Source organism: Oncorhynchus tshawytscha, linkage group LG02 (assembly GCF_018296145.1).
Source record: "Oncorhynchus tshawytscha isolate Ot180627B linkage group LG02, Otsh_v2.0, whole genome shotgun sequence".
Classification (NCBI taxonomy): Eukaryota; Metazoa; Chordata; class Actinopteri; order Salmoniformes; family Salmonidae; genus Oncorhynchus; species Oncorhynchus tshawytscha.
The window spans coordinates 51,063,389-51,207,567 of record NC_056430.1 but is presented as its reverse complement, the minus strand read 5'-3'; the positions used below and the strand labels follow the sequence as shown (position 1 = coordinate 51,207,567).

The 144,179-nt window shown below is 43.7% G+C and overlaps 1 protein-coding gene across 2 annotated transcripts; it reads left to right on the top strand.

The window, feature by feature from the left end:
* Positions 1 to 22,743: 22,743 nt before the first annotated feature.
* plxnb1b (plexin b1b) lies at positions 22,744 to 140,358 on the top strand. 2 transcript variants are annotated; one of them, XM_042300589.1, is made up of 38 exons: positions 22,744 to 23,192; positions 55,780 to 55,824; positions 80,372 to 80,470; positions 106,621 to 106,713; positions 106,924 to 108,097; positions 110,273 to 110,455; positions 114,648 to 114,776; positions 115,228 to 115,328; positions 116,165 to 116,297; positions 117,118 to 117,274; positions 119,395 to 119,503; positions 120,817 to 120,925; positions 121,400 to 122,410; positions 122,855 to 122,989; positions 123,160 to 123,282; positions 123,901 to 123,994; positions 124,745 to 124,911; positions 126,060 to 126,211; positions 126,296 to 126,538; positions 126,682 to 126,858; positions 127,033 to 127,261; positions 128,675 to 128,920; positions 129,301 to 129,486; positions 131,195 to 131,343; positions 131,524 to 131,624; positions 133,174 to 133,391; positions 133,725 to 133,903; positions 134,028 to 134,094; positions 134,621 to 134,767; positions 135,459 to 135,624; positions 135,784 to 135,887; positions 136,132 to 136,216; positions 136,510 to 136,676; positions 136,796 to 136,956; positions 138,538 to 138,685; positions 138,814 to 138,954; positions 139,266 to 139,340; positions 139,734 to 140,358. In XM_042300589.1, exons 5-38 carry the CDS (start codon positions 106,925 to 106,927, stop codon positions 139,836 to 139,838), a joined length of 6,870 nt encoding a protein of 2,289 aa, XP_042156523.1. In that variant the 5' UTR covers positions 22,744 to 23,192; positions 55,780 to 55,824; positions 80,372 to 80,470; positions 106,621 to 106,713; position 106,924; the 3' UTR covers positions 139,839 to 140,358. The 2 variants fall into 2 exon arrangements, with proteins under 2 accessions (XP_042156523.1, XP_042156524.1); XM_042300590.1 differs by lacking the exon at positions 55,780 to 55,824.
* The last annotated feature ends 3,821 nt before the right edge of the window (positions 140,359 to 144,179 follow it).

Below are 144,179 nucleotides of genomic sequence, written 5' to 3'. Positions count from 1 at the left end.
CAAGGAATCCTAGTTCCACAATAAATGTTTGATTTGTTCGATAAAGTTCATAATTTATGTCCAAATTCCTCCTTGTTGATAGCGCGTTCAGCCCAGTAATCCATCTTCATGAGGTGCGAACACTAGGTCCAGACGAAAAGTCAAAAAGTTCCGTTACAGTCCGTAGAAACATGTCAAATGATGTATAGAATCAATCTTTAGGATGTTTTTAACATACATCTTCAATAATGTCCCAAACAGAGAATTCCTTTGTCTGTAGAAAAGCAATGGAACGCGAGCTACCTCTCACGTGAACGAGCGTCACGAGCTTGTGGCACTCTGCCAGACCACTGACTCAAAGAGCCCTTATGAGCCCCTCCTTTACAGTAGAAACTTCAAACAACGTTCAAAGACTGTTGACATCTAGTGGAAGCCTTAGGAAGTGCAATTTGACCCCATAGACACTGTATATTCAATAGGCCAAGCGTTGAAAAACTACAAACTTCAGATTTCCCACTTCCTGGTTGGATTTTTCTCAGGTTTTCACCTGCCATATGAGTTCTGTTATACTCACAGACATCATTCAAACAGTTTTAGAATCTTCAGAGTGTTTTCTATCCAAATATACTAATAATATGCATATATTAGCAACTGGGACGGAGTAGCAGGCAGTTTACTCTGGCACGCTTTTCATCCAAATGTGAAAATGCTGCCCCGTATCCCAAACAGGTTAACGTGACCTGACCTCGACTCCCCCTTCATCACTAATCCATGGCTCTCTCCCCTTTTCATTGCCTGCCACATGTGATCACTTCCCTGACTCAGTCTTTCAATAGGATCCCTGATATAATGTAAATATTATACATTACCCTCTCTCCCTCAGTGACATGAATAAGTATATTTCATATTCTAGAACTCAACAATTAGAAATAAGGTTACAAATCCAGTCACTGAATGATCCACACAGTAGTTCCGATCTAAGGCTTTGTGTCTTTGTTCCCCTACAGATGTGGTCAACCAGATCACAAGGTGTCTTTTTTATGTCCTTTCAAGTTTCCATCCACCTGACATTTTGTAAGGGGTTTGATGTCCTCACAACTGTCCAGGAGAATGCTACATCTCCCAACTCAAGCCAGCCACATGGTGTTATGGCTATGATGTAGCTTTGAAATATTCAGTTTCTTTCTCAAACATGTTAGCTCAACAGATATCACTTTTAATAAGACCGTCTCAGTACATATATTTGACAGGTTTTGGTACTGTGTCAAAACAAATGTTTTATTTTTGCATGGCCCCTCAGACTTGTAACATATCATATGATGTGTTCTACCACATTGGTTGACCTGTTTGTGTGACCTTTTATAAGAAGGTTGAGCTTTAGCCCATATACCTACATTTCATTCCTGTCTTTGGATTCTGATGAAACAATGAAAACGTGTTTCATCGAGGGGCATGAGGTCAATTACCCCTAAACAAAAGGATAATGGATTGTTCATCAAATATTCATTCTCTAGGGCCTCCTGGGTGGCGCAGTGGTTAAGGGTGCTGTACTGCAGCGCCAGCTGTGCCACCAGAGACTCTGGGTTCGTTCCCAGGCTCACGTTTACTTTTGCCGAAAAGCCTTTTTGAAATCTGACATGTTGGCTGGATTCACAACAAGTGTAGTTTAATTTGCTATCTTGCATGTGTGATTTAATGAAAGTTAGATTACAACAAGTGTAGTTTAATTTGCTATCTTGCATGTGTGATTTAATGAAAGTTAGATTTTTGTAGTAATAACCGGCCGCGACCGGGAGGTCCGTGGGGCGACACACAATTGGCCTAGTGTCGTCTGGGTTAGGGAGGGCTTGGCCGGTAGGGATATCCTTGTCTCATCGCGCACCAGCGACTCCTGTGGCGGGCCGGGCGCAGTGTACGCCAACCAAGGTTGCCAGGTGCACAGTGTTTCCTCCAACACATTGGTGCGGCTGGCTTCTGGGTTGCACGCTGGGTTATGAAGCAGTGCGGCTTGGTTGGGTTGTGTATCGGAGGACGCATGACTTTCAAACTTAATCTCTCCTGAGCCCGTACGGGAGTTGTAGCGATGAGACAAGATAGTAGCTACTAAACAATTGGATACCACGAAATTGGGGAGAAAAGGGGGTACATTTAAAAAAAATAATAATAATAAAAATAAAATAAAAATATTCGGTCTCTGTAGCCTAAACTAATCAAGATTGGGATCGGGGGATTTTGGTGGTGTACCTCTGGGTTGCCAGATGTACATACCCACAAGGCATGCCAGGGCACAAGTGTTTCATATACTGTACCTTGGATACGGGATAAGCTGTAGTTCTGTTTACACATACGTTCACCGACACACAACTTATCTATTTTTTACTTAATTAACACTTATTTTTTCTTAAAACTGCATTGGTTAAAGGCTTGTAAGTAAGCATTTCACTGTAAGATTTGATTTGAACTGTCTGGCCAATGGGAAGCCATTCAGAGTTCAGACGTTATAGCCCATTCATAACTTCACTCTCAATTTAGAGAATAGAAGCATGAAACTTGAGCAAGAATCCGTTAGATAACTTAGGAGGTGATAACATCGTATGCGAGAATGGTGTGTTTATCTCAAAAACCTTGGGCTTTCAAAAGCATGTGTTCCCATGGGTCACATAAGTGTGAAACAACCCAGTGACTGAAGACTTTCTCCTGAATAACTCTGTGAATCAACATAACGAGGGGGAGGAGGGGTGTTGCCCCCTGACCCCCTCCACCCCCCCCAGCATCTCCTTCCCTTCCTCTCACCCCGGCTCAGGCCTATCCAGCTCCTCTCACTCTGTTGAAAGGCAGAGATGGCATTCAGAAGGGTAGTCTGAGAGCTGGATGAATGACTCAGTGTTTCGGGGGGCATGAATGCAATGTGTAGCCCCTGACAGACAGGCGCGTTCATTCACACACCCAGCTTTCCCCTTCCACCGCACCTCCCTCTGTCCCCCTGCCATGAATACTAGCCTGTGCTCACACATACACAGGGACAAACTAGTGGGGACTAAGAAAATACTCCACCATCCCACTTTCTCTCTTCCCCCACACACACACATTCTCTCTCCCCTTCTGTTTATTTATTTTTAATCAATTTTCATGAAGTTGTTTAATTTCTCACCCCCTCTCACTTGTTGCCTCATTAGCCTATTTCTATCCTCTTATTTGCATTTCTAGTTAGAGGGGGGTTTAGTGGCTTTTGGGGAGTGGCGTGGGGGGTGGGAATTGAGGCAGGGGAATGGTGGGGGCTTTGAATCCTAGAACTGACAACTCATTACAGTGTATTATGTTTAATCTGCATTGAATGAGAAGTGAGGGGGGAGATAAAAGGTTATTTTCTCTGAGAGAGGAAGATTGAATGGCAGAGCGAAATCTTCTGTTAGAATGACGAGTGTGTGCTGGGGGTTTTGTGTTCTGTGTGTGGTCTCGACTGATATGCATGGGGTGTCCGTAAATTGAGGCATTTCTATACTCTTCAAACAAGATGGAGGAAATGACATCACTTCAGGCTGACCAAAGACGACAATATTGTAATGTAGAGCCACAAGGACATGGTAAATATACTAAAAAGACACATTTTAGTACAGAAAAGTAAAATTAAATTGTGAGAACTTAGTTTACTGTATTCTTACATGTTCGGTCCAGTAACACTTGGTGGCGAAATGATGGCAAAATCTGGATTGAAATATTTACCTCGTTAGGTATAGGTTGTTGATCCCTCTTCATAAAGCACAGGCATTCAAACCGTAATTACTCTCTCAGTAGTGCCATTGCATTGCAAATCTAGGCCTAGATTCAATCAGATCAAGCATTAACCTGCAATAGCAGACACCTGTATAGCGGATGTTTTGGCAGCACAATCATTATCATGTAGAAAGCCATAACGCCGTAAGCATCTTTCTTTTTCCCAACGCAATTAAAACCAAAACCACATTTTAAACCAAAACCACGCTCTCCGTGTCCGGAAGTGAATATCACATAGCGCGAAATTTCAGTCACTGATTAATAACATTTGCAATTTTATTTCAAGATTGAAAAATATAATAACATAAGGTCGTGGACCGAGCTAGCCAATAATATCCCTTAACGCTCAAAGACAGATTCAATGGCTGTAGCATAGCGTATTCGACTGAATGATTAGCTAATAACTATTTTAGAAATTATGAATAAGTACATGCTGTTACCTGATAATAGAATACTAATGATAATATAACAACTTCAGATACCGAGCTAGTAATGCCTCTTGAAGCTAGGGGACACTATTTTTATTTTTGGAAAAATAACGTTCCCAAAGTAAACGGCCTATTTCTCAGGACCAGATGCTAAAATATGCATATAATTGACAGCTTAGGATAGAAAACACTCTAAAGTTTCCAAGACTGTAAAAATATTGTCTGTGAGTATAACAGAACTGATATTGCAGACGAAAGCCTGAGAAAAATCCAATCAGGAAGTGACTCTTATTTTGAAACCCCTGTCTTTCTATGCATCCCTATTGTCCATTGAAAGGGATATCAACCAGATTCCTTTTTCTGTGGCTTCCCTAAGGTGTCTACAGCCTTTAGACGTAGTTTCAGGCCTTTATTTTGAAGAATGAGCGTAAACGTCCACATTGCGTAAGTGGTCAGTTGTTGGCTCTCAGTGTGATTTTTGCGCAAAAGGTAGCCATTTTTCCTCCCGGTCCTAGTGAAAAGTCAACTGTCCCGGTTGATATTTTATCGAAAAGATATTTGAAAAACACCTTGAGAGTTGATTATAAAAAACGTTTGCCATGTTTCTGTCGATATTATGGATAGAATTTGGAATTTTTGTCTGCATTGTTGTGACCACTATTTCTGGTGGTTTCCTGTGCATAACGCATCAAACTAACGGCGGTATTTGGATATAAAAAATATCTTTATGGAACAAAAGGAACATTTGCTGTCTAACTGGGAGTCTCGTGAGTGAAAACATCCGAAAATCATCAAAGGTAAACGATTAATTTGATTGCTTTTCTGATTTTAGTGACCAAGTTACCTGCCGCTAGGTGTACATAATGTTTTGCTAGTATATCGATAAACTTACACAAACGCTTGTATTGTTTTCGCTGTAAAGCATCATTTCAAAATCTGAGACGACAGGGTGATTAACAAAAGGCAAAAAAAAGCTGTGTTTCGCTATATTTCACTTGTGATTTCATAAATATGAATATTTTCTAGTAAGATTATTTGCCGTTGCGCTATGCTATTTAGCGTAGTTGATGACAATTATCCCGGATCCGGGATGGGTGGTTCCTAAGTAGCCTAGGTTAACTTAGCTGGCCTTCAATTGAGGGAATTCAGCAGTCTGAGACATTTTTACAACTCATTCAAACTCTGAAAATAAATACATGGGCAAAAGTTACCAAACATGATAATAGGCCTGCATTATGGTAGGCAGCTAATTGTTAATTTACACTTTCCATCCTTTCATTGGAAGGTCACTGTGAGAGAGACAACGTTAGTTAGCCAATGGGAGTGTAGTAGAACGCTACTCTGAATAACGGGGCGTGGTTTTGGCTTAACTGCATTGGGGAAAAGAAAGATGCAGAAAGACACACCCACTCCTCTCTGGTTAGAGGTTCAGAATGAGAAAGGGTAGGCTATATACAAATAATTACGCTCAAATAGAAAAATCATTAAATAATAATACTGAGGATTTACTATATCAAGGGCAAAAAGGTGGTGTAGATATTGCCATGGGGCAGAGAGCAAAATGTGCAGTTTTATAATGCTATTCTACACATTTAGTCATAGATCTGAGATAACATTTAGCCATTTAAAAGCTATTATCCTGCAATGCTACAAATCTTCCCATGGGGTAGATAATAATAAAAAATATGTTTTATAGATTATGCTATTCTTCACATTTTTCCTTGAGGATGAGAGAAAATGTTGCAGTTTTAAAGCCAATTTCCTGCTACTCTGCACAAGTAAACTCCAGTGAAAATCTCACTTTTAAAAGTTCAGATTCTGTTTTCTCATACCCAAATAATGTTGTTGAATCATCTCATACTTGTATTTGTGGCCAAATCATAAATTGGAGAGAAAAAACACTTGCTATTTCATCACAGATGATGATGTCATCCTCCTGAGGAGGAGGAGCTGGCCAATCAGCGGTCTAGTCTTATTAATATTTTGTATGACCTGTATAAGCCCACACCATTCTGATGTTGGGGTACGCCCACACCATTCCAACACAGAAAGTCTGCTTTTAAAAGAATTCATAAATAAACAAATTGGAAGGAAAACTATTTCACTCATATTGTAATTAATTAAAGGTCCTATTTCATAGAAATCTGGAAAGACTGGACAGTTACTTTAGGCTACAGAAGTGCCATTTCTTACTGATCTCTACAGATTCTGTCCAAAAACAAATCCTGTTTAATTATGTCAATACATACTGGAGGAGTTACTTGCTAGCTACAAGTGGCTAGCTTAGCTAACGAACTAGCTACATCGGTCGCGGCGTGCATGACCAGAAAGACACATCGATGAACCCCCAAAGGCACACCCCATTTCTATTTGAAATATTTAGAAAAAGGAGTTGGACCGTTTTTCGTGCCCAAAGTCGATTGTTAAAGCTGCAACTTTTTGGGTGACCTGACCAAATTCACATAGAAATGTGTGTTATAGATCTGCCATTCTCATTGAAAGCAAGTCTAAGAATAGGTAGATATTTTCTATGTGCACTATTTCTATGCTTTTTGCATCTTTTACTTTCAGTTTTGTACACCAGCTTCAGAAAATGCATTATTTTTGGTTATGGAAAACATATTTCACAGCGGTTTAGATGGTACAATTGTGACAACCGTCCCACTCTGTCTGCCAAATTCTTTCTCTTTGCCCTTGTTTTCTATAATAGGATGTCGGTGGGCAGAGCTGGGAGGGTTGTCAGTGAAATGGGACACACCTGGGTTCGGGTGGATAAACCTGGGTTCCCAGGATAAATGCACCTCTTCCCCATTCACTGAGGGGACTCTCTCCATGCAGACACAGATTTTTGTGGCTGTTTGCGGCTGTTTGCGTTGGTACCTTTCAACACCCCTCATTATCACATTTATGCACGCAACCACTCACTTACACTACTGATTACTGACTACACACACCATTGTTAAATATATTTAGTTTACTTTAGTTAATAAATGTATTTTGTTAATCCTTATCTCCACGTTGTCTCCCTTTTTGTTACGCACTTTGAGCCAGTTCCTGACACAATGATTTTCTACACTACATTTGCTCGTTTTATCACATGAACTGAAATTAAACAAACTATTATAATTTTAGCAAGGCAATTGAAATGCATTCCAGGTGACTACCCCATGACGATGGTTGAGAGAATGACAAGAGTGTGCATAGCTGTCATCAAGGCAAAGGGTGGCAACTTTGAAGAATCTCAAATATAAAATATATTTTGATTTATTTAACATGTTTTGGTTACTGCATGATTCCATATGTGTTATTTCATAGTTTTGATGTCTTCACTGTTCTACAATGTGGAAAATAGTCAAAATAAAGAAAAACCCTTGAATGAGTAGGTGTTCTAAAACTTTTGACGGGTAGTGTAGAGGAGGTGGTTGCTGTGGGTGGGAGGCTCTGCCTAGAAAGTGGAACTTGAAGAGGAAGACTGCAAAGTCCAGGCATTTCTGCTCACTTTGTTCTAAGTGTTTTTCAGTGCTAGAACCTCTAGGTCCTGGAGAACAGGAGCAGAGTTAAAGGGAACCGGGTAGGAGGCAGAGACGTAAACAAGCAACGTTACTGCGAGAAACAGTTTTGGAAGGTATAGCCTAACTCAAGCTGGTCCCCCTCTGACTCAGAGGACAGAGAATCAGACTGATCCGAACTCACTGGCTCTGGTGGATGGGATAACTCCTAAAGTCATTTGGAGCGGTAAATTGAAGAGGTAGATTTTAGTAAGCTTATCATAGCCATTTCTTGCTTTATCAAATGTCAACCAAAGCTTAACATTGTCTATTGGGCTTCATCGAAGTATAGGTTGTCAGGGCTTGCAGTGGTCGACCATCCAAATACTCCAAATGGAGAAGATTGTTGGCTTCCATCGAAGTAACCCTAGGAAGAGAAAAGAGAAAAATATCAATGTTAGGGAAACTAAAACTAGCTTCAGGTTATTTTGTGTGCAAATGCAAATAGTTATTATCTGAGATGTTTTATAGATGTTTTATATTCACCTTAACAGATGTTGACGCCAGCTACGAGCGAAAGAGCAGCGAAGTTTCCCAGGTCTCTCCTTCCTTTTGTCCTTCTTCCAAACCAAGTAATTTGCCCAGATGTCGTAGCACTTTGGACCCTTCTTGATTCTGCTCAGGTAGCTCTCCTTCTGTTTCTCCAGTGCCTTGTCTCACCTTGATTGATAACAGGAATAAATGCAATTATATCTCATATTACAAATAAATGTCTTATATATCTCTTGGAGGGTCAGAAAATAAATTAATACTGATGCTGGCTTTCCACTGAAATTAAACCCAACTCAAGAGAAGGCCAGACTTACCAGGACAGGACATTGTTGTGGGGTTTGACACACACGCAGCTACAAGAAACAAAGTTAAGCCTTATTCAACCCTGCTGTAATCTCAAAACACAAAGCCCCTATTGTGGAGTTACAAACAGACTATACAAGTAGTGAGTGGAGTTACAAACAGACTATCTGTAAAGAAATTTGTATTGGACTCGCGGAAGCACTGTAACGCTGGCTAGCGTATTAGTTCAATTTGGGCCTACCCCCACCAAAGCTAGTTAGCGTTTCTAGCTAACAACTCAGAATATAATGGCCATATTCACCCCTGGATGTGTCAATTGCCAACAATTGACCAAGAAAATCACTGAATTGGATGGTAAAGTGTCTATTCTTCATAAGATTAAAGAAGATGATCAGCTGATTGACTCTTTGCTTGAATCCGCCAAAAACGTGGTGAACGAAGCCACTTGCCCATGGCTTGTCACCACGGCCTCGGATTAGCCTGCAGCTGTGAGACATAATTTGATCCCGCTAGAAGAGCCTTGGCCATTACCGGGAGCTATACTCAAGCGCCCGGTCTGCTCCACTCCCTCTGCTCTGCCTCAGGAGCCATGGATTACTGTACGGAAACAAACAAAAAATCCTTGGCAGGAAAACATCAAGGCAATGTGATGCCTTGGAACTGGGAAACAGATACCGGGTATTGGAAGAGTCTGAGGTTTCTGCCATTGGTCCCAAAGGAACAAACAACTCTGCCCGGAAGCAAGTGGATCCCTGCCATTTAAACAATTTACAACGAAACAGCCCAACAACTAGCCCCAAACAACTTTCTAGGAGGAAGAAAACTCAAGAGAGACACAGTTTTAAAAATCTACCAAGCAGCAGTCCCACTGTCCTTATTGTGGGCTCATCCATGATCCAAAATGTTTCTATTAGGAAAGCAGAGACCATCTGTTACCCGGGTGCCCAGATTCAGGACATTGACTGTATGTTACCGCTATTCATTAGTGAATAACTATTCACCTGACTGCCTCAGCTATCACTGTCCATGTAGGGTCAAATGATATTAAACTACAGCAATCTGAGCAACTTAAAAATGACTTTAAATCACAGATTTATACTCTACTTAAATCAGGTAACCAATGCATTATTCAGGTCCACTCCTGTCTCCACGCTATACAAATAATAAGTTCAGTCGTATGTGCCAGCTACACATCTGGCTTATTAAAGGCTATTGTTGTTCAATAAGCATACAATATGTGAACAATTTTACAGCTTTCCTACATCGACCAAATGTATTTCTCCGGGATAGATTACATCTGAATATGTACGGCACAAGCATTCTCTCCTCAAACCTGGCTCTCACTATAGCCCTCATACAGAGCATGTGAGAATTGACAATATATAGCCATGGGGGTTGATACTTGGAATTGGTCGATTACCCATCAGACTATACTCACTGCTCCCCCCACAGCTTTAAATAGCTCTACAGGTGCTGCTAACATGGATTAAACTTTTGATGGACTTTATGGTATTGTTACACTACTGTCAATGTTGCCACTTCCTCGCACAGGCAGAGGGGTATTGTTAGAAGTAATCGTCTCCATCTAACTCAGGCCTGTCAGTAGCTACACGAGGAAGCGTCGCTCATCTAATATTACTTTGAATGCTCCATCTGATATTAGCTCTCGAAACAGTGGCCTTGGAATGATTCATTAAAATGCTAGAAGCTTGATCCCAAAGTTAAATTTGATTGAAATACTGGTCACAATCACATGCTGACATATTGATTACATCTGAATCCTGGCTGTGTGTGTCTGTTCCAGACTCAGCTGTTCTGTTAGCTGGGTATAATGTCTACAGAGCAGACAGAGTGGGTAGAGGTGGAGGTATTGCCATATATGTTAAATGCAACCTAGATGTCACGGTGTCCATTTCAACTTCTGTTCCGAAACAGTATGAATGCTTAGTTCTAAATGTGGTCCTTGATCATAATGCACTATTAACGCTAGCGGGAGTTTATCGCCCACCCTCAGCTCCGGTATCTGTTCTACGCAAATTGTTTGAGTTAATGTCTAATTATGCAAACTAAATTATTTATTGGAGAGCTCAATCTGGACTGGCTGATGCCAGCATCATTTAAGACATTTATAACGAACTAAATCTTACTCAACTAATAACTATACCTACCCGTCCTAATCCAAAAGATCTGAATAAAACTACATTAGACCTTATCTTAACAAGTACACAGTTAATGGGTTATTTGCAAATGACAGTGACCACTTGTTAAGGGGGGCTGCACAGGGGAACCCAAGAGCAGACTCACACCAAGAAACAGGGATGAATGAACCAAGGTAGTTATTGTAACACAGGGAGATATGGAGTGCAGATCCGGGGAAGCTTGGATGAGTGGTAGGAAACTAGGAGGCTGAGGTTGGAGTGAGCTGGGTTGGAACAGGGTAAACAGGTCCAGAGAGGAATCCAATGGAGTGGTGGTGTGGTGAATCCAGAACAGGGTGGTGAGATGTGGAACAGGAGACAAGAGCCAGAGTGGCAAAACTGCAGTGAGAGGATAAACAGTGTCAGGCAGGGAAACAGACACAGCAGGGTAACGGGATCTTGAATAATCATAAATAGCTAGATTCATAAACTGACTGAGCAGAGATTATGATCTGGAAGTGGCAGGACTGAGTATTTGTAGAGGTCTTGATTATGGAGCGGGTTGCAGCTGGTGAGGATCCTCTCTGGCTCCAGCACACCTGTCTCCAATCACACAATCACAAACAAACAGAAAGGGGGGGGAATAGTGTATTGGAAGAGTGGCTGCAGGTCAAGGAGACACCGGCAGGTGGCAGGAGCAGATGTGACAGGTAGGGTAGGGAACAAGAGGGGTTGTAACCCAGGGCACACTCAAAGGGTGACATACCAGACGAGGCGTTGATGAGGGTATTGTGGGCATATTCCACCCAGTGTAACTGGGCACTCCAGGAGGAAGGGTTAGCCGAAGTCACAGTGTAGGGCAGTCTCCAACTCCTGGTTGGACCGCTTGGTCTGGCCATTGGTCTGGGGGTGATATCCAGATGAAAGGCTAAAATTAATACCAAGTGCTGTGCAGAAGGCTCTCCATACCTGGGAAGTAAACTGGGGTCGCCTGTAAGAAAATATGTCAATAGGGATGCCATGCAGCCGCAACATATGGAATACCAGCAGGACCGCAGTCTCCCTGGAGGAAGGAAGCAAGTGAGCCGCTTTTTTTTTGGGGGGGGGGAGTCAATAATAGTGAGGATGACAGTTATCATTAGATGGGGGGAAGACCAGTGATGAAGTCCAGAGCTATGTGTGACCAGGGGTGACTGGGTATGGGAAGAGGGCGAAGCAGACTGGACGTAGGTTTGGTGGAGGTTTTGTTCCGGGCACAGACCGAGCAGACAGAGAAGAATACTTGGGAATTCATCTATGGTGGGCCACCAAAAATGGCGATAGTCTGGTTCATGCCAGGGTGACAGGTGAGGAGAGTAGAATAGGCCCACTGAAGAACTTCTGAGTGAACTTAATCTGGCACAAACAGAGCCTTACTATGACCGTTTCTTGGATCAGGCTGGTTCAGCTGAGCCTGGTGAACATGAAAATCAATTTCCCAGGAAACAGCAGCAACAATGCAGGAGGATGGTGTTGTGGTTTCTGGCTCGGAACCTGTGTTGTCTGCGGTGAACTGACGGGAGAGGTTATACAACCTGCTACTGGGGAGAGGAGCTCCAGGCTGAAGCTCGATAGCACAGTCGTATGGCCGATGAGGCAACAGAGATGGGGTGGGGTGCTTATTGAACACAGGAGCTAGACAGTGATATTCTGAAGGAACAGAAGACGGGTTCGGGGGTTCTGGAATGGACTGGGGTACAGACAAGGCAGGTGTAAGGGCAGAATGTAGACAATGGGAATGACAAATGTACTCCAAGTAGTTACCCTCCCGGTGGCCCAGTCAATCTGTGGGTTGTGTAGTTTTAACCATGGATGATCCAGAACCAGGGGAGTGTAAGGACAATCAATTATGTGGAAACTGATCTTTTCCTGGTGATCTCCAGAGAGATGCAGGATAACAGGAACTGTTCACTCACAGACACGGGAGAGGAACTTTCCATTGAAGCCTTGGCATCGACAGGTGAATCAAGTGGAATAGTGTCCAGGCCTAACTGGTTAACGACAACTCGGTCCAGGAAGCTCTCGTCGGCACTTGAATCGATGAGAGCAGACAGAGGAAAAGCCTGGCTCTGCCACACAAGGTTGGCTTCAAGCAGGGGTCTGGGAGATGGGCAGGTGATTTCGCTCAACAGTATATTCCCCACTACTGCTGAGCCCCCTCTTGCTGGACGCAGGGAACACGTGGAGACCAGGTGACCCACCTGGTCACAGTATAGACAGCTCCTAGTACTGATACGCCGCTGCCTTTCCTCTGGAGATGAACGGGTCCGGCCGAGCTACATGGGTTCAGGAGAAGAACATGCCTGGGGATGCGATGCAATCGGAGGAGGAGAGCAAGGCACTGAAGCAGATGTTATGGGACATGCAATCCTACCTACCCTCTCCCTCCGACACTCACGGAGACGGTTGTCAATGCGGATAGTGAGAGAAATGAGTTTGTCAAGTCCAGCAGGCTCCTCTCTGGACACCAACTCGTTCTTGTGAGTCTGAGTGTTCCGGAATGCTCCCTGAAGGGCCTCCTCATTCCAGCCGCTCTCTGCGGTGAGGGTGCGGAACTCACATGCCATTTCAGCCACACTCTGGAAGCATTGACAAAGGAACAGGGGTCATTTAGCAGCATTCTTTCCACAGACCGGGTGGTCAAAGACCTCCCTCATCTCCTCCGTTAATCTACCGTAGGAGAAGCAGATGGGGGACTGCCTCACCCACACCAGTGGCCCAGGAAAGCGCTGCTCCATGGAAGGACTCCAAAAGGCTCCAGGGGCAGAGAAGAAGGACTTGGAACACAACACACACAACCTGACAAACAGAAAACAAGCCAATGTCCACTCAAGCCAGAGTCTTGACCACAGCTAACAACTCCCAGTCCCTCCACGTCATAGTTCCGCTCAGCTAGGGAACTCCCAGCACCACAAACGCAGGTGAATCAATAAGGAAGAGAATAATCCGCTCCTTATGATCCCCCTGTGTTACTATGTCCAGTGGAACCGTGGCCTCCCTGACCAGCCCTGACCCTAATGGTCGGCTATCTAAGGAGTGCACGGGGAAGGGTTGGTCTAGCGGCACCAGGGGAATCCCTAGCCTTAACACGAGCCCGCGATCCATAAAGTTCCCAGCTGTGCCTGAATCGGTCCCCCACGCCATAGTTCCGCTTCGCCGGACCAAGCTTCCTTGAGAAGAAAGCGCAGGGGCGGAGCTTCGGTGGCGTGCCCGGGCGATGTGATAGCACGGCTCCCACCCCAGCCTCGGAGACCTTATGATCCCCCTGCATTACCGTGGAACCGTGGCCTCCCTGACCAGCCCTGACCCTAATGGTCGGCTATCTAAGGAGTGCATCTAAAGAGTGCATGGGGAAGGGTTGGTCTAGCGGCACCAGGGGAATCCCTAGCCTTAACACGAGCCCGCGATCCATAAAGTTCCCAGCTGCGCCTGAATCGGTCCCCCACGCCATAGTTCCGCTTCGCCGGACCAAGCTTCCTTGAGAAGAAAGCGCAGGGGCGGAGCTTCGGTGGCGTGCCCGGGCGATGTGATAGCACGGCTCCCACCCCAGCCTCGGACGCGTCCACCTCCACTATGAACACCAGAGGGGTCCGGATGAGCCAGCACGGGAGCGTCGGTGATCAGCTCCTTCAGGCGAAAGAAGGCTCTGCCCGCCTTCACTAACCAGCGCAGGCGCTCCGGCCCCCCCTTCAGCAGTAAGGTAATGGGAGTAGCTACCTGACCTAAACCCCGGATAAATCTCCAGTAGTAATTGGCAAACCCTAAAAACCGCTGCACCTCCTTTACCGTGGTCGGAGTCGGCCAATTACGCAGGGCTGTAACGCGGTCACACTCCATCACCACCCCAGAGGAAGTGGAAATGCGATAACCCAGGAAGGAAACGGCTTGTTTGGAGAAAACACACATTTCTCAGCCTTGACGTACAGGTCATGTTCCAGCAGTCGCCCAAGTACCCTATGCAACAGAGACACGTGCGCGGCGCGTGTAGCAGAATAGATCAGTATATCATCGATATACACCACCACACCCTGCCCGTGCAGGTCTCTGAGAATCTCATTTACGAAAGATTGGAAAACGGCTGGAGCATTCTTCAACCCATACGGCATGACGAGGTACTCATAATGGCCAGATGTGGTACTAAACGCGGTCTTCCACTCATCTCCCTCCCGGATACGCACCAAATTATACGCACTCCTAAGGTCCAGTTTTGTGAAAAAACACGCCCCGTGAAATGATTCCACCGCCATGGCGATGAGAGGTAGCGGGTAACTAAACCCCACTGTGATGGAATTTAGACCTCTATAATCAGTGCACGGACGCAGACCTCCCTCCTTTTTCTTCACAAAAAATAAGCTTGAGGAGATGGGTGATGTGTAGGGCCGAATGTAACCCTGTCCCAGAGATTCAGTGACATATGTCTCCATAGCCACTGTCTCCTCCTGAGAGAACAGGTACACGTGACTCCTGGGAAGTGCAGCGTTTACCAGGAGGTTTATCCCGCAATCCCCTCGTCGATGAGTTGGTAATTGGGTCACCCTCTTCTTACAGAAGGCGATAGCCAAATTGGCATATTCAGAGGGAATGCACACAGTGGAAACCTGGTCTGGACTGACCACCGTCGTCACACCGATGGAAACTCCTATGCCCCTCCCTGAACACACCTCTGACCACCCTCGGAGAGCCCCCTGTCTCCATGAAATCTCAGGATTGTGATTAGCAAGCCAGGGAACTCCCAGCACCACTGGAAACGCAGGTGAATCAATAAGGAAGAGACCAATCCGCTCCTTATGATCCCCCTGCATTACCATGTCCCGTGGAACCGTGGACTCCCTGACCAGCCCTGACCCTAATGGTCGGCTATCTAAGGAGTGCATCTAAAGAGTGCATGGGGAAGGGTTGGTCTAGCGGCACCAGGGGAATCCCTAGCCTTAACGCGAGCCCACAATCCATAAAGTTCCCAGCTGCGCCTGAATCGACTAGCGCGTTATGCTGTAGAGAGGGAGAAAACTCAGAGAAAGAAATTAATAGGAACATATGACCAACAGGGAGCTCTGGGTGAGTCTGGTGCTAACTCACCTGGGGTGAACGAGGAGTGCTCTGCCTGCCCGACTCCCAGACGAGCTCATCCAGCACTGATTGGCAGTGTGTCCTCTCCTACCACACCTGGTGCAGGAGGAGCCTCCTCCTCCGGTTCCCTTCGATGCGGCCCCCCCCTAACTCCATGGGGATTGGAGCGGGAGGGCTGGGAGGTGGAACCAACAGGGCTCGTTCTGGATGCCCGCGTGCAGCCAGCAGGTTGTCTAGTCGGATGGACATGTCAATGAGTTTGTCGAGGGAGAGGGTGGCGTCCCGACAAGCTAGCTCCCTGCGGACGTCCTCCCAGAGGGTACAGTGATAGTGGTCCATCAGGGCCCTGTCGTTCCACCCCGCTCCAGCGGCCAAGGTCCAGAACTCCAGCGCACAGTCCTGCGCGCTCCTCGTCTCCTGTCGCAGGTGAAACAGCCGTTCACTACCACTACTCGGGGTAGTGGTTCCTCACCGAGTCTGGGCCATTCCACACTGCGTTGGCCCACTCCAGGGCTCGACCCGTCAGACAGGAGACAAGGACGCTCACACTCTCCTCCCCCGAGGGAGTTGGATGAATGGTAGCCAGTTACAGCTCCAGCTGTAGTAAGAACCCCTGGCACCCAGCCGCCATTCCATCGTACTCCCTGGGGAGCGCCAGCCGCAGAGCACCGGATCCGGACGCCGTAGGAGGGGTAGGTGGTGCTGGCGGTGTCACGCCCTGACCTTAGAGCTTTTTATGTCTCTATTTTGGTTTGGTCAGGGTGTGATTTGGGTGGGCATTCTATGTTCCTTTTTCTATGTTTTTGTATTTCTTTGTTTTGGCCGGGTATGGTTCTCAATCAGGGACAGCTGTCTATCGTTGTCTCTGATTGGGAACCATAAATAGGTAGCTTTTTCCCACAGGGTTTTTGTGGGTAGTTAATTTCTGTTTAGTGTTTTGCACCTTTCAGGACTGTTTCGGTTATTCCCTTTGTTATTTTGTAATAGTGTTCAGTTTTAATAAAGAAAGAGTGAACACTTACCACGCTGCGCTTTGGTCCGATGATTCCTCTTCTTCAGACGACGAATACCGTTACAGGCGGAGGAGGAGCTGGGGGTGAGGTAGGGAGGACACTCCTCTCACATCGGTCCATCCTCTCCATCATTTGGTCCATTGCCGACCCGATACGGTGGAGAATGGCCTTATGATGGTGGACTCGCTCCTCCATGGATGGGAGAGGAAGTGCAGCTGCTCCTGCTGACTCCATGAAATGGTGCCGGCTTCTGTCACAACGCCTGGAGTGGTGGGTGCGGAGTCAAATGCAGAGGATACTGGGGAAATCAGACTTTATTAGGTCTCCAACGCTAATGCCCAAAACAACAGGCGAAATTAGTCACAAAATTGTCCAACCCAACACTGGGCACAAACTGACAGGAACACAACACGCACAACCTGACAAACAGAAAGCAAGCCCGCACAAAAACAGATGGGCCTAACTGGCTTAAATAGACTGAATCAAAAAACAAAATAAGAGACAGGTGAAACCAATAAGACCAAACAAACAGAAAAGGAAAAGGGGATCGGTGGCGGCTAGTAGACCGGCGACGACGACCCCCGAGCGCCACCCGAACAGGCAGGGGAGCCACCTTCGGTGGGAGTCGTGACACAATTGGGTTGAGGTCGGGTGATTGTGGCGGCCAGGTCATCTGATGCAGCACTCCATCACTCTCCTTCTTGGTCAAATAGCCCTTACACACACTGGAGGTGTGTTGGGTCATTGTCCTGTTGAAAAACAAATGATAATCCCACTAAGTGCAAACCAGATGGGATGGCGTATCACTACAGAATGCTGTAGTAGCCATGCTGGTTAAGTGTGCCTTGAATTCTAAATAAATCACTGACATTGTCACCAGCAAAGTGCCCCTACACCATCACACCTCCTCCTCCATGCTTCATGGTGGGAACCACATATGCGGAGATCATCCGTTCACCTACTCTGCGTCTCACAAAGACACGGCGGTTGGAACCAAAAATCTCGAATTTGGACTCATCAGACTAAAGGACAGATTTCCACCAGTCTAATGTCCATTGCTCATGTTTCTTGGCCCAAGCAAGTATTTTCTTCTTATTGGTGTCCTTTAGTAGGGATTTCTTTGCAACAACGACAAAGAAGGCCTGATTCACACAGTCTCCTCTGAAGAGTTGATGTTGAGGTGTCTGTTACTTGAACTCTGTGAAGCATTTATTTGGGTTGCAATTTCTGAGGCTCGTAACTTTACGGAACTTATCCTCTGCAGCAGAGGTAACTCTGGGTCTTCCTTTCCTGTGGCGGTCCTCATGAGAGCCAGTTCCATCATAGCTTTTGATGGTTTTTGCGACTACACTTGTTCTTGAAATTGTCCGCATTGACTGACCTTCATGTCTTAAAGTAATGATGGACTGTCGTTTCTCTTTGCTTATTTGAGCTGTTCTTGCCATAATATGGACTTTTACCAAATAGGGCTATCTTCTTTACATCCCCTTACCTTGTCACAACACAACTGGTTGGCTCAAACACATTAAGAAGGAAAGAAGTTCCACAAATTAACTTTTAACAAGGCACACCTGTTAATTGAAATGCATTCCAGGTGACTACCTCATGAAGCTGGTTGAGAGAATGCCAAGAGTGTGCAAAGCTGTCATCAAGGCAAAGGGTGGCTACTTTGAAGTATGTCAAATATAAAATATATTTTGATTTGTTTAAAACACTTTGATTACTACATGATTCCATATGTGCTATTTCATAGTTTGGAAGTCTTCACTATTATTCTACAATGTAGAAAATAGTAAAGAAGACAGAAAATCCCTTGAATGAGTAGGTGTGTCCAAACTTTTGACTGGTACTGTATATCATCCTAATCTAGGTGTAGATTACATTCCAGTGTTCGAACTTGTAAAAAAGGCTGCATGGGATTTGTCTTAATGCGACTCCGTGCAGCCAATGTCAATGTCCACTTTAGGTATATTGCCGAGAGTCACTTGTGGATTTGACAGCTCTAACGCAGTTCCACCTCCGACACTGCCAAAACAAAACAACTTCTTCTTCTTTGGTATCATGGTGTTCGCACATTTTGTTTGTGCATGCTGCCACCTACTGTGGGGAATGTAGGCTCGATCACGTTACATTTTGTGACACAAAACATAAAAAGGGAAAGGGGAAAGGAGCAAATTGCACCACCAGCAAACCCTACACTTACGGAGCCTTTGCAATGTATTCACACCCCTTGACATTTTCCACATTTTGTTGTGTTACAGCCTGAATTTAAAATTGATTAAATTGAGATGTTTTGTCACTGAGCCACACACAATACCCCATAATGTAAAATTGGAATAATGTTTTTAGACATTTTTACAAATGAATTACAAATGAAAAGCTGAAAATGTCTTGATTCAATAAGTATTGAAACCCTTTGTTATGGCAAGCCTAAAAATTGCTTAATTAAAAAGTCACATGAACTCACTCTCTGTGCAATAATATGTTTAACATGAGTTTTGATCGACTACCTCATCGCTGTACCCCACACATACAATTATCGGTAAGGTCCATCAGTTGAGCAGTGAATTTCAAACACAGATTCAACCAAAAAGACCAGGGAAGTATTCCAATGCATTGCAAAGAAGGGAAACTTTAGGTAGATGGATAAAATAAATTAAAAAGCAGACATTGAATATCCCTTTGAGCATGGTGAAGTTATTAATTACACTTTGGATGGTGTGATAGGAGAAAACTGAAGATGGATCAACAACATCGTAGTTACTCCGCAATACTAACCTAACAGACTGAGTGAAAAGAAGGAAGCCTGTACAGAATAAAAATATTTCAAAACCTGTTTGCAACAAGGCACTAAAGTAATACTGCAAAAAAATGTGTCAAAACAATAAACTTTTTGTCCTGAATACAAAGTGTTATATTTGGGGCAAATACAATACAACACATTACAGAGTACCACTCTCCATGTTTTAAAGCATAGTGGTGGCTGCATCGTGTTATGGGTATGTCTGTAATCGTTAAGGACTGGGGAGTTTTTCAGGATAAAAATAAACAAAAACCTAGACGAAAAAAAAAAAAACCTGGTTCAGTCTGCTTTCCACCAGATTTCATGTTCAATGCATTTGCAAACATGACTAAAAACATGTTTTCATTTTGTCATTATGGGGTATTGTGTGTAGATGGGTGAGATTTTTTTTTATTTCATCCATTTTGAAATCAGACTGTAACAACAAAATGTAGAATAAATCAAGGGATATGAATACAAGCAAATCTGATTTAAAATACAGATAAAAATACACCTTATGGAACAGCAGGGACTGTGAAGAGACAGACACACAGGCACATGCATACACACATGATAACATACACACTATACACACACGTACACATGGATTTTGTGTTGTAGATAATTATGTATCCAGGCTGTATCACAACCGGCCGTGATTGGGAGTCCCATAGGGCGGCGCACAATTGGCCCAGCGTCATCCGGGTTTGGCCGGTGTTGTAAATACGAATTTGTTCTTAACTGAATTGCCTAGTTAAATAAAAAAAGGTAGTAGTAGAGTAGTACCCTGAGGGCACACACTTAATGTGATGTGAAATCTGTTGTAATGTATTGTATTGTATTGTAAATGTATTGTAATGTTTTTAAAACTGTATCACTGCCTTAATTTTGCTGGACCCCAGTAAGAGTAACTTTTGCTTTGTTCAGCAACTAACGGGGATCCATAATAAATACAAATAGAAATACAAAATTAGCACCATTGTGGAAAGTGGCGAAGGGATGCTCTGGTTTGCTCTGGCAGCACTACATCCCTTTCCCGCTACACTGAATGAGCTAATTAAAGCGCACCTACTCTTTTGATAAAATGTGTGTCTGTTATGAAAATGTGGGAATATGTGGCCAAGAAAATATTTCTGGCTGGTCTCAAGTAAACAGTTGGGAGGGGATACTTTTGAAACGGGATTGAGGGAAGTAGAGCAAATATTTTGAATGAGCATGGAGAGCCTCATAGATTTGCCGAAATTTCCTTATAGCCTAGCTTTCAGTCTAATGCAGCTATTTACTTACTTTTGTAGTCTTGCACAGAATATCAGTCCTGTGTTCAGTACGTTTTTACATTGAATGGAATTGGTGAAAAACGGAGAGGGGTTGGGGAAGCTGTCAGCATGGCCACTGCCCTTTAAATACGTCACTCAATGCTTCAAGCCACACCTTGCTACACCCACCGAATGGGAGCAAACGTACCTCAAAGTCTGTTCAAGAATGTTCTGAGTAATGCTTCTAACACACCGACAGTGTCATTGCATTTTGGTACACCAGAATAACATGAATTTCCAATGAAACGCTGCGTTTGCCTTGCAGCATTGCGTTGCAGAGACAGTTGCAGTGCGTTCGGTGTGGTGCATATGTTGGATTTATCTAACACGTGTCAAACTGTATAGTAGACGGCTTGACAGAAATGGTAGTAGAAGGTGAATGTTGAACTTTTGTTGCATACATATCCAGATGATGCCGCATACTATTTTGCGCAATAATGCTGTCGGTGTGATCGAAGCGTTATGATATACAACGTGAATGCAAGAGACAGGTTGGAATGTTTGAATGAAATACGGGACATGTATATAAAAAAAAAATTGTGGTGTTTGAATTTGTTGATAAAATGTGGGACATGATTGTTTGGTTGCGGGACGTGGGACAAATGGACAAAATGCAGGACTGTCCCGCACAAGCTGGGACATGTGGTCCCCCTACCTCTGTTCTACGCTGACCCTGGCAACCTCAACCTGTCTCTCTCGCACAGACACTTCTGATCCCCAGCAACATGGGCACCCCCACAATTCAATTTTTTTTTCCCACCAATACTACACATTCCTTTGTCCCATGCCCTCCTGCATACTTCTCACAGCTCGCAATCTCCCTCCTAAACACTGCTGCAACACAGCCTGGTCTTATTGACTAGACATAACGTAGGATATGTAAATCCGGGATATTGAAATGAGTATGATATGTTACATTTGGTATGGTTACATAACACAGGTTACTTAAGGCAAAAACAAAAGGATGGTGGTTGAGTGGGCGTATTTATTATATATTTTTTTATTTACCTTTATTTAACTAGGCAAGTCAGTTAACCCTTTAACCCTAACCCCTAGCGTAGCTAAAGTTAGCCAGTTAGCTAACATTAGCCACAACAAATTGGAATTTGTCACATATCATACGTTTGTAAATTTGGAGCATATCGTGCCTTTTGCAAATTCCTAACATACTGTATATTTTGCAAATTCGTAACATTCACAAATTAATGCATACCATACATATCATGGCAAACGGAGTAGCTCGGATTTAAGTACAGAATAATATGAAATGCTCTGAGACCAGGTTGTGCAACATGACCATAAACACTGCATCTGAAACACCTTAGTGGGTTCCTGCAAAAACAACTGCTATGTGGATGAGGCTAAAGCGGATCTGAATCAGCCGCTAATCTGTTGCCCCTTTAAAGGGGCAATCTGTTGATACTACAATTAAATTTTTGCACTAAACATGAATTGTACCTACCAATTGATTCTTGAAGAATAACTTAAAGCCTGATGGGCTTAGTTCAAATGTCCTACCCCATCCCATCAGACCCACAAATATAAGATTTTGTAAACAATGTAGGCTAATGGTAAACAAACACTGTATAGCCTCAAATCCTGGTGAAATGCCAATGTTGATCTGTTGGATGGTCAGTCCTTGCATCCATACTGTAGCTCTGTCAATTAATTTGAGAGCGGTTACATTTCTCCAGCTCCATCCCTGAGCTGTTTACTAAATCAGTGGCGGGGTATCGTTTTTGTTGTTGTTGAATTGCAGACTGCCCCGTTAAGAGAACGAAGTTGGTTGGCCAGGAGGGGTCCGCCAGTCACCAGGGCATTTCAGCAGTCGATGTGACCAAGCCCCTTTAAAACATTACGCATATCAGGGGCTGGTTTATCTAGGGCTGTCGTGAGGTAATCTATCCATTCTAGCCGGGCAGGCCGACATGTGGTAATCGTAGAAAGCGCACAGTGCAATATGAGAAAAAAGCAATAACAATAAGAGCGCGCACGAGTTGCTTTTAAGCCGGGAAATGTACATGGAACATTGCAGACTTTACTAAAGCTAAAGATTGTTTGATCTCGTGAAACAACCTTAAACCAGCAGAAAACTAATACTAACCAAACGCAAGTTTTCACGACAATGGAATTTGCGTTCTCCTGACCCCTGGGAACCGTTGTGATTTTGCCTGGATTTAAAAGCACAAGTTACTGACCAATTGGATAAACTTGCCCTCCAATTCGGCCAGCCGACGGTACTGAACTCACTTTCCTTGTATCCAGAACGAAACGGCAGGTCGTGGAATTAAACCTGATTTATAAGAATTGAAGGTGAGTGAAGGAGGTCTAAGCTTACTGTTACTGCGAAAACCTACTTTTGATGCTTGCAAAACCATGTTTCTCAGAAATGTCGTCAATAGTTCCTGCAAAATGGGTTTATCCCCTAAATACGTGGAGTCTAGTGCAAGTTGCATGCTGATTGTGGCCAATATTATTATTTAATTAAAACGGGTTTTATTGGCACGAGAAATATGTTCACATTGCCAAAACAAGTGAAATAAACCAGCAAAAGTTAGAATAAACACATTTAACATCAACCAAAAAACCATTAGAAATTAACAGTAATCATTGCACTCAAACGTTTTAAAAATATATAAATTTCAAGGGTTTTAGCAATGTGAAAATAGTTGGTAGTACGAATAGTGGGGTACTTCTATCTTAACGTTGGAAGCCGATACCAATAGTTTCTGTATGGAATCCAGTTTTGCCATGTAAAATGAGTCCTAGTTTTGAATGTGTAAATGAACTTATGTAATACGGAGCCTACTATCACTATTACCCATCAATTGTATTTTCATTAGGCTATCTGGGGTGATAAACTTGACCACACTGTAGGTTAGCTTTCCAAAACCACATCGGGAGTCTGTGCAAGGGCGAAATTGTGATGTAGATATTGGTGGGGACTAACAGTAGACTGGTTGTCCTGGGGTCCTTCCATTGAGGTTTTTTGGGGACATTTAAAAATATATTTCCTGCAACTTTGCACAGTTAGACAACTTATTATGCCTCTCTTGAGGGGTAATTTGGAAACAGTGGAAGGATAAGTAGAATTTTATTGGGATAACATTTTTACTATTAAAGGAAAACTGCTAACTTCTTGCATTTCACCACATTTTGCCATGGGGCAGGGAGACATGTGCAGTTTTATAATGCTATTCTACACATTTATTCATGAATCTCAGAGAGAATGTTGTAGTTTTAAAACTAATTACCTGCAATGCTACACTTTGTCATGGGGCAAAGAGAAAAATGTTTTTATAGCTCATCTCATGCTATTCTTCACATTTTGCCATGAGGATGAGAACATTTCAGTTTAAAGCTAATTTCCTGCTACTCTTCACGTTTTGCCATTAAGCTGAGATAACATGTTTTAAAGTAACTGTCCAGTGAAAATCTCACTTTTAAAAGTTCATATTCTGTTAACTCATACCCAAATAATTTGGACTCATTCTATACTTATATTTGTGGCCAAAGCATAATTTGGAGGGAAAAAAACACTTCAAAAACCACATCTAAAACTTGCATCTCAAACAGAACTTTAAAAATAAATGCTTGCGATTTCCTCACAGGGGGTTGATGTCATCCTCCTGAGGAGGAGGAGGAGCTGGCCAATCAGCAGTCTACTCTTATTAATATTTTGAATGACTGGTATACTCCCACACCATTCTGTTGTTGGGGAACGCTCACGCTATTCCAACACAGAGAAGTAGCTTTTTAGCATACTTAATCACCATTTTTTTTGGGAAGGAAAATGATTTCACTCCTGTTGTAATTAATAATGGGTCATATTTCATAGAAATTTGGAAACATTGGACAATTACATTAAAGTTCGACCCTGGGCAAAAATACATTTTAAACTGTAACTGATTAATGCAACATCATACCAGGTAATTTTAATGATTACATTTTTTTTTATTAATAAGATATTTGGCTAAAGAAGTGACATTTGTTACCGATCTCTACAGCTTCCACCCAAAACAAATCCTGTGAAATGACTTCAACACATCCTGGAGGAGTTATGTTTAGCTTAACGAACTAGCTACGTCAGCAGCATTAATGACACATTGATGAACCATCAAATGCACAGCCAATTTCTGTTTAAAAATTGAGAAAGAGGAGTTGAACCGTTTTTCATGTCCAAAGTCGACCGTTAAAGTGAATTTCTTGCAACTTGACACATTTTTCCCTGCTGGTTAGCACATTTTTGGAGATGCAGTAGTATAGTAAATGGAAGGTTTTTTCCAACGTCACTGCTGTTTAGCAGTAGTTCATTGAACCACAGCAGGTGGTGGGTCATTGGAGTGGGACTGCTTGTTCTGTTTTTAAAGCCCATTTTATTTATTTTTAAAATTCCATGGTATCCAATTGGTAGTTACAGTCTTGTCCCATCGCTGCAACTCCCATATGGACTCGGGAGAGGCGAAGGTCAAGAGCCGTACGTCCTCCGAAACACAACCCAGCCAAGCCTCACTGCTTCTTGACACAATCCCCACTTATCCCGGAAGCCAGCCGCACCAATGTGTCGGAGGGAACACTGGCGACCGTGTCGGCATGCATGTGCCTGGCCCGCCGCAGGAGTCACTATAGGGCGATGGGGAAAGGGCATCCCAGCCTGCCAAACCCTCCCCTAACCCGGATGACGCTGGGCCAATTTTGCGCCGCCCCATGGGTCTCCCGGTCGACAGCCGGTTGCGACAGAACCAGGACTCGAACCAGGATTTCTAGTGGCACAGCTGGCATTGCGATGCAGTGCCTTAGACCAATGCACCACTCGGGAGGCCCTGTTTTTACAGCCCGTTTTGTCTCTCTCCGGCAGGCGTCGTTGCTTTACGTTGCATTCTTTACATTACTTTTCCAGTGGTATTTTGTGTATTGCAAATACTTTAATATCAATATCTGGTTTCTATGTTCTATGTTGAAGATGCACATTAAGAAATCCTCTTTCCAGCGATCGCAAGAATGGACTACAGCCTCTTCAGTTCTTTGACGAATTGATCCCTAACAAATTCACGTTTGATCCGTTCCACTATTTGCGCCCCAGTTCGTTTCTATACAGATGCAGTTCTGTGGAAGCTGTCACAAGCTGAGCTACGGTCATACACCCCCTCTCTCTCCACACACACACAATCCACTCAATAGCAGCGGCCCGCCCATTATAGCGTTATAAAAAAAATTGAATACATTTTTTGTTGTTGATAATGTTTAAAATGCTTCTAAAAGTTAGGATAATGTACACATTTACCTGTTTCAAAAAAATATTGTTCAAAACAAGCTGTTCAGTTATTTACTACTCAGTGACAGTCAGGCAGCTCCGCCCCCGTGGGCGCATCTACCAATGCGAACATTGCTTCGATTGCTTTGCAGGCTATTTGCTATGAGGGGGAAATACCCCAATGAAGTTGCAGGATTTCGTAGCATAAATTATAATAGCACAATGTAAATGGACCATCCTGGGGCGCTCAAATGTGCGTTCAGTCAGAACTTCTGGGTGTGCTCTAGTTTCCTCCCAATGATTGTCTCGCGCCAGACGGCTTACTTCCACACGTGAGATGTCTGCTCTATCAGGTACAGATGGCCCAAAGCAAAAAGGTAATTGTAATTAACTTGTATATAAATACTACATCCAGAAAGAGTCGAAGGACAGAGGCATACACTAGCTAGAACCTTCTCATTGCGGATCTGGTAGGATAAAAAAAGCATGGCCAATTGTTTCCCGCCATGTTGTTCAACAGGTTCTACTGTAGATGACAGGGCGACATGTTGTGAGGACTAAAACAGCATACAACTGGGTGTATCACAAAGCATGATCAAATTAATTGGCCAACTACAGTAATTTTGAGAAACATTGGTAAATAGTTTGGTTGATTTTATTTTGTTGGCAAATTTAACCAGTTATCTACCTGTTTTGATGAGCAGCTAACTAGCTGATAGCTTGCTGGCTAGTTAGCTCACATGCCAATTTCAAGTCTAAACTAATATTTGATTAACTCGGACATATGATGTTATTTCAGAATAAAAGTTAACGGGCTAGCACATCATGCTTTGTGACAAACGCAACCTGACAAATGATTTTCTCCCACTTAATTTTTATTTCTAAATGTGTCTGTGTGTATTGATATTCAGCTATCCAACAGTGTCATCCATGGCGGACAGAAGAGCCTTCAGTGAGAGTGACTGCCTCGGTGGCCACAGACTGCCTCTGAGTTGTACCATTCCTCAAATGATAGCCAACTGCTCTTCTTTTTAAGCTCATAGCTGCCCTTAACTTAATCTGTCACTTAAATTATATCGCAACATCATAATCGCAGAAACCACATGGAATATCCCATCCTGATGCTGATTGCCCATTTGATTTGCTTTGTAGTTTGTCAGACCTGGCATCTAATAATTGGGACATTCCTCGTTGTTTTAGTTATTGTACTTTTCCTGAATAGTTTTTGGCAGTGGCTGCCCCCCAAAAAACCTTTAGCCATGGCAAATCGGGTTTCCAGAAAATCAGGAACCACATTCATTTAAAAAAAAAATTTTACGCTCTTCCGCGTTGTCATTTTTGCGTGCTTTTTTTGTCTTAGGCTGCACGGCATACACAGCTGTCATTTTTGGTTACTAACGGTAAGGCCTAAACTCCCTTGATAGTGCCAAATATTTATCTAGTCTTTGTAGCCTATCAGTTTCTCTATAAAGCATCACTTCTTTTGTTTTGGGTAGATGATTAAAAGGTTTTGAGATGTTTATGGCTGTATTTCGGCAGCATGGAGATCAGAAGACTAACAGAGCATTGTCTTATGGACGGCTAAATTTGTCTGCAGTAATAAATAAATAAATAGGAAGTTACCTTTTTAAACAGATGAGAGAATGCTGCCAATTATGTCCCTTGGCTGTGGAAGCTCAAACATATTTCAAGCTGGCCACTGTTGCAGGAGGTGGCTGAACAGCACTGCTGTTCTCGATTGTGACTAATTGGGACAGATTTTCACCGACTGTGTAACAGTCACAAAGAAAGCAGTTACCAAGGCTCAAATATGTGGCAAGTTTGCAGACGTGATAGCCGGCAGGCACAATTTTGCACTTCTACCTGGACAGAGTTGGACAAGACAGATCTTTCTTGACTTGTAAAATGACCCTTGGCTCCGTGTATAAATGGGACCATTGTGTTCACTGTGTGACCTTTTGAGATTTGACCTGTCATTACCTGAGCCAGAAATGCAATTTTGGAAGGGTGCTAGATGAGTTGGGCAGTGACGATACCAGTATAGCAATATTGGTCATTTTAAAAACCTGCTGTATGTCAAATATTGTGTGCTATAGCTTGGAAAATAAATCAATGTGACTGGATGACAACATGATGATTGTTTCCAACATTAGGGCTGTTTTCCTAAAGAAGTGAAATCCGCCTCGTGTTTTGTTTCCTTCCCACGATATGTATCGCAATACTGGTATCTTCCCGGCACTACAGACGAGGGCTGAGGAATAGGATTTTCTCCCATTTTAACCTTATTCCCTAGATTCACGGGGAATTGTAGTGGAATTTATATTGTAATTTCAATGACTGTTGATTATGTCCATATTATTCCATTGCAATTTAGTCCCTCACCAGTTTGGCTATCTACTCAAAGAAATTGTACGTTAATGCCCTTACAACTGCTATCTCCATAACCCCACTCCCATATTCTGAATAGATTCAATGTGGGTGGTGATGTATAGGCTACTGAGGCTGGATTAATTTGAGATTAAACCACAGTGGTATAATATGCATGACTGACTACACTAATTGCCTCGTTGAGTTAAAAGGGAATCCATACTTAACAGAAAGTTAGTGAAAGAGAGGGCTCCAATGATAATGACCCAATTGGGCAGAGCACTCCTCACCTCTCTGCCAGTAAATGGTGCTTGTGTCACCTCAGACACCCTGTAACTGTTAGTGTCAAAGTCTGAAGGGGGATGGGTGTTGGCCATTCTTGTTCTCTGTGGCTGGCAGCTGTACGGGCTAGCATGGACATGTCGTGTCAACACCTTTCATCAGTCCTACTCCCTCAACTTTTTATCTATTTTATTTAACTAGGCAAGTCAATTTAAGAACAAATTCTTATTTACAATGACAGCCAAGCCCTAACCCAGACAACGCTGGGCCAATTGTCCACCGCCCTATGGGACTTCCAATCACGGCTGATTGTGATACAGCCTGGAATCGAACAAGGGTCTGTAGTGACTCCTTTAGCACTGAGATGCAGTGCCTTATACTGCTGCACCACCCAGTAGCCCAATCAAACTAGTGAGCCTCAGTCCTTCAGTCAGTCTGTCCGGCCTTTTGTCAAGTTGTCCCCAGCAAAGGCAAGTAGGCGGGCGGATGCTGTCTGAGTGGCTAGACACTTTCGTGATTGGTCTTGTTTAGCTTTCATCGTGACATTTATCCTGCCAGCCTGGTGATTAACAGGTGGGGAGATGTCAAGGACGGGGAGATTTGATAAACTGTGACTGGGTGGCGATGGCTGTAGATCATCAGTGGTGGTGTTGATTAAATTATGTCTTGCAGCAGCACACTCAGTCAGGCCAGAGGTGTCACCACAAAGTGCCATATCCTGTCATGATACATCGGCGCACACTCGCAGCCCTGAAGAGTTGGAACGGCTTTGGGCTACCGGAATAGGCCCATGTTGATAACACTAACCCTGCAATGAGGGAAAGACGGCCACCACTTGCAACGAGCTGGCAGGATGGTCGCCTACTGACTGGTTTTGGAGGATAATTGCTCTGGTGTGTTTCCCCTCTTAGATATGGTAAAGCCCCTTATCCATCCAAGACTGGAGGGCAATTCCAAGGTAACGGAATTACGCTGAGACTCCGATTTTAACATTTAAAATGTATACCAGTTTAACCTCAAACAAAATAACTCTATGCACAAGGACTACCTTCGACTATTTCCACTGAAAATTTTACAAAAACACATTTACAGGAAGAACTGCAGATCCAAAGTTTGGATAACATAATACAACTGAGGGAGATATTACTGTAATTCTGTAACTTTGTATCTGCAATTTTTCCAGTAAATGTAACTTTATAAATTGTTCAAAGTAGTCGTCGTATGGTTTGTTAAACGTTGAAACTTTGAAATCAATGGCTATTTGGTTATTTGGCGTAATTCCTTTATTGTGGAATTGCCCTGGAGCAAATCTGTTTAACGTGGAAGGAAGTACGTGTTGGGAAGGATGGCCAGCCTTGCATGATATGTGAAGGCTACACTTGCTTTAAAGTGGTCTTACCCCTCAACAATCATGGCCAGATTAAATACTCTATTTTAATTATATCCGTGGGCATTAACTCAGTAACCTTATCAACCTTACCACCCGACCTTATTTTAATGGGGCTTTGCAAGCCAACAGATGCAAAAAGATTAAGAAGAATATACCGGTGGCAAAAAGCGCAATCCCCCTAAAAGAGGGGGGGTCGGGTGGGTTTCAGAATCAGATACACTGACTATTTAAACCATTTGAGGTCTTTGGATCTGGCTAGATGGCAGCTATCTGACTAATATATCTCTGGATATCAATCAAAGGCTGCATTTTTTTGTTGTTGTTGTAGCAAATAAGGTTCTGAGAATGACGGAAGACAACGGGCTTCCCGCTCTATTACATCACAGTGGACATATTATTGTATGTAATGTGCGTAGAAACAAAATAAATACAATGGTTGTTCCCGTTAAACACTTACCCCCCCTTCCCCCAAACACATGTAATAATAGGACTATAAATTGTGCTTTCCTGTATTATACTATATTATACAGAGCCATTTACTTTTTTCATATTCTTAATTTAATATATATTTAATTTAAATTTAATTTATATATATATATATATATATATATATATATATATATATATATATATATATATATATATATATATATATATATATATATATATATAAATTAAAAATATATATTTTTAATATATTAAATATTTTTTTTTTTTTTGGGGGGGGATTTTACCCCTTTTTCTCCCCAATTTCATGGTATCCAATTGTTTTAGTAGCTACTATCTTGTCTCGTCGCTACAACTCCCGTTTAATTTATATTTAATTTATATATATAAATTAAAAATATATATTTTTAATATATTAAATATTTGTTTATTTTTTGGGGGAATTTTACCCTTTTTCTCCCCAATTTCATGGTATCCAATTGTTTTAGTAGCTACTATCTTGTCTCGTCGCTACAACTCCCGTTTAATTTATATTTAATTTATATATATAAATTAAAAATATATATTAAATATTTGTTTGTTTTTTGGGGGAATTTTACCCCTTTTTCTCCCCAATTTCATGGTATCCAATTGTTTTAGTAGCTACTATCTTGTCTCGTCGCTACAACTCCCGTTTAATTTATATTTAATTTATATATATAAATTAAAAATATATATTAAATATTTGTTTGTTTTTTGGGGGGGGGGAATTTTACCCCTTTTTCTCCCCAATTTCATGGTATCCAATTGTTTTAGTAGCTACTATCTTGTCTCGTCGCTACAACTCCCGTACGGGCTCGGGAGAGACGAAGGTTGAAAGTCATGCATCCTCCGATACACAACCCAACCAAGCTGCACGGTTTCTTAACACAGCGCACATCCAACCCGGAAGCCAACCGCACCAATGTGTCGGAGGAAACACCGTGCACCTGGCAACCTTGGTTAGCGCGCACTGCGCCCAGCCCGCCACAGGAGTCGCTGGTGCGCGATGAGACAAGGACATCCCTACCGGCCAAGCCCACCCTAACCCGGACGACACCAATTGTGCGTCACCCCACAGACCTCCTGGTCGTGGCCAGTTACAACAGAGCCTGGGCGCGAACCCAGAGTCTTGAAACTTGATCTAGGCTTAATCTTAATTCCCATCTTTATTCATAATTTGGCTGCGGTTCAGGCCATAGAAACAGTGCAAGGGTGCCAAATTCTTAAAAAAAAAAAAGTTTTATTTTGCTGTTACTTCTTATTAAGGCGTCCGCATGCTTCCCAGCCATTACCGTTCAGAAGAGTTCTTGCATATATCAAGACAACGTATTTGTTTATTTTGGACTTCGGTCACACCTCTTTTTCTTTTTTTTGTGGGAGGAAAGCTGAAGTTCGGAGCTGAAGTTTACGCCCCTTCGGTGATTGGTCAAGAATAGGGATTCTTCAATATAGTTGTCATTCAACGAGAGACAACCTGTAATTATGCAACTATTTTTGGGGGGGAGAAAAACTGCACCAAACATTTTAGTTAGATGTAAAATCGCGTGACTAAGATCCTCGGCAAAAACGTTAACATTTTATAGATGAATTCGGACTATTTTGAGGAAGTGTATACTGGCTACGGTGTCTCAAAACAGACAAACAACACTTGATTTTCAAGCGAAGGTCTTTTAAGGGGGTATGCGAGTAGACTGTTTCGACTAGACGCAAGCCGAATTGAAGCATGCTTACGCCTTTAGTCAGTTAATTTAATCAAATTCAGACCCACAAGGGTGAACACTGTTCAAGAGGCCCAACTTAACATGTTACCCACACCCTCCAGACATGCCCTTGATTCTAATCAGTAGCCTAACCCCATGGATGTATGTTGAAATGTCTGTAATTTTTTTTAGATAACTTGACTTTAGTCTTAACTCTCATAGGGTTTAATTAGACTGGAAAGCCTGTTCATTATTCAAATATGTAAATAGAGACCTAGATCGTATGCAAACTATGAAAACTACGCACAGTGCAGTATCGGCATTCCTTTGAAGCACAACTGAAGTGCCCTAACGGAGTGTGAATTATTAACTCCGAAGGGCACCCTGTGTGCTTCCACCGAATGCAGCTTATGAGTATAAATGGTATATGCGTGTGAGCTCCCTCATGAATGGAGTTGGTGTGTGTCTCCTGAATCCATGTTAAAATTCAGTGACACGAGCATTGTCTTTCTCCTGTTTAGCACATGGTAGGGTAGAGGCAAAGTGTAAAGCAGTTCCTGGGTTGTTGTTTTTGTTTGCGTGGGGTGTTGTTGCTCTCTCTCGCTCCTTCTCGTCTTTTTTTTTTTTTTTTTTTTTCATTGTTCTTTCTCTTCCTACTAAATGTGTCAATTTCACATATCGATATTTTGCTATCTCACTCTCTTCCACACTCTCACAAGTTCAAGCAGCCCCTTAGAGAATGAAGCCCTTGTGGTGAGATGGTATAGAATGACATGGCTGAGGAGGTTTTTGTCAAAGCCTCGGATTATTATGAGAAGATAAGACCCCCACCCGAGGCAGGTGAAGAGAGAGAACTGGAGACAGGGGAACAGACACAAACACACAAGCACAACTAATCGGCATCTGTCTTGCTCACTCGTGCAGAGCAAAGGGCATTCCTTTGGAGGCAACGTGTAGAACGGTACATGATCTGCAGTTTGTCAGGCTGTAGTCAAAATAATATTGACGTGCTCACAAAAGGTGTGCGGGTGTTGTGTTTGTGTGCATATTTTATGCAGGCCATATGTGTGTTTGCATGTTTTCAGAAGTCCGTGTCCTCGTGGAATGGTGTGTGTGTGTTAGCACTGTGGGTCTGTCTGTTGTTGTCTGTATGTTGTCAGCAGCATGAGTTTGCATCCATGCACATGTGTGTACTTGTGTAGATGTGTACATGTGTCTACAGGTATGTGCATGTGTGGAGTTTATTGCTGTGCTTAGCCTTTGCAGTCCCAGTACTTCTCTGAAAGGGTGGCCTGGTCTCTCTCTACTCTTTCTCTCTCTCTGTACTGGCTCCTTTTGTTTCTTTTGTTGGCTAAGGTTGAAAAGGCCAGCCAACAAGAGGGAGAACTGGGGCGGAGGGAAGGGGTGGAGGGGGGTGTGGTACATGTCTGGATGGGGGAGGGATGTGGAAGAGAAGGGAGGATTTGTGTTGCTTTGCTCTGAACTGTCTGTCTGTGGGAGAACAGCTGGTGTTGACTGGCTGCAGACTTTAGTCCTCCGCCGAGGGATAGGTAGGTGAGTGGGTGTGGTAGAGGGGGAGTGTCCACCATCTGGAACCGGACCCAAAAACTAGGGCAGAACTTCTCCAAAAGTCTGAACTTTGAAACTTGCAAAGTTCTGAGTTTTTAGTTTTCTTCGGCATCTGTGCACCTTACGATGAGTATTTTGTGGTTGTGGTAATTTTGATATTAGTGTGGGATTTATTTTCTCGTTGACTGGTTCTAGTTTTTTGCCAAAGCTAGATAGCTAGCTGGCTATTCACATGGATATTTTGGATATTAAACTGCTCTTGAAATAGAATATCATCTCAATAACATCAGGGGGCTTTCTGTGGCTTTTGACTCCTGGAAAACAATACACGGGGCATCTGTTATGGTGACATTCGCCAGGTTTTTGTGTTCCTGTGCGGTTTTGGCAGGCCGATAGGCAGGCGGTGTTCGCAATACCGATGCTTCTGGCTGTTGCCAAGTAGGAACTATGGAGTCCTTGGAAAATGGGGAGCACTCGGTTTCCCCAGAAACACCCTTTTTTTTCTCAAGACGACTGCCAAAGCTGGGGCAATCACCCTTAACCCCCCACCCCCCCACCACCATATCCCCCCCAGGGGGGATGCGCTCTATCCTGGGAAAGGGGGGTTGTCATGGACAGGAAAGGACCAATGTTGGACTGGACTGTTAAAAGTTTTATACTTTGATGGCGGAAAGATGGATGAGGGGAGGGTGTGTGGGATTTCTTTCGCTGGTCCCAACTTGACCTATTCTGAAATTGACTTGAGGTTCTCTATCTTAATTTGTTCGATCTTTTGCGATTTGGTCAGGCTAAAGCTTTCTTTTCTCTCCCTATGTTTAACGTAACTAACTAACAAACAAGGCTAGGCTTATTGAACTATGAACATGGCAGCAGAAGAAGCAACATTTTAACTTGGACTGTCTTTAAAAAGAATAATATAGGCATACTGGATTTTGAGTTCCGTGTGTGCTGAACACAGGGCTGACGTGCTGTGATGATTGGGTGCCAGGGGCAGGACATAATTTTTTACAGCCTGTATGTGGCTCCCTCCGTCACCATGACACTTCCTGCTAATTCACACTTCTAAACGGTCAAAGGTGAAAGGTTGAGTGTCATCCCTCTAAAGACATGTTACTTTGCTGACAGGGGCTTTCCTCCTGACTGGATTTTTTTTTCAACACATCAAGAGTTAAATACAAAGCTCCAGTTAATACATTGAAGTGTGTGCGTGTACCCGGCCCCCAGAGAGCAAGGTGTTTCCTAGCAACCTTTTGCCACTTGTTGCCAAGCTAGGACATACACTGTTAAGGGAACGGTCTCTGACTGTTAGGACATGGCCTCTTTTTATTTTGGGGGGCACTGCATTCCCTACTCTGGTGTGGGGGGGCTGGCACAACTACTACTATTATAACCATGTAACTGACAGTTATGGATGAAGACTGTCATGAAAGAACCATCATAACTGTTTTAAAAAAAACACACAGAAAAAACAGCTGGCTGGGCAGGCTAGGCTGGGCAACGTGATGAAACTGATGCTCTTTGCTGAAACATTATAGCAGCACACATAAGTGCGTTTGTAAATCCACTCTGGTGTGCCAGAGTGTGCTCAGTGGGCATTCATATGTTGAGAGCGTTGTCAGATTGTCTGTTCGTAAATTCAGAACGTTTAGCTCTCGGCGCGTTCAGTGCGCACACTGGCCGCTCTGGCCGAGGAGTGGGTTGATCCGAGCGTTCTGACCACACAATGGCAGTCAAGCACCTAATCGAACTGGCTAACGTTGGCTAGCTTGCTAGCTACTTCCAGACACAAATGAGAGAACACTTCACTCTGACCATTTTGTTCACCCTAGCAGAGCTGGTTATGGTTTTCATGTTATTCAGAGCATTGGTGACTAACTGTGCTGCTGGCAACAATGTAAATGTTTTTTTGCCGACGTTTACCGTCACCTGCCAATTTCAACTGGTCTTGAGCGTTTATAAATTCATCAGTTATTCTGCGCTCTGGCACGCTCAGACGAGTGTTCGGAAATCGGAGTAGATGGCCAGAGCGCATTTACGAACTCGCCCATAGACATGGAATTAAAAGAAAGGGCTTAGGACCTCACCCTTGCAATTTGACTGATAAACTCATGGGTACACTCACAATGGCTACCTTGTATTGTGATACAATAATTTCCATGTTAATGTACAATGTTCATTCAAATGATGTTAACTGATGTGGCTCATGGAATGTATTTTTTTCCGTAATGTCAGTTGCGTTGAATCGACAAAATCGCATAACATTTTACTTCCTACTCCTCCTATAGAGGGCTTGCAGTTGCCTCACAAATCACCTAGCAACCACACCATAGTCTGTCTGTTGGAACTCCTGAGTTTTGCTTCCACTGGAAACTTAGGGAAGATTACCCATTATTTTGTTTTCTAAGGACCAAGAAAACGGAGGGAGAACCTAAGCAAATATATTTAGAAAATTATAATGTATCGCTAGCTAGAACTTACTGTACAGGCTAACTCAAATTAGCCGCTAATGTAATGTTAGCTAGCTATACAGTATGTACAGTTAGCTAAGTGAATTAAATATCGTTAGCTAGTTAGCTATCTTGGTGTATTTACCGTTGTAATTCGAAATGGATTTGTAGTTCAGTACAGTGCCTTCAGGAAGTTTTCCCATCCCTTAACTTTTTCCACATTTTGTTGTTACAGCCTGAGTTTAAAATGTAACTGGCTTACACACAATACCCCATAATGTCAAAGTGGAATTGTTTTTTATATATATATATATATTTTTATACGTGACTTAAAAATGAAACCCTTTTGTTATGGGAAGCCAAATAAGTTCAGAAGTAAATATTTGCACATCAAGTAACACAAGTTGCACTCACTCTGTGTGCAATAATAGTGTTTAACATGAATTTTTGAATGACTGTAATGTAGTCTGTGTGTAGAGGAGTCAGACGCAGGACAGCCGATATGAGTAAATAAACGTATTTTACTCAAAATAGACAAATACAATACAAAATAAGCAAGTTCACATAAACGTATTACATAAACAATCACTCACAAACAAACATGGAGGAACAGAGGGTTAAATAATGAACAAGTAATTGGGGAATTGAAACCAGGTGAAAAAGACAAAACAAATGGAAAATGAAAAGTGGAAAAAAAAAAGTGGATCTGTGATGGCTAGAAGGCCGGTGACGTCGAACGCCGTCCGAAGAAGGAGAGGGACCGACTTCGGCGGAAGTCGTGACAACTACCTAATCTCTGTACCCCACACATACAGTTATCTGTAACGTCCCTCAGTCAAGCAGTGCATTTCAAACACATATTCAACCAGAAAGACCAGGGAAGTATTCCAATGCTTAGCAAAGAAGGGCACCGATTGGTAGAAGGGTAAAAAGAAAAGCAGACATTGAATATCACTTTGAGCATGGTGAAGTTATTAATTACATTTTGGATGGTGTATCAATATACATTTTGCTTCTGAAGCTAAGCAGGGTTGGTCCTGGTCAGTTCCTGGATGGGAGACCAGATGCTGCTGGAAGTGGTGTTGGAGGGCCAGTAGGAGGCACTCTTTCCTCTGGTCTAAAAAACAAAAATCACAATGCCCCAGGGCAGTGATTGGGGACACTGCCCTGTGTAGGGTGCCGTCTTTCGGATGGGACGTTAAACGGGTGTCCTGACTCTCTGAGGTCATTAAAGATCCCATGGCACTTATCGTAAGAGTAGGGGTGTTAACCCCGGTGTCCTGGCTAAATTACCAATCTGGCCCTAAAACCATCACGGTCACCTAATAATCCCCAGTTTTTACAATTGGCTCATTCATCCCCCTCCTCTCCCCTGTAACTATTCCCCAGGTCGTTGCTACAAATGAGAAAGTGTTCTCAGTCAACTTACCTGGTAAAATAACGGAAAAATAAAAAATACCCAGTCACTACAAAGATACAGGTGTCCTTCCTAACTCGGTTGCTGGAGAGGAAGAAAACCGCTCAGGGATTTCACCATGAGGCCAATGGTCACTTTAAAGCAGTTTGAGTTTAATGGCTGTGATAGGGAAAAACTAAGGATGGATCAACATTTTAATAACTCAACACAAACCTAATTGACAGCGTGAAAAGAAGGAAACCTGTACAGAAAACAAATATGACAAAACATGCATCCTGTTTTCAACAAGGCACTAGAGTAAAATGTGGTAAAGTAATTCACTTTTTTAAGAATAGTGGTGGCTGCGTCGTTATGGGTATGCTTGTAATCGTTAAGGACTGGGGAGTTTTTCAGGATAAAAAATAAATGGAATGGAGCTAAGCACAGACACAATTCTAGAGGAAAACCTGGTTCAGGCTGATTTCCACCAGACACTGTGAGATGAATTCACCTTTCAGCAGGACAGCCTAAAACACAAGGCCAAATCTACACTGGAGTTGCTTTCCAAGAATATGGTGAATGTTCCGGAGTTATTTTTGACTTAAATCTACTTAAATGTATGGCAAGACCTGAAAATGGATGTCTAGCAATGATCAACAACCAATTTGACAGAGCTTGAAGATTTAAAAAAAAAAATAATGGGTAGGGTAAATGTTTCCCAACCCAGTTGTGGAATGCTCTTAGAAACTTACCCAGAAAGACTCATAGATGTAATCGCTGCCAGGGGTGTGAATACTTATGTAAATGAGATTTCTGTATTACATTTTAAATAAATCAGCAAAAATGTCTAAACATTTTTTCGCTTTGTCATTATGGGGTATTATGTGTGTGAGAAATCAATTTAGAATTTAGGCTATAACACAACAAAATGTGGAGTAAATCAGGGGGAATGAATACTTTCTGAAGGCACTATAGCTAGCAGTTCCAGCTGTCAGAACGGAGAGTAGGCTACTCTGGATAGGGCAGGTAACTTTGTGGGAGGACATTATGAAAATGTTCTCCAGTCCAGCACGAGAAACCAAGGACAGAGATATAGTATCATAATTTTCAGTGCTGTCTAATTTGAGTATAATGCGGCCTGTTTCTTTTTTCTGTTCTGTACTCCGATACAGAGAGCTGTGAATCCCTTTCTGCAGATAGAGGTCCCAATGAATGCCCCGAGAGAATAAGGATACGTCCTTTCTATGTTCTATGTGTACCTATGTCAGAGCACATTATGAAAAACAAAAATACTGTTTTTAAAGTCAGACACAATGTATAAGCCTATTACAACTGGAGCAGGCCAACCCTGCTGGGTGTGCCTGCTTCTGTTTCAGCCCAGCACTAATACACCGAATTCAATTTATAAAACCTAATTAGTTGATAATTAAGTGCGCTATTGCTGGGATCAGTGGAGCAAGGTTGGCAACCTTTGGAATGGACTTTTTTTTTTGTTCACATGAAATGTATGCTTTAATAATGAATAATAGCCTACGTGTTACTAAGATGTCTAACCTTTTCCATATGCGTTAGCTTACTTGTACACTATGCAATTATATTAAATGGTGTTGATTCTTTTGAAGTGAAGTGTTTAAACTTGTGTCAATTGTTAACTTAAAACTATTCAAAATGAACTAGTGTCAATGTTTAATCACAGATCACAATCCTGCAATAAAGAGTGAAAGGAAATCTCTAATTTCTGTGTTGTATACTGAAATGAACTTGACTTTTTTGTTCAGTTGTAAGCTCTCCAATGAGTTTTATTTGATTGTCACTCTTTTTTTCAGGATATCAGCCATGTGAACTAGTGATGCACCGATGTTACATTTTTGGCCGATATCCGATATTTTCCTTGCCAAAAAAAACAACCTGATATCGATATCCGATATTTAAAATTTGTGCAGCCTTTTTAAGCATTCTTGTACAGTTAAATGGGTTACACACACACACATGGACACAGCGGTCTAAGGCACTGTATCTTAGTGCAAGAGGCGTCAGTACAGTCCCTGCTTCGAATCCAGGCTGTATCACATCCGGCTGTGGGAGACTTGGGAGACCCATAGGGCAGCGCACAATTGGCCCAGCATTGGCTGGGGTAGGCCGTCATTCTAAATAAGAATTTGTTTTTAACTGAATGACCTAGTTAAAGGTTACACACACACCACACTGACCAAAAAGTTATTTTGTTGCCATTTACGTCCCCATTACCAGAAAAACAATCAAAACCTATTTCTTTCACATACTTGCTGTGCTGTTTCGTTGTTGATTTGTTCAGTTGTTTCATTCTCAACCAGGATTTCTATAGAATGTTATTTGGGTCTTTTGCTATGGAACGCCATTTGGGTCTTTGCGTGTCAAAAAAGATACGCGCTACATGCGCGTAGTGTTAAATAGTGTTATTTGACGTGTCAAACATTGATTACACTATCACTCGTATTTCATATGTCACATCGATTCATCAATATGTATGCTATGATGCTGGCAAAGTTGTCTCGCGCACCTACAGTGCTGCTCATAAAAATAAAAAAAGCTAGCTAGCTCATGGATGCAAACAATGTTCATCCCCAAAAACAAATGACATCTGTTTCAGTAGCTATAGAGTTAGCTAGCTAACTATATAGCTAGGAGTCATCTAAAATAACCCTTATTTATAAGATGGGTCCGACTGCCATTAATCAAATAAGAACTATGTGAAGCTAGCCACAATAAGGATTAGCCACAATAGTGGACTTTGCGTTTAGCCTTCAAAATAAAAGTATGGCATAATTCTACTATTTGTATTAATTTGCATCACTGTCAATGACACTTATTTTGAAGGCAAACCGCAAATTCCACTATTGTGCCTAATCCTTATTGTGGCTAGCTTCACAACATATAACCCGGTCAGGTCGAGCCTCACTAGCCAGATGAAGCTAGCTGGCTGATTTATAACGTTAGCTTGGAGCAACCGGGTTAAGTAGCTGTTTATTTTCATGAACTAAAGTTCAGTTTCAATAGGTGAACAAGTGGTTACCTAGGTAATACTTACAAGGATTCTTAAATCATTGCTAAGAATAATGAAAATTACTGCCGTTTCTACTGGTCATTGTTTTCAGGCTGGTTGTATTGGTGCTTGCTAGGTCCAGGCTAAGTCTAGCTACTCCAGAAGTTGCAGTCGAACAAATATGATGCTTTATTACCAATGTGGTATTGTAAACACATTGTTCGTGGCCTGTGTTTGCAGTCTTTTTTGTACAGCTTTGACAGTGCTACTGTATCTTTTTTGACATGCAAAGACCCAAACAGCGTTCCATAGTATGTATGCGTGAAGCTAATAGCAGTGACGCTATTACTGTGCAACACTGGTAGGGCAACATCTGAAAAATAGCGCACTTGGTTATGTGTACCGGTGCTCGACCAGTCGGCGAAAGCCAACATCACCCATGACAGAGAACTGTTGCTTGTCAAGGGCAAGGAATTCCATTATCTTGGGTTTAGTGGATTTCGCCTTTTTGAGTTGTCTCGCTGAAATGTTCTTACTCTTTCAAATGACTGCTCGACTTATTTTACTTGAGTGCTTGATCCACACAGCAGACATTGTGGGCTAGGTTAGGAATGCGGTGTTGCACATGTAGCGCTAAATTTGACATGGCGTCACTACATCATGTACCTACGTTTATATAGGTATGCACATCGGTTTTGCAATTCTGCGTTAAACTAGAAATCGGCCGATACCGATGTTGCCATTTTTTTTAGCTAATATCGTCCGATTTCCGATATATCGTGCATCCCTAATGTGAACCCATTTTGCAGCTGATAATGGCATGCAACACCAATGCAGCCATAGGCCTACAGCAGTGGTTCCCAACTACAGTTGTTGAGTACCCACAACGGCATACATTTTTGTTGTAGCTCTAGACAAACATGATTCTAACTCATTGAGTGCCTGATGATTAGTTGACAAGTTGAATCAGGTGTGTTTGTCCGGGCTACAATAAATATGTGTACTGTTGAGGGTACTTGTGGGTTGGGAACCACTGGCTTACAGTATGATGTCATTTGCCTTATGGGCATATGCATTGCACCCTTTGCATTTGAAGAAGAGATTAGCTCAACTCCCACATTTACATATTGTTGAGCTATATGTTCTCAATTTTAAAATGATACAAGTAGACAATGTATATGAGGCTAATTATACAAGATTTTGTAAATTTTATTTTTTATTTCATTTAAGTGGTTAGTGTTGGGCTAGTAACCGGAAGGTTGCAAGTTCAAATCCCCGAGCTGACAAGGTACAAATCTGTCGTTCTGCCCCTGAACAGGCAGTTAACCCACTGTTCCTAGGCCGTCATTGAAAATAAGAATTTGTTCTTAACTGACTTGCCTAGTTAAATAAAGGTTAAAAAAAAACTAGGCAAATCAGTTAAGAATAAATTGTTATTTATAATGACGGCCTAGCAAAAGGCCTCCTACGGGGGCTGGGATTTAAAAATAAATTAAAATATAGGACAAAACACTGATCACGACAAGACAACACAACACTACAAAAAGAGAGACCTAAGACAACAGCGTGGCGGCAGCACGACATTGTAGCAGCACAAAATAGGGTACAAACATGGTGCATGCCTTGTGCTGACATTAAATTGTCTAAAGAAAATCCAACCCTTGTAGTCTAGGTAGTGAAATGTCTGGAAGCAGGATCCTATGGGATCCTTAGCTTAAAATATACACAACTACTACCACCAAGTTCAATGCCAGATACTTTTCTCCCAAAATGTCTGAGTGGAACTTGGAGGTGCTACTGTGTTCATGAAGATGATTTGCCTAAGACTACCACAACAATTGCATTGTTTAAATGGTTAAATAAATGAAAGTTAGGCTATAAGAAATACATTTTATTCAAAGGGACCAGGCAAAGCAGAGATTACACAAAATACTTAGAATTACAACAATATAGCATATTATTGAAGTACAGTATATTTACAATAGACTTTTACATGTTGCAAATTACAATTCATGCATACATACATACATACATACATGGTGTAAGGGGGCACTTTAGTCATGACAAGGTGCGCTTTACTCAAGTGTCACAACAGAATCATTCAGATTGACCAAAGCACAGCATATGACAACCATCTTGTATTACTGAGGGATGTCTCCTTTTCATATCTGGAAAAGGACAAATTAGTAAAGGAGAAACTGATGCTGCACCAGCATTGCTCAGCTTTACAGTGGGAATCCAGTCGACATGGGTGTCTTGATAGAAGTCAGCTGGTGAACCTAAAGTACGTAAACAAATGAAAGGCACACCTGATGTTAGAACATCACTTCTTCAGGTCTCCTATACCATCAGGGCTCTTGCTTGTTTGGTTGTGTTTAATTCCTTCAGGTGTTTTAGTGTCATAAAGATTAAATCTATTGTTGGGCTGGAACCACCAATAGTCAACACAGCAGGTTGTCCTATCCCATTGAGGCCTTAGAGCATAGGACAAATGTCCATATATTTTCCCTCTTCTTATGAATAAAGTTCTCAACAAATGATCATTGGGTCAGTACCACTGGAGTTTTAGACAGTGTAGCTGGACTGGATGTCATATTGTACAATTTGTGTCTCCCTTTTTCATGGTTATGGCTAGAAGGGATCCAGTTTTGGTGAAATTTAACATCAGATTTGACTTTTTGTAGCAGGTCAGGAGAATTTTAGATTAAGGTTTCGAACTTTTGAAGTTAATTTTACAATTGGATCCCTTTTAGCCATGACCTATTTTCATAGGCCTAGATTACATGGTTTCATTCAAGATGAGGTAGATTTTAGTGATCTGTTATCAGTGTAAGCAGAGGTGGCCTATTCATATTAAAACGATTCTGATGTCTCCAGTCGTGTAAATGTAGTAGAATTTCATGGAATGATTATCAAAGGCCACATTTTTCCTGAGTAAAGGAAAGAAACGTCTCTGATATAGCCTATACCTCTACACGCTCATTAATAGCCAAAATTACTATCTAATCTACTCATCACATTAGGAGTAGTTGACTTGCATTAGTCTGCAAATGCAATGATGGATGCAAGTGATCCTTTGTTATAAAGGTGCATTTTATGGTGAAAAATTTGCTTCGCCCAAACTTGAAACCCGCATACTGCCTATGTAAGAGACAGACTACAAGCTAACTATGAGCATATCTAGCTAACTAACGTGGGTTAACTTGTAGTCTTGTTAACACTTGGTTAGCATAACAGCTAAACTAATCTCGAAATCTATCAGACTTACCAGTGGGTTCAGGTCTTGACAGGCAAAAACATTTCTAAGCTTTCTGACAGTTGAGTTTTATAATTGCGGGTAATCTATAAAAAAATAAACCAGGGATTTATCTTTCGTGCCTTGTTAGAGCAGTCAAATACTGCACAGAAATGGACTTTTGTGATGGATCAACTAGTTTGAGGCACTGTTATCATGCAGTTTGGGGTAGCCACTCAGCTGTTGTTGTCGAAAGACTTGATGCGATGGTCTTCCAACATGGCCGCCACGAGGCGTTGTGCGACAACTGGCAACCCTCTATGGGTACACTAGGCTGACAGTCGTACCATTAAGCCATCATTGACTTGAATTCCAGCACATGCAGTCAGGAGGAGAAAATGTGTGTAATAAATATATTTATGTTGCTATTCAAACAGTTATTACAGTGTCTGCGGTCATTTGCCTGGCCAATTACCATCATCCAAAATTCCATGACTGTCAGAGCCATAAGAGAGAGAATATTAAGGCTTTTACATTACTACAGTTGTAAAATAAAGGATTTAGTGTTTTTAAAATATGGTATGCAACATTGTTTCTCAATGTATTTGAAAAGCTTTCAAGGTTTCTCTGGTAGGCAAACAAATTAACTATAGGCCTATTTTATTTATTCTTGATTTAACTAGGCAAGTCAGTTAAGAACAAATTCTTATTTACAATGACAGCCTACCAGGGAACAGTGGGTTAACTCCCTTGTTCAGGGGTAGAACAACATTTTCTTACCTTGTCAGCTCAGGGATTCGATCCAGCAACCTTTCGGTTACTGACCCCAGCACTCTAACCACTAGAGCTGACAATATTTGTAGAGTGACAATGAGTCCTTCATCTCTTGTTCCCTAATTCAAAGCAATCACATTTCACCTGTATCACACTGTATCATGTCTCTGGAAACTTGTGTGTACTTCACGTGTGTATTGTAGTGACAGATCTTTGTCAAACATTTCTCTCAATTCGAAAACAAATGTGTGTTCATAACCCTCAATCGTCAAGGACCTCTTGCGTATACGCTGAACTGTGTGTGTTGTTAGCTAACTTTGCATGCATGGCTAACAGCAGACTACGGCCCTGTATGTCCACGACACCACAGCAGAACCTGCAGGCTGCTTCATAAATAACTCTCTCTATATGTTGTTAATGGAGGGCTTAAGGCTTTTTCTGCTTACTGAGAACACTGTAAGTGTTTCCAACCGCCTGCTACACCCCGATGGCCTGATCTAGGAGGGGTGAACTAGGCCTCTGTTTCTACATTAAAAATGTTTTCGATTTAACTAGGCAAGTCAATTTTAAGAACAAATTCTTATTTTACATTGAGGTCCAAACCCTCCCCTAACCTGGATGACGCTGGGCCAATTGTGCACCACCCTATGGGACTCCCGATCACGGCTGGTTGTGATACAGGCCGGGATCCAACCAGGGTCTCTAGCACTGAGATGCAGTGCCTTAGACAGCTGCGCCACTTTGGAGTCAAAATGACCGGGGTTATGGACGGACCTGGGGGGGTGGGCTCCAGGTTGGAGGAGGCAAAACCCCTCACATCACCCCCCCAGTGGTTTTGTGTGTGTGTGTGTGGGTTGCTTTTTTTATTGGACTGCACACAACACTCTAATTCTACTGTATGATAGTAAAACAATATCGACTATGGATCACACAACCGCTTAAACTAAATCGCCACTCGTTAAATGGATGTGAAGGGCGTAAAATGCCAGTCAGTTGCTCGAGTTCTAAATTGGTCAGAACAAGTTAATTTACTGTCTGCTACACTCAAGTGTTAGATGCATCAATTTAGGCCTACTGCCTGACATGGCAAGTAGCCTACTATCCTTGAATTTGCCAACCTTATCTCCCTTGTCCCGAGTACTAACCCTCCTGTCTCTATCCCCCTTTTATCTTCTCTTCCTCATATTCCGTTTGTTTTTCTCTATTGTACTCTATTCTTGAGTCAGGGCATTGGCATAGAATAGCTTGAGGTGTCTGTGCTTGCTGGGCCAACCTGTGGGAAGCTACTGATAAGTCAGTGGCTTTGTTGTTGTGTGGTGGCTTGGCTGTATCCTCAGCCCCCTCCTCAGTATTATTGGCAGATAGCTGCCATTGCTCAGCTGGAGACAATCTCAGACAGCGGCCAATAACATTCCTTCCATAAAAACGTCAACAGGCCAGGCAATTCCAAGGCCAGAAGGTATTCACAGATCCCTCGACAAAACTGACCTCCCTGGGGAAGATGGGTACGGCGTATTTAAAAAAAAAAAAAAAAAAAATGTTGAACACACATTAAAATAAAGTAAGTGTTTTGTGTTCTTTAGCAAAGGGTTTGAATTGGAACGTTCAAGGTGTGGCATTGTTTCCAGTGGACCAGCTCAACTTGATAGAATGAAGGGGGAGGGACTCCACTTTTCACTTTTCTTAGGTGGACCACTTGCAAATAGTCACGGTTCGTCACCCAGCCACCACTGTCTTGTCATGTTGGTTATGTTTTGGGAACAATGACTGATGGCTGGAAAGCGTTTGTAAACCATGACAAAGTGTGTTATCTTCGTTAGTGTGATACGTTTATCGTTTGTGCCATAGCTTCCCAACTAATGAAAACAAAACTCTTACACAAGCACTAGGGGACCAAATCCTATTAAAATGCTCATCACTGCATGATTTATGCACAAATGTGAGTTTCTCTTACACGTTAAACTACGGTCCTAAGTTACTTACTGTAGGTGTTCCTGAGAGTAGGTGTCGCTCTCTGGGACCCAGTCAGTATGACTTCAGAGTTACTTCTCTGGTCTAAACTGTGTATCAGATGGATGCATTCTGAGAATGTGTTGTAATTGGATTTGGTCATGTTCACAGGGAAACATGGTGTATTTGTAGTTTTACTTTACTTACATGCCAGAGTTACTATGCTAGCAGAAAGAGTGAATTGAATTATTTCCTACAAGAAAATCTAACTCACCCTGAAGCTTTCTTTTCTATGAAGGTTGAATTCTTTATTCCCTGTATTATATATGCCTAGAAGGGGACACACACACGCACAGTACATTGGATCAGAATCGGATGTGTGCAGCACAGCTGGCCTAATGAGATCCAGCTGGAGGGAATTCTGGTAGCAGAGAGACTGTATCAGGACCCGCAGACGTCACACACGCTCATACTTAAACCACACACACACGCACACACTCACTTGTCTCGCAAAATCAGTGTTTTAATAGACAATGTTTTGGTCTATGACATTCTTCGACGTGTTCCACGTGTGTCTGTATATGTGTGTCATATATATCACCAAAAAAAGAAACATCCTCTCACTGTCAATTGCGTTTATTTTCAGCAAACTTAACACGTAAATATTTGTATGAACATAACAAGATTCATCAACTGAGACAAACTTAACAAGTTCCACAGACTAATGTGACTAACAGAAATGGAATAATGTTTCCCTGAACAAAGGGGGGGTCAAAATCAAAAGTAACAGTCAGTATCTGGGGCGGCCACCAGGTGCGTTAAGTACTGCAGTGCATCTCCTCCTCATGGACTGCACCAGATGTGCCAGTTCTTGCTGTAAGATGTTACCTCACTCTTCCACCAAGTTCCCAGACATTTATGTGGCGAACGACCCTAGCCCTCACCCTCCGATCCAACAGGTCCCAGACTTGCTCAATGAGATTGAGATCCGGGCTCTTCACTGGCCATGGCAGAACACTGACATTCCTGTCTTGCAGGAAATCACGCATAGAATGAGCAGTATGGCTGGTGGCATTGTCATGCTGGAGGGATGAGTCTGCAGGAAGGGTACCACATGAGGGAGGAGGATGGCTTCCATGTAACGCACAACGTTGAGATTGCCTGCAATGACAATAAGCTCAGTCCGATGATGCTGTGACACACCGCCCCAGACCATGACGGACCCTCCACCTCCAAATCGATCCCGCTCCAGAGTACAGGCATCGGTGTAATGCTCATTCCTTTGACGATAAACGCGAATCCGACCATCACCGCCAGTGAGACAAAACCGCAACTTGTCAGTGAAGAGCACTTTTTGCCAGTCCTGTCTGGTCCAACGACGGTGGGTTTGTGCCCATAGGTGACGTTGTTTCCGGTGGTGTCTGGTGAGGACCTGCCTTACAACAGGCCTACAAGCCGTCAGTCCAGCCTCTCTCAGCCTATTGCGGATAGTCTGAGAACTGATTGAGGAATTGTGCGTTCCTGGGGTAACTCGGGCAGTTGTTGCAATTCTGTACCTGTCTCGGATGTACCGATCCTTTGCAGGTGGTGTTGAACGTGGTCTACCACTGCAAGGACGATCAGCTGTCCGTCCCGTCTCCCTGTAGCGCAGTCTTAGGCATCTCACAGTACGGACATTGCAATTTATTGCCCTGGCCACATCTGCAGTCCATGCAGATGAGCAGGGACCCTGGGCATCTTTCTTTTGGTGTTTTTCAGAGTCAGTAGAAAGGCCTATTTAGTGTCCTAAGTTTTCATAACTGTGACCTTAATTGCCTACCGTCTGTAAGCTGTTAGTGTCTTAACGACCGTTCCACAGGTGCATGTTCATTAAGCATGGGAAACAGTGTTTAAACCCTTTACAATGAAGATCTGTGAAGTTATTTGGATTTTTACGAATTATCTTTGAAAGACAGGGTCCTGAAAAAGGGAAATAAATTTTTTTTGCTGAGTGTGTGTGTGTGTGTGTGTGTGTGTGTGTGTGTGTTTTCCTATACAACTATACAGGGTGAGTGGAAAACATAAGAACAAGAAAGAACCCATGCCTATTCTTCCATTTATGTTTTCTTTTCTTTACTGTCCAAGCACATTGACAGTTTGGGCCGAGCACATTCCACATATTTAGGGGCTAAACCAAAAAGCAGTGAGTTGCGCACACAAGCACACAGCTCTCCGGGGACAGCGATACCATGTGGGCTGGTTAGTTATTGCTGAACTTATCAACAAGACAGAACGCTTCCACATTTGCATTTTATTGAATCTTCACTTGAACAATGAATGTTCTGAGAAGGCCTCATTGGTGATATTCAATTTACCATTGATGTGGGCTTTGTTGTTGACTTTGTTGGTAAAAAGAAAATAGGCCTGCAATTGTTTTTTTATTTTTATAACTGAAGGTGAAGACTCAACAGTTGTCAATTATCAATGCATATCAACTGTAACCAATAATTGAAGTGATATTTGGTCGATGACCCTGAACCTCCCCCATTTTAAGTTTCAACAGCCAATCTGCTTCCTATAGACTACGTTCAACAAATTGTTTTGAGAGTCCCACAACCGCCTGTCCTAGATGGCAGAAGTCCATCGACAGTCCGTAACTCATTTGAGACTTGTTACTACTAGTCTCACTGACTTGAGCGATGGCTGTTTTGATTTCACTTCTGGCTCATAATGGAAAAAATGCTTATCTTAACCCCAAGCTTGAGGAAATGTTTTTCATCAGATCAACTGCACCCTCTCATCAAAATGTATTTCATAAAGCCTATTTATCGACCTACTTGGTGGATACTGTTGCTGCTAGAAACAGTCGCTGGGTCAGACAGACTTTGTTGTAGCAGTTCTTCAAATGATTACGATTTGACTTGAAAAGGAGCCTATTGCAGCATTTTATGGACGCAGAAATGAACAATCATCTCAAAGGCTGGAGCTCAATCTTCCCATGGATCTCCGCTCCCCTGTTTATGTTTGTTAAATCAAGTGGAAATGTCCTTTTTCAATTAACTTTGTGATTAACTCGCTGATCTTGGCCCTATGAGATCTTTGGCCTACTTGTTTGTGCCAATCTGTTAGTTCGTATTGAGACGAAAGGTTTGGAAAAGGGAATAGCTTTGCCAGTGTAGGATAACTCTGTGGTAGAGAAATGAGCGCAGTGAAAAATATGAAGAGGCCATTTCTAGAGTCTGTGACTGTCTTGTATTTCTTGGCCCATAAAAGTAAGGTTGTGTTGAATGAGTTGCTTACTGACGAGTCAAGCTTGCTTCCTTCCTCGGGATCTCTGGTCAAACCAAGCTGGCCAGTGTGAAAAATGATTTAAAAAATAACTATGACGCAAAGTAACAAATTCTTCTCAAAGTCAGGAAGTGCCAGGAAAAACCTATCGCTCCCAAATCCATAGGACATTTATCTCACTCTTAAGAAGAGGAGATTTTGCCACTTTAACCGACTCTGCTTGTTTAGAGTTAGACGTTCCTCTTCCCCCAGTCATCATTACTATTTTGACGTACTAGTCACTAGATTGTCATGCTAGAAAGACCAAACTAAACTTGCAATATCGTCAGAACTGATTCACCCTATTTTGCGGAGAAGAAGAAGTGGACCTTTTTTATTTTATTTTTATTTCACCTTTATTTAACCAGGTAGGCTAGTTGAGAACAAGTTCTCATTTGCAACTGCAACCTGGCCAAGATAAAGCATAAGCAGTGTGAACAGACAACAACACAGAGTTACACATGGAGTAAACAATTAACAAGTCAAACACAGTAGAAAAAAAGAGTATATAGACTTTGTGTGCAAAAGGCATGAGGAGGTAGGCGAATAATTACAATTTTGCAGATTAACACTTGAGTGATAAATGATCAGATGGTCATGTACATGTAGAGATATTGGTGTGCAAAAGAGCAGAAAAGTAAAAAAAAAAAAAACTGTATGGGGATGAGGTAGGTAAAATTGGTGGGCTATTTACCGATGGACTATACAGCTGCAGCGATCGGTTAGCTGCTCAGATAGCAGATGTTTGAAATTGGTGAGGGAGATAAAAGTCTCCAACTTCAGCGATTTTTGCAATTCGTTCCAGTCACAGGCAGCAGAGAACTGGAACGAAAGGCGGCCAAATGAGGTGTTGGCTTTAGGGATCAGTGAGATACACCTGCTGGAGCACGTGCTACGGGTGGGTGTTGCCATCGTGACCAGTGAACTGAGATAAGGCAGAGCTTTACCTAGCATGGTCAGGCAACTGGAGAAAGGTCAATGTGTTGTTCAAAATTCAGTGGTTGGTTGTAGGCCAGAGAAACCACCGCCTGATCTGACAACTGCACGAACAACACTGTTTTTAGCTCCTCCAATTTAGATTGATCCTGGATTGGCTCTCGTTCAGTTGTTAACTTTGACCTCTGGAGATGTGTTGGGGTGGGACAGGCAGAAGGACGTTGACCTCTTCCCCCGGGAAGTTAGAAAAGCATTGGTAATGAAAGGAGGCAGATGAGACCCAACTGATAAATGGGGCTGTGTGTGTGTGCAGCAGGCAAAATGCATGCAGACTGCGCAATAATGCATCTTCTTTTCAACTTACTAAACATGGAAGCATGCTAAAGTGAATTGGAGATTTTGCACACATACCATGTGTCACTGTCGGATTCAAATGGTCAGCTTACTCCCAGTGCATGCCATTACGGATATGCAAAGGAAACTTGATATAGGCTATAGGCTAATGGTTGTCATTTTGACTGAGAGCATTCATTTAAGCATTCATTAAGTTGAATTGTGTTCTATCACAGAAAGGCATTCATCCCCGATCTCATCAAAGTGAGCGGAGAAGCCCATTCTCTCCCAGTTTCTCATTATGTAGTAACGTGAGTAATCCTGGTTAGAGCTTCACATTGCTGCAGAATCATGGCCAATGAGAATTCTCATATCTTTCTGATGAAGTCAAGTAGCCCCCACTAATTGCCCGTGGGCCTCTCAAACTCACCCACGATGCTATATAGTGTACTGTCATTTAATAAACTGAAGCCTCAATGGCCTCCACTGAAGCCTCAATGGTCCTTTTTGTTATGTTTGTTTTGGTGGACTGTGACTGCGTTGGCATAACCTTTGTGGAGTTTGGGGAGGCGATAACGTATTGTTAGTTCGGGAAGGAAGCAATTAGGATAGCATCAGCCGCATGCCAAGTGGCTGGAGAGGACAAGCCCTTTTGGACAGGATGCCGTGGAGTTATATTTGGGACCCTTTTATCCTCTGCTTGAGAGGAAAAAACTAACCGTATATATATTTTTTGTAATTAATTATAGCCCCACTGTGGCCAAAGAAACACGGTCATTGGAGGTTTAGGAGCAACAGCTTAACCACGCAAGAAATGGTGGCATTGTTGGTTTTGATGACGTTGTGTTATTTTCCCTCAGGTTTTGATGTGCTAGGGGAATGTGTGTGTGTGTGTGTGTGTGTGTGTGTGTTCCAAACCCGCCAGAGGAAGAATAGAGAAGCTGGTAGAGTGTGTGCAAATAGCTAGTACGGGAAAACCGTTGAGATTTATACTACATCTCATGATTCATATAATCAATAAATTGTATGCTCATTTTCAGTACTTTATTGACTTTGCTGATGATTTATAGAAAATACATTTTAGAATGTTCTCTTTTTGAAGTCCCATTTTCTCACAGCAGCCTTTTATATTGAAGGTTCCAAGCTGCTATGAAGAAACCACTTTTTTCCCCCCCCAGCTTTTTACGACCAACTAGTTTTCTGAAGTGCCGTCTGGTGGCAGTAATATTTTATTTTCTCTGTATGTCTGACCTGATTTACTTCGAGTTATCCCTATTCGGGACCGGTTAAAAAAAAGCCTTGTTTATTTGGAGTGCCGGCCATGTTTGAGAGGGCTTTCAGGACAATGAGTGTGATGTCAACCCCCAGAGTGTGTGTATAAGGGTACAATTACCCCTCTGTTTAGTGCTGGTGACCCCAAATTTTGGCAGGGGTGAGTGAAACACGCTATGTCACTAGTTGAGTCACTGTACAGTCTCAAACGCTGGGAAGTCTTGTGGAAATGGGTCCAGTTCATTTCATGGCCACAATGGGACCCATTAAGCTTGACATTAAAGTGTGATGTGGTGTTTTACAACTGCCTCTACACAATTCTATCAAGCTCAATGAGTCCAATTCTACAACATACCATTTCCTACCTGCCAGAGGTAGTCAACCTCTGACAATACAATATGTGCACTGTGTAGATCTATAATTAATGCTCACACTCTTACTCTTTCTGATAAGGTTGTTTGTAGACTGTATGCTCAACCTGAGGGACTATTGTGCTACTAATCCTTGAATGGGGAGTCCTATATAGAAAACAAACAAGATCTTAGATGACAATATTTCCCAGCTCAGTCCCCAACAAATCGCATGAATCGCAACCCCGGCCCCCAACCAAAGAACATCCCATATGTATCCAAGGGTTCTCCATTTGTCTTCATTTAGACGTCAACTCAGGCCCTAGTTGTCATAGTGTAGGTCAGTGATTTAAATGAACCCATTATATGACTGAGCGACTCCGTTTGTGCTTGCCTCACCTGAGGGGAAGCGTCGCACAACAAGACCCGACAGATCCAGGAATGGGAAGTTCCAGGAATGGGAAGTTCCATGAATGAGCCGGAGCTCAGCTGACAGAAGGCCACAGGGTTTCCTGGGTTTTAAAAGCGTCATCGTGGCAATGAGAATTGTAAGACAGCAGATGCTACTGCAGTGCAGACCTCTGGGCAGAAACATATAGTTTACTTACCACTTTCTCTTTTTACAACCTGGAGGGATTTCTGGAGATTGTCCCCAGGTTTGACCAAATGTTGGCCTGGTATACAGGCAGCATTCCTTGACAATGGCTGTCATTTTGAACTCCTGGGTAGGATAAGTGAATAATATTCCTTACAAGTATCTAAAATGAATGAATGAAGTCCACAATGTGATTGCAAGTAATTATTTTGTCCGGGAATAAGATTCATCTGGGTCTGGGAAACCGGCCTTCTGAAGTTGTTTAGTCTGGTTAGTCTTCTTTGATACATTTTTGCTTGGTGTCGCGAAATCACAACGCTAAGTGATAGTCTGTTTGAAACTAGTGAGCTTCACTCTGGTCTACTCCGTCTGTTTTGTTTGGTTGATAACTTAATGTGTAGACTCGTTCCTAACTGGTAACTGACCTGGTTATAACTCAATATTCCCAGTCATTCTCTGATCAAGGGCATGTGTGAGTCTTTTTAAAAACACTACAATGTGCCATGTTTCATGTTCCGCCAGACCTCTCTTCTGTGGTTGTCAGTTGTCTGCCTTTTTGAAAGTGACCTTTTGGTTTCGCTCTGCTCCTCTGTGTTCAGCATGGCTTTTGTTGTCATCGCCGACAAAGGCTGCCTTGCCCTATTTGTGTAGGCTTCACCTAGGCAGCATGATGTATCATTCAAGCCAAACATTTAACAGGTTTAGGTCCAGCCAGCAGAACATAATATTTCAGAAAGACCCCTTAACTTTTTCCACATTCTGTTAAATTACAGCCTCATTCTAAAATAGATTAAAGAAATAAAAATCCTCTGATCTACACACAATACGCCATATTGACAAAGTGAAAACAGGTTTTTATAAATGTTTACAAATCTATAACAAACTAAAACATACCTTATTTACGCAAGTATTCAGACCCTTTGCTATGAGACTCAACTGAGCTCTGGTGCACCCTGTTTCCATTGATCATACTTGAGATGTTTCTACAGCTTGGAGTTCACCTGTGGTAAATTCAATTGATTAAACATGATTTGGAAAGGCACACACCTGTCTATATAAGGTCCCACAGTTGACAGTGCATGTCAGAGCAACAACCAATTGTCTGTAGAGCTCCAAAAAATGTCTACAGCATTGGAGGACCCCAAGAAAACAGTGGCCTCCATTTTTTTTATTTTTTTTTATGGAAAAAGTTTGGAACCACCAAGACTCTTCCTAGAACTGGCTGTCCGGCCAAACTTTGCAATCGGGAGAGAAGGGCCTTGGTTAGGGAGGTGACCAAGAAGCACAACCATCTCTGCAGCACTTCACCAATCAGGCCTTTATGGTTGAGTGGCCAGACGGAAGCCACTCCTCAGTAAAAGGCACATGACAGCCCGCTTGGAGTTTGACAAAAGGCACCTAAAGACTCTCAGACCACGAGAAACAAGGTTCTCTGGTCTGATGAAACCAAGATTGAACTCTTTGGCCTGAAAGCCAAGCGTCATGTCTGGAGGAAACCTGGCACCATCCCTACGGTGAAGCATGGTGGTGGCTGCATCATGCTCTGGGGATGTTTTTCAGGGACTGGGAGACTAGTCAGGATCAAGGCAAAGATGGACAGAGCAAAGTACAGAGGTCCTTGATGAAAACCTTCTCCAGAGCGCTCAGGACCCCGGACTAGGGTGAATGTTCACCTTCCAACAGGACAACGACCCTAAGCACCCAGCCAAGACACCGCAGGAGTGGCTTTGGGACAAGTCTCAATGTCCTTGAGTGGCCCAGCCAGAGCCCGGACTTGAATCCAATCAAACATCTCAGTAGAGACCTGAAAATAGCTGTGCAGCAACCCACCCCATCCAACCTGACAGAGCTTGACGATATGCAGGTCAGAATGGGAGAAACTCCCCACATACAAGTGGGCCAAGCTTATAGTGTCATACCCAAGAAGACTCTGCTGTAATCGCTGCCAAAGTTGCTTCAACAAAGTACTGAGTAAAGGGTACTTATGTGAATCTCATATTTCAGTTTTTCATTTTTGTAATACTTTTTCAAAAAATTCTACAAACCTGTTTTTTGCTTTGTCATTATGGGGTGTGTGTAGATTGACGGGGGAGTGGGGCAATTAACCAAGTTTAGAACAAGGCTGTAATGTAACAATATTGTACTTAACCACGCATAGGTGTGTTGACCTGAACAACATTTGCATGTTTTAATCATCAAGTCTTTTTGGTTTTAACTTTATTCTCCTCTCTTATCCATCCTTTGTTTTGAACAGGTACACATGGGGATCCAGGAAGTGTAATTCCGGCACGTTTGGAATGTAAGTGAAGGAACAGTAGAACTTGTAATTCTACAGGGACGAGCCGAGCCCTAAGGCTCTGTCTGTTTCGGATGCATGGACTGACAGGAAGGAATACTGTGGGAATGGAAGGGCATGTTCACACATTAAAACATGGCCGCCTTGTCCTCCTCTACCATTTCTCTATTTGCAGTTATTTTCAATCTTATAAACTGTATTAATTATTGGGACAGTGAAGCATTTTTCTTATTTTTGTCTCTATACTTTGAAAGTTTGGATTTCAAATCAAACGATGACCATGGGGTTAAAGTGCAGAGTCAACTTTTGATTTTAGGGTATTTTTTTTATCAATATCGGGTGAACCGTTTAGAAATGTCAGCACTTTTTATATATAGTCCCCCCCTTTTAGGGTAGCAAAAGTATTGGGACAAATTCTCTTATGTGTAGTGAAGTATTTTATTTTTTTATTTTTTAACCTTTATTTTACTAGGCAAGTCAGTTAAGAACAAATTCTTATTTTCAATGACGGCCTAGGAACAGTGGGTTAACTGCCTGTTCAGGGGCAGAACGACAGATTTGTACCTTGTCAGCTCGGGGGTTTGAACTTGCAACTTACCGGTTACTAGTCCAACGCTTTAACCACTAGGCTACCCTGCCGCCCCATATTCATAGCACACTATGACTACATCAAGCTTTGACTACAAATTTGTTGGATGCATTTGCTGTTTGTTTTGGTTTTGTTTCAGATTGAAACAAAATAAAATAACCTCCCCTGTTATAGTAGTGTTGAGGGCTTAGCATGTCTTGGGGGTATGATACTTGTGTGGCTAACTTTCTCACTCATCATTTTTCACAATTCATTCAGGACCATCCGTAATCATTGCAGCATTCACATTATTGTTGAAGTGTTTGGAACATATTATATTCTTATTTACAAAAAAGTGACCCCAAAATGACATTTACCATTTAAGTTCTTTTGGGCACACAATATGATACACAACCAAAAACAAAGAGCAAATGCATCCAACAAATGTGTAGAGTCACAAGCTTGATGTAGACATTTCGTGCCATGAATATGGGACCAAATACAAAACTTTTTACTACTTTAATACACGTGTAAGTGAATTTGTCCCAATACATTTGGTCCTCTACAATGGGGAAAATATAAACAAAAAGTGCTGTAATTTATAAACGGTTCACACATTTATGGATGAAAATACCCTCAAATGAAAGCTTTTGATTTCAAATCTAAACATTTGGAATATCGGTCCCAAAGAAGGAAAAATGCCTCACTCTCCCACAGTGGAGGTTCCTTTAGAGAATGAAGGGGATGACCATCCTCCGCAGTGAATTTTAAAACGTATAGTGAAACATTAAAGTTATCCTTATTAGAAAAAACGATACTAAATATTTTCAAGTCACCAAATCATTTATTAAAGCACACTGATTTGTAATGAAGGTCTACAGTAGCCTCAGCAGCACACTGTAGGGTAGCACCATGGTGTAGTCCAGAGGACAGCTAGCTTCTGTCCTCCTCTGGGTACATTGACTTCAATACAAAACCTAGGAGACTCATGGTTCTCAACTCCTTTCATAGACTTACACAGTAATTTTGACAACTTCCGGAGGATGATTCGATACATGGGCTTTGTTACAATACAGGAATGATACAATTTAAACAATTCGGTTTGATTAGAGAACAAATCAATGTGATTCCATCTGAAGCACTTTACATTTTCTTGCACAAACACATTCATTTTCCATTCTGCTGATGGAGCTCACGAGCTGGGCCTCTCTGACCTTGATCTGTCTGACCTAACTTGTGTTTCTGTGTAAATTATGTATGTGTATGTATTATGTAGGGGCCTGATCTGAGCCACAAAGGAGACTAGGCATCTACCACCCCACTACCTCTGTCAGATAGGGGGGCAATGTAGTATGTTTTGTCCCCCCACTTTGGTTCTGAAATCAGCTTCACCCACTAACTTTTGCAGATTTAGTGTTTGAGGAAGTAATGTATCAATATTTATCATCTACAAATTAGCTATGGCATAGCCAATAAATAGCACAACTTTGGATTTCACCTCCATCTCAAAATCGAATATTAGTTGACGTTTTTAGTGAGTTTCTTTTCTCCTCCTGCTTTGTGCAATGCAGTGCGACTCGCAATGTGATTGCTGTCCTGGTTTTGAAATGATCAACTTTACCCTGATCATAGACACTGATTTGTTTTTAAAGCAAATCTAGCAAAACTATTGCTGATGGTGAACCTGAACAATCAAAATCAAATATATTATTAGCCCCATTTAGCAGGTAGCCTAGTGTAACCAGATGAGAGTTGTCTCTGGTAGCTTGCTTTTATTCTGGGTAAAACACAATTTTCAACAGCACATAGATGACAATAACTTAGCAAATTACATAGGCTGTCACTCAATAAAGCCTAATACGGTATCTGGCAAGCCGTTTGATTGGCTGAAGGTGCTACGCAGATATGTGTAGGGCTGTTCAGCATGTAAGGCTGGGCACAGTGCAGTTTGATTTAAGCTACTGCTATTGCCTGGGGGTTATTCAGCATGCAAAATGACTTGTAGATCAATGACTGTCAACACAGTTACACGCTTAATTTAACACCTGAAGGAAGACTCATCAGTTTCGGGAAGGGAGAAAGAAAGTACCATGAGCAACAACACAGAAATGTGACTCTGATTTTGTAACATTTTAATTGATTTTCTGATGCATGCTACATTTGAGTCAGTCTGGGGGTCTGCGGACTGACGCAGTCCTTTCTTACGCATCAGATTCAAATGTTTATCGGGGAATCGTTACATCGTTAGGAAGCAGACATGGTGCCCAGATCTTCCAGAACGTGATTTCTGATATTTTGGTAGAAAGTCCAATTGTAAACCGGGCAGTGCTCATTGTGGTTATATAAATAACTGTTTTGACTTTCGAGACATTTCCGCTAATTCATCTGAATTCTACAAATCGCTCAGTGCCTAGGAATGGAGTTTCCTACCCACTGGTGACAAGTCCACTTCCACCAACCACATGCCAACGCATTCAGCAGCTATTTAAAGTGTCCACGTCTGGTCCCGATTACCTCTCCAAAGCAGAGGCTTTGGTCGCTTTGTGGACCAAAGAGCCCTCCTTCAGTAGCTTTTATCCGTTTGTTTTCATATTTCCCTTCCCTTTTGGTTAGTGCTCTTCCCTTATTCTCCTCCTCGCCATTGCCCTTTTTGGCCAAGCCAAGGAATATAAAACATTTTCCTTCCATGCTGAACTTGGTTATGTAAACTCACCTCTTGAATCCCCCTCCTTGATTCCACCCTGTCCAAGTTGCCATTTTGCCAGGCCCCATCCTACGAGGACAAGCTCCCACAAAGTGTTTTGATTACATTGTGAAATAGGATCAGGGACATTTTTTTTTCTCCCCCAGGCTGGCCGTGTGGCTAAAAGGGGTGGCGGGGGGAGGAGGTGCAGAGAGAGCGAGGATTGAAGGCGGATGCGTGAGAGGAGGCTGTTGTGGTGGAACCCAGAGGGTTGTAGTGTGCGAGCGTGTGTAAGCTGTTAGCGCCTCCTAACCTCTCCCCATGCCCCTTGTGGCAAAGCAGCTGTTTGAATTACACAGAAAACCACCATTATGTCTCAGCAACCATATCTGTTTTATTCCCAAAATGTTCTTTATTGCCCATCTTAACCCCATTATTCAACTTTTTCCCCACAAAAGCCAAACATTGAGGAAACAATTGGGAAACACTGACCTTTTTCCATTAAGCTCCCTGGGATCGTTCGGGACACTAGCATCCCACCTCACCAACAGGCAGTGAAATTGCAGGGCGCCAAATTCATAATTAAAATTCCTCAACCATAAGTATTTTACACCATTTTAAAGATGCACCTCTCGTTAATCCAACCACAGTGTCTGATTTCAAAAAGGCTTTTCGACGAAAGCAGAACATATCATTATGTTAGGTCAGCAACTAGTCACAGAAAGCATTCAGCCATTTTCCAACCAAAGAGGGGTGTCACAAAAAGCAGAAATATAGATAAAATTAATCACTAACCTTTGACGATCTTCATCAGATGACACTCCCAGGACTCAATGTTACACAATACATGTATGTTTTGTTCAATCAAGTTCATATTTATATCCAAAAACCTCAGTTTACATTGGCGCCATGTTCAGAAATGCCTCCAAAACATCCAGAGAATTTGCAGAGCCACATCAAATAACAGAAATACTCATCATAAACTTTGATGAAAGATACATGTTTTTACATAGAATTAAAGATGAACTTGTTATTAATGCAACAGCTGTGTCAGATTTAAAAAAAGCTTTATGGCAAAAGCACAATATTCAATCATCTGAGAACAACGTTCAGCCACAAAAGCAAGCAATACAGTTACCCGCCAAGTTGTGGAGTCAACAAAAGTCATAAATAGCATTATAAATCTTCACTTACCTTTGCTGATCTTCGTCGGAATGCACTCCCAGGACTCCCACTTCCACAAGAAATGTTTAGTTTTGTTCGATTATGTCCAAATACCTCAGTTTTGTTCGCGTTTAGTTCACTATGCCAAAGGCACAATGCGCGAGCGCAAAATCCAGACAAAGTCAAGAGTTCCATTACAGTTTGTAGAAACATGTCAAATGATGTTTACAATCAATCCTTAGGGTCTTTTTATAATAAATCTTCAATAATATTCCAACCGGACAATAGCGTATTCATTACAGAGGAAAAAGAAGGAACGGCGCGCCCGTGTGACCACGCAGTAAACAACTGATTGGCCTCTGCCTAGTCCACTTGTTGAAACAGCTCTTATTTGACACCCTTCCACAATAGAAGCCAAACAACTTTCTAAAGACTGACATCTGCTGAAAGCCTTGGGAAGTGCAATCTGGCCCCATAGACACAGCATATTGGATAGGCAATCACTTAAATGAAACTACAAACCTCAGATTTCCCACTTCCTGGTTGGATTTGTCTCAGGTTTTTGCCTACCATATGAGTTCTGTTATACTCACAGACATCATTCAAACAGTTTTAGAAACTTCAGTGTTTCTATCCAATACTACTAATGATATGCATATATTAGCATCTGGGACAGAGTAGCAGGCAGTTTACTCGGGGCACCTTATTCATCCAACCTTTCTCAATACTACCCCCTTGTCACCAAGAAGTTAACTCCCTTCCATGTATTCTATGGCAACAAGTGTCATCGTGATTAAAAAAACAACATATTGTTCTTGGTTCAGTAATCCCCTTTTCCACTTCTTCTCTTTCTCATTGCCTGGTTAGCCAAACTCTGGAAACATTAAATCAGACATTTGTCCGGCGGGTCGCTCTCACAGGTTGTCACGGAACTTTTTGTCTCCATTAGTTCCCTCGACTCTCAGCACGGTCATTATACTGGTAGCGGCACTCAGGCAAGCCTATGATTTTGAGCACCGTTTAAACAGTGCTTCACTCACACAAGCCTGTGGCCTTGGGGCATGTGCCTTATCAATGTCTACTTTTTCACTGAGATTTGTCTGGGAGGGGAGTGATGTTATGGTAGCCTGTCATTTTGATTGAGGGAGTGATGTTATGGTAGTTGGGAGGGGTTATGGGAGTTGTAAGGGGTGCGTGTTGGTGGCAGGGAAGTCAGGCGCAGGAGAACAAACTTTGTTTAATAAATGCTGACCAAACTCCAAAACAACCAAAATGTACAAAATAACAAAGTGGGTACAAAACCCGTCGCACACCAACACTAAATAGCACATCACATACAAACTAAACAATCTCTGACATGAGGGGAAACAGAGGGTTAAATGCACAACATGTAATTGTTGGGATTGGAACCAGGTGTGAAGGAAGACAAGACAAAACCAATGGAAAATGAAAAATGGATCATTGATGGCTAGAAGGTTGGTGACGTCGAACACCGCCCGAACAAGGAGAGGGACCGACTTCGGCGGAAGTCGTGACAAGCGTGTCATTTTGATTGAGGGAGTTATGTTTTTGTTGACCATCTGGACCTTCTATATCCAGTAGCTCTCCTGGAGCCCACACAATGCCCTGCCTCTGTGTGTTTACTTAGTGCGAGTGTGTGTGTGTGTGTGTGTGTGTGAGAGAGATGAGCAACTATGTCCTCCTTAAACATACATGCACACAGCTTTCAGTTTTACATTGTTAATGATTACTGCAATTTTGGGGTTAGAGCTGGCAAGAAAGGCATTTCGGGCATGTGACATTGAAAGTTGAAACGTCGCTTCACCGTGCCGTCTCTTTTTTTATCTCGCTCTCAACACCCATCCAAACACACTTGTTTGAGTATTTTGTTTGGTTCCATAATTTGAGAAAACAGAAATAAATATATATATATATGTGTGTGTGTGACAACTAAGGAGTCAGTTTCTTACACTCAAGGATACAGAATAAAGCACCACACCATACAAAGACACACTCCCACTCCCAAAGTGAACCGGAGATGAGCAGCTGAGCATTAGATTACAGGGAAATGATCAGCCAGAGTAGACCGGTAACCAGCAGCCACACTACAGTGTTAGCTGTGTGTGTGTCCTTGTGTACGCACCTGAACTTTTATCGCAAGCAGAGAGAGACTTCACTGAACATCATACACCTGGTCTAGACACTACCATAACCGCAGTTCCATACCACTGACAACCAGACCGTGTAATTGTGTCATTTTTAAAACCCATTGCACATTTTACTTTAGGATGGGTCTTTTTAGGAACAATAAACAACAACAACGGATACCATGAGATGGAATAGGTCGGTACGGCAGCAGTGTATTGTCCTGAACTGTGTCCTGTGATTTGAGGTAGGGGAATGATATGCAAAGTCTGGTGGAGCTCAATCTGCTCCGTCTACTCACCATGTATGGTTTCAGTTGGGTGATTTGATTTAAAATGGCATTTTGTGTAACCGAGCGCCATGCCAAGCTCCATGATGGCCGCTATGTGCCTCGTTTTGGCAGTCCTGTTCAACTCATGACAAAGGCAGGGCGTTTTGGTAACCTAGCCTTCTTAAAATACCAAACCACTTCGTCACTCAGAGACATGTGCACACACAGCCTACTCACAGTACACACACTTCTCAGTCAGGCTCCATGGCCAAAGCAAACCTTTTTGTATTTGAACTGCATCAAACTGTGAGTGGAGAAGAGCGCTAGGGACAGAAGATTAAGTGGCCTTTAAGCGTATCAGAAATCTTAATTAACATTAGGGGGTTTGATAAGGAACTTTGGCTGTCAATCTCATGTTTATTTTTGCAGTCTGAGGTAGTGTCTGAACGGTGAGGTAACGGTCTGGAAGGAAGGCTAGCACTACTATCATATGTACTGCATTTACCTCCTTCTCTCAGAGACGTGTTATTGGAAAGGTGGACTGTGCAGTTTATACACTCAACTCTGAGGACCATAGAATTAAAGGCACTATTTGGATTGAATTTCGCTTGTCTCAATCGTTGTGGCATTTTTTCACGGCATGTTCTGTACTATGGGAAACATTATCTACTGTATACTGCACTGTATAATGGTTTGAATAGTAGCCGTTTCTCTTCACTCCTGATAGGTAGCACCAAGCTCTCTAACTAGCGTTTTAATAGGTGGTGGTAGTAGTACATTCATTAAACATTTTAGTCACACTACTAGCGTATTTCACGACATCCAATTTCAAATGGGAGAAACTGTTACCCACTTCAATGATTCTCGCTCCCTTGTTGTGCAGAGAAATTCTTTGACACGCTCAGTAGAAATGTCTGACATTTTTCAGGTGTCTGTGTGATTGGGTGTATCAATAACAAAATTGCTTAGGCAGTGTGTGGACACCCTGGGAAATTGGCAATTCCGAAATGAAAGCTTCCACAGAACTAGACAACATGTGAGGCATTAACATAGTCTTATTGTTATCATTTGGGTCAATTTGACAGATTCCTTTTGACGACTGTTACACAAAATGATGCTGTCCTTTTTTTTACCTGTGAAATGTTTGTTAGTAGTTTTTCTCTGGACAGACCAAAACAACACCTGCAAACAAACCAATTCTCGGCACACATTCTTCTGTGTGTTTTGTGGAGGTGAGAATTTGGCGTAATTCTGTTTTACTACTCCGACAAGGGACCGAAAGTATTTACGTGGGACTTGAATATAGGTGTAGAAAGTGGCCTATAATACTGACTGAGGTAAGATATAAATGGGGTGCCAGGTAGCCTAGTGGTTAGAGCATTGGACTAGCAACCAAAAGGTTGCAAGATCAAATCCCCAAGCTGACAAGTTCAAAATCTGTCATTCTGCCCCTGAGCAAGGCAGTTAACCCACTGTTCCTAGGCTGTCATTTGAAAATAAGAATGTGTTCTTAACTGACTTGCCTAGTTAAATACAGGTAAAACAAAACATTAGACAAGCATGGCTTTGACTCCACCAATCTGGAATGTATGCTTCTAAAAGGATGTGGTCATTTCAGAAAGTTTTCCCCTAAGGGACCGTAATATGTGGTGGCCCATTTGTTTGGAAGGGCTGGTCTGTGTATTCTTTATTAGTCTGGTACTACCATATAGGGCCCTATAAAATCCACCTTGTGGAAAATGCAGACAGAATCACAGAATCCAGACATTAAAACATAATTCAACAATCTAAAAGAAAATGTGTTGAAGTCATTCAAAAATTCTTTAATTTTCCCAAGTTAATCATAAGAGATGAACACAATGCATCAGCGAATCATATTCCTGCAACTTTCTGCAACTGCACAGGAATGTCAGTCTGTGTGCGTTGTGCTCGTACGTCTAGTCTACACTTAGTGTAGCCATTAGTGATAATGCTAATGATAACCATCTGCTGGTAGATGGAAAGGCTTTCCCAAAAACCTTCTCAATTAAATGTTACAAAGTAGCCTATGCCTACCTGGCAGTATGATATCGTGATAATTTGCGTCAATCCAGTGGCCATTTGTTTTGCTAACTCTGAAGTCACATGAGCGCTACAGAAACACAGCTAACCTAACAACGGTCTTTGGCTGGTGCGCACTTGCATTAAAAGTTAACTACACCTACATTTTTTATGTATTAGATTTTTTCCCCAGACCTCCAACAGTGGTCTCCTGATGTGGTTCAAGCATTGTTATGGACTTCTGTTTTAAAATGAAATAAAACAAATAAAAAAAGTGTAATTTTGAGAGCAAGAACTGAATTTTGGAAAAAATAAATGGAATCTGGCAAAAAATAAAACAGATTTTATAGGTCACTACTAGTAGTGTACACACACGCGCCCTTCCACTGAAGTTCGTCTTGCCACAGCCCTTGCCTTCAGGCCTCGGCAACCATCCCTTGAATACATTCTTTTTTGCCTCTAACCCATTTCCTATTTTAGTTTAGTTTCTTTGTTCTTGGCCTTCAGCCATGTCCTTGCTAAATGACTGTACTCACATCTGAAAGAGTTAATACATACAGCCGTGATGTAATCAGCAGTCTCTTTGCAGAACAAGGTGACTTTCCTTCAGCGAGGGAGCAGTAGTCATAACAAGCAGGCAGAAGTAATCAAATCATGTCATTTGACATGATTCCCTCTTCTTCTTTTTTTTCCGTCCCCCCTTTACTTAATCTCCGTCCCGTGAACAATGTCTGGGTTTAATGCAGTAGCCAGGCCCGAAGAGAGGGAACAAGGCGCACTCCTCCTCGTCATCCAATGTCATCTCCATCCCTCTCTGCTTCCCACTCCGCAGAAACAGTCCGGAATCATAATCACCACTTGACCGTTTGTGACTTTCACATGGCCGACTGTAGATGCTCCAGGGTTGAAGTAGAGGTGACTTCCCCCCCTTTATCAGAATTTTTCCAATCTGATGCTTCGTTGCTTAAATACAGAACATTAGAGGGTATTATGCACGGGAGGGGTCGGGGCTTTATGGGTGGTGCCTCTGCCTTTGATGTTGAGGGCTAGAAAATCCTGCTCAGTCAAATAAAAAGGGCTTTGAAATTGCATAAGTGGGTCAATCCCTTGACAGGTTTGCAACTGTGCATATGTTTGGGTCTTGAAACAGCACTCAGAACCGTTGTGTGTGTGTGTGGCTCTGTTGCTAGAGAGTGTTACTTGTAAACGTCAAAGGTCGTGCGTTGAATTCCCTCTGGGGCCACTCATAAAAAAACTGCACACATAAATTGCTTTGGACAAAAGGGTCTGCTTAATGGGATATATTATTATAATCATTCACATTACACACATTTTGCCCTGATATTTGTATAGGATGGCCCAAACTTCTTAAGAATGGGACATTGTACAAACATGACATTTTATGGAGAATATTGTGTAGTGTGAAAAGCAAGTTTGTTTACAGTATCTTAGGATGCATGCAGGGTCAACTACTGCCTATACTTTTTAAAATTTAACTACGCAAGTCAGTTAAGAACAAATTCTTATTTACAATGACGGCCTACACCGGCCAAACCCAGACGGCGCTGGGCCAATTGTGCGCCACCCTATGGGACTCGCAATCACGGCCGGTTGTGATACAGCCTGGATTTGAACCAGAGTGTCTGTTGTGACGCCTCTAGCACTGAGATGCAGTGCCTTTGACCGCTGCACCATTCTGGAGCCACTGCCTAAAAACAGACATTCTAAAGAAAACTGAAAGCATATATCTGGGGAGTATCTGGTAGTAGAACACTAAATAAGCTATTCAGTCGTTTATTCAGCCAATCATTTCTTTCTGACTTCTGTAGCAAGCTATGTTCAAATGCTACTCTAAAATTATTCAGTGGTGGATCGGGGCCTTGGTGCTAATTAGAACGTTCTATCTTAACTGGGTCACTGCCTGCTTTGTGGTTTGTTTTGCTATTCAAATGTATTAAAATGGGAAAATATGCCATCCCTGCCGAACGACCCAATGTGGTTTTGTTGCCTTTGCTTATTTCTTTGTTCGTTGGTGGGTTGGGCTGTGTGGCTCTATGAAGGACTTTCTAGTCTGGTCAAACTCTAAATATTTGTCCAGAATGTACACCAAATTTAAATGAGGAACGTTGAACTTGTCATGAAAGAGAACTGTAGAATTTTTCTATATACAGTAATTGGTCATCTATATTTCCCCAAATACTTTGATCATTCCATTTGACAGTTTGGCTGGGTTTTTATGAAGACTGAGTGATGTTGAGGTGGGTGGGGGGGTTTCTTCAGTAAAGACCCTCCTGTGCTCTGTTGATGTTTTTTTTTCTCAGTCTCTCCCCTCCACATTGGCCCCAACGTTCCCCTCTGTCATTACCCAGTCTTTCTTGCTTTCTCTCCTTCCCGCTCTCCATCTGTACTCAGCCCGACAGAGACAAACTAAGAGGGAGAAGCAGAGAGAGACTAAGTCAGAAAGAGGGAGTGAGATTGAAAAGGACATGTCTAAGATAATTCTAGAGAGTTGCAGAGAGAGTCTGAAATTGAAGAAAAAAATTGAGAGTGACCAAGCAGATAAACGGAGAACTAGAGTGTGCAGAAGATCTGTGGTTTTAGGCTGACTGAAGAATCCCCAGAGGTACAGTCAAACACACATGGGCCTGATCAATAATGGACACTGGTCCCCAGGTTTAGCCTGGCCAGACACGCACGCACACATGCAGATACAGACACGGACACGCCATCCTGGGCTAGTCTCCTGGGGAATTGATGCACGGTGACAAATTGACACTCCTCCCCTCCCCCTTTTCTCTATGCTCTGGTCTCAGACAAGCCACAGAAACAAGGACTGAGAAAGCAAGAATCGGATGGCAAGGAAAATATTTAGACACAGCAATAGTGGCGCAGCGGTCTAAGGCACTGCATCTGTGCTAGAGGCATCACTACAGACACCCTGGATCAAATCCAGGCTGTATCACAACTGGCCGTGATTGGGAGTCCCATAGGGTGGTGAACATTTGGCCCAGCGTCATCTGGGTTTGGCCGGTGTAGGCCATCATTGTAAATAAGAATGTGTTCTTAACTGACTTGCCTAGTTAAAGGTTCAATTTATTTATTTTTTAAATTGTGATTTTATCTATAAGAACATGACTAGTTTAGCTGTATGCTTCTCATGGTCAGATGGCATGGCCAGGGATGACAGGGTAATGAATAGCAGTTAGCTAGCTGTCAGCACTATACTCCTGATAACAGTGTGGGAGCGTGGACTGGGGAAATAGGCTGTCAATCCTGCATCAGGACTCTCCCTGCCACACAGACCGAGCAAGGGGAAGAGGGGACCCTCTTTAGGAAAAAGTGTGTGTGCGTGCCTGTGTGTAGTTGTGCATGGTAAAGATCTATACAATGCACACGGCTAATTCAAAAACTATGGACGGACCAATATACACACAGCCCTGACAAGACAATGTAAATTATATATTATCATTATTGAAGATAATGCAAAGCTCACTGAATTTAATGTAGGCTAGCTGACAATGCGTTGCGAATCGACGTTGCTGAATGTGAAACTACATTCCTATTACAAAACTACATTGCAAAATGTGAAAAAAAATACATTGCTGAATGTAAAAATGCATTGCTGAATTTTGAAACGACATTGCTGAATGGCAAACTATACTGACCAAAAATATAATTGCAACATGTAAATGTTCGTCCCATGTTTCATGAGCTGAAATGAAAGATCCCAGAAATTTTCCATACGCACAAAAAAAAACATTTCTCAAAAATGTTAAGCACAAATTTGTTTACATCCCTGTTAGGGAGCATTTAGCCTTTGCCAAGATAATTCATCCACCGGACAGGTGTGGCATATCAAGAAGTTGATTAAACAGCATGAACATTACAGAGGTGCACCTTGTGCTATAAAAGGCTACTCTAAAATGTGCAGATCTCTCGCACAACACAATGCCACAGATGTCTCAAGTTGAGGGAGCATGCAATTGGCATGTTGATTGCAGCAATGTCCACCAGAGCTGCTGCCAGAGAATTTAATGTTAATTTCTCTACCTTAAGCCACCTCCTACTTCGCTTTAGAAAATTTGTCAGTACGTCCAACCAGCCTCTCAACCGCAGAGTATTTCTGTTTGTGATAAAGCCCTCTTGTGGGGAAAGACTCATTTTGATTGGCTCGGCCTGACTCCACAGTGGGTGGGCCTATGCCCAGTCATGTGAAATCCACAGATTAGAGCCTAATGAATTTATATGAACTGTAACTCAGTAAAATCGTTGCAAATGTTGCATGTTGGGTTGTATATTTTTGAAACTACATTGCTGAATGGGAAATAATATTGCCAAATGATCTATGTCAAAGCAATAATGGCCGGTAGTAAACTTGGGGTGTGGCTGCAGTGCACACAGGCAGTGAATAGATCCATTGTTCCTCTAACAGGTAGCTTCACTCTTGGGATTATTCAGTAACCCATTCACTGGTGTAGGACTCATTTTGTGTGTGTGTGTGTGTGGGCCTGGTGTTTGTATGATGTCTGTGTCGCGTGGGTGGCAAAATGTTTAAGTATTCTGTGTGTGTGGTTGTGTGCCTTCTGTGTTAGTAAGGACGTGTATCATCATGGGTAGCGTGTGTGTGGATCAATGGCACCTATGGATCTGCCTATCAGTGTTAACAGGAGGAGAAGAGCATTAGATTGAGCTCATCTGTGTCTCTACAGGAGGTTATAGTGATCCTGTGGCTAGTGAGTGAGGTCGATAGTTTGTGTGTGTGTGTTTTGTGCGTTGATAGGTTTACATAATGTGTTTGCATGTGAATTCACGGTAATGTACAAGTGGGTTCATACCGTGTGTGTGTGCGCATCTCTCTCCTTTCTGCATCCCCCTGTAAGCTTCCCACACACACAGACACACACACACACACACACAGTCCCATTTGCGGTCAGCAGGGGGGTGATGGGGAGCTGGAGGGGTGTCCATTGTGTGTTAAATGGAGCTGTCCATCCCCTGACATTGGAACAGAAGGAATAAGAAACCCCCCTCTGCCCTACCCCCCCTAAACCACTCTGCCGCTATTCTCATACACCTCTCTTTCTCAATGTATATTTATTTTTTATTTCTCTCTTTCTTTCTCTCTTGTTCTTTCTTTTTCTCTCTCTCTCTCTTTCTTTCTTTCTCTCTTTTTCTTTCTCTCTTTCTTTCCCTCTCTTTATCTCTTTCTTTTTCTTTCTTTTTGGCACCCTCTTCTTCCATCCTCCATATGTGGAAGTATGAGACCTGTGTTTTTTGATTTGGGACCCAACCGTTGGGGTGGTTCATCCATCACAGCCTGTCTCCACCACCCTCCTCTACTCCCGATTGGTTTGACTCCTTGGGGAGATGATTGGGCTGGACCATTGGCTCACAGATGGAGGGGTGGGTAGGGGAGGGGAAATCCACTTTGGTTTACTTTATGACTGGACCTTGTATGGATTTTCTCAGTATCACAAAGGAAAGGGTAGAGGGAGTTTTTATACCTCCGCTGGCTTTGTTGTAGTAGATTGGGGGAATTGAGTGTGCACAGTATGTGTGAATGGTAGAGCACACATTATGAATTAGCATTTTTTCCGTTTGCGTGTATGTGGGGGATGTGACCCCTCTGGTTATCTGCTACTGGGCACCTGACACCATGTACTCTTTTTGATCACATTATGAACAATATTTAACCAAACTTCAGGCTATGTCTTTCTATATACAATGCTTAAACATCGTGTCGAAGGGAACAAGGTACTAGCACATATCAGGCTTGGGCCCTTGGCTCTATCTTAATTTGCCTTTCTGCAAGTCCTTCCATCCTTTTCTCCTCGCCGCCTCATCTACCATTTTGGAGGAGGTCCTTTCCTATTTTTCAATGCATTTTGAGAAAGAGGGGAGGAGAACAAATACAAGGAATCAAGGACCGATATATTAAGATAATTTGTTGCTCTTTTGAAACTGCCAGAAACAACGTGACATCTAAGCCACAAGAGTACATGGCACATTTCAGCTCGACTCATTAACAATCTGTAGGAGCTGCCTCCCAAAGGGCACCCTATGCACTATATATAGCAGGTAATAGGGTGTCATAGAGTACCACAGTATGAGTCATAATATCCATAAAACCTAGCGGTCAAAGAGGGAAATGGTTCCAATAGTTTTTTCCACAATTAAATCCCATAGGGGCTTTTAGAGCACTTAAAATAAGGCTGTGTTTCGTGTAGGCTTACCCTGGCGTGGCGTTTTGGTAACCGTGTAAATCTCTGACTTTGCTCAATATATTCGCCTGTATTTACCCCTGACAAATGAAATGGTAAGTAGCTGCTAATGTGGCTATCATAAAGAACTACAAATGCCATGATGTAGACGAGACTACCGAATTGAGGCAAAGGTAAGACTCTCTGGATTAACTATCTAATGTCAGCTAAATGTAGTAATTAATAAATTGGCTACATTACTGTGAACTGTCTTGGGCAAGTTTTATATTGACGCAAAACCTGTTCGCAAAGTAGATGACATGCAGGAGCTTGCAGTGATTTGTAATCGTGCAAGATGTCTACTTTGATGCTAATTAGCATTTTCAAATCGGAGTGTAAATGGAGACAAATATATTGATAAAAGTCACCTTTGTCTGATATTTTTATTTTTTACATGGTTATCAAAACATCACGCCAGGGTAAACTTACATGAAACACAGCCCTTATTTTCATTGTTTCTATAATCCCTAATGGGAAAAATAAATGGTGGAAAAACAATTGGAACCATTTCCCAATTTGACCGCTAGGTTTTATGGGTATTATGAAATTTCCACTGTGGGGCTCTATTTGGGGCACATCCTAAGAAAGGCACATAACACATAACGTAACTTTTTCAATGTGAATAAGTATCTTCCTGCCTCATCCTTGATGGAGAGATTAAATGGGGCTTTTGTCTGTGTGTTTCCAAGGTAAGGTCAGAGAGACCTTGTTTATCATGTGAGCCGTGCCATGCCGTACTGTACTAGGCTGCTTGCGTTCCTGTTTAATGAGGTGTGTGCCTGTGTGACCCTTATCCTGTCTGGACACTATGATGAATGGGACTGTTCTAGTGGAGGTGTGAGACTTGACTGTGGAGTGTTATCCCGCTTAGCGTACACGCATACTAACGAACATACACACTCTTTGTCTTTTTTGTCTCTCTCCCTCTCCCATAAGGCTGTGTGGGTGTGGTATCACCCTTAAGGATCTTCCGTACTCCTCAGACAAACTGTTCAGAAATGTAAAGCCTACCCACTACACAACTATACAATCGCTAGACATCTATCTATATACCATTGAAGTCGGAAGTTTACGTACACAGTAGCCAAATACATTTAAACTCAGTTTTTTACAATTTCTGACATTTAATCGTAGTAAAAATTCCCTGTTTTTAGGTCAGTTAGGATCACCACTTTATTTTAAGAATGTGAAATGTCAGAATAATAGAAGAGAATTTATTTATTTCATCACATTCCCAGTGGGTCAGAAGTTTACATGCACTCAATTAGTATTTGGTAGCATTGCTTTTAACCTGGGTCAAACGTTTCAGGCAGCCTTCCACAAGCTTCCCACAATAAGTTGGGTGAATTTTGGCCTATTCCTCCTGACAGAGCTGGTGAAACTGAGTCAGGTGTGTAGGCCTCCTTGCTCACACACACTTTTTCAGTTCTGCCCACAAATTTTCTATGGGATTGAGGTCAGGGCTTTGTGATGGCCACTCCAATACCTTGACTTTGTTGTCCTTGAGCCATTTTGCCACAACTTTGGAAGTATGTTTGGGGTCATTGTCCATTTGGAAGACCCATTTGCGACCAAGTGCACCAAGTAAGTTCCTGATTGATGTCTTGAGGTGTTGCTTCAATATATCTATGTAATTTTCCTGCCTCATGATGCCATCTATTTTGTGAAGTGCACCAGTCCCTCCTGCAGCAAAGCACCCCCACAACATGATGCTGCTACCCCCGTGCTTCACAGTTGGGATGGTGTTCTTCGGCTTGCAAGCCTCCCCCTTTTTCCTCCAAACATAACGATGGTCAATATGGCCAAACAGTTCTATTTTTGATTCATCAGACCAGAGGACATTTCTCCAAAAAGCACGATCTTTGTCCCCATGTGCAGTTACAAACTGTAATCTGTCTTTTTTATGGTGGTTTTGGAGCAGTGTCTTCTTCCTTGCTGAGCAGCCTTTCAGGTTATGTTGATATAGGACTCGTTTTACTGTGGATATAGATACTTTTGTACCTGTTTCCTCCAGCATCTTCACAAGGTACTTTGCTGCTGTTCTGGGATTGACTTACACTTTTCGCACCAAAGTATGTTCATCTCTGGGAGACAGAACACATCTCCTTCCTGAGCGGTATGACTGCTGCGTGTTCCCATGGTGTTTATACTTGCGTACTATTGTTTGTTCAGATGAACGTGGTACCTTGAGGTGTTTGGAAATTGCTCCCAAGGATGAATCAGACTTGTGGAGGTCTACAATTGTTTTTCTGAGGTCTTGGCTGATTTTGTTTAGATTTTCTTATGATGTCAAGCAAAGAGGCACTGAGTTTGAAGGTAGGCCTTGAAATACATCCACAGGTACACCTTCAATTGACACAAATTATATCAATTAGCCTGTCTGAAGCTTCTGAAGCCATGACATTTTCTGGAATTTTCCAAGCTGTTTAAAGGCACAGTCAACTTAGTGAATGTAAGCTTTTGACCCACTGGTATTGTGATACAATGAATTATAAGTGAAATTGTAACGCTCTTCTGAAGAAGAGGACCAAAGTGCAGCGTGGTACGGACTGGGTACCCTCGTCGCTGGAGGCTCCGGACTGGAGAACGTCGCTGGAGGCTCTGGACTGGAGAACGTCGCTGGAGGCTCTGGACTGGAGAACGTCGCTGGAGGCTCCGGACTGGAGAACGTCGCTGGAGGCTCCGGACTGGGGAACGTCGCTGGAGGCTCCGGACTGGGGAACGTCGCTGGAGGCTCCGGACTGGGGAACGTCGCTGGAGGCTCCGGACTGGGGAACGTCGCTGGAGGCTCCGGACTGGGGAACGTCGCTGGAGGCTCCGGACTGGGGAACGTCCCTGGAGGCTCCGGACTGGGGAACGTCCCTGGAGGATTCTTGCCATGGATCGTCCCTGGAGGATTCTTGCCATGGATCGTCCCTGGAGGATTCTTGCCATGGATCGTCCCTGGAGGATTCTTGCCATGGATCGTCCCTGGAGGATTCTTGCCATGGATCGTCCCTGGAGGATTCTTGCCATGGATCGTCCCTGGAGGCTTCCCTGGAGGATTCTTGCCATGGATCGTCCCTGGAGGCTTCGTGCCATGGATCGTCCCTGGAGGCTTCGTGCCATGGATCGTCCCTGGAGGCTTCGTGCCATGGATCGTCACTGGAGGCTTCGTGCCATGGATCGTCACTGGAGGCTTCGTGCCATGGATCGTCACTGGAGGCTTCGTGCCATGAGCTGGCACAGGGCTTACCGGGCTGGGGAGACATACGAGAGGATTAGTTCTGAGCGCAGGCACAGGACTCACCAGGCTGGAGAGACATACAGGAGGCCCTGTCCTAGGCAGAGGCACCGGATACACTGGGCCGTGGAGGCGCACTGGGGGTCTCGAGCTAGGAGCCTGCACAACCCGTCCTGGCTGGATGGTTATTTTCACCCTGCAGATGCACTGGAGACACAGTGCGCAGAGCCGGCGCATGATATCCCGGGCCGTAGAGACCGGATGCTGGTACTGGCGACCAGATGCGCTGAGCCGGCATCCTCCGACCTGGCTGGATGCCCACTCTAGCCCAGCCGATTCGGGGAGCTGGAAGGTAGCGCACCGGGCTGTGCACGCACACTGGAGTCACCGTGCGCTCCAGCTTATAACACAGTGCCTGACCAGTACGACGTTCCCTCCGGTAAGCACGGGGAGTTGGCTCAGGTCTCCAACCTGGCTCAGCCAATCTCCCCGTGTGCCACCCCCCAAATTGTTTTTTTTGTAGTGGCCTCCCGGTCTTTAGTGCCAGCCTGTCCCCGTGTAATCCTTGGCCCTTTTACCAGCTGCCTCCGCCTTCCTTGCTGCTTCGAACCGGCTCCCATGGCAGGCGATCTTTTCCGGCCAGGATCTCCTCCCACGTGAAGGATCCTTTGCCGTCCAGGATGTCCTCCCATGTCCAGTCCTCCTTACCACGCTGCTTGGTCCTTTGGTGGTGGGTAGTTCTGTAACGCTCGCCTGAAGAAGAGGACCAAAGCGCTGCGTGGTACGTGTTCATGATTATTTATTCAAACTGAACACTGAAACAAAATAACAAAGTGGAACAAAACGAAACAGTTCTGTCTGGTGTAAACAGAAAACAACTACCCACAAAACACAGGTGGGGAAAAAGATGCCTATGATTCTCAATCAGAGACGACGATAGACAGTTGCCTCTGATTGAGAACCACACCCGGGCCAAACACAAAGAAATAGAAAACATAGAAATAAAGAAACTAGAATGCCCACCCTAGTCACACCCTGGCCTAACCAAAATTGAGAATAAAAACCTCTCTATGGCCAGGGCGTGACAGAAATAATCTGTCTGTAAACAATTGTTGGGATTATTACTTGTGTCATGCAGAAAGTAGATAATATTGATTATATTTTATAAAGGTTTGATGCATTTCTTAAGCCCATTTCAAAGTTATGAACATTTCGGTCTTCGGAAACAACTTCTATTCCCATTGTGTTCGTATCACTGAGGTCCTACTAACGTTCTACTGATCCTCCAATCAACTAAAATGGAAGCCTCGTCTTCTTGAAATAAATATTGAAGTGTCACTTAAAGAGACAACAGAACATATCCACAAGAATATGTCACATCTGCAACCAGAGTGTAAAAAAAAAACCTCTAGACCACCTTTACTCCACATACAAAGCTCTCCCTCACCCTCCATTTGTAAAATCTGACCATAATTCTGTCCTGATTCCTGCTTACAAGTAATACTGAAGTGGTCAGATGACGCAGATGCTACGCTACAGGATTGTTTGGCTAACACGGACTGGAATATTTTCCGGGATTCATCCAATGGCGTTGAGGAGTATACCACTTCAGTCACCGGCTTCATCAATAAGTGCATCGATGACGTTGTCCCCACAGTGACCATACGTACATTTCCCAACTAGAAGCCACGGATTACAGGCAACATCCGCACCGAGTTAAAGGCTAGAGCTGCTGCTTTCAAGGAGCGGGACATGAATCCGGACGCTTATAAGAAATCCTGCTATGTCCTCAGACGAACCATCAAACAGGCAAAGCATCAATACCGGACTAAGATTGAATCCTACTACACCGGCTCTGACACTCGTCATATGTGGCAGGGCTTAAACTATTAAGGACTACAAAGGGAAACCCAGCCGTGAGTTGCCCAGTGACGCGAGCCTACCAGATGAGCTAAATGCCTTTTTATGCTCGCTTTGAGGCAAGCAACACTGAAGCATGCATGAGAGCACCAGCTGTTCCAGACGACTGTGACCACGCTCTCTGTAGCCAATGTGAGCAAGATTTTTAAACAGGTCAACATTCACAAAGCCATGGGGCCAGATGGATTACCAGAATGTGTACTCAAAGCATACGTGGACCAACAGGCAAGTGTCTTCACTGACATTTCCAACCTCTCCCTGGCCTGTAATACCTACATGTTTCAAACAGATCAATCAAGCAAATGTATTTATAAAGCCCGTTTTTCAGGCGATGTCACAAAGTGCTGTATGGTAACCCAGCCTAAAACCCCAGCAAGCAATGCAGATGTCATTCTACGGCGCAACCAGCTTTAACAGACGTTTCTCAGCACTATATCAACATGTCCTAAAAAACTGACATCTCTGATCTTTTCGGGCCTGAATAAATCTCTGAGACCTTTTAACATCTCCATACTATACACATACCATGTTGTCTTGTTTAATGAAGTCGGGTATAATTTAATGTGTCTTATATTGTCCGCCTATAGGCCATAGTCGGGGGTCGAGCCTTCGTAGTGTCGGCTGAATGTGCCCCAGTGTGAGTGCTGGGGAGGCTGAAATGTCAAGCAGTGTTTTCCAAGCTTCCAGTATGTATGGTGGAGAGAAGGGAGCACACATGGGAGTGTGCAACATTCCTGAACCAGCTTCACAGAGAGGAGAGATGGAGCGAGGAAGACGTGGAGAGAGCGAGATGACAAATATTGATAGACGAGAGGAGTGAGTAAGGGGACAGAAAAAAGCATCCAACAGAGTTCAATGCGGCAGAGCTGCGTGATTTATTGGGACATACGTCTGCAACTTGAGAACAGCCAATGAAATGAGGTTTGTAAATGTGGAATAAATAAATGGCCCATCGGACTATTGGGGCTACACGGCTCTGAACTATGAATTGAGCTTTATGGAAAGCGGAGGGTAAAGAGTTACGCAATGGAAAAAAACAAGGACAGAGGAGGAATGGAGAAGTGGAAGAGAGTTAAGCTGTAGAAAGGAGGACAAGATGGAAAAGGAGAGGAATGGAAGAACTAGGGACAAAGAGGAAAAATGAGAGAAAGGAGACCGACACAAAGAGAGTATGAACAAGAGAGGGAAAGGAGACAGTGGACAGCAGACAGGTGGGTCTGAAGGACGGAGGCAAGCCTCCCCATGTCCTTGTGAAATGAAGAGGGGTATATTCCTCCTCCGGCCCAACCTAATAACCATTCTACAGTCACGTCCTTCAACGACTTATTAGCTCAATCTCGCCTCGGTGTTGTGAAACAGTCAAGGAGAGAACCCAATACAAGTTTGTTATGACAGACAGACGTATTGGCATGCGAATATGATATATATATATATATATATATATAATGTAAATATGGTTATGTAAGCTAGCTCACCACAGGAATGTACTTGGAACTCTTATCTTCTCCTTTTATTTATCCTCACCAATCTACCCTTCATTCTTCTGTCACAGTTATGTTTGGCTGGATATAGACCTAGCTCCAGTCCTGTAATATTGGTTGCTTTATGAAGTAGAGTTTATCATGTCTTTGTACAGCTGTGATTGGTTTACAGTTATGTGTTTGTATATTTGTAAAGGGAGTGTATGTTTGTGTTCAGTGTATGAGAGGTGTATGTGTGCATGTGGTGTGTGGGAACAAAATATGAGAAAGTGGTGTGTGTTGTGCCTGGTAATATGAGGAACATAATCACCTCTCTTCAGCACCCTCAGCCATTGTCTCTGCGGTGCCATCTTGGAATCCAATGAACACAGGGAAAAAAGAGGGGATTTTCCTATTGTTCTGTCACCTGGTCCCCGAGTCCCCGACCCCTCAGTCTGACCTTTATCTGTGTTTCCAGCCCAATCAGTGGCCAGCGCCACATTAGTACCACAACCACAGGGGGCCTAGCCAGGGCTAATCCCCCCTCTCTCTCTCACTCACTCACTCACTCACTCACTCACTCACTCACTCACTCACTCACTCACAAGAGAGGCTGTGAATGAACAACCTCTACCAAGACCGGGTGCACTGATCTTGGGTTAAGGCGCCCGCATGCTCCCCATCCAAAACAGTTCGGAACAGTTTGTCCATATCTTATGGCAACATCAGCTGTTCGTGCACAAATTTTTTCTCGAGTCAAGCTGAAGTTCGGAATCCTACGACTACGCCTCTTTGTTTGGTGATTGATCAACAGTAGGGATTCCTCAATGAAGTCGTTTGTCATTCAACGATAAGATGCCTAGTTTCATGCATACGTTTTCACTTGAGAAATACTGCACCAAACATCCTAGTTAGTAAAATTGCGCATCTAAGATATCCTCTGCAAAAAAAGTCCAAATGAATGACAGATTTGTAGTTACCTTAGATTCATTCTGACTACTATTGCTGCTTTTTTCTTTCAAGCAAAGGTGGAAGGCATGCGAGCACACTCGTTTGGTTCACCTAGCCGAGTTTGGCTAGGCGCCAGCTGAACCGGTGCACCATCCAGCCAGGGAGAGAGCTCCAGAGAGCCCCAGGCTAGTGATCCAAAGCTCCAGGAATCCGTGGCATTTCGCAGACCCAGGCGAAGAGTCCTTTGGGGGAATAAATGGGAATGTGTTAAGGTCAACATTTATCCCCATGTGCCCTGTATGTACGCTGGAGAGAAACACACACAGTTCTGTAACCTAGTGAGTAGATGCATTGGTTTATACTGAAGAGATTTGAGGGTTTCTTCATGGACATTATTGTTTTGGTGGTTGTCTTTGTCCAGTCATATAACTGGTACACAACTACCACTTTTATTTCCAAAATGTCTTCATGAAAATTTGATTTGTTTGACTTTGATCTATTTACAGGCTGGAATTGATTAGAATTATTCACGCTCTTTTTAAGGCCCATCTTTAGTGAATTTAATCTTGCTTATTGACAACGTTTGGCACGTCCGTGGCTCAGACATGGCAGACATAATGCAATTTACAGTAGGCCTAGCCCCTATATCAGTGCAAATGCTATGTTTAACAATACATTTCCATATTGAAGTCATGCATTTATGCTTCAAAGATGGGCAAGGCCTTCATACGTTTTATTTAGTTTCTTAGGCTATTCAACAAACTAGGCTATAACGGGCTAACATTTATATTGGATTTGATTACATAATACATACGACTGTAAACACAACTTAAAGCAACCACATACACTGAGTGTACCAAAAATTTGGAACACCTGCTCTTTCCATGACAGAATGACCAGGTGAATCCAGGTGAAAGCTATGATCCCTTATTGATGTCACTTGTTAAATCCACACCAATCAGTGTAGATGAAGGGGAGGAGACAAGTTTAAAGAAGGATTTTTAAGACTTGAGACAATTGAGACATGGATTGGGTATGTGTGCCATTCAGAGGGTGAATGGGCAAGACAAAAGATTTGTGGCTTTGAACGGGGTATGGTAGTAGGTGCCAGGCACACCGGTTTGAGTGTGTCAAGAACTGCAACGCTCCTGAGTGTTTCACGCTCAACTGTATCAAGAATGTTCCACCACCACCCAAACTGGACTTCCAGCCAACTTGACACAACTGTGGGAAGCATTTGACACAACTGTGGGAAGCATTTGAATCAACATGCCCAGCATCCCTGTGGAATATTGTCAGCACCTTGTAGAGTCCATGCCCCAATGAATTGAGGCTGTACTAAGGGCAAAAGGGAGTGCAACTCAAAATTAGGAAGGAGTTCCTAATGTTTTGTATACTCAGTGTATTACGCTATGGAGCGCGTTCTGATTGGCCAGTGAGGGATCAAGACACACCTAAAACCGTGTTTATTCAAAACCCAGCCCTTTTGCGCCACTGCGCCCATAATTCCGGTTATGAAAATAGCAAAAATATTTGACACCTCTGAACCTATAGCGCTTAGATTTGACCATTGCTTTAGGTTTGTTAAAACAGAGCCCCTAGTGTTATTTCTGTCTATTTCAATATCACACTGACTATCGGTGTAGGTCGTCATTGTAAATACGAATTTGTTCTTAACGAACTTGCCTAGTGAAATGAAGGTTACATTTAAACAATAAAAATAAATAATCTCATACTGAATTTGAGATTAAGTATTTTGGAAGTGACCAGTTTCTTTGATCTCATTATCGGCCATCTTGTTTCAGCGGCCTGCCTTAATAGAGACAAACTTGAGCTACAGTAAACACTTTTCTTTTTCTCTACAGGGCTGCATCTCAATAGTTTAAAGTGGCTTCATCTCCTCGCCTCCTTTCCTTCATCTGCACTGATGTGAACGAGCTGAACAGGTGAACACTATATCCCGGGTAGGTATCCTTTATTGTATATCGCTGTACAATCCTGTGTTATCTGATTGGATTAAATTGGAGAAGAAAGATGACCCCCACACACACAATATTACCTTTGCACTTTGCTTGTGTTTATTTATATGTTATGGTCGGATACCTTTTTTCAAAACATTATCATCTCAGTCCATGAGAGGTGAAGTAGTCGAGGATAGGAAGCCATTGTAGATTGTCGATCTAGATGCATCCCGTGTCTTTTCCCTGGGTTGTATTGATTAGGCACCAAACGGAAGAAAACGGACTGAAGCAGGGAGGGACTACCTCAACTTGTCCAATAAGAAACACTAATTTCGTTGTGTGTTGTGCTACAGTGTGCCCTAATGAATACGACCCAGTCCTCATCTCTCAACAGCCTATGGTAGGAAGTAATCACTGTTTCTGCTGCTACAGTGGCACTGGCCCCCTACTATTTTACGGCATTGTTTTCACCCCTGGGAGTTTATGCACTGCTGCTCGCTGGGCACAGTAAGCGCCCCACACCCTGTGATTTATGTTTACGTTATGGAAAAGTGACGTTTGGGCACAACAACACAAAGGGGCTCTTTTGTTAACGGGTGTTTTCTACACACGCATCATTCAGTGTGGGGGGCCTAGACAGGGCCTGTCACTCTCTCTCTCGCTCTATCAAAATCAAATCAAAGTTTATTGGTCGCATACACAGTTTAACAGATGTTATAGCAGGTGCAGCTAAATGCTTATTACATGGCCAAATGACGAATTGCAGGAAGTTTGTCACTTTAATCATGGTACATACTGTTTTACCCACTTTATATGTTTATATTGTGTTCTAGTCATTTATATAACTACTGTTGAACACACATGTTCTATTCATATACTGTCTGTACACACCATTCACATACATATACAGTGCCTTCAGAGAGTATTCACACCCCTTGACTTTTTTCAAATGTGGTACAGCCTGAATTTAAAATGGATTGAATTGAGATTTTGTGGGGGCCTCCTGAATGGTGCAGCGGTCTAAAGCATGACTACAGGCCCGGGTTTGATCCTGGGCTGTGTCACAGCTGGCCTTGACTGGGAGACCCATGAAGCGGCGCACAATTGGCCCAGCAACGTCCGGGTTGGGGGAGGATTTGGCCGGCCTAGATGTCCTTGTCCCATCGCGCTCTTGCGACTCCTGTGGTGGGCGGGGCGCATGCACGCTGACACGGTCGCCATTTGTACAGTGTTTCCTCCGACACACAGGTGCGGCTGGCTTCCAGGTTAAGCAAGCAGTGTGTCAAGAAGCAGTGCGGCTTGGCAGGGTTGTGTTTTGGAGGACGCATGGCTCGCAACCTTCGCCTCTCCTGAGTCCGTACTGGAGTTATAGTGAAGGGACAAGACTGTAACTACCAATTGGAAATCACAAAATTCGGGAGAAAAAGGGGCAAAAAGTACACTGGCCTACACACAATACCCCATAATGTCAAAGTGGAATTATTGTTATTTAGTTTTTACTACAAATTAATCAAAAATGAAAAGCTGAAATGTTTTGAGTCAAGTATTCTCTTAAATAAGTTCAGGGGTAAAAATGTGCTCATCAAATCACATTTTATTGGATGCGTATACATAATTTGCAGAGGTTATCGCAGGTGCAGCAAAATGCCTATGTTTCTAGCTCCAACAGTGCAGTAATACCTAACAGTACAAAACAATACACATGAATACCAAAAAAATAAATAAAGGAATTAAGAAATATCAGAATGAGCAATGTCAGAGTTTGGAATATAAATACATATGTACAATGCCTTCAGAAAGTATTCACACACCTTGACATTTTCCACATTTTGTTGTTACAAAGTGGGATTTAAATACTCGGTAATGTCAAAGTGTAAGAAAAATTCTAACGTTTAAAACATTTATGAAAAATAAAACAAATATTTCTTGATTTAGATGAGTATTCAACCCCCTGAGTCAATCAATGTTAAAATTTGACAGCGATTACAGCTGTGAGTCTTTCTGGGTAAGTGTCACAGGTTACTAGGTGTGGAAGGTAGGAGTCAGGCGCAGAGAGCAGAGGGTTCAATAACAGACAATTTATTCTCTCCGGCACAAAAAAACGGTCACGCCAAACACAGGGCGCAGAAACACTGACCTGCCCAAGCACAGGGCGCAGAAACACTGACCTGCCCAAGCACAGGGCGCAGAAACACTGACCCGCCCAAGCACAGGGCGCAGAAACACTGACCCGCCCAAGCACACAGGGCAAAACGATCCAGAGAGAAAATACATCCGACAGTGAACACAAAATAATCACGCACAAACACCAGCGGGCCAAACAGGCTTACATAGACCAGAAATCAAGAAACGCAAAAGAAACCGGTGCAACTAATAAGACTAAACCAACAGACAAGGGAAAAGGGATCGGTGGCGGCTAGTAGGCCGGTGACGACGACCGCCAAGCACCGCCCGAACAGCGGGAGTCGTGACAGTAAGTTTCTAAGAGCCTTCTACACCTGGATTGTGCAACATTTGCCCATTTTTATTATTTTCGAAATTCTTCAAGCTTTGTGAAATTGGTAGTTGATCACTGCTAGGCAACCATACTCAGGTCTTGCCATAGATTTTCATGCAGATTTAAGTCAGCTGTAACTCGGCTACTCAGAAACATTCACTGTCTTCATGGTAAGCAACTCCAGTGTAGATTTTCCCTTGTGTTTTATTGTCCTGCTTAAAGGTGAATTCAGTGTCTGGTGGAAAGCAGACTGAACCAGGTTTTCACTCTAGGATTTTGCCTGTCCTTAGCTTCATTCAGTTTCTCTTTTATCCTGGAAAAACTCCCCAGTTCCAAGCATACCCATAACATGATGCAGCCACTGCTATGCTTGACAATATGGAGAGTGATACTCAATAATGTGTTGTATTGGATTTGGACATTATAAAAACGCATCCATGCCTGATGAAGACTTCAGGGTTGAAACAAAATCACATATGAGTATGAGCAGCAATGTGCAGCATTTTTATTTGCCATGAATTCACCTACAACTCCAGCACCAGCAAAACATACCTGGATGTGCGTATGTTCTTCAGCTTTTGTATTCGATTTACCCCAAACGTAACCTAACACTTTGTATTCAGGACTAAACATGAATTGCTTTGCCACATTTTTTGCAGTATTACTTTAGTGCCTTGTTGCAAATAGGATGTATGTTTTGTAATATTTATTTTCTTTACAGGCTTCCTTCTTTTCACTCTGTCAATTAGGTTAGTATTGTGGAGTAACTACAAAGTTCTTGATCCATCATCAGTTTTCTCCTAACACAGCCATTAAACTCAAACGGTTTTAAAGTGATCATTGGCCTCATGGTGAAATCGCTGAGTGGTTTCTTTCCTCTCTGGCAACTGAGTTAGGAAGGACGCCTGTATCTTTGTAGTAACTGGGTGTATTGATACACCATCCAAAGTGTAAGTAATAACTCCCCATGCTCAAAGGGATATTCAATGTATGCTTTAAAATGTTTACCCATCTACCAATCGGTGCCCTTCTTTGAGAGGCATTGGAAAACTTCCCTGGTCTTTGATTGAATCTGTGTTTGAAATTCACTGCTCCACTGAGGGACCTTGCAATTATCTGTATGTGTGGGGTACAGAGACGAGGTAGCCATTAAAACATCCTGTTAAACACTATTGTTGTACACTGTATGTGTGCTGGGTTGGTTGGTGTGTGCGTCCATCCATGGGTGTTAAAATGGACATTTCTGTAATTTCATTTTCAAGAAATCTAGCAAAAATGTCTAAAAACATGTTTTCACTTCGTCATTATGTGGTGTTGTGAGAGAAAAAATTGAATCAATTTTGAATTCAGGCTGTAACACAACAAAATGTGGAATAATTCAAGGGGTATGAGTACTTTCTGAATGCACTATATATTTATATTCCAGACTCAACATTGCTCGTTCTGATATTGCTCTTTCCAATATGTTTACATTTCTTGTTCTTCAAAAAAAAGTGGATTGTGCATATTGTTATTGTATTTATTTTTATACCTTTTATTTAACTAGGCAAGTCAGTTAAGAACAAATTCTTATTTTCAATGACAGCCTAGGAACAGTGGGATAACTGCCTGTTCAGGGGCAGAACGACAGATTTGTACCCTTGTCAGCTCAGGGATTTGAACTTGCAACCTTCCGGTTACTATTCCAACACTCTAACCACTAGGCTACCCTGCCTAGTGGTTGGATATTGGTGGATATTGGTGGATATTGCTGCACTGTTGTAGCTAGAAACGTAAGCATTAATGCTGCACCTGCGTTAACATCTGCAAAACGGTGTACGTGACCAATAAACTTTTGATTTGATTATGAAAAGACTTCTGTACAACACAACCCTGAAAAGAGGATTGGTCCATTGGTTTTTCCAAAGGGTGGTGGGTTGGTCCACTGTTGGTCGAAAATGAATGGACCAGTTGTTCAGTGTTTCTGTACTGCTTCTCTGTCTGTGTTTGTGTGCATGTAATCCTTTAGCATAGCTCCTTTACAGTCCACCTTGTTCCAAGCAAATCCAAGTGTGTCTAAGCATATTTGAGTCACATGAAAATGGGTTGAAGGACCCTCCGTAAACTAATTCCCCTAAGCACGTTTTGTAGCCATATGTTATGAAGTGGAATGCGCCAAGGTCACATTTGGTATTACCGGTGTGAAAAAAGACAATTAATAGACTGAATAATCGCTAATGCTTATTGTAGCCATTTGACAGGATTGGGTGGTATCCAGATTCCCGTGATATACAATTTTACCCCTATAGCACATAAGGGTCACTTTTTTTAATTTTATTTTTATGGGGGGAAAAAGCCCCAAAAATCTTCACTTTCCAGAATGCCAACAAAATACTAAAGAATCCCCATTAAGGATGGTAGGTAAATGCTGACGAGCGCAGTCAAACGTTTACGACTGAGACAGACAACCCAAATAAAGCGCTGCAAGTATTTCAAAACGCAGTTTGCAGCACACACAAAACAGCTGTTTTTGGAAACTAGTAGCGGTAAACTTGCGATCCGTTTATATCTATTACCTAGTGCACATGTTGACTGCAGGTATTTATTTTAAAAGTATAAATATTCAAATTTCTTAAACTGTGTTTACGGTATTGGAAAATCGTACCGAGGGTATTTTGAAATACCCCGGTTTTCTGCCCACCCCTACCTTTCAATTCTAACTTGCTAAATATGGACACCACTTTGGCTTAAGCATGAAAGCGTAGCGGAGTAAATGTTAACCCAGCAGCTCTTTAGTTAGTGGTGTCCTGTAACATATTGTGGACTGTAATATCTCTGGCCTGTGCTTTCTTTGGCACCGTCACTGTCAGTTTGTTATTCTGTCTGTTCCATGCTTCATTTCCTGGTCTTCTGAGTCATGAGAGGTGGAGAGCATCTGGGACTTGTGTTGATCCACAGTGTGACTTAGTGTGTGTGAAAGCTAAGTGTGCGTGTGTGTGCCTGTAATTCATCACCTCGTACTGTATGTTCTTTGGTGTGGCATAACAGAGTGTGTAATGTTTGCCTTAAGGGCTGGATCATGCATATTCGTGTGTGTGTGTGTGTGTGTGTGTGTGGGTGTGTGTGTGTGCCCCCTAGTGGTCTTTGGTGTCTCTTACTGTAATGCTACAGTCTGGAAATACCTAACCTCACCTGTTAAACTGTCACTGACTTCGCAGACTGATTGTTATAGAGCAACTGTGGAGCCTAAGAGGAGCTAGTAAATCTCTTCAGAAGCTCTTCAAAACCTATTACATTTCAACAAAATTATAGACTTTAACCACGCTGTGCTGGCTCGGCTCTTTTCTTTTCACATTGTCCTCTCCAGCACGCTTCCAGTAGCTATAGTGGATGTATAACCAGGCCAGCCAGTGTGAATCGGGCACTATAGTATTTTGTTAACTGAGATATTAGAAATTGAATTAGTTGGCTCTCTTTATTAATCAGATCTCTTTTCTCCGCCCCTCTCGGGAGTCACTCCTCTGGCCATTCCAGTCCTCTGTACATCTGTCCTCCGTCTTGTTGTTGTCCCCTTTACCAGACGTTATAAATAACTGCTTGTTTTTCCTGCTGTGTCAGAGGCAGAGCTGTTGCCTGCCCCGTGCTGCTGCTGGAGAGAGGAGGAAAAATATTTGTGTTTCTTCCCAGGGCTGTCCCATTCCCATTCACTCCATTTCCCAGTCCCCATCCCACACTCCGCAGCTGGCCTGGTGCTCTGGCGCTCTCCCTGTCTGTCTGGTGCTCTCACTCTTCCTCTCTCGCTCACTCACACACCCACTTAGCAGTACTCGTAATCACTCAGATTTCTCTCACTCACTCTCCTGTTTTCAGTATGATGATTGATATTTTTATATAGCCACTTTTACACCCCTTGTAGTGCTGGTCTGGGATGAGGTCTCCCCTCTTATTAAATATGGAAAGGCTAAACTGATCTTGGATCAGCACTGCTCTGACGTTTGATGAATTGGGGCAGGAGAGCAACCTCACCTCCTCCATAGTGTCCCAATTGGTTAATAAGCCATCAAAGGAAGGAAGGTGTGTGTGTGTTTGCTCCTTGCCTGCTGTCTGACATACATTCTCATAGGGGTTGATTCACACATACTGTATGTATACAGAGTTAGGAGAGCTTTGTTCTGTCATTTGCTTACAGCATCAAACACACAGTACTTTGACATGATGAAGATCTCCGATCAATCCAGGTTAGTAGTCAGGGACCAAGATGAAACGCAACCCTCAGGAAAAAACCCCAGAGCCAGCATTAATGCCAAGACTGGAGAGGAGGGTGTGCGATCTGCGATGGGCTGTGTGTGTGTGTGTGTGTGTGATGGGTTGGTTGGTGTGTGTGTGTGTGTATATCCATGGGTGTTAAGTTACCTGGTTCGGTACAGTTTGTGCGATCTGTGTAATATATAGGCGCATCAATCTTGTGTGTGTGTTCAGTGCAGTGGGTTCAGTTGAATGGAGTAGGCCTACAGGAGGCCTTTCAAACGGTGTGTGTTTGCGTGGACAACAGGCGGTTTCACAAAGAGCTCTCTCTCATCACACCGCCCCACAAAGCCTTTCAACCATCATCAAAGAGTATCTCCCCGTGAATCTCAAAATAACAATCAGGCTTCGATTTAATTTATTCAAGGATTCATGAATAAATATGTTTAAATGCATAGGGAGATGGTGGAATGCTAAATAATGCTTGTTGTGTTTGTGTGAAAAGTTATCAGCGTGCGTCTCAAGTCAGGATTTGTCTTCAAATTCATATTTTCATTTCCATATTCAAGTAGATATTTCTGTTTTAAAAAGTCACACGTTCATAGTCGTTGGTTGGTTGCTATTTTACCATGTATACCGTACATAAGCTCCATAGGACTAGTTAGCGTAATGGCAATAATTCTTTCCCTTTCGTTGATGTAAAGAATACTATTCCAAGCCAAGCTGTGGTTGGTGTTGTCACTATATTCCTGAAAAGTGCTTATTAGAATGCCCTGCATTTAGGGCCAAACTAATGTTAGCATGACGCATTAGCCGCTAACTGCTAACCGTTAGCCTCCACTTATAGCTGGTACTTGGTCTCTTCCGTGGTTGGTCATATTGCTACAGTGGCTGGTATGTTCTGTTGTGATGAAAATGTCCAGAGAAAAAAAATGTACTAACTTTTTCCAGCTTCTCCCCGCGTGTCAGTGACGGTAGCACATTCTTTCCTAGAATGTGCACATATTTCCCCCTTCCATAATCGGCATGTAAAAACCCAAGCTGTAATCTCACATCGAAAGCATTTGCTCCATGAAAACACACAAACGTATGAATACACACAAACGTATGAATACACACACACACACACGCTATTTTTGGGATTCTTTCACTCTGTTCATCCTGGAAGAATACAATAGTCCTACCCAGTAGACTTTGTCCTGGATCTGTGTGTCATAATGCCTCTGCATGTTGGGACCAGAAATCACACCTTACTGTAACTCACCACACTCTGAGACACATGAGTGATATGGTATTACTGTATAGGCCATAAACAGGGATTTATCAATGGGTTATCTGTTGAGGTGTCTGACGAGTGATCTCTTGCACTGATGATTGTGTGCCCTCTGCAGAACAGGCCTATTGGTGAGATATTTACAAAGGCGGAATCCCTAGTTTGTCTCCTACATGAATCTTATGTCAATGCCAACCTCTGTCTAGCTCAGGTGTGTGTGTGTGTGTGTGTGTGTGTGTGTGTGTGTGTGTGGGGGGGGGATTCTCCTGCCTGGTCCAAGCACGTCCTGCGAACTGTGTGTGTGCGTGCATGTGTACTTCTGATACAGTGGTACACACCTACCTTCCCTCCCTTACTCCTGTCAGGGAGTGGTAGGGTACTCATAGTAATCACCAGCAAACTGGTACAGTGTGTCCGTCCACAACCTACTTGCCAGAACAAAAGATGGCCGACATTTGAATGTATTGTTCCAGTAGTGGTATAACAACACACACAGCCTCTCACACACAGACCTGGGTCGTGTTCATTAGACACCAAAAGGAAGAACTGAAACGGTAAGGGATTACTTGAACTTGTCCAATAACTCTTTAACCCTATTCTCAACTGGCTGGTAGAGCATATTTTTGACAATGGATATAGAAGTGGATATGAAAGAACATCTTCACGTGAACTTTATCGGTCAACTCCCCCAGCCATCCTGCATTAATTAGCATAATATGTATCCTTTTTAGTTGCTGCACAAAAAGTGTTGTGGCACTATAACTCAGTGGGCTTTAAAGAAAACTCAAAATCAGTGACCAAAGATATGGGATAAAAGGCAGGAATTAAGTTGGTGAGGGATTAAAATTTCACCATTCCTGTTAGTAGAGACCTTGAAGAGTAGGAATATGAAATAAGTAGCTAAAAAGCATGTATTTACATTTTTAAAAATGACTAGGTCTGCTTCAATCACCATTTCTACCTATAAAAGTGAATGAAGCAGACCTACAGTAATATGTGTACTATTATTTTAGATTAGTAAAATTGCTAAGCAAATGTCCATTCTACTATGGCAGTGGTTCCCAAACTTTTTATAGTCCCGTACCCCTTCAAACATTCAACCTCCAGCTGCGTACCCCCTCTAGCACCAGGGTCAGTGCACTTTCACGTTGTTCTTTAACATCATTGTAAGCCTGCCACACACTATACAATACATTTATTAAACATAAGAATGAGTGAGTTTTTGTCACAATCCGGCTCTTTTGGAAGTGAGAGTTTTTATAGGACCAGGGCACAAATAATATGATAATAATAATCAATAATGTTGCTTGAAATTTATTTGAAATTTATTTAACCATCTTACATTTAAAACCTTATTTGTTCATTGAAAATTGTGAATAACTCCGCACAGGTTAATGAGAAGGGTGTGCTTGAAAGGATGCACATAACTCTGCAATGTTGGGTTGTATTGGAGAGAGTCTCAGTCTTAAATAATTTCCCACAATCTGTGCCTGTATTTAGTTTTCATGCTAGTGAGGGCTGAGAATCCACTCTCACATAGGTAAGTGGTTGCAAAGGGCATCAGTGTCTTAACAGCACGATTTGCTAAGGCATGATACTCTAGGCGCAGCCCAATCCAGAAATCTGGCAGTGGCTTCTGATTTTAAATTACATTTTCACAGAACCACTTGTTGCAATTTTGATGAGGCTCTCTTGTACAGATATCGGTAAATGGACTGGAGGCAGGGCATGAAAGGGATAACGAATCCAGTTGTTTGTGTAATCTGTTTCGGGAAAGTACCTGTGTAGTTGTGCACCCAACTTACTCAGGTGCTTCACTATATCACATTTGACATTGTCTGTAAACTTGTTTGTTTGCACACGAAAAATCATACAAAGACCTGTGTGCTGTCCTTGTTAATGCAGACGGAGAAGAGGTCCAACTTCTTAATCATAGCCTCAATTTTATCCCGCACATTGAATATAGTTGCGGTGAGTCCCTGTAATCCTAGATTCAAATCATTCAGACGAGAAAAAACATCACCCAGATAGGCCATGCAAGCGGTCAGACAAGTGAAAAGGATGGTCAGTAAAGAAAATGTTTAAGCTCGTCTCTCAATTTAAAAAAAAACGTGCCAATACTTTGCCCCTTGATAACCAGCGCACTTCTGTATATTGTAAAATGTTTTACGTGGTCGCTGCCCATATCATTGCATAGTGCAGAAATACACAAGAGTTCAGGGGCCTTTCTTTAACAAGGTTAACCATTTTCAAAAGCCTCTTGGTGGATGCTGCAGTGCACCCAAGTGGCGTCAGAGCAACTGCTTGCACGCATGTTACCACTCCACTATGTCCCCCTGTCATGGCTTGGTTTTGCGCCATCAGTACAGATACCAACACATCTTGACCACCAAAGTCCATTTGATGTCACAAAGCTGTCCACTACTTTAAAAATATCCTCTCCTGTTGTCCTGGTTTGCAGAAAAGGATGTCTTCCTTAATTGACCCCCCCATAAACGTAACGGACATATACAAGGAGCTGTGTCAGGCCCGCCACGTCTGTTGACTCATCCAGCTGTAACCCATAGAATTCACTGGCTTGTATGCGAAGCAGTAATTGTTTCAGAACATCTCCTGCCATGTCACTGATGTGTCATGAAACAATGTTGTTTGATGAAGTCATTGTCTGTATAGGAGGAATAATGAAGTCCTCCACAATAGTACGGGGCTTGCCTGTCCTAGCCACTCGGTAGCTCACCATATAAGACGCTTCTAGCCCCTTCTTATTAATGGTATCTGTTGCTTTTATACATGTCTTGTTACTCGACAGTCATCTTAATTCTTGCTCAAAAAACTCCCGTGGTTTATTTTTCAAATTGCCATGTTTTGCGGGGCAAACGTCCCGCAAATGGTCCAACGTCCCTATCTGTTGTTCGGTGCTTTCCCAGGTAAGGGGGCAGTAGCTCTTCGCGCTGCATCAGATTCACAACTGTCAGTGTCCATGCTAGCTGGGCTAGCAACAAATGTAGAATTACTGATGCTAGCATTGGATGTGCTCGTGGAAGCAGAACAACTTGGCGTCGTCAAGTGCAGGTGTAGTACTGCTGGTAGTAGCAATACTGTCAGTAGAGCTGGTATGCGTCTCTATGGACGCAGGCCTTACTTTTTTGAACCATTTATCAATTTTCGAGAAAATGGAATGAGCAGCAGCTACGTTTGGCTCCGTACCGTTAGTGGAATTCCCGCGAGAGAGTAATGGTTCATGTAATTTGATGTTAATTATTTGACTAGGCTACCTGTATTTGACATTGTGTTGTTATTTCGCTGAACACTAGATGGTTACATTTTATTTTTGGCAGTGAAACGAGGCTACTCGGGTGAGGAAAAAAATCTCATCCAAATGTATAGCCCTGTTGGAAAATATAGTGCCACCTACTGGTAGTGCACACTGGCAGTAGGGAAGTTTCACACTGGTGAGATGGTAGATTGAGTGTACTTGTACATGTTATGCATGTGGAAATATGACTGCCTGATGACTGGACCATTTTTGAATAGTCTGTTTCTCGGTGTCTCATTCTGTGGCTTTGACTGTCTTTACCTCTCGCTCTCTCTGTTAATACCCCCTTGAGTCATCCCCCCCCAGGTCACCTTGTAGTACATGATGAAAAAGCTCCATCCCAGTTTAATGATTGCTTTTGTTCCTTCCTCCACGCTCTGTCTGCCCTCCCCTATCTGACCAAAAGTGTTCCATTATCACTCTTTGGGGGCCTTTTGAACTATTGAGGAATACGTCATTTGAACTGGTCAGACCTGTAAGCAGTTAAATGCAGTCTAGGAGCACAGGGTCTTAGTATCTAATGAAAGGGTTGAAGTATATGTGTGTCTGAAGTTGCACCCTATTCCCTATATACTAGTGCACAGCTTTTGAACAGAACCCTATGAAGTCCCTGTTCAAAAATAGTGCACTATATAGGGCATAGCGTGCCATTTCAGACACATCCAGGGTCTTAGTGTCTAATGACAGGGTTGCACTCAGTGATTTATTTATGTATCTCTTTTTGAGGTCTTGGCCCTGCTGTCAATGTCCCCACCCTACTATTGTACTGTGGCAGGATGACTGTCCCCTCTGGACAGGTGCCACCAGCGGTGACCACCCTAAATAATGGAATTATACACTCACACCAGGGTTTCAGTTAGGAAAATGTGGCACTGGGCATTTTTATTTACCAGACATCTGCCCGGACCCATAGGCATTGGGTGTGTAACATGATTAGGGCGTTTTCCCACGGTGATCAGGATGACAGAAATCACATTTAGATTATTTATGGTAATTAATATTAACAGATCATGCAAGTCGATGTGTGTCCTTCTTTCCAAATTCTATTGTGCACTTTGAAGATGTTTGAATAACAGTCATCATTTTACTTTTCCTCAGCCAGCAAGACAAGTAATGAACAGCAAAACCACTAGCCCGTCAATCTACTATACCCCATAGTAGAAAAGTTGACCTATTATATTGGTCAGCTTGTCGAGGAAGGAAATAGCCTATTCCAAACAGACTCTGGGACAGTTGTGGGAAGATGGATCCACAAATTCATACAACCAGTAAGCCTAGGCTCCTTGACAATTGGCAGTTGCCAACTTTATCGGCTTTTCAAAATTTTCATAGGCCAAAAGGCAATTATTACTGGCTAGCGAAACCCTGACTCACACACACGTTGTACACTCCATCCCGTGCGTGTACACACACGTGTTTTCACATGGTGTGATCCTTCTCAAACAATACTCTAGCCCCACCCCACACACACACACACACAGTTATGCACTCACACACAATCACATGGACTTTTCCTGACAACCCTACAGTATAACTGGAACAGTTATAGACTCATCTCCACCATAACAGTTATAGACTCACCTCCACCATCTCTCTACATGCATGTTTGCTTGATGAACATAAACTAATCACACATCTTAGGACTGTGACAGCAGCTAATATGGTGCAGATGAATTCAGAGAGACAGGAACTTGGTGGCCTTTCTAAGCGCTTGTGTTTTAACTTCTACTGTTATAAAACCCCTAGACTCTGGCAATTTCTATGGCGACAGCTGGCTGGTCAGCTAAAGCCCTGGAATGCACCAACTCATACCCAAACAATGTCAGAACTTGGGGTAGAAGAGTTGGGTGGGTGTGTGTGTGTGTGTGTGTGTGTGTGTGTGTGTGTTTCCACGAAAGAGAGAAATCTCAGCTAAATCATAGATGAGTCATCCGACACGCTTGTTAAGGTGTGAAAACAGTAGATCCTTTTGAATACATTGCAATGACATCCACCTGTCTCTATTTGAGTGTAGTTAAACTCACATGAGTTTTAGGCCTACACTTCATAGCTTCCTGGCAGCTGTTGTCGTCTATATGCTATGCAAGTGACTCGTCGGTATTCCAGGAAGTAGCCTTTTAAAAAAAAAAAAGGTATTTAATGGGAGAAAATGTAGTGCATCTTGTGGAAGTAAATGAATCAAAACATTTCATTTGATATATACCGCATCTTAAATGACCGTGTTTTCACGAATTTGATTATATAATCGTCAAGCCCATTCAAACGATTAGGGGATGTCATATGGAAGTGAAGAGGAAGAAGTGGTTACGTTCACAGGGTATACATTAGTTCCTCTGATTGTGTCCCCACAATAACTCCTTTTTTAACATTTTTATTTCTAGATCTCAAATTCCTAAGTTTACAGAGTAACGTTTGTTTAGTTGCTTTAGAAGTAAGTTTTCAGAGAAAGGACCATCCGAGCTCCTTAGTTTTAACATTGACTCTTGTGAGCGCAACACAGACAGAGTTTGATCAAAGTTTGATCAAAGTTCTCATATGTCATGCCAATATCTGTCCCCCTGAAAGAAGGCGGATCCCCTCAACCAAGCCGCTGTCTTCCGGATATCCATCCCTCTGACAACTCATCAGCCTCCCTCACACAGGAGTCACTCCTCCTCAGGGGCCATAAAGTTTAATAGCCATGGGAACTTCCGTCCCCTCTCCTAGTGACAAGTTTCTCTTCCCCCAGAGCAGTGGAACATGACCAAAAGAGTGTGAGAACAAACTTCTCCCTAAAAGGGGCTAATTTTTTAAAAATACGGTCATTTTTACATCTTGTACCAGTAGAGAATAACTTTCTGGAAGAACACACACACAGTAATCTCCCTATCAGAAAGTTAATCAACTGAGCAGCCGAGGAGGAATGTGTTCTCTTCAGTTCAGCAGCCATTGTTCTCTATAAATAACTAGCCAGGCAAGCGGTCAGGCCAACTGGCAGGCTGGGGAACAGTTATTCATGGGGCACTACTTGTATCGCGACCCAACTCCGTCTGGAAAGGCTGGCGCAGAAGCCATGAAAAGACTTGTACCAAATTTAAAAAAAATACACACAGGGACTGACAATCTGTAGACTATCAATAACACTTGAAAGGCTATCTCTGTAATGGTAATGTAATGATTTGCTCAGAGTGAAAGGGCACAAATAGTGTCTTTATAAAGAGGGACTGATGGTGAGTAGCAATTCAATATCATAAATTAAACAAACAGTGAAACTCAGCCCTTTCAAGAGAGTTTTGGAAGAAGAGTCAAGTCTGATGTAGAAAATAAATAATGTACCACGGCTTTTGTAACAATCTGTGGCCAACTTTTTAAAGATTTTGGCAGGCGTTGATTGTAACATATTACAAACTGTAACACGACTCAGTTCAGAGTCTTAGAAGAAAATGTTTGAAGCACACTGATAAATAAAGGCTACTTGAACTAACTGGACACAGAGCAGTCTAATTTATTTTTATTTAACTAGGCAAGTTGGTTAAAAACAAATTCTTATTTACAATGATGGCCTGCCCTGGCCTAACCCAGACAACGCTGGGCCAATTGTGCACCGCCCTATGGGACTCCCATTCATGGCCGGATATGATACAGCCTAGTTAACTTATACAGTACTTCTCTCACAAGCACCGGCATCATACAAGTTATGCAAGTTAACACCTGGGCAATTACGTTAGGAATAAACATGGCCTTTCAAAGATTCAACTCATGCGTAATAATGAAAACATTTATAATCCTCATATAAACTCAGCAAAAAAACAAACGTCCTCACTGTCAACTACGCTTATTTTCAGCAAACTTAACGTGTGTAAATATGTAGGAACATAACAAGACTTCACAACTGAGACATAAACTTAACAAGTTCCACAGACATGTGACTAACAGAAATGGAATAATGTGTCCCTGAACAAAGGGGGGGTCAAAATCAAAAGTAACAGTCAATATCTAGTGAATCCGACCAGCACCCCTAGTGAGACAAAACCACGACTCATCAGTGAAGAGACATTTTTGCCAGTTCTGTCTGGTCCAGCGATGGTGGGTTTGTGCCCATAGGTGACGTTGTTGCCGGTGATATCTGGTGAGGACTTGCCTTACAACAGGCCTGCAAGCCCTCAGGTAGCCTCTCTCAGCCTATTGCGGACAGTCTGAACACTGATGGAGGGATTGTGCGTTCCTGGTGTAACTCGGGCAGTTGTTGTTGCCATCCTGTACCTGTCCCGCAGGTGTGATATTCGGATCTACCAATCCTGTGCAGGTGTTGTTACACGTGGTCTTCCACTGAGAGGACAATCAGCTGTCCGTCCTGTCTCCCTTTAGCGCTGTCTTAGGCATCTCACAGTACGGACATTCCAATTTATTGCCCTGGCCATATCTGCAGTCCTCATGCCTCCTTACAGCATGCCTAAGGCACGTTCACTCAAATGAGTAGGGACCCTGGGCATCTTTCTTCTGGTGTTCTTCAGAGTCCGTAGAAAGGCCTCATTAGTGTCCTAAGTTTTCATAACTCTGACCTTAATTGCCTACCGTCTGTAAGCTGTTAGTGTATTAACAACCGTTCCACAGGTGCATGTTCATTAATTGTTCATGGTTCATTGAACAAGCATGGGAAACAGTGTTTAAACCCTATACAATGAAGAGCTGTGAAGTTATTTTGATTTTTACGAATTATCTTTGAAAGACAGGGTCCTGAAAATGGGATGTTTCTTTTTTCTTGCCGAGTTTAGATACTGCTGCCCAGTGACTAGGTGTGTGCTGTCACAGATACAGTGCCTTCATAAAGTATTCACACCACTTGACTTTTTCCACATTTTGTTGTGTTACAGCCTGAATTTAAAATGTTTTAAATTAGACTTTTTTTCCGTCACTGGCCTATACACAACAAAAATACCCCATAATGTCAAAGTGGATTTATGTTTAAAAATGTGTTTTTACAAATTTACTAAAAATAAAAACCTGAAATGTCTTGAGTCTAAGTATTCAACCCTTTTGTTATGGCAAGCCTAAATAAGTTCAGGAGTAGAACATTTCTTAACAAGTCTCATAAGTTTCATGGTCTCACTCTGTGTGCCTTTATAGTGTTTAATTAACATGATTCTTTTTAATGACTACCTCATCTATGTACCCCACACATACAATTATCTGTAAGGTCCCTCAGTCGAGCTGTGAATTTCAAACACAGATTCAACCATAAAGACCACTGAGGTTTTCCAATACCTCGCAAAGAAGGGCAACTATTGATAAATGGGTAAAAATAATATCCCTATGAGCATGGTGACATTATTAATTACACTTTTGATGGTATATAAATACAACCAGTAACTACAAAGATACATGCGGCCTCCAAACTCCGTTGCTGGAGAGGAAGAAAACTGCTCAGGAATTTGACTATGAAGCCATTGGTGACTTTAAAACAGTTCAAGTTTAATGGCTGTGATAGGAGAAAACTGAGGATGGATCAACAATATTGTAGTTACTCTACAATACTCACCTAATTGACAGAGTGAAAAGAAGGAAGCCTGTACAGAATACAAATATTCCACAACAGTCATCCTGTTTGCAACAAGGCACTAAAGTAATACTGCAAAAAATGTGGCAAAGCAATTCACTTTTTGTCCTGAATACAAAGTGTTATATTTGGGGCAAATCCAATACAACACATTACTGAGTACCACTCTCCATGTTTTCAAGCATAGTGGTGGCTGCATCATGTTATGGGTATGCTTGTAATAGTTAAGGATTGCCTTGTTTTTGTAATAGTTAAGGATTGCCTTGTTTTTCAGAATAAAAAATAAATGGAATGGGGCTAAGCACAGGCAAAATCCTAGAGGAAAACCTGGGTGTCTGCTTTTCACCAGCCACTGGGAGATGAATTCACCTTTCAACAGGACAATAACCTAAAACACAAGGCAAAATCTACACTGGAGTTGCTTACCAAGAAGAGAGTGAATGTTCCTGAGTGGCTTTGTTACAGTTTTGACTTATATCTGCTTGAAAATCTATGGCAAGACCTGAAAATGGCTGTCTAGCAATAATCAACAACTAATTTTACAGAGCTTTAACTTCCAGATTTGTTTTGTGGACCAAGGGTGGGTCCAAGAAGATCCTCCGGACACTCCCCCAAATGATGCTCCACCACGCCCCTGTACTTTTAGTTTTTTACTTCTCCTTTCCCACTCAACATACTTTGGGATTCTTTGGGTGTGAGACACTACAGTAGATATTACAGTTGGTCAGATTCTGGACCTGCCGTATGCAGTACTTCACCAATGACCGTGTCAAAGAAACTCGTACAGTGACTTCATGAAGTATTTGTATTTATTATGGATTCCCATTAGCTGCTGCCCTTGACATTTGTCAACATTTTTATGTTATAAAGTGGGATTCATATTGATTTAAATGTCATTTTTTGTCAACAATCTACACAAAATACTCTCAAAGTAGAAAACATTTTTAACTGCTTTTTGGACCCTCATTAGGGGTCTCCCGGGGTTAGGGGTTTGGGTTGACATGCCAGTCAATCACTTCCCTTTAGTCGCACCCATAATTGTTTGCTCTCTCTGAAATGGAAGCCATACATATCACCCTCTGATATATCCCAATGAAAACATACAGGGGCGTGATCAGACACATGTTTGGTGATAAGCTAAGACTGACTAACGATGTTGTAATTTCTCCACTCACGCCACTTGATGCGTTTGCTTATTTAAAGCACAATAGCGTACATTTGTACTGACCCTCGTCGGCTAGCCTTTACGAGCTTCCCTGAATGGTTTAAGCAATTTGTATATCACAGGTTTCTCTGTGTGTGCTGTAACAGTTGCACTGTGAAAAGGGGTGGGGTGGGGGAGGGTACATCGACGCCAGTGTTTGTGTAATTGAACATGGGCTCTAAAGCATCCTTTGTAAACACTCTTTTGTTGATGTTAGGAAGTGACTGGCCGCAGGAGGCCGTGTGCACTCTGCAGACCTGATTTTTGTCCCGCTTTTCTGTCGAGCAAAGGAAAGGGTGTGCGAGCGTGGGTGTGGGATGGGGTGGGAGTCCACTTCTTCTTCTCCATTCTTCCCTCTCTGGGTGTTGAATGGGGAATATGGGCAAGCCCTGTAATTAATGGCTCTCTCTCTCTTTTTTTATCCCCCCCATTTGTGGCTTATTATCATTAGTCACATTCCATCAGTTCTCAGGGAGCACTGAGGCTTGCGAGCACTTGTTTGTGGTGATTTCTCTGGGTCTGTCTCGCTCTTTTCCTCTCTCGCCCTTTCTCTCCCTCATTCTTCCCTTCAATTGTCCTATATCTTTTTTGTCCCTTTTCTCTCTCCCTCTCTGTCTCTGTCTCTCTCTCTCTGTGTCTGTGTCTGTGTGTGTGTGTGTGTGTGTGTGTGTGTGTGTGTGTGTGTGTGTGTGTGTCTGACTGACTGACAGATTTGGGCTTGATTGAATGAGATGGTGGTGGTGTGTGGGAGTCGACTTCAGTAAACAGATGATGGCCTACCAGGAATGCTCCGTAGTCGTCTGGTCTCTTGGCTAGGCCCAGACCAGTTGACCTCCTTGAGTTCTGTACCCACAGTATACCTGAAAACCCAGACCCCAAATCCCTGACAACCTAGTCTGTATCCATGGTGACCTCTCCGTATCCAAGGGCAGTACAGCCAATGAGAACCTGTATAGGTCAATTGAAAACCCATATAGGCTTGTAAGGCTAAATCTCACAAACACACATAAGCATATACATTGGCCACACATTTAGGCTCTACACAAACAGGCTTGGTCCGCAGCTTTACTTTGACGGTAGGCCTAGACACTGTATACTCTGTTCAGTCTGCACAGCTTGACCATAGGAATCCGGTGCATTAGCTTCTGTGTCCACTCCAATCAGTAAAGAGACAGAAGGGAAAAGGAATACTCCATTACTCTGAGGTGAAAGAAACATTACATACAGATAAACCAATTACAAGCACACATTTCCTCCCCGCTCTCCTTTCACAATGATACCTAACCCCCCCCACCCCTCCCCCAAAATCGAATTTGGAGATCCGACTACAAGAATTGAATCACCGCTCCATTCGCCCTTTCTCGTATATCAAAAAAATTCTGAATGAAGTTTAGCCTGATTGGATTATTGCTTCGGGAAAAGGAAGTCAAACAGGACGAAGTGGAGTGAGAAGCCAGTGTGCCGTACGTTTTCTGGCAGCTTTATTTCCTAAAATAAGTTTGAGGGAAGGGAGTAAAGAAGAAGAAAAAAAAAAGGATTAACAGACGTTGAACTGACCCAACTGTTGCTCTTGGACCGTGAACGCACAGGCCTGCAAGATTTTTGCCATCATTCAAAGTGACAACCACGTAACTGGGTTGTGCCAAATTCACCATGACCCCCGATGGTATTACATGCGACCCCCAGAATCCGGTGGTCATGGAGGAAATGGGAGAAACACTGTTTGTTGCTATAGTCTTTCACAGAGTTAACATGTCATTCCTGACGGGGCTGCCCTAGGCTCCGGGGCTGTAGCGTTCTCAGGGTTAGCGATCTTTCTTGCGAGGCAGAGTTAGTATAGGGAAGAGGTTTCCAGAAGAGTCGTGACAGGCTCACAAACTTAGGGGAGTGGGGTGAGTTGATCCATTTTTTTGTACATTCAGCATCACTCCATCAATGGAAATATGGTATTCTTTTTAACAAAGATATCTACATATATTTCAGGGTATTGTGTATCACTGGAAAATCAGAATTCATCAAAACATTAGTTTTGAAAACATAGCTTGTCCAAAAAAAAGTGGTCTCTTGGCACAACTTAACCCGAGTATGGGTCAAGTCGAGCCACGGGACAGGGTAAGTTAGGAGTTTATTTCCCAAACACAATTCAACACAATCACAAAGCTTGTTTTTTCTTTTAATCATTTAAACAATTTTAACATAGGCCAGCCCAATTTTGTTACCTCATATCACAAGCAATAATGCCTTGCAATTACACCTGGGAAGAAAACACTTACATTTGCTCAACCTTTGCCTCAACTTACTCCATGGCCATTGGCTTAACTTACCCCAGGGTAAACCTTTTAGCTATATTAGTCCACACAGCTACAAGAATGCACTTTAATGCTCAGTTTAGGACCTCATATTGAAGGTTATAGAGACCCCAACTGATGTATAGAACAAAGTGATCTACTTTGGTTTAGATACAAGAATTCAGAAACCTGTAACACCATAAATTCATTTGACTTGGTGAAAATCTGTTTTTTGGACCTTACTTGCTTACCACTTTGTTTTCCATGTGATTTCTTCCTTCACAGACCATGAAATGATGACCTCTTAATTAATATTGGATAAAATGATACATTTTGTATATGGCTTTCTCGAAACAAGGGTGGCTCGACTTACCCCACTCTCCCCTATCTGGGTTCAAATATGATGTGAAATCATTTATATTTTTTATACTTAAGTCTTTTTTCAAAACAATATAGAGTATCAACAGAAAAAAAACAAAAAAAAACAAACAGCAGTTGCTATAAAGTAGGTACATAATAATATACAGCTTTGCACACCTTGTACAATATTTGCACATTATTCTTTTGAAAATTCTTCAAGCTCTGTCAAGTTGGTTGTTGATCATTGCTTGACAGCCATTTTAAAGTCTTTCCAAAGATTTTCAAGCCAATTTAAGTCAAAACTGTAACTAGGCCATTCGGGAACATTCACTGTTGTCTTGGTAAGCAACTCCAGTGTATACCTGGCCTTGTTTTAGGTTATTGTTCTGCTGAAAGGTGCATTTGTCTCACTGTGTTTGTTGGAAAGCAGACTGAACCAGGTTTTCCTCTAGAATTTTACCTGTGCTTATCTCTATTCCATTTATTTTTATCCTAAATAACTCTGTAGTCCTTGCTGATGACAAGCATACCCATAAAATGATGCAGCCACCACCCACCATGCTTGAAAATATGAAGTGTTACTCAGAGATGTGTTGTTGGATTTGTCCCAAACATAACGCTTTGTATGCAGGACAAAGTTCATTTTTTGCTGTTTTTAAATACTGAACAAAAATAAAAACGCAACATGTAAAGTGTTGATCCCATGTTTCATGAGCTGAAATAAAAGATCCCAGAAATGTTCTGTATGCACAAAAAGCTTATTTTCTCTCCAATTTTGTGCACAAATGTGTTTACATCCCTGTTAGTGAGCATTTATCCTTTGCCAAGATATGCTGCACCTGTCAGGTAGATGGGTTATCAAAAAGCTGATTAAACAGCATGATCATTACACAGGTGCCCCTTGTGCTGTGGACAATCAAAGGCCACTCTAAAATGTGCAGTTTTGTCACACAACACAATGCCATGGATGTCTCAAGTTTTGAGGCAGCGTACAATTGGCATGCTAACTGCAGGAATGTCCGCTAGAGCTGTTGCCAGATAATTGAATGTTAATATCTCTACCATAAGCTTCCTCCAATGTCGTTTTAAAGAATTTGGCAGTATGTCCAACCGGCCTCACAACTGCAGACCACGAGTAACCATCCCAGGACCTCCACATCCGGCTCATTCACCTGCAGGATGAGGCCAGCCACCCGGATAGCTGATGAAATTGAGGAGTATTTCTGTCTGTAATAAAGCCCTTTGTGGGGAAAGACTCATTCTGATTGGCTGGGCCTGGCTCCCCAGTGGGTGGGCCTATGCCCTCCCAGGCCCACCAATGGCTGCGCCCCTGCCCAGTCATGTGAATTCAATAGATTAGGGCCTAATGAATTTATTTCATTTGACTGATTTCCTTATGAACTGTAACTCAATAAAATCGTTGAAATTGTTGCATGTTGCATTTTATATTTTTGTTCAATAGACTTTAGTGCCTTATTGCAAACAGGATGCATGTTTTGGAATATTTTGATTTTGTACAGGCTTGCGTTCTTTGCGCTCTGTCATTGTAGTTATGCCACAATACTAAACTAAATGTTGTTGATCCATCCTTTGTTTTTTCCCATCACAGCCATTAAACTCTACCTGTTTTAAAGTCACCATTGGTCTCATGGTGAAACCTGTGAGTGGTTTCCACCTTCTCCGGCAACTGAGCCCAGAAGGACATCTGTATCTTTGTAGTGACTGGGTGTATTGATACACCATCCAAAGTGTAATTTAATAGCTTCACCATGCTCAAAGGGATATTAAATGTCTTGCTTTAAAAAAAAACTCATCTACCAATAGGTGACCTTCTTTGCAAGTGATTTGAAAACCTCCCTCATCTTTGTGGTTGAATTTGTTTTTGAAATTCGCAGCTCAACTGAGGAACCTTACAGATAAATGTATGTGTGGGGTACAGAGATGAGAGAGGAATTCAAAAATCATGTTAAACTCTATTATTGCACACAGACTGAGTCCATGCAACTTAATAAGTCACTTGTTCAGCAAATTTGTATTCCTTAACTTATTAAGACATTTCAGCTTTTTCATGTTTAATTTTAAAAAATGTGAAAACATAATTCCTCTTTGATATTATGGGGTATTGTATGTAGGCCAGTGACACAATCTCAGTCCATTTTAAATTCAGGCAAGAACAACAAAATGTGGAAAGTCAAGGGATATGAACACTTTCTGAAGGCACTGTATGTCAAGCTTTCCAAAATGAAAGATGTATTGGATTATACTTTGCCATTCTTTAGATTTTGAGGCTTCCACTTTTTACCAGTTGTGTTAATGATTTATTTCTTTTTATTTAACTAGGCAAGTCAGTTAAGAACAAATTGTTATTTACAATGACGGCCTACCAAAAGGCAAAAGGCCTCCTGCGGGGACTGGGGCTGGGATTAAACATTTTAAATATATAACAAAACATATGTCACGACAAGCGAGACACTACATAAAGAGAGACCTAAGACCAACACCACATGGCAGCAATACACCATGGTACAAACATTATTGGGCACAGACAACAGCACAAAGGCAAGAAGGTAGAGACAACAATACATCATGTGAAGCAGCCACAACTGTCAGTAAGAGTGTCCATGATGGAGTCTTTGAATGAAGAAAGCCTGTCCAGTTTGAGTGTTTGTTTTTGCAGCTCGTTCTAGTCGCTAGCTGCAGCGAACTGAAAAGAGGAGCGATCAAGGGATGTGTGTGCTTTGGGGACCTTTAACAGAATGTGACTGGCAGAATGGGTGTTGTATGTGGAGGATGAGGGCTGCAGCAGATATCTCGGATAGGGGGGGAGTGAGGCCTGAGAAGGTTTTAGAAATAAGCATCAACCAGTGGGTCTTGCGATGGGTATACAGAGACAACCAGTTTATAGAGGAGTATAGAGTGCAATGATGTGTCCTATAAGGAGCATTGGTGACAAATCTGATGGTAAAGAACATCCGAGCTGCTCGAGAGCTCCCTTACCTGCTGATCTCTATAAATTACGTTTCTGTAATCTAGGATGGGTAGGACCTGGTAATGGCTCTTACTTTAATCGGGTATTTTTATTTAACGAGGCAAGTCAGTTTAAGAACATTCTTATTTACAATGACGGCCTACCCCGGCCAAACCCTCCCCTAACCCAGACGACGCTGGGCCAATTGTGCGCCGCCCTATGGGACTCCCGATCATGGCCGGTTGTGATACAGCCCGGGATTGAACCAGGGTCTGTGGTAATGCCTCTAGCACTGAGATGCAGTGCCTTAGACCGCTGCACCACTCGGGCGATATCTATCGCTTCCCATCACATTCTCTGGAATATTGCCAGGATACATTACATGGCAAGTTCTAGGGACTTCATATCCCAGGACATCTTTTAACACTGAGCATACATTATCTCCAAACAATGACATCTTCTGACATTACCCAAAAACATGTGTGGTTGGCATCTACATGGCCACACAGCCACCAGCATGGCTGCTGTGTGCCTAACTGTTGGCTTTTCATTCTAGGAGTGATTTTTCTTTTTTAAACTGTCATTTTTCCAATTAAACTTCCTCCATTTTCTTGAGTTTGTAGAAGTACAGTAAGTTGTGTTCGGCATATATTGTTCCAGTCTTCCACTGAGATGTCCATCTTCAGTTCGTTTTCCTATTTTTGAATATACAGGGTTGAGTCTTTTCTAGTGGGCAATCAGGCTGAGACAGAGTGAGGAGATTGTCTTGGATGTTCCTTGGTTATATGCATTTTGAATAACACGAATAGTCTCATTTGGTATTGAAGATGGTTCTGTCATTTTTATCTAATTTGAAATCTTTCAAATACGTTTTGAGTTTGCTTTTGCCTGCATGGATTGACAGATGGGTGGGGCTTTGCATTTCTGCCAGTTCTATTGGTTCCATTGAACCAGGCAAGCTCAATGGAGCCCGGCTGAAGCGTTTTGAATGATTTCAAATAGTGTTTGAACCCGGGTATGCTCAGCAAATGGGGTTCACGACCTGACAACTTGTAGACAGAAGAACCCTTTTTTGGCTTTTAATTTGTTTTTGTTTTTCCTTCGCCGGATCAAAGGGGAGAGTCTGTCTTTTGGCTTGTTTTGTCAGTGTGTCCTATCTTCCCTCCGAATCCCGACCCAATGTTTGGATTGCTTGTTTTGAATGTTCACCGACTAATGCATCAATCAAAGAGCGACTTTGCCTCTGGTGCCTTCAGTTGATAAAACTTTCCAGAGAACTGTAATTACTTATACATGAGCAGGCTATCAAGCGGAAAAACAAACGTTTGTAGAGGAAGTGCAAAATTACGGCTTGATGTAATTCATGTCAGGTCAAAATTATACCGATTTGGAGGAAAAAAAACGGTGGTAATTATAATTATTATGCTTGAGTAAAAATTGTTTTCTTTTGTTAATAGTTTGGCCCCCTGCCAAGCCTTTACCCTATTTCCCAGATAAAACCTCTACCTCTCCTCGTAAAAGAGGGCTCTGAACATGCCTCAGTGTGGTGAGGAATGAGGTGTGGTGGAGGGGTGAATAGTTTATATTTCAGTGTGTCTCTTTCTCTTGCTCCTCTCACTACAGACAGAGCGAGAGAGATCCGTCTGAACTAGCAGTGGATAATCCCACTTCCGTGCCAGTGACTGAAGAGAAAAGGGGGGAGTACAGAAGTGGGGAGGGAGATGTGCAGAGGTAGAGTGAGAGTTAGGCTGGCTATGTCCCAGATGGCACCCCTGTTCCCTATATAGTGCACTACCTTTGATCAGAACCCTTTGGGGCCTCGTCAAAAGTAGTTCACTAAATAGGGAGTAGGATGACATTTCGGACGCACACAGTATGTTGGTGCCAGGAATGACTGTGGTTAAAGTGTCCAGGGGTGTTAGTGGCTGAAGTGAAGTGTTTTTGCCTGGTAGCCTAGAATTGGAGAGGGCTTGGAGCAATGAGTGTGTGTAGTACTGAAAACTCTCTATGAGTGACACTACTTGACCTGGCTTTTGATAAGAATGGCTTCCCAGGCCAGTGAAAACGGATGTTGTTGGGAAAAGGCAGGTCTGACTAGAATTTCAATGGGAATGAGCTCCATTTTGTCAAGCGTGCTCACAGTGCGCAACCAAACACCGTATCGCTCAGGGGGATAATGAATTATTATGGAGTGCAGGAGACCTGAGTGTGAACCCTGATTCTGAACCTGGTCTGTCACATGTGTATCTGCTGGAGCAGGATTAGATGACTTCCTATTTTTACGTAGACTTGTGTTTTATGTGTTGGGATTTGTTCAATAAGAAACATGCTAACTCTGGTGTTGGGGTAACACTTGTTGCTCCTAGCACCTGTTGCTAACACTTGAGGTGTTGAGGTAAGTGGAAACCTTTATATATACTTGGACTGGTGTTCCTTGGTTTACAGAGATGTTAACCATTTGTCCCTTTGTCTCCCTTTGTCTTGCAGATTGGAGCTGTAGAGGAGGTGTTTTTAACCAAACCAAGCTGCTGGGAGGTCAAGAGGTGACATGCCTCTGTAACGCATCGTTGGAAACAAATGGTGAGGAAACGCTATCCTATTAATTCGTCAAATAGAGGTATAAGTTGTAGTTTATCAGTTTGTACAGGGCCTTGTTTTTGAATGTAAATGTGTAGTGTACAAGTGTATGTACAAGGGACTTTTGTTGTGAATCTCGTCTATGTACTGTATATACTTATCTATGGTTAAAAATAGTGTGTGAATCCCTCTCTTTCTCCCCTGGGTTGCCAGAATGGTTGCCATGCCTCCGGGGATGGTGCGACATGGTTTCTCAGTCCCAGCGGCGGTCCCAGTACTGTCGCTGCTGCTAGCTGCCAGCTGGCCCTCCTATGGCCTGGCCTGGGTCTCTGACCCATCCTCCACCCCCTCTTCCCCTTACCCCACCTTCACCCGCACAGACGCCCTCTTCGAGCACCTGGCCCTGCACCCAGACCCTGCAGTCGGGCGCATCTACGTGGGGGCGCGGGACCACCTCTTCCAGCTGGACCGCAATCTGACCGCCGAGCTCCAGGACAACACGGGGCCCGTGACTGACAGCCGCGAGTGCCTGCCCCCCGTCACCGAGAGCAACTGCCCGCAAGCGCGGCGCACCAGCAACCACAACAAACTCCTGCTGGTGGACCCCTACGCCATGGAACTGATCACTTGCGGCAGCGTTAACCAGGGCATCTGCCAGAAGCGGAGTCTGGACTCGGTGGGTACGGTGCTGTTCTCGGCCGAGCGGCCCGTGGACACGCAGTACGTGGCTGCCAACCACCCCAATGTGAGCACAGTGGGCCTGGTGGTGCGCTCCCGCCCCGACCGCCAGCCCGTGCTCTTTGTGGGCCGTGGCTACACCAGCAGCCACCCACCCATCTCCACACGCAACCTGGCCCAGGAGCCCGTCTTCTCCTACGAAGAAACGGCGAAGCTAGCAGTGGCGGGTCGCCTCTCGGAGTACGACCACCACTTCGTGGCATCCTTCGCCCACCGCCAGCACGTTTACTTCCTGTTCTACCGCCGCGACATTAAGTCTCAGTCTCGCGAGTACCGCACCTACGTGTCACGCGTGTGCCTGGACGACCAGGCCTACTACTCGTACGTGGAAGTGCCCCTGGCCTGTCGCTCGGCGGCCGGGAAGAGCTACAACTTGCTCCAGGCTGTCCGCCTTGGTCTACCACCCAAGCAGAATGGGGGCGATGCTGGGCAGGCAGAGGTGCTCCTGGGGGTGTTCTCCACCCGGCAGGCCTCGTCCACGCGACCCAGCGAGGACTCTGCTCTTTGCATGTTCAATCTTGATGATTTGGACCAGAGGATCAACTCCACCAGGGACCTGTGTTACACACAGTTCGGCCGGGACGAGGGAGGGGGGGAGGCGGCCTACATCGAGTACGAAGTCAAATCCAACTGCGCCAACCTGCCGTCGGTGAGTAGGAGTGGGGATGAGTGGATTGACTTGCCAGGTCCTTATTTTATACAATCCTGGGTTCAAATAGTGATCGTAATCTTTCCAAATCTTTTAACATTCGCTATAGCCTGTCTTGAGGCTCAGGTGGACGGGGTTTGGCATTTTGGACTATTCCATTCATTTCCATATTGTCAAACGAGCTCACTCAAGCCCGCTAAAGTATTTGAAATAATTTCGCATACTATTAGAACCCAGGTCTATTCACCAATTCCTTATTGTGTTGTGTCTCTGGAAGCACTTTAGTTTACAGTCCCTTTTATTGCTGATATTTAGGCTACCTCGTATGAGGAAATTGTGGGGGAACAATGGGTACTTTCCGGTGCCCCTTGCCAAAAATCCAACAATTTGTAACCATTCTGTGCCAGATTGTAAGCAGTAATCCTTGTTTTATTGTGTCTGGTAGTGTTTTATTTAATAGTTCTGTTCAGCCGGTATGTATTACGAAATGACATGGCATGCAATTGATACGTTTTGGTCCTTGTTTGAAAACCTAGTGGTAGTATTAGAATATTATGAAGTGATAATAATGTAGTATGTATGCTGTAACTGTGTTTTAAGTACTTAGAAGGCAACTAGAGGATGGTAAAATAGAGTTTAACTGGGTTTCCTCGACATGTGCGAATGAAGATGTTTCTTTCAAAGTCCGAATGTCTTCTAAATTTACTGTAAGCCTACTATTGAGCATGCTACTAGATCAGACGCTTTCCGGAGTCATTCGGTTTCAGCAACGTGACCTCCGTGTTAGAAATGTCATGACATTTAATTTGATCTTTTAGTACAGACAAATGTAATCCTCCTATTTGGGGAATTCAATTTGATTATTTTCTCGTAATGCCACTAGCTTTGGAAATTCCCCTGTTGTCTCTCTCGCTCTCTCTCTCTCTGTGTGCTGTATACACATGTGTATGTATGTGCGCTTTTGTGTGTACCTTTAGTGCGACTACCGCACCAACTACAGTTGGTCGCTGAGCCACAGTGTGTTTAATGATACATCACATAGAGGAAACAGAACAATTGTTCAACTCTGACCCTTGAATGCTGTTTACCTCCAGTGAGGGTTGGGGAACAGTAGTGTGGTGGTCCTGTGTCCCAAATGACACCCAATTCCCTGTATAGTGCACTACTTTTGACCAGAGCCCTATGGGCCCTGGTCAAAAGTAGTGCACTACATAGGAAACAGGGCGGGACGCATGCTGGGTAATTTAATAGGATTGTAAGGGGGGAATTGATCTGCGGCATTAGCCTTCATTAGCCGGAGGGCCATGTTTAACGAGGACTGACAAGGACAGATAAAGTCACCCACCGCCAAGAAGCGAAGGAGGGAGATGGCAACAGTGAAGCAGACAGGACACGGAAGGAGAGCCAGGGGGAGGAAGCAAGAGATTGGGTGTGTGTGTGAGGGAGAGAGGGAGGGAGATAGGGTTATGGGGAGATAAGGATAGTGCTGGGCTAAGTCTCTGTAACAAATTGGAACACCATAGGAAACCATCAAAACAGGTCACTATGAACAGTGGGTAGATCCCAATGTTTATTTCTTGTACCTCCTGTTGTTGCTACTTTTTTTTTTTTTTGCAGGGCCTCGTAAACTGGTTATTTATCTTGACACAGTGTCATCATAATGAAATTCCGTGGATGCATTTGTGTTTGGGAGATTGTAAAAACAGATTGTTGTACTCAGAATTGTTCTTGATCTAGTAATGACTTGCTCTCGGGTGTTCCCAAAACTTGCGAAACAAAAAACAACCTGTCCAACCATAGATCTTCCTTTGTCAAAGGGTCGAAGCAATTTTTTTTTAAAGCACTTTGGAACACCGTTTGCCGGATTCCTGCAATAGTTTCCCCCTCACCTCTAACCCTACCAGTATAAATCGTGACTGTGTTCGTATAGGATACGAGGGAGCCACTATAGACTTTTAGCACCTGTCTAACCTTCCACGCAATTAATAATACTAGTGAATGAGTTGCCGCTGTGTATCTGTTTTTGACCATAGATTTTTAAGCGCAAATCCATCTGCATTTAGACTTGTTGTCTGACTGTAACGCTATTGTTTTCATTGTAGATACATTTGACCTACTGCCTCATACGACTCTAAACTACATTCATTTGCATATTCCTTCCCTCCTGACCTATAGAATACCCTTGATGCCTACCCCTGTGGTTCGGACCACACCCCCAGTCCAATGGCCAGCCGGGTGCCGGTGGAAACCGAGCCCATATTGGACAGTCCGTCCGCCCGTCTCACCGCAGTGGCTGTCAGCGTGAGGGTGGGACATACCATCGCCTTCCTGGGGGACTCCAAGGGGAACCTGCGCAAGGTAGAGACCATAGAGATCAAACTGATGGAGCGGTTTATATCTATGGTATAAGGGGACCACCTTCAATACCGATCAAAATAAGATTATATTGACAGGGGCGACCTGATCCTAGATCAGGACTCTTTGTGAATTTTGGGCCCTGACTAGACATGTCCTATGCTGGTTGTTTTTGTATAAAGCATATTCCAGTACATTCCGTTGCATGAAGTGAGCCTTTGATCATCTGTAGATAACTGCAGCTCCAGATATTCGCAAACTGCCGCGCGAACACATGCACTGTACTCAGCACTCCATAAATAGTAGAAGGAGCAGACCGGCCCAGGTAATGAATGCGTCCTTCTTAATTGGCTCTGGGTGCGTTTTGCTTTTCCATGGACCTGCCAGATAACACTAGTACTGTTGTTATGCACAGTAAGACCTCTTCTCTTTCTCTTTCCCCTTTTCTTCAGCTGGGTCTCTCTCTTCCCCCTCCCCCCCAGCTCTCTTTCTTCCCCTTACTTCATTTATTCATGTCCTGTTTCGTAAAACGTAGTCGTAGTCCTCCATTGTCTGGTCGAAAGCCCTGTAAGTTTCCATGGAAAGGCAGTATTGGCCCAGCATGGACCAGGTCACTGATAGAGGAAGGGCCGTATAGACTGACACTATTGTTAACCGTACAAGCTACGAGGGGGATATTCGTACATCCAGCCTGTACCATCCTCCGATATAGAGAACTGGGAACGGACATCTCAATACAAACTCAACAGCCGTAATTGTCCCAGAACATTAAGTCTAGGCGGTATGGCTTGGATAAGTCCAGGTCATTGTGTTGCCATGTTGGCTGGGATAAATCCAATCCACTGGGTTGTCATGTTGGCTAGCATAAGTCCATTCCATTGGCTTGCCAGCTTGGCTGGGACAAGTCCAGTCCATTGGGTTGCCGTGTTGGCTGGAATAAGTCCAGTCCATTGGCTTTCCTTATTGGCTGGGGTCACATGAAGCTGGTGTGAACAGGAGGCACGGTTCTGTTCTGTCCGCTAGATTTTTGTGTGGTGCCATCACCTGGTGCAGAGGTCACAGGGGGTGGCGTGGGGAGCTGTGTCTTCTGGGGTTCATGGACCAGGGTGCCCACATTGGAGGGGGGCTTTGTGTTAATATGACAGTGATACACAGAGGGCTTGGGGGAAGGGGGAACACCACACTTCAAATATGACATTAGGGCCAGGGATTGAGTTTTAATTTCCAAACATGGAAATTAAAGGGGGGGGGGGCTCTTAGGGTGAATCTCAGTAGTTTAAATGTGCTCGGTTCGCCTATCACTGTCAGTGAAGCCAAGGAGAAGCCACATCAGAGTATTTATAAGCATCACGAGTACATAACAGTAGCGAGTTCTCTCACTCGAGGAATGTCACTTCGAGGAATGGTGACTAGTGCTAACAATTAGCGCTTTGTGCCATTTTTCTTTTGTCAATAGGTGCCCTGCGGTTGTGACCAGGGCGGAGTGGGGTAGAGTGGAGGGAAGCTCTATCAGCACAATGACACCCATTAACAGTAAAAAAAATAAAAAACATTATACACTGACCACAAAACAACACCACTGGCTAGCTAATATCAGTCCATGACTCAGGTCTTTGTTGTGTGTGTCACAGTGCATAGACGCTGACTAGTGGCAACTAGATGGGAAAAACAGTTCTAAACAGAAGGCCCTATTCTCTTTCCGTAGACTCATCAGTCCTCACACCCGCACACTGCCGAATTGTGTGAATGAAGTCCCGAACTGTCCCTAACTGTAGTCCCAGAACTATATATGACCCTGGGACATACTAGATACCATTGCCTGCCATTGTGCCCTTGAGCAAGCCACATAACCCCTTACAATTGCTCTAGTGGTGCTGCACTGTGGCTGGCCCATTGCTTCCAACCCCTCGGTGTGAGAGTGTGAGTGTCTTTGGGGGGGGTTTGTGTTGTGAGCATTAAAGGCACATTTTTTGTTCTCTGTAAGTTAATTGACAATAAAGTACATATTATTTTACATGTGCGTCTCTCGCTTGCGTATTACTGCACAAGACTGATACCCTCTAGGTGAATTGGCAGTGAAATAGATATTTGTTGAAAATGGTATTTGTTTAAGCTCTATAACAGATTTGATATTGGGAAGTCGATTGATTTGTATTGGCCATCAAGTGGCTTTGGCCTCCCGAGTGGCGCAGCGGTCTAAGGCACTGCATCTCAGTGCTTGAGGCATCACTAGACACCCTAGTTCAATTCCAGGCTGTATCGCAACCGTCTGTGTCTGGGGGTCCCATAGGGCGGCGCACAATTGGCACAGCGTTGGCCGGTGTAGGCCGTCATTGTAAATAAGAATTTGTTCTTAACTGACTTGCCTAGTTAAATAAAAAGAATCTATAAAAATCTATGCGATTTCATTGTCACAAATGTCGTATCAACTTCCTGGAGGCCAAAAGTCGGAAGAAAGAGCAATGACATCCAGTACAAAAAAATGTGCTTACATTTCCCCCCAAATGAACAAATGCTACATTTCCCCCCAAATGAACAAATGCTACATTTCCCCCCAAATGAACAAATGCTACACATCACAAAACAGTTCAATCCATTAGGTTGAGGTAGGCGGGCAGTATTTCCTGCTGTTCCACTGTTAAAAACTGGGGCATGGGGGGGGACTGAGCCACCTTAATGTGAGAAGTGCTTGACCGGGAGCTCCACAGCGTCAGGCTTTTATGTTATTTACAGCAGGCCTTTCAACATCAGGTTACCTGTCTAATGTAATGCTATTACTGGACATTCCACTCCTCCACTCTTTCGCTCTTTCACGTGGACCTCCACCAGAGTGCAATCATCCTAATGTGATGGGTGTGTGTAGTGGGGGTGGGTCGGTGTGTGTAAGTGGGTGTGTGTAGGGGGGGTGACAGAGCGAACGAGAAGGAGCAAGAGGCATAGAAAGAACATGTGTCTGTGTTTCAATCTGTGAAAGTGTGTGTGTGTGCCTGCATCTGAGTTTGTTTGTTCTGTAGTGTGTGTGTGTGTGTGTGTGTGTGTGTGTGTGTGTGTGTGTGTCCAGGCAGGGCCACACACAGATGATGGGGAGTGCAATGGTCGAGATATAGGCCAAGATTTCGCCGTGATGAGATAATCCAATTCTATTGGACGGTGGGGGAGAGTTTTGGGTCAGCTATGCCGTCGCATGTTCTTTGATCCCGGCGTTCATCAAAGGCTTTGACTGTTTAGGCTCTAATAACAGCAATTTAGCCCACACGAGAGCACAGTTAGTCCCCCAACATGGCAACCCTACAGAACAGATGGGTCAGACGGGTTGCCAGACATGAAACAACTGATTTTAAATTAGATTCCCCCCTCTTCAAAGGGGAGCAAGCTTAGGGCATTGACGCATCAGATCAGCCTTTCTTTTCAAGAAATGCCAAGGCAAATCTCTCTGCGTTTCTTGAAGAAATACACGCCTGCATTGAAATAATATTCAGACACACAGACACAGACAAACGCACGCGTAGACAAACAAGCAAACCCACACGCACGCATAGACAAACATGCACACACACACACACACACACACACACCTATACCCACGCCCAAACACGAATCGGGTGTGTATTGAAATGAGAGCGAGAGGAGAGCGATTTAAAAAGTGAGGAGGATGACTGAGTGAACTGCATCTACTTGCCACACGAACAATTACCCCGTCTCCATGTTCCCCGTTGACCTCTTCAAGACACACATTTAGATTGGCATCCCAATTCCTCCAACCAGCCCGTCTTCATGCTTTCAGTAGACCTATGACGTGTCACCGTTTTAAACTCTGAAACCGTTGTGGCTCAAAATACTTCAAATACCAACCGAATTCAATTTAGCACACTTGTTATTCCTAATGGCTATATTTAACAGCCCATGCTAGGCTATTTGTCTCCCTTTCTAGTGAATTATATAACTAGTGGTATGCGTCACATTAAAATAGAATTTCGAAATGACTTTTTACGAAAATTGTCTTCTTTGGATTCTATAATATTGTAGCGATCCTCGCTAACGAGCCTACGTTATAACTCCCTCAAGTAGGCTAACCCTATTGCATGTTTTCCTTTCACACAAGTGACTCGAGTTCTGTTACTCCTCCATCCGTTTTCCATAGCGAATTGAAATGTACCTTATGGGGTTCTTAACCATTGGCTTGTGTGTGCTCCAGGTGTTCCTGGGCCCTAATGGTGAGGTGGAGGAGTATGCCGTCGTCTCCATCCAGGCCAACGCAGCCATCAGCTCTGACCTGGTCCTGGATCAGTCAGAGGAACATCTCTTCATCATGACCTCCACCATGGTACAGTACACTAGCCTGGTCCCAGAACTGTTGGTGCTGTCTTAACTCTCTCGTGTCGTTGTCTGTGTTTCACAGTTGAATCCCACTTCTGACGCCGACAGTTCACCACGTCACAACTTAAGGCTCCCCCCCAGTGGTCAACAAGTGTCTCTCATAAAATACTATTTTATAGTTTTTTCGCAGAATTTCCCAAACTCGGTCCTGGGGGCACCAAGGGTGGCAGGTTTGGGAAGCGCTGGTATATAGTTCTCATTCCACAGCAGCTCTTTTAGGCCTGAGGACGAGGTTACATTTATAGTAATGACTTAATCCACAGCACCAATAGGCTAAGACTAGGGCGGGGGGGTAAAATGGGTCTCCTTTTGGCTCGGTTAAGAGCTGTGTCATCATTTGCAATGCGTTGGACATAACGTCATGATGAATATTCCCTGTTGTTTTGTTGCGGTCACAGCTGCAGAAGAGGCCAGTGGCAGAGTGCCACGAACACCTGGACTGCCAGGCCTGTTTGTCGGCCCACGACCCCTACTGTGGCTGGTGTGTCCTGGAGGGGAGGTGAGCGGCTCATTCGGAGTAATCCAATGGGATTGATTGTCACAAATTACTTTTATTGTCATGTAACCTGGTACATTTTTTCAAGTAATACACACAATTCTGTCTCTGGTTAAAGGGCTGACATATCAAACTAGAGCCCAGAGTTTTCCATTGTCAGGTCAAGCACACTGGAAAAACTCAGGGCATTGCAGATGCTCAACACAGTCAGAGAATGTATTTGTGGTACCACTCGTACTACTCAGGGGGATTGCTCTGAGTAACGATGCAGTGATGAAGAGCATCTTTTACCATCTCTTTCTCCCTCTCCTTCCTCCCCCTCTCCCTTCTCCTGCACCTTGGCCACGTATCCTCCCTACTTGTTCTCCATTTTCCCCCAGCTAATGTTATTTAATGTTATCAACTCGCCTGGCTTTCTATCCTCCTTCCACATTTACTTCATATTCCCCCACTCTGTTTCTCCCATCGACAGTGTGTAGCCGGTCCACGCTCAAAAAGGAGATTCAAGGATTTTTAGTATTTATTTCATCCAGGGTTAGGCAGATAGACAAACGTTTCGGCCTTCGTCGGTGTCATCGCCTCTTTGCGCCCCCCCGGTTCCTCTGTCACTCTTCACTCTCTCCCTTTCCCATGTTCCCATTCTCTCTGTCCCTCCGTTTCCCGTCTCCCTCCCTCCCCTTGCCCTTATAGTCCTCTCCTCCCTCTTCCCCTCCTGTCTCCGTCTACATCCTGCCCTTTTATAGCGATACGACACCGAGGCCATGACGTGTCTGTTACGGTATGATTTGATCGTGTAGTGTGTACGGTATTGTGTGATGATAATCGGTTGTGTGTTTTAGGTGTGGCCAGCAGTCTCAGTGTTCACACAGGGCTCAGGCGGGCCAGTGGCTGTGGAGTTTCGACATGGAGCAGCAGTGCCTCACCATCCAGTCCCTCAGCCCCTCCAACATCAGCCGCGAGGAGAAGAGACGTGTACGTGTGCGCGGGCACGCCTCTGTGTCTCTGTGTGTATGCGTTCTATTGCATGTGTGTCTGTGGGTGTCCACGTACATGGGTATGCGAGCGCATGCTCATAGACAGTGCATTCCTTTATTTCCACACTGTACATAGTGTTTGCTCGTTTGACTTCCAGTGTCGGAGCGAAGATCAGAGATTAGGTTATCAGACTCGGCGCTAGCTGCCCCCGTCTCAACATCTAGTATAAATCATGTATTAAGTGATCCGGCTCTGGACAGTGGTACAGAATAATTCATGTCAATTGTACATATGTATATCATCTGACATTGGGGATTAATAGTGGGAGGGAAGGGTGTCTCCTTGCACACGTCCAAGTAAACACGCAAGGCATGACCTTGGGTGCGTCTCGTCTCCTCTGCTTTATCTGCGCTGATTTGAAATCGGGGGGTAGGTGAAGGTGATATGGTGGATTCTTCTTGAGGATTTGCCTTTTTTTTAATCTGCTCACATCAATACGATGGGAGGGAGCGAGTGCGAGTTTGGACTATTGAGATGCTGCTTGTCAGTGGAAACAAAACTCCCCGACGGAGACTCGATCTCTCCTCAGTTTCTCAGGCCTTCAACGACATCTCTGTGATATCCAGATAAATCCAGATCTTAGCAACCTTTATCAAGTTCAAACCAGTTCTATCCAGCCAAGGTCCAATTTAGTGTTCCTTGAGTTCCTGGATTTAGTTGAAATGCAGATCCGCTCTTGCAGAGCCGAGCCAGCTCATTCACACTCTCTCTTTCCCTCTCTCTCACATCCTCCCCCTCTTCTCCCTACCTCCCTTAGATTGCTCTATCAGTCCCGGGCCTGCCCATCCTAGAAGAGGACAACTCGTATGCCTGTTACTTCCATGACACTGAGAGTCCTGCCACCGTCACCGACACGGGCGTCACCTGCCTCTCCCCCGACCCCAACAGGGTGCCAGCTGTGCCCCCTGGACAAGGTGAGTACCAACGGGGTGAGATCAGCATGTACTGGGCATTCAACCTGCAGCTACATACTTTTTACACAAACACACACACACACACACACACACACACACACACACACACACACACTGAGTTTCATGAGTTCATTAAAGTGTGTGTGTGTGTGTGTGTGTGTGTGTGTGGCTATACAGGCCGATCAGCCTGTAGCGCCACTCTAGGCAGCGACATCCTATGTCCTTGCAGAGCAGATGTGTGTTGCAGCCCAATCCTCTTTGGCTCCCAGTTTACACAGCAGGGAGTAATCTCCAACTCCGCCGGTCCGGGTAGCAGCTATAACTAATGATTTTAAATTCACGCAACAATTCAGCCTCTTCTATCTTTTTGTCTGGGATAGTCTGCGACGGTTCGGTTGCGTGCTTGGAGCCGTCGATTTGTTTTAGTTAGTCATTTCGGAGGAATTACGGGGATTAACTGTTAACTATCAAGTGCCGATAAAAAAGCAAGCATGTATACGCTTGTGGGTAGTTGGACGATGTCACGTTCGTCATAGTGGGGAGACCAAGGCGCAGCGTGATGAGAATACATTCTTCTTTTAATAAACGAAGAACACTTAAACTAATACAAAACAACAAAACGAACGTGAGGCTATGAACAAGGAGTGGTGACACAGGTAGCTATACATAGACAATAACACACAAAATACCAAATTAATATGGCTACCTAAATATGGTCCACAATCAGAGACAACGATAAACAGCTGCCTCTGATTGAGAACCAATCTAGGCAACCATAGACATATAAACCCCTAGACATACAAAACTCCCTAGATATATAAAAACCCCTAGACATACAATACCCCCTAGACAATACAAAAACTAAACAAACCACCCTTGTCACACCCTGACCTAACCAAAATAATAAAGAAAACAAAGATAACTAAGGTCAGGGCGTGACAGACGTATGCATGTACACACAGGAACTCCTCTCCCCCCTGTCCTTTCTCCCCTCCCTCCATCCGTCCACTCTTTTTCTCATCCCCCATCTCTCTCTCTCTCCCCTTGGTTCCCATGAACATTGTTCCTGGAGCAAGGAGGATTGTTGTGGTTCTCAGGCCGTGAGGGTTAGGTAGTTATGCTCGTCTGCCTGGGGGTATTAGTGAATAGACACACACAGGGGGCTCCACTGATCCCACATGTATTACAGAGAGATCTGTGTGTGTGTGACTGTGTGTGTTTGTATATGGAGTTAGTGTGTGTGTGTGTGTGTGTGTGTGTGTGTGTGTGTGTGTGTGTGTGTGTGTGTGTGTGTGTGTGTGTGTGTGTGTGTGTGTGTGCGTGTGATCTGCAGGGGGTTCAAATGGGATCTTGGGAGTCCAGCCCTACTCACATAATGTAATCGTGGTTTAGTTCATAGTCTGAACCATTAATTCATTAAGCAGACGCTCTTATCCTGTGATTAGAATTAGGAAGATCAGCTTGATACTTTGAAAATGACTCAAGATTGTATTAAGTGAAGTGATACAATCCAATTGCATTGACCCAGCTCCCGAAAATATTTCCGTGCATGGGCTAGTGTGTGTGAGGGAATACACGTCTACCATATTTACATGCCAGTGTGTGTGTGTCTCTGTCTGTCTGTGTGTAGGTGTGCGAGCGTGTCTGTGTGTGTGTGCAATCAGTGCGCTTCATACTTCACACACGGTGGGCCCCACAGACCTGAACTCCCTCTGCACTGTTTACGTCTGGGGGCTTTGGGGCTGCAGATGGATTTTATTACAGAGCTCTGTTATGACTCTCCACTTGGCCAAGCGTACTCTCAGGCGCTGTCCCAAATGGCACCCCATTCCCTACATAGTGCACTACTTTTGACCAGTCCCCATAATGCACTGAATAGGTACTAGGGCACTATTTGGGGTCTCACTCTCACGTTCTCCCCTCCTCACACTGTTTTGAAGACGCGGTCAGACCGACAAGGCCAAGTCTCTGTCTCTGTCTCTCAAATCTTCCCGAACAGAGTAGTTTCAGAACGCTTGGCACGGTGTTCGGGTAGGGATCCTGGTGAAGTGAAACACAATGTTGCTTATGATTTATCGTTGTTGTCTTTTCTCTTTCTCTCCATTTCACTCTCTCCTCAGAGTTTGTCACGGTCACCCTGTCTCTGCGCTTCGGTGATGTCGTCGTCACGGCAACAGAGTTCACCTTCTACGACTGTACCGCAGTCAAGCAGCTGTCTGGGAGCGTGCCGTGAGTTGGCCCACCCCTCTCCCTCTTTTTCCTACTCTTGCGCTCTTTTTTCCCCCTCTATCTCTCTCTCTCTCTCAAACTCTCCTTTGCCCTTCCTGTCTCCTTTGTCTCTCGCTTTCTGTTTCTCTCTTCATTTCGAAATCAATTTCGGCCCTTCTGCCCCCTTCAATAGGGGTCTCTCTCTTTCTCTCTCTTTTTCTCCCCTTTTTCGCCCATATGGGCTGATTGACCTGGGTCTGTTGGACCTCTGTGCTGCACCACTTGGTACCGCTTATAGCATCTTCCAATCCCCACGCTCCGTTCCAAACCTATTCTAAACCTATCGTACTCTCCTTTCCCACTCACGCACTCTCAGGAGAACCTGTGGTTCTTATGGCTGCAGACACCTTACCCTTGCCCTCCACGTGTGGTGGTCACATGCCTCCTCCGCTCTCTAGTCTGGTTGATATTAAAACCACATCTCAGAGACATCTCCATATATGGCCTGCAGGAAAACTGTCTGCAAGTGAAAGGACCCAGCCAGAATACGATGAGTAGGAGCCATGTTTCTTCAGAGAGAAATTCAACATAACCGTCTTTAGTATTGTCCATCAGGTGTTATCAATCTGTTCATTTTTATCAATCTGTTCATTTTCGTTTGACTTTTTTGCTTTCTGCGTTGCGTGTTTTATTCCCTATTGATAGCGATAGTTGCAAACTTCACACGGGTGCAAGACCCTTATTAGCAATGCATTGGATACAGTTGGTGTCAGATGCGGGATATGCCAGGTCGCAATTGTAAATGAGAACTTGTTCTCAACTTGCCTACCTGGTTAAATAAAGGTAAAATAAAATAAAATATCCGGAGATAGGCGTGCCTTGTCAAGCTCTAATGTCTAGTAATGCCCGTATTCAGTTGGATAGAGGGCACGCTTGACCACAAAAGACTGATAGTATGGGCGACGCCACGGTGAGCACTCTATCAATCTCTATGATGTTAGCACATACACTCACTCAATTACCCCTCTTTCTCCTCTCGTCTCCTTTCCTTTCCTTGTACATGGTTCAGAGCACTCTAACAAGGAACCAGCGACCGCCACTTTATTCAATTAAATGAATGACCTTTTTTTTTTACCACTGGCCCAAGCCTGCTCTCGCTCTTCCTCTCCTTCCTCCCATTGATCTATTTTTCCGTCGTCTCCTTTCATTTTATTTTCTACCCTCCTTTCACTTTCTTTCTCTCTATACCCCCCCCCTGCTTCTCTCCCTCTCTCTCTCTCTTGTATCCCAATCCTCCTCTCACTCTCTCACTCTCTGCACTGTTCCTCCTCTAGTTGCCGTGGTTGCGTGTTGAGTCGCTGGGGCTGCAACTGGTGTGTCCACCAGCACACCTGTACCCACAAGCCCACCTGTGACAAGGGGGTCATCATCTACAACGAACACGTAAGTCACACACAGCGACCAATGGTCAGTTAGCTAGAGGTCAAACAGCATGCTATGCGCTTTCTGCAAAAGGAACCGCCAGACTGGCTATTTTGTCCACTGTAGAGTTTGTCCACCTAATGCACCCTAGTGTAAGGCTGGTTGGGGCCGATCAATTGTAGCCGGTTGAGCGAAAGAAGGTCGCTAATGAGAACACAAACTGTTGGGAGTCATTAATAACCAGACACTCATTTTCTCACGGCTCCTCATGTCCCAAAACAAGCGTACATCAGATATAACTAATAATCATCTCCATTTTGCCTGTGTGTCGCCAACCAAATGCATGAGATTTGTCCTCGTTGATGGTAACACTAACAACATTCAGGAGACGTGTTTCACATCCAATTTGGGTTTTTCAGTCAACTTATGAGTTTGTTTATTTCTGTCTCGCCCTCTCCCCCATGTCTTCCCCATTTACCCCCCTCCACCACCCAGTTTAAACTCCCCACCCTGGCTCCTCCCACTACTAAAGCCGTAACTATAACAACGACTTCCCCATCCACAACTGTGGCCCCCACAACAGCAACTGCGCCCCCAACAACTACAACAGCAACCGCACCCCCAACAACGACAACTACCACAATTACAACAACTATCACCACGACTACAACAACCGAAGCCCCAACCACCATAGCTACCACGGAGGAGCCTCCGACAACAACCCTGCCTACAACTGTCCCCACAACCACCACCCCAGAGCCGACTACACCGCCCACCACGGCTATGTCGACGGAGGCCCCCACCACTCTTCCCCCTACAACGTTAGTCGAGGCTACAACGCCCAAGCCTGAGACCACCACCAGTGAGAAAGAGGAGCTAACAACTACAGGAGAGCTCTTTGCAGAGGCTGAAAGTGAAACCGAAGGCCCTGTGGTTACCCCTGGTGACACGGAGCTCGCCGCGGAAACCGAGGTGGCGACAGTTATGACCGAAGATGAGCAGCCGTCCGATGATCTCGCCACCCTAAACCCCCTGGCATTCCCCCCCGAGACATCCCCATTGGAAGTGGTCACCGCGTCCCCCCCTCAGGAACTGGACGAGGCTTTGACTCTGGCCAAGCCCCCCATGGAGGTCCAGCCCACCACTGGCAGCTACCCCTTCCCGACCTCCTTCCCCCTGTGGGAACTGGCCAACTCGGAGCCCACCTTCCACCTAGACCTGCCGGGAGTCCACTTCCCTCCCCCACTAGAGCCCCTCCCCCCCACTGAGGCGGAGGGCCAGGGAGCCGAGCCGGACGTGTTCCTCTGGCCCATGGAGGAAGTGGAGGAGGAGACGGAGGGCAAAGCGGCGGAGAACGACACCAGCATCGCGTTTTCGGCCACCACCGTGCTTTCAGGGGACGGAGAGGCAGCTGAGCACTCCCCTTCGGCCTCTGCCTACCCCCGCCTCCTTGACGCCGACTCAGAGCTGGACTACCAGTACGACTCGGCCGACATCTTCCTGCCGGTGAGTTCGAGTTCCTTGGAGCTTCCATGGCCGCCGTGGTCCCAGCTCTTGACTGGACACAGTTCTCTAGAATCCCACTTCTGACACCAATTGCCAGAATCCCCGATGTCCCCTTATCCCCTTGTTATTCCTCACTGTGTTTTGATTTCGTTGTTGACATTGCTTTGGCTTTTGGAAATCGACCTGAAAAAAATGGCTGCATCAGCACAAGCTGGAGCAGTTGCTTTTTTGCTAATGTTTTCACATGTTTTATTGTTTGTTAGACCATTCTAATAGTCCGGTATTACATCAAAAAGCCTATAACATCCTTATAACGTGTAACTGTCCATTTCTTATGGGTTGATGGGATTTTCTGAAATTTGCGGTAGCTTGTGTTGGTTGGAGTGTGTGTGTGTCCTTTGTGAGTGTATGTATATGTGTCTAACATGTGTGTTGGGAATGTAGGGGGACGAGGGGTCCTATGTGAGTTGGGGCTCGTCTGCTTGCCCCTGTGTGGAGAAGGTCAAGGATTCGCCTCTGTTGCCAGTCAGAGTGGAGAGGAAGATCACGCTACTCGCCCGAAACCTCCACCTGTACCAGGTAAGACACACACACACACACACACCCCTACTCCGGGTTCTGGGGAAATGAAAAAAGTCAGGATTTCATTTAATTTTTGGGACGTTATCTATTAACAAATGCCCCTGTTGACGTTTAAACCTGGCTTGATGTGTATGTGTGTGTGTGTGTGTGTGTGTGTGTGTGTGCAGGACAGAGACCTGGACTACGAGTGTGTGTTGGTGATCGAGGGCCGTACGGTGGTGGTGGATGCCTATGTGGAGATGGACGAGATGAACCCGTCTCTCTTTGACATCACCTGCCAGCTGCACCAGGTCAGACTCTATCCCATACTCACTCACTGCCCGTTTGGATGAAGATTTAGTCGAATCTTGTCAGTGACTTTAATATGTCTCTGTTCCAATATCCACACTACATTACCTAGAATGATGAAATATATTGGTGTGCATTCTAAGTGGTATGGGACTTTGGATTTATCCTTTATGATTATGATTTTGTTCAATGCTTTGTTATACTTAAACACTTTAAAGGACCTCTTTGGGTACAAGAGTCTTACTACTTTTCAAGTGATATCCTCTGGGTCCACATTGTACACTTTGTTGTATGTCTGCTACCCAAAAGAAATGCAATTCAATGTGTGTTAAACACTGCTGACACTGCAGCCAACTGTAGTTGTTTACTTTCTGATCACTGTTATATCCCCCCTTTTTTTTTTCATGAAAATGTTGACGTTTCTATGGTAACTTTATTGACATTTCTTTGGAAACTTCAATACTCTATTGAAACTCTGTCTGCCTCGCAGATGGCACCCGTTTCCCTTTGTAGTGCACTCTAAAGGGAATAGTGCCACTGCTGTACTCTTCCCGTTTCTATGGAAACTGTAGTACTCTTGCAGTTTCTATGGAAACTTTAATGACTAATTCTCGCTGCAGTATTCCTACTCTGCCCCGGCGGACGAGTACAACGCCATGGTGTACGTGAAGAGGCGGGACACCTTCCACGTGGACAGCGCTCACGACCTGTATGGTGAGCCCCGGCGTTAGAGCACTGAGGAACACCTGCCGCCAGCCCAGACAGCTGTTGTTGCTCTCAGCCATAACAATTTATATTTTTTAACATGTTTTTCTATTTCACTTCTGTATCAAGCATACGTGGTCCAGAGAGACCTGGTAGCAGGAGTGTGGTCGTGTGATGTTTTTTATCACGCCGTGTCTTCTATTTTTACACACACACACACACACACACACACACACACACACACACACGCGCACACACACACACACACACACACACACACACACACACACACACACACACACACACACACACACACACACACACACACACATACGCATGCAACCGCGCGCACTCACGGACACACACTCTCTCCCCCAGTGACTGTATTCCTCTTCCACTCACTCTCTAACATCTTTCCCTCACAGACACTCCATCAACTCCAACTCTAAACTCATTCAACACACTGTAAACTCTCACAGACACTCCATCAACTCCAACTCTAAACCCATTCAACACACTGTAAACTCTCACAGACACTCCATCAACCCCAACTCTAAACTCATTCAACACACTGTAAACTCTCTCACACAATCTGTATAACTCTCTCTCTCGCTGTTCCTCGCACTGACTCTGTATAACTGCACACTCAACATGTATATTTTTTCCCTCAGCACTCTACAACTCTCCTACAGAGACTCATTTCAACTCAACTGTGTAGTTTAGTGTGTTGACTATAGTTTGCCTCTCTCTCCCTCCCAGTGACTCTGTACAACTGTTCAGTGGGGCGTTCAGACTGTAGCCGGTGTCACACAGCGGACCAGAAGTACGGCTGTGTGTGGTGCGGAGGGGGCCAGTCCACCTGTCTCTACGGAGACTCCTGCAGCGAGCCTATCGAACAGACCTGCCCCGCCCCCGTCATTCATGCCGTAAGAATTCTCCCCCCTTGTCAAGAGTTCAATGCTCAGGACTTATTGTTGCTCATTGATTTACACTTAATGACACGTTTTAACACTTGAACTTGAATCCTCCTGTCATTTTAGCTCATCAAGCGCTGTCAAAGATAAGTCAGATGTGATATAGCTGATGTCGACTTCTGGACTAACTAGTTTTCTTAGTTTTTTACAATTTGCTCAGTTTATCGTCACTATAATATTTTATAGTCCTATAGAGACATGAGTAAAGTATAGAGACGTGAGTAAAATATAGAGACGTGAGTAAAATATAGAGACGTGAGTAAAATATAGAGACGTGAGTAATATATATACAGACATGAGTAAAATATAAAGACATGAGTAAAATATAGAGACATGAGTAAAATATAGAGACATGAGTAATATATATACAGACATGAGTAAAATATAGAGACATGAGTAAAATAAAGAGACATGAGTAAAATACACTGCTCAAAAAAATAAAGGGAACACTAAAATAACACATCCTAGATCTGAATGAATGAAATATTCTTATTAAATACTTTTTTCTTTACATAGTTGAATGTGCTGCCAACAAAATCACACAAAAATGATCAATGGAAATCAAATTTATCAACCCATGGAGGTCTGGATTTGGAGTCACACTCAAAATTAAAGTGGAAAACCACACTACAAGCTGATCCAACTTTGATGTAATGTCCTTAAAACAAGTCAAAATGAGGCTCAGTAGTGTGTTTGGCCTCCACGTGCCTGTATGACCTCCCTACAACGCCTGGGCATGCTCCTGATGAGGTGGCGGATGGTCTCCTGAGGGATCTCCTGTGATTGACTTGGAGTTACATTGTGTTGTTTAAGTGTTCCCTTTATTTTTTTGAGCAGTGTATATAGAGACATGAGTAAAATATAAAGAGACATGAGTAAAATATATAGAGACATGAGTAAAATATATAGAGACATGAGTAATATATATAGAGACATGAGTAATATATATAGAGACATGAGTAATATATATAGAAACATGAGTAATATATATAGAGACATGAGTAAAATATAGAGACATGAGTAATATATATATAGAGATGTGTAATATATATAGATGTCTTAATACTGTTGAGGCTTATGTTGGAGGATATGTTTGTTAGATCGAGCCCCTGTCAGGTCTGGTGGAGGGGGGAACGGTGGTGACCATCTCAGGGTCCAACCTGGGCCAGAAGGCTGAGGACATTCTCCACTCTGTCAGTGTGGCCGGGGTTTCTTGTTCTGTCATCCCCCACCTCTATGAGGTGTCCTCCAGGTAAGGACTGTGAATGAGAGAGTGTGTGTGAGATGACTAGTTCTAGGATGCGTCGTCTTCAATCTGTGTGTGTGTTTTCTGTAGGATCGTGTGTAAGACTGAAGCCAGCGGGGGAGAGAAGATGGGCCAGGTGTCAGTAGAAGTGAGTGGGGGAGAGTTTGGCCTCTCCAGCCAGAGGTTCAGTTACCAGGACCCCTTTGTGATGGAGGTGTCCCCCCAGAGGGGTCCCATGGCGGGAGGATCATCCCTTACCATCACTGGGAGGAACCTGCTCACGGGACGCCCCTCTGACATCACTGTCACTGTGGGAGGAGTGCCCTGTGTCATGTGAGTGATTATGAAAAACACACACACACACACACACACACACACACACACACACATACACACAGAGCCATTGATACATGATCCTATTTGCCGTATTGTACAACTTCTCGGTTCTCAACTACCCTCCTCTCCTCCCCCCCCAGTTCGTCGGAGGTCCAGGAGGGCAGTGTGGTGTGTGTGACGGGCAGCAGCAATGGGACGGGAGAGCACCGCGTGACGCTTCGCTATGGCGAAAGCCAGCGCCACCTCCACGAGTCGGCCTACCGCTACACCCCCAACCCCAACATCACCCAGGCCGCGCCCGCCAAGAGCTTCCTCAGGTGTGTGTGTGTGTGTGTGTTTGGCACCACTCCTACACCGAAACTGTGTATTTCAGAAACCTAGAATTGGGTATGACCATATAGTTAGAAGTAGGGGCAAAGACCCTTAGATCTCGTCAGCTAGACTGAAACACTTGGAGACACTCAATATTTCCCCTCTCTCTCTCTCTGTAGCGGTGGTCGTCTGGTCTTCGTGTCTGGTCATAACCTGGATGTGGTGCAGGAACCTAGGATGTTGGTGACCCTGTCCCCCTATGAGTCCATCGGCCAGAGGAAGAGAAGGAGGAGGAGGAATGGAGGCGAAAGGGAGGAAGAGACTGAGGACAAGGTGCTGCTGTTGAGGCATCGCAGGATCGTCCCGGAGCCCCATTGCCCCGGCGACCCCCTATGCTCCATAAAACAGGTGTGTGGATAGGGAGAGGGTGTGTGTTGTCATCTTTATGGTATTCGTAGCTGAAACTCTACTCAAAGGAATAACGTTCTGACTGTGTCAGGCGTTCCTCACTCAAGGAAATCCCTATCGCTCTCCCGTCCCTCTCCCCCTCCTGCACCTCTCCCTCCCCCTCTGCCCTCTATCCTGGGCAGTGTTGGGATTTACATGAAAAGGTAGTATCACATATTACTTGTTACATGGGGGGGAAGTAACTTATGTTACAATATTACTTTGTATGAAACACAATCTGAAAACCTCAATGTTTATTTGACTGTCGGAAATAGCGAGGCGAGCCACACACGCTCTACCAAAGATAGGCTACTAACGTCTTCTAATCTTCAACCCAATCAGAAGCATCTTGGTCAAAACGTTGATTTCCTAAATGGTGTAAGCCTGATTGATTCATTGCTGCGTTTATGTCCGAATTTTGCAGAACATTTGCGGTACATATCATACGAACTAGGACACACCCATAGCATGGCCCCTCCGTGACACAAGACAATCTTTTATGCACACGTGAAATGTAGGCTAAGCACTGTTGTATTCCTCCATTTTACGAGGCAAGGGGGGGGGGGGACGGCTTACCTTTCTACCTGTCAACCATCAATAATTCCATGTACCCTCTTTTAGTTTGATAGAAAACAAGTTGTCCCAATTGATGGCCTAATCCACAACACTGCAGCCGTACAATATGTGCCAGCGCACTGATCGAGAAATGTAAAGCCTGTGTCTATGGAATGCGCGATGATCATGTAAATGAATACAAAATGAGTAGTAATTTGCTGAATCATTTCATGATTGTGGATCATTTGGAAATGGGAAATTGTTTTCAGAGGGTCTGCCGTCAGAAGTTCCGGTGGGAATCTTAATTTTTTTTCATTTTTTCACTATAAAGAGAAAATCCCTTTAGTCAAAACTTATGTCATCCTATGAAATGGATGATAGGTCGCACAGCCAAACCTAATAGAAGCTTAACCTCTGTACAGATTTTCTTTTCCTTCCAGTGCGACCGTTGGGTAGCTAGACGGCACACTTGCCACTAGGTGGTGAAGCCAAGATACTTGTGCTCCTATTACAGAAGGGATCGATGGCAATCAGAGGTGTGCCCTCTATCCATTTTTATGGCCAGCTGTCATGACAATTCTCCAAACAAGCTTTCTCTGCTCGCTCGAAAACTAAATGGGGATACAAGTTGAGATCATGGATTATGGAAGCACCACGCCCCCGGTGGGGAAATATTTTCTTAGAGTTTACATAAAGGTAGCACACGTGTTACTTAAAAAAGTACCTGTAATAATATTACAATATTTTTAAAGTCCCTTGTTATAGTACTCTTTTACTCATTAAAGTAATCTGATTACTGTAAACGCGTTACCCCCTCAGTACATAGAGCGCTGCGAGGTGAACTCCTCCAGTCTGATCCTGTGTCGGAGCCCGGCGGTGGGGCCCTCGGTGTGGGGCTCGCGGGTTGATGTGGCCTTCCTCCTGGACAACCTGCGCTTCCCGTTCGGTGCCGTCAGCCCCCAGGGGGCCTTCAGCTACGAGCCCAACCCTGTGCTGCACCCGCTCAACCAGCAGGAGCCCCTCAAGCCCTACCGCTACAACCCAGGAAGCTTCATTCAGCTGGAGGTTAGCATTAGCCGCTACCTACTCTCAACTTGTGAAATTAGCTGTGGGAGGCTAGACAGCTTTCAGGCTAACAGCATGTACAGTTGACAGCTGAAGGTTAGCATTATCTGCTAGCTAGTACTATAAATCCAAGGCAAAGGTATAGAATGTAAAGATTCTTATTGTTTTATTACTTTCCACTCAACTGGTCTTGAGAGAGAAGTCTCCTGGAAGTCAGAAATAAAACTTTCATTCTGTCCCCCTGGCTGGAGTTTAGGAGAAGGCTAGACTCCTATGAGAGATGGGGGAAAATAGAGGAATATTCCAAAGATGAGGCTAGGAATGCACAAGTCTTGATTCAAGCGCGATGCTCAACGTGGTAATATCTTCTCCCCCCATAGGGTGAGAACTTGGACCTGGCCATCTCCAAGGAGGAGGTGGTGGTACTGGTGGGGGAGGGTGTGTGTGCTGTGAAGACCCTCACCAGGAACCACCTGTACTGCGAGCCCCCGCCCCAGCAGCCCGTCCCGGGACCCCCCAACGGCGGCAGGAAGCGCGAGGGCGCCGACACGCTGCCCGAGTTCACTGCAAGTCCACCTTATGTGCTCCACTACTGCCGTTTCCATTCCTAGGCACACTTTTGTTCCAAACAGACAGATGATCACACGTTTCAAAACGCATTGTCCCGAAGACTGACATTTCCCCAAAACACATTTCAATACACAAGATCGATAAGAGAGTCAATTACAACACACTAATGCTCTTTTCACACTACTGTGCTGACCAAAACTGTAGTGTGCTGGCTTGGATTATTTTCACTCTGTCTTTTCCAACATGGTTTCATCAACTTTGGCGGATGCATGTGTAACCAGGCCAGCCCAGTACAGTTCCACTTGGCTCGGTTTGTCCCTCTAGTGTGAATCAGACAAAGGTTGACACACAAGGGTGCATCTCAGTAGTCTAAATTAGACTTCCTAACCCCATTAGAGGCAAACTAACTGCCCCAGCTTGTACACGTTCTATATGGAACAGAAATATAAACGCAACATGTAAAGTTTTGCTCCCGTGTTTCATGAGCTGAAATAGAACATCCCAGAAAATGTCCAAGCTCATTTCGCTCAGATTTGGTGCACAAATGTATTTATATCCTTGTTAGTGAGCATTTATCCTTTGCCAAGATAACCCATCCACCTGACAGGTGTGGCATATCAAGAAGCTGATTAAACAGCATGATCATTACACAGGTGCACCTTGTGCTGGAGACAATAAATAGCCACTCCAGAATGTCACAACACAATGACACAGTTGTCTCCAGTTTTGAGGGAGCATGCAGTTGGCATGCTGACTGCAAGAAGGTCCACCAGAGCTGTTGCCAGAGAATTTAATGTTAATTTATCTACCTTAAGCTGCCTCCAAAGTTGTTTTAGAGAATTTGTTAGTACATCCAACCGGCCTCACAACAGCAGACCACGTGTAACCACGCCAGCCCAGGTCCTCCACATCCAGCTTCTTCACCTGCTTGATTGTCTGAGACCGGCCACTAGGACAGCACATGAAACTGTGGGTTTGCACAACCAATGAATTTCTGCACAAACTGTCAGAAACCCTCTCAGGGAAGCTCATCTGCGTGCTCGTCATCCTCACTAGGGTCTTGACCTGTTTGCAGTTCGGCGTCGTAACCGACTTCAATGGGCAAATGCTCACCTTTGATGGCCACTGGCATGCTGGAGATAAGTGTGCTCTTCACAGATTAATCACAGTTTCAACTGTACTGGGTAGATGGCTGACAGCGTGTATGGCGTTGTGTGGGCGAGCAGTTTGCTGATGTCAAAGTTGTGAACTGAGTGCCCCATGGTGGCGGTGGGGTTGTGGTATGGGCAGGCATAAGCTACGAACTCAATTGTATTTTATCGATGGCAATTGGAATGCACAGAGACACCGTGATGAGATCCTGAGGCCCGTTGTTGTGCCATTCATCCTCCACCATCACCTTATGTTTCAGCATATTAATGCACGGCCCCATGTCGCAAAGATCTGTACACAATTCCTGGAAGCTGTAAATATCCAGTTCTTCCATGGCCTGCATACTCACCAGACATGTCACCCCATTGAGCATGTTTGGGATGCTCTGGAGCGACTTATACAACAGCATGTTCCAGTTCCTGCCAATAACCAGCAACTTCACAAAGCCATTGAAGAAGAGTGAACTGTAACTCAGTAAAATCTTTTGAAATTGTTGCATTTATATTTTTGTTCAGTGTCGCTCCATAGCTGATGTGTGTGTGTGTTTTCCAGGTCCACATGGGCAACCTGAACTTCTCCCTGGGCCGGGTGCAGTATGACACCCTCAGCCTGTCCACCTTCCCCCTCGAGGCCCAGATAGGGGTGGGCGTGGGGGCCTCCATTGTAGCCCTCATCGTCCTCATCATAGTCCTCATCTACAGGTACGTGTGCGTGAGGTGGGGTAGGGGTATGTGGGTGCAAGCATTTGCATTTGTTTACATTAACTTTTTGTGATTTGAGCTATGAGTGTAATTCTAATGTGTGTCTGTATGTATGTGTGTGTGTGTGTGCTCTCTCTCGCTTTGTTTGTTTGTTTGTTTGTTTGTCTGTCTGTCTGTCAGGAGGAAGAGTAAGCAGGCTCTGAGGGACTACAAGAAAGTACAGATCCAGTTGGAGAACCTGGAGACCAGCGTGAGAGACCGGTGCAAGAAAGAGTTCACAGGTCAGACCCTAACACTATAACTAACACACAGCGTTAGAGGGAGAGAGACAGAGCGAGAGAGGGTGAGAGACAGAGCGAGAGAGGGTGAGAGACAGAGCGAGAGAGGGTGAGAGACAGAGCGAGAGAGGGTGAGAGACAGAGCGAGAGAGGGTGGTAGACAGAGCGAGAGAGGGTGAGAGACAGAGCGAGAGAGGGTGAGAGACAGAGCGAGAGAGACAGAGCGAGAGAGGGTGAGAGACAGAGCGAGAGAGGGTGAGAGACAGAGCGAGAGAGGGTGAGAGACAGAGCGAGAGAGACAGAGCGAGAGAGGGTGAGAGACAGAGCGAGAGAGGGTGAGAGACAGAGCAAGAGAGGGTGAGAGACAGAGCGAGAGAGGGTGAGAGACAGAGCGAGAGAGGGTGAGAGACAGAGCGAGAGAGGGTGAGAGACAGAGCGAGAGAGGGTGAGAGACAGAGCGAGAGAGGGTGAGAGACAGAGCGAGAGAGGGTGAGAGACAGAGCGAGAGAGGGTGAGAGACAGAGCGAGAGACAGAGAGAGGGTGAGAGACAGAGCGAGAGAGGGTGAGAGACAGAGCGAGAGAGGGTGAGAGACAGAGCGAGAGAGGGTGAGAGACAGAGCGAGAGAGGGTGAGAGACAGAGCGAGAGAGGGTGAGAGACAGAGCGAGAGAGACAGAGCGAGAGAGACAGAGCGAGAGAGGGTGAGAGGAAGTGACAGAAAAAAAACGTTGTTGTCCACAACAAAGTGTGGAATCTTGGCGATATGGCCAAAATGTCATCAAGATATTTTTCACATTTATGAAGGTATTTCACAGTATTTTGGACAATAAATGTTCTAAATATGCTTTATGAGTAGTTCATGACCCCTAGGGTGGAAACACATCAATTATTATTTTTCAACGGGGCTTTATTCATTCTGATTTGTTTTATTGTTCAATCCAACTTCAACCAACAATTATGTTGAGCATTTTCAAAAAATCGAGGCCTAATTAATTGGTGAACTGTTGGAATCATGGAAATAGAGTGATTATTCAAGTGCTATAGTTGGAATATAGTGAGCAGCACTTTGAGGACGGCAAGTACTTGAGGGACAGGGGCCGGGCTTAGTGTAGTGAAGCGTATGGGGAAGCATCATGCAGGAGAAGAGGGAGAGATATGACTCGAGTAGCAAACGGAGTAAACTATAAAAATGGACATTACACGCGCCGGAGTGGCGTATCACCTTTAACAACTACAATACTGTTATAGAAGGTAAAGTAAAAACCCGAAACCGTTCCGTGCATCAATACCGGTACATGGTCAAATACGGTATACCAGCTCTAAATGGGGGGGGGTGACGGTGACCCTTTCTGTCCAATGATATATTGTCCAGAAATTACATCTGGACAATATATCTTTTCATTTAGGTGACCTCTTTTGGCTTAAAAGCCAAAAGTTCTTTATACTCTCTAAGGGGCCCTTTTTCTCCACTGACTTTCACTCAACCATTTATGTGTTGCAAGGAAGGTCATACTCTCTTAACCTTTGAACCCCTGACCCCCCTCCCCCACAGACCTGATGACGGAGATGATGGACATGTCCAGTGACCTGGTGGGCTCAGGCATTCCCTTCCTGGACTACCGGCGCTACGCCGAGCGGATTTTCTTCCCGGGCCACCGCGAGTCGCCCTTGCGGCGGGATCTGGACGTGCAGGAGTGTCGACGGGCCACGGTGGAGCAGGGCCTGGTGCAGCTCTCCAACCTGCTCAACAGCAAACTCTTCCTCACCAAGGTAGGGGGACAGTGATGATGATTTGCAGTTCTTACCACGTTAGTGGACTTGTGAAAGTTTGTTTAAGACAAGTGGTTTTGGAGGAAAGCAGGCAAGGTGCAATGACCGCGATGAAGAACATTGGTAGCTGACCTAGAAAGACTTAGGCCATGATTTTAATTGTGTAGTATATGGCTATATAAGAGAACCATCCTCTTCTTCTTGAATACACCAGACTCCTCGTTGAAATATTACGGGAGAGTATTCATGGGTGATATTTGGCGGTCCCTTGCTCCCTTTTTCTTTTTTTCCCCCCTAACTCTGTCATCCCTCTTCCTCCATCCCTCCCCCTAGTTCATCCATACTCTGGAGAGCCAGCGGACATTCTCGCCTCGGGACCGGGCCTACGTGGCATCTCTCCTGACAGTGGCGCTGCACGGTAAACTGGAGTACTTCACCGACATCCTCAAGACCCTCCTCAATGATCTAGTGGAGCAGTACGTGGCCAAGAACCCAAAACTCATGCTGCGAAGGTAAGATAGGAAGAGGTGTGTGGGTCAGGGGGTGGGGTGGGATTGTGTGTGTGTGTGTGTGTGTGTGTGTGTGTGTGTGCTCCATCGACCTGTAACTGATTTTTAACATTGCGTCATTTTGCAGAACGGAGACAGTGGTGGAGAAGCTTCTGACCAACTGGATGTCCATCTGCCTTTATGCTTTCCTCAGGGTGAGTCGGCCCACATGAATTACTGTCACACAAAGAGGAGGAAATGACGGCCCCATTCCACAGGCAGCCCCATTCATATTTTCTTTGCCACTAATTGGTTTTATGACAGATGAGATCTTTTGCCAATAATTGCGCAAATTGGGCTGCCTGTGTAAACGCAGCCAATTGGACAGAAATGATGGCCCCGTTCTTTAGAAGTGCATTGTTGTGAATCGTCTTCCTCCCTTCCTTGAAGTAACCACAGATGAGACACAATTGGACAGAAATTGGCTTTCACCTGTCCACTCATTTCTAATCCGTGATCACATGGAAGGAAGGATTCACTTTAGAAGAATTCGAACGGGGCCTTTATCTATATCTTACCTGGGTCAAAATACCTTGTAGCATTAGCATTTATTAGCGTAAACATAATCACTATGCCGTGTCCTTGTCTTTCCCAGGACAGTGATTGTTAGCATGATGCTAATTGTTTCCCTGATCGTTAGCATGGTTTGCTAGTTGTTTAACTGTTGTTGTTTCTCCCTAGGACTCTGCAGGCGAGTCCCTGTACATGTTGTTCAGGGCTATCAAGCACCAGGTGGACAAGGGGCCGGTGGACGCGGTGACGGGAAAAGCAAAGTACACGCTCAACGACAACCGCCTGCTCCGAGAAGACGTGGAGTACAAGACCCTGGTGAGGATGCACACACTCAGGGGTTCAGACACACACTCACACGGACTCAAAGACACAAACATGTTCAGACACACACACACTCAGGGGTTCAGACACACACTCACACGGACTCAGACACAAACATGTTCAGACACACACACACTCAGGGGTTCAGACACACACACACACACACTCAGGGGTTCAGACACACACACACTCAGGGGTTCAGACACACACTCACACGGACTCAGACACAAACATGTTCAGACACACACACACACTCAGGGGTTCAGACACACACACACTCAGGGGTTCAGACACACACACACACACTCAGTGGTTCACACACACACACACACACACACACACACACACACAGGGTTTCAGACACACACTCAGGGATTCAGACACACACTCACACAGACTCAAAGACACACACACACACAGGGTTTCAGACACACACTCAGGGATTCAGACACTCACATGGACTCAAAGACACTAACATGTTCAGACACACACACACATTCAAGGGTTCAGACACACACTCAAACACATGCGCACACATGTCCACGCAATCTAACCACACACACAGTTTTTTTTTTCTTCAGTGAAAAGCCAGAGATAGATAAATAGATGATATATACATCAAAGAAAGTGATTTGTGAGTGATTTTGAAAGCTCATCCTCGCTCTCTTTCCTCCCCCTCTCCCAGACCCTGAACGTGTTGATGCAGGGTGGGGGGGTGAACGAGACCCAGCCGCTGCCCTCCAAGGTGCTGGACATAGACACCATCACCCAGGTGAAGGAGAAACTCCTGGACCAGGTCTACAAGGGCACCTCCTTCTCCCACCGGCCACACACAGACTCCCTAGACCTGGGTGAGAATCTCTCTCTCTCTCTCTCTCTCTCTCGCTCTCTCTCACAAGCTCTTTTCTATCTCTCTTTTAACATAATTTTAGTGTTCTATAATATAGTGTTCTATTTTAATTATGTCTATAGCCCTGTCTAACAGTGTGTGTGTGTGTTTTATCTTTCAGAGTGGAGGTCCGGTGTAGCTGGTCATTTGATCCTGTCTGATGAAGACCTGACATCTGTTGTCCAGGGCAACTGGAAGCGCCTCAATACACTACAACACTACAAGGTCTGCACCCACACACATTCATAGAGCCTTCCTAACGCTTCATACAGAGTTTGTAACACGTAAAGTATTTATAGAGCCTTTATAAAGCATTCATAATGGCTTTAAGATGTAACATTCATGTTTCTAAGCCTTTACGTAACGGTCTATCACTTCGTTAACCCTTCATAAGCCTTCATAGTGCATACACTAACCGTTTGAGAGATTTACAACAGTTGTTGTTGTTGTTGTTATTTTTGTGAGTTAGGTTCCAGATGGTGCGACAGTGGCTTTGGTCCCGCGCCACAGCAAACACATCCACCACGACAATCATGACTATGTAGCAGGGGAAAGTGAGTTCCGCTTGCATTTTAGTTCCCCTCTCTCTCTCTCTCTGGGAAATGTCTCGTTGTTCTTCTACAGTGCACAGCCAAACTAGCTATATGTCCAGTTTCTTCCACTAAGTTTCTGTAGAATAAGTGTCCGTGTATCTCGTCTTGTGAAAGGCCACTAGGCTGAAACATTGACTCCGATGTTCACTTTTGTGGACAAGGAATAAAAGATACAAGATAAGCATTTTTATTTGATTCTTTCTAATGTTCTTTCTCAACCCTTCTCCTTTCTCCTCTCCCCCGAACTCATTCAGAGACGCCCATGCTGGAGGACGCGGATGAGGGCGGGGTGAGGCTGTGGCACCTGGTCAAGGCCAGTGAGGAGCCCGAGCTACCCAAGCACCGCCGGGGCAGCGTGAGGGAGAGGGAGAGGGCCAAGGCTATACCAGAGATCTACCTCACACGCCTGCTCTCTATGAAGGTAGATACTGGATGCACACATACACACTAAGAATCAGGTGAAGAGCCAGATACTGTAGACACACACACTTCCACCCACTTTCAAACCCTCACCTTTTCCCCATCTCCCTCCCTCCACAGGGAACTCTGCAGAAGTTTGTAGACGACCTGTTCACTGTGATCCTGTCTACCAGTCGTCCCGTTCCGCTGGCCGTCAAGTACTTCTTTGACCTGCTGGACGACCAGGCGCAACACCACGCCATCACTGACCCCGAGACCATTCACATCTGGAAGACCAACAGGTACACACACACACACACGCCGATGCAGACGCAGACACACATTTCACGTACGCACATAGATTCAATCACACGCATATGCACACACACTTATCCCGATGCCGTCCACATCTGGAAAATCAACATGTGTGTCTTTGTGAATCTGTGTGTGTGCATACGTGTGTATATGTTTGTATGTGGTCTGGTGATATATGTATCTATATATATACAGTGCCTTGCGAAAGTATTCGGCCCCCTTGAACTTTGCGACCATTTGCCACATTTCAGGCTTCAAACATAAAGATATAAAACTGTATTTTTTTGTGAAGAATCAACAACAAGTGGGACACAATCATGAAGTGGAACAACATTTATTGGATATTTCAAACTTTTTTAACAAATCAAAAACTGAAAAATTGGGCGTGCAAAATTAAGATGATTAAGATGATAGTTGGAGCTGTAGTTTTAGATTTCAGTGCCGCCTTTGTTATTAATAATAAATTGTTATTGAAGTAACTCACTTGCTTTGGCTTTACATCACATGGTTGGAGAGTTATTTATCCAATAGAACCCAGAGAGTGTTCTTCAATAGAAGCTTCTCTAACATCAGAAATATACAGCGCGGTGTCCCACAGGGCAGCTGCCTTGAGCCGTCACTCTTCTCTATTTTTATAAATGATTTGACACTGTTCTTACACAACGCTAGAATGACTATGTATGCGGATGACCCAAAGCCAGTGAGCTCACTGAAATTCCAGTGGGTATCAGAATGGGTGATTTAATAATAAACTAGTCTTAAATGCATCTAAAACTAAAAACATTGTATTTGGTTCAAAACATTCTCTAAGACCTAAACCTCAGCTGGAGTTGTACATAAAGGTTGTGACCATTGAGCAAGTTGAAGAATCTACACTCCTAGGTCTATGTCTGTTTATAAATATGTTTTTACACAAAAATCAATTGTATTAGTTGTTCAGGCTCTGGTCTTGTCCCGTCTTGATTACTGTCTGGTAATATGATCAAGTGCAGCAAAAAAAGACCTAGCAAAGCTGCAGCTGGCTCAAAACGGAGCAGCACGCCTTGCCCTTAACTGCACATACAGAACGAACATCAACAATATGCATGCCAGTCTTTCCCGGTTGAGGGTTGACGAGATACTAACTGCTTCTCCTAGTTATGAGAAATATCACTGTAATGACAATTCCAGATTGTCTGCATAATCAAATCAAATTCAGCTCAGACACCCCATATATACCCCACAAGACATTCCACCAGGGGTATATTCACAGTCCCCGAGTCCAAAACGAATTCACGCAATGCACAGTACTACACAGAGCCATGATTGCACGGAACTCCCATCTCTAAGTATTCAAGCAAACATCAAAATGACCTTTTAAAAAATGGATTAAACATCTCATGGAACGGCGGGACTATGAGGGGACACACAGACACACTCACACAGACTATTTTTTGTTGTGTTTGTATATTGTTGTATAGAGTAGCTACTGCTTCTGTAAAAGCTCATGGGGATCCAAATAAACAAATATATATGTAACATGTGAACATGGCAATAACAGTTCTGTAACGCTGGTTCCCTGCCTCCAGTTTGCCCCTGAGGTTCTGGATCAACATTGTGAAGAACCCCCAGTTCATCTTTGACGTTCAGCCCTCGGACCACGTGGACGCTGTGCTGACGGTCATCTCCCAGACGTTCATGGACTCCTGCACCACCGCTGAGCACAAGCTGGGCAGAGTGAGAGAGACAGATAGGGAGGGAGGGACGGGACCAAGGGACAGGGTGGGATGAGAGGACTATTGGAGGATGTGATATTTTTTCTCTAAACTGGTTCTCTCTCTCTCTTTCCCTCCGTCTCTCTCCAGGATTCACCAATCAACAAACTGCTGTATGCCCGAGACATCCCCCGTTACAAGCAGATGGTGGAAAGGTACTACGCTGACATCAGACAGACCATCTCTGCCAGTGATCAGGAGATGAACTCAGCTCTAGCAGAGCTGTCCAGGGTGCGTCTTTTACTTCAGTTTATTTGTTCAGTAAACACTGTATTGTTCCTTTTTAAAGGGAGAGTTCACCCAAAAGCGATCTTCGCAAAAGTGATCTTCCATCAAAGTTTTAGCTCTGTACTGAAAGTGCTCCATCTTGAAAACTTGACTGCTGACAGTTTGAGTTAACTATCCCTTTCAGCTGTTCTTTGTGCTATCGTTAATTGAACTTTATATTAGCACATTTTAAATTCAACTTCAGTTAATCTTTGAAAAGATGTGCTTATTTTTTATTTGGAATGACATGAAAATATGTTTTTTCCCCCAACCAGAATTACTCAGGAGAGTTGAATTACCTTGTCGCCCTGCACGAGTTGTACAAGTACATCAACAAATACTATGACCAGGTGAGTTTTCATTCAATCGCTTGTCTGCAAATCATAGTTGTCTTTGGTTTACCTTGCTCCTGCTCTAAACAGGATTTGTGTTCCTCCCTCTCTCCTTCCCACCCTCCCTCTCTCCTTCCCTCCCTCTCTCCTTCCCTCCCCCTCTCCTTTCATCCCTCTCCCTCCTTTCACCCCTCTCTCACTCCACTCCTCTCTTTCTCTCCATCCCTCTTTCTCTCTCATTCCCTCTCTTTCTGTCTCACTCCATCCCTCTCTTTCTCTCCATCCCACTCTCTCTCCATCTATCACTCTATCACTCCACCATCCATCTATCACTCCACCATCCTCCATCACACTCCACCATTCTCCATCTATCTTCATTCCTTTCTCTCTCTCCACCCCTCCCTCTCTCAGATCATCGGGGCCCTAGAGGAGGACAGCATGGCCCAGAAAATGCAGCTGGGCTACCGGCTCCAGCAGGTCGCTGCAGCCGTGGAGAACAAAGTCACCGACTTGTGACAGCAGAACCACCGACCGAGACCACGCCGGCGAGGGGGACCACATTAAGAGACGCACACACTGTGAGGTTACCCACTAGAGGGAGGGAAACACAGAGGGAGGAACAAAACATGAAGCCCTCTAGAGATGGTGGTGGACACAAACCCTTCTCTCACTCTCCACTGTGGAAAAAAGCAGGAGGGAAAGGGAGACATACAGACCAGGAGCCTTTGTTTGTATGTCCCACCCATTCACCCGTCAGCCCTGAGTTGGACCACGTTGTGGCATCTGCGTCTGCCTCTCTTCTAGAACTCTCTGTGGAAGTAGGAGAATTGTAAGAAAGGGCTTGGGAGATCTGGATGTTATCCGGACGCTATCTGGACATTACGTGACGTGTCAATGGAAACGTGCTGAAGTCAAAACTCTGTAGTCTCATATGAATGAATCAATGAAAGACTTCGTGTTATATGTATCGAGAGAGAGAGAGAGAGAGAGAGAGAGAGAGAGAGAGAGAGAGAGAGAGAGAGAGAGAGAGAGAGAGAGAGAGAGAGAGAGAGAGAGAGAGAGAGAGAGAGAGAGAGAGAGAGAGAGAGAGAGAGAGAGAGAGAGAGAGAGAGAGAGAGAGAGAGAGAGAGAGAGAGAGAGAGAGAGAGAGACGAACTCACCGGTTTTGCTTGATGGTATGACGTGAAGCCATTTCCCAATGGGAAACACTGGGTGGATGAAATGGAAAAGGGTACTTCCCATGCGCTTGTGGCGTTGTATGTCTGTCCATCTCCCTCTTTAAATGTACATGCGTGCAAGGGTAAACTGTTTTGGTTTACATGCCCTGCCCACTGACACCATTGTTTTATATAATTGAGATATACAGTACCAGTCAAAAGTTTGGACACACCTACTCATTCAAGGGTTTTTCTTTATTTTCACAATTTTCTACAATGTAGAGTAATAGTGAAGACATCAAATCAAGAAATTCTGATTGTAGATTCTTCAAAGTAGCCACCCATTGCCTTGATGACAGCTCTGCACACTCTTGGCATTCTCTCAGCCAGCTTAATGAGGAATGCTTTTCCTACAGTCTTGAAGGAGTTCGCACATATGCTGAGGACTTGTTGGCTGCTTTTCCTTCACTCTGCGGTCCACCTCATCTCAAACCATCTCAACTGGGTTGAGGTCGGGTGATTGTGGAGGCCAGGTGATCTGATGCAGCACTCCATCACTCTCCTTGGTCAAATAGCCCTTATACAGCCTGGAGGTGTGTTTTGGGTCATTGTCCTGTTGAAAAACAAATGATAGTCCCACTAAGAGCAAACCAGATGGGATGGCGTATTGCTGCCGAATACTGTGGTAGCCATACTGGTTAAGTGTGCCTTGAATAAATTACAGACAGTGTCATCAGCAAAGCACCATCACCTCAACCATGCTTCATGGTGGGAACCACACATGCAGAGATAATCCGTTCACCTACTCTGCGTCTCACAAAGACACAGTGGCTGTTTTTGGAGTCATCAGAATCCATTTACTAAAGTGGCCAGTGAATAGGTGATGCGTTGTGCAGACCACACCACCCTCTGGAGGGCCTTGTAGTTGAAGGAGGTGCAGTTGCCATCCCAGGCTGTGATACAGCCCGACTGGATGTTCTGGATGTTCTTGATTGTGCATCTGTCAGTTTTACAGATGCACAATCGAGAGCATCCTGTCAGGCTGTATAAAATGCATTAAGAAAGGAAAGAAATTCCACAAATTAACTTTTATCAAGGCACATCTGTTAATTTAAATGCATTCCAGGTGACTACCTCATGAAGCTGGTTGAGAGAATGCCAAGAGTGTGCAGAGCTGTCATCAAGGCAAAGGGTGGCTACTTTGAAGAATCTCAAAAGTAAAATATTTTGATTTGTTTTAACACTTTTGGTTACTACATGATTCCATATGTGTTATTTCATAGTTTTGATGTCTTCACTATTATTCTACAATGTAGAAAATAGTGAAAAGAAATAAAAACCCTTGAATGAGTAGGTGTGTCCAAACTTTTAACTGGTACTGTATATATGCTGGGCATTACTTGTATATACCTCCCTTTCTCTTGTGCACAATTGACAGAATTCCGGTTGGATTTCCCCCCCATTCAAGACAAGACAATTTTTCACAGCGGAGTAAAAATGTTTTCTTAGCATTTCATAAACATTACTGGGAAACCGACCCTATACAATGGTATTAATTGGTGACGATGTAGTTTCAAGGGTCTTGAGTCTCATCAATGATCAGCACTCTCTTCCTCCTTTTACTCAACTAAATACTCAAGCTATCCTCTTATCTCATTGAAACTTTTTTCTCATTGAAAGCAAAGTTTAATGTGATCACTTTTTGTCTGCTCTGGTAAACCAGATTGTGCTCTCCCCCTGGCTCTCTTTATGTCATAACAGTAGCTTTTCCATATCCGTCCAAATCACAAGGTCAAATTGTGTCTTTCACACACACGCACACATAGTTCACTCTTGAGACAGCTATTATAATTTGTTTTTAAATCAGTCTTTTAAAATCTGTAATTTGTCATTCCGCTTTTTCAGGTAGCGCCCACGTCCATACACATCTGTGCGTTGTTTGTCTTTATGTTATAGGAACGGGAGGAAAATGTTATTGTAAGAGTTGAAATGAACAGCTCTGTCCTGACGAGACTGCAGGACTAAAAGAACGGTACTGAAAGCAGAGGCAGTCTTTCAAAAGGTACTGAAAATAGGTGACCGTGTGAATGAATTTGTTTACTTCGACTTTTTGTTGCTTTTAACGCTGTTTATTCTGATGTTTCTAAAAGGTAACGGTCACTGGAGGGACACTAAGATCAGAGATTTAAACAAACAAATCTCAACTTTTTGAATTTAATATAGTTCAAACGTGTCCCACAGACAGTATTTTACGGTGAATGTTCATACAGCTTCCCATGTTGTACATTTTTAACATTCCTTTTTGGTTTTCAACCAAGAAAATTCTATTGAATCATGATTTTTCACTTTGTGCTGTTGTGAGGTAGACTACTTATCTGACATTGGAGACCGCTCATTTATATGTGCAGTTCTTCTATTGAACACAAGATGGCAACCGCTCCTATATTTGTTGAACTTCTGCTCTAACACAAGTAAACTGCTGTATTTACTGTACATGAAGTTTCACAGAAAATTCTTTGACCTAGTCATATTTTCCAAGGTTTGATTCAGATATTAGGATTATAAAGCATTATTTGCCATTTCTGAACTTTACTGATATGAGTTCTAATGGTTTCCCCGTGGGCTATGTTATTCCTCATTTGCTCACCTCGACATTCTCTATTACACAACAGATTTATTTTCTAAAGCTAGGTTGCGTCCCAAATGGCACCCATTTAGGGTTAGGATTATACGGATTTGGTCAAAAGTAATGCGTTATGAAGGGAATCCGCTACCATTTGGGACGTATCCCTAGACTTCTCATTCTGTCCCACAGAGCTTTAATAGTTTGTTGAAGTTAGGATGAAATCCTTTGGTAAAGCTACGTACCAAGCAACAACGTTATCACATGAATTGCAGGTGTTGCATGAATGTTAACTACACATAAGCCTAACTGATTTATGGATGAAGTTTGACACCACCTTCCTGGTAGGCTATATCTTCATATGATATAGCAATGAGTCGGCATATCATTTAACTGTAAAAACCCAATCACGTGTCTTCCTGTTTGGATAGCCAATCATTTCAGAGAGAGGCACCTTTTTTTTTAACATAAGTGCATGGAGTGTATCCATTACATGCCATTGTGTAGGTTCTCCAGTTTGATGCTCTTTCATGTGCACCACCATTATCCCTAGATTGCACAGTATAACCAAATCATAGTAGCCTATAGGCTAACATCACACGACTTACCACATGCAATTAATGTCTCATTTGAATGGACAATTAGTACTGTCATATGCTTTTAATGTAGACGAGTATGTATGACGCCTTGTGATGGAGAGACCATGATGGTGGAGGTCATTTGAGGGAAGAAAAAAAAACTAACTATTGTTAGGCTGTATAAATTCAGCTATGTAGAGCAGGCTCTGCAATGAGCAATTTGTAAGGATGGTTCTTATTTTGTCTGTTAATATCATTGTACATAATGATTTTAATAATGTAACTTGTAGCGACTTAATCTGTTTAATAAGAGAGTGTAAATTCACACTACCTGGAGGTGTGTTAATAAAGTATTTGTAAAATCATATGCTCTTTGTCGACGTCTGTCTCATATGGAGTAATGTTTTGAAGTGAAGGGAATTTCTGTCCACTAATGCTTGTTTCCTCAGTTGTCTGCACTGACATATTGTTTTCAGATCATTGTATGAAAATGAGGAAT

Coding starts and splice junctions, on each gene's coding strand:
- plxnb1b (XM_042300590.1), top strand. CDS start 106,925: ATGGTTGCCATGCCTCCGGGGATGGTGCGACATGGTTTCTCAGTCCCA. Junction 126,212..126,295: donor CTCTATGAGGTGTCCTCCAG/GTAAGGACTGTG, acceptor TGTTTTCTGTAG/GATCGTGTGTAAGACTGAAG. Junction 136,957..138,537: donor CACATCTGGAAGACCAACAG/GTACACACACAC, acceptor CCCTGCCTCCAG/TTTGCCCCTGAGGTTCTGGA.